Source organism: Cololabis saira, chromosome 21 (genome assembly GCF_033807715.1).
Source record: "Cololabis saira isolate AMF1-May2022 chromosome 21, fColSai1.1, whole genome shotgun sequence".
NCBI lineage: Eukaryota > Metazoa > Chordata > Actinopteri > Beloniformes > Belonidae > Cololabis > Cololabis saira.
This window is the reverse complement of record NC_084607.1, coordinates 35,000,220-35,132,327: the sequence shown is the minus strand read 5'-3', so window position 1 is coordinate 35,132,327 and position 132,108 is coordinate 35,000,220. Positions and strand designations below refer to the sequence as shown.

At 43.1% G+C, this 132,108-nt stretch overlaps 6 protein-coding genes across 16 annotated transcripts in view; 1 reads left to right on the top strand and 5 right to left on the bottom strand.

Moving 5' to 3' along the window:
* The window catches only part of prr12b (proline rich 12b), a 51,776-nt gene extending 27,650 nt beyond the window's left edge, over positions 1–24,126 (bottom strand). For 3 of the 5 annotated variants that reach the window (XR_009770761.1, XR_009770762.1, XM_061712862.1), the window contains exons 1-6: positions 23,935–24,126; positions 16,404–16,561; positions 14,204–14,365; positions 8,347–12,764; positions 4,692–4,898; positions 1,993–2,076 (exon numbers count right to left, since the gene is read on the bottom strand). Coding sequence is in view for 3 of the 5 variants with exons in the window: in XM_061712862.1 (XP_061568846.1) it covers positions 1,993–2,076; positions 4,692–4,898; positions 8,347–12,764; positions 14,204–14,365; positions 16,404–16,561; positions 23,935–24,011 (5,106 nt within the window). In the remaining 2 variants the exon portion in view is untranslated. The remainder of the gene's footprint in view (positions 1–1,992; positions 2,077–4,691; positions 4,899–8,346; positions 12,765–14,203; positions 14,366–16,403; positions 16,562–23,934) is intronic. The other 2 variants (XM_061712864.1, XM_061712863.1) reach the window with 2 other exon arrangements.
* Positions 24,127–29,626: 5,500 nt separating this feature from the next.
* On the bottom strand, positions 29,627–43,301 carry prrg2 (proline rich Gla (G-carboxyglutamic acid) 2). Its single transcript, XM_061712908.1, has 7 exons — positions 43,084–43,301; positions 42,896–42,991; positions 40,468–40,640; positions 37,696–37,729; positions 37,216–37,345; positions 31,440–31,583; positions 29,627–30,299 (listed from the first exon to the last, which is right to left on the bottom strand). The coding sequence occupies exons 1-7, from the start codon at positions 43,247–43,249 to the stop codon at positions 30,242–30,244; spliced, it is 801 nt and encodes a 266-aa protein (XP_061568892.1). The 5' UTR covers positions 43,250–43,301; the 3' UTR covers positions 29,627–30,241.
* A 7,273-nt stretch (positions 43,302–50,574) lies between these two features.
* On the bottom strand, positions 50,575–66,659 carry rras (RAS related). The gene is made up of 6 exons (XM_061712914.1): positions 66,174–66,659; positions 63,210–63,297; positions 60,310–60,412; positions 54,957–55,065; positions 52,825–52,943; positions 50,575–51,127 (listed from the first exon to the last, which is right to left on the bottom strand). Exons 1-6 carry the CDS (start codon positions 66,258–66,260, stop codon positions 51,040–51,042), a joined length of 594 nt encoding a protein of 197 aa, XP_061568898.1. The 5' UTR covers positions 66,261–66,659; the 3' UTR covers positions 50,575–51,039.
* On the top strand, positions 66,259–68,856 carry LOC133421596 (protein PBMUCL2-like). Its single transcript, XM_061711247.1, has 3 exons — positions 66,259–66,367; positions 66,445–66,642; positions 67,997–68,856. The coding sequence occupies exons 1-3, from the start codon at positions 66,259–66,261 to the stop codon at positions 68,854–68,856; spliced, it is 1,167 nt and encodes a 388-aa protein (XP_061567231.1).
* Positions 68,857–72,987: 4,131 nt separating this feature from the next.
* Positions 72,988–81,361, bottom strand: si:ch211-195b15.8 (dual specificity protein phosphatase 8). Its single transcript, XM_061711246.1, has 5 exons — positions 81,197–81,361; positions 80,840–80,932; positions 77,322–77,481; positions 77,121–77,244; positions 72,988–75,028 (listed from the first exon to the last, which is right to left on the bottom strand). Exons 1-5 carry the CDS (start codon positions 81,359–81,361, stop codon positions 74,299–74,301), a joined length of 1,272 nt encoding a protein of 423 aa, XP_061567230.1. The 3' UTR covers positions 72,988–74,298.
* A 5,788-nt stretch (positions 81,362–87,149) lies between these two features.
* On the bottom strand, positions 87,150–131,682 carry ap2a1 (adaptor related protein complex 2 subunit alpha 1). 7 transcript variants are annotated; one of them, XM_061712869.1, is made up of 21 exons: positions 130,995–131,682; positions 126,148–126,359; positions 115,983–116,176; positions 115,750–115,879; positions 114,694–114,795; positions 114,264–114,523; positions 112,370–112,538; positions 112,063–112,200; positions 110,839–111,021; positions 110,175–110,272; positions 109,134–109,365; positions 108,230–108,418; positions 108,007–108,161; positions 103,412–103,474; positions 97,185–97,247; positions 95,090–95,172; positions 93,917–94,005; positions 92,823–93,064; positions 90,151–90,220; positions 89,900–90,034; positions 87,150–88,923 (listed from the first exon to the last, which is right to left on the bottom strand). In XM_061712869.1, the coding sequence occupies exons 1-21, from the start codon at positions 131,059–131,061 to the stop codon at positions 88,819–88,821; spliced, it is 2,979 nt and encodes a 992-aa protein (XP_061568853.1). In that variant the 5' UTR covers positions 131,062–131,682; the 3' UTR covers positions 87,150–88,818. The 7 variants fall into 7 exon arrangements, with proteins under 7 accessions (XP_061568853.1, XP_061568854.1, XP_061568855.1 ...); XM_061712870.1 differs by having other exon boundaries at positions 87,150–88,899; XM_061712871.1 differs by having other exon boundaries at positions 87,150–88,896.
* Between the last annotated feature and the right edge of the window lie 426 nt (positions 131,683–132,108).

Here is a 132,108-nt window from a genome sequence, read left to right as displayed (position 1 = left end):
AGTGTTGTTAGAGGAACTGAGTTCATTGATTGGCAAATCAATCATTATTGATCATCATTATTTACAAATGTAGCCACAGATGAAGACAAGATCAATCTTGTATGGAAAAAAGCATTAAAAATCACAATAATCGAAGAATCGTGGCACCAATAATCGAATCGACAATCGTTATAATCGAAGAATCGAAGCTCCAATAATCGAAATCGAATCAAATCGTGAGGTACCCTTGTTTGCACACCCCTACTGTAAACTATCATGTATTGTCCTAGTGGCTTTTCAACTTTACTCAGAAGATGTAAATCTCCAACAATGTCGTCCATTATCAGTGTTTCTACCTGTTGCAGGTAAATTGTTTGTTTGATTGTTTTGTTTGATCATCAAGGACTTGCAGATATTTTCTCACACTGGACGGATGCTTTAACTCCACATGACGTTTCAAATGTGAAGTTAACGAGGCAGACGTACTGACTTGTTTTCTCAGCGCAGGTGGACATAATTTGCATAGAAAGGTTAGATTTTTACTGTCGGACTCTTTGGGAGACGATGTGTAAAATTCCCTCAGATAATGATAAGGATCATCATGTGACGTCTCTCTCTTCACTGGTCATGTAAAGATGCACCGGGCTCGGGTAGTGGGAAGTCATCGTCTCGTCGAGTATTTGAAATGTGCCGCCCGCTGGTGAAATGAGAAGGAGGATTCCGTAATTGGACCTAAACAGTGAAGCTAAAACTCACATAATCTGAACGGTTCAAATTCCAGTTAGTGATCTGCAGAATGAACAAGTTCAAGTTCTTTATTTGCAAATATGTTGCGTTCAGTTCAACGTTCTCACAGAAATGAACGTGTTCAATGAACTTGTTCATTTGAACTCGTTCATGCACAACACTGTCTATCACAGCATTTTTTAACGATTAATACAATTTAACGTGCAGACTGAACAATAATCTAACTTGTGTTTGGGAAGAAAATACAGTATATACAGGACTGTCTCAGAAAATTAGAATATTGTGATAAAGTTCTTTATTATCTGTAATGCAATTAAAAAAAACAAAAATGTCATACATTCTGGATTCATTACAAATCAACTGAAATATTGCAAGCCTTTTATTATTTTAATATTGCTGATTATGGTTTACAGTTTAAGATTAAGATTCCCAGAATATTCTAATATTTTGAGATAGGATATTTGAGTTTTCTTAAGCTGTAAGCCATGATCAGCAATATTAAAATAATAAAAGGCTTGCAATATTTCAGTTGATTTGTAATGAATCCAGAATGTATGACATTTTTGCATTACAGAAAATAAAGGACTTTATCACTATTCTAATTTTCTGAGACAGTCCTGTATATATCATTAGAAATCAAAGATGAGGACAAATGATTAAATTAAATTAGTTGGAGCGTCTATTTATGTTTCACTTACAGTCACAGTCGTTTTTTCAACTTGGCCCTTAAAAAATACTCAGATTTTATGAGTTGAACAGCATTTCTTATCTTCAGAAAATACATATTTTGGACTTTCATGTATCTCCTCAGCCTGCACAGTCATCTTTAGGCGCTGAGAGGCAGCGGACAGCAGGGGGCAGCACTGGTCCTGCGCTGAGAGATGCAGTAACCGGGGCAACAGCTGCCCTGGTAACAGGCATTTCTCTCCTCTCCCTTTTGTCAGTCAGAGAGAGCTGGCTGTCACTCAACTATAACCTCCTTCTCTCCAGCGCTCAGCTCGGGAAATCAGAAAAATGTTTCACCTGCGTATAAAGGGAAATACTTTCCTTTTTTTTTCTCCACTGGATATATTCCACATATATGTTTTACATTTGTGTTTTACAGACAGCATTTGTGCGAGCGGCGCTGGCCTGTAGGCACCTGAGCTGTGACTCAGTCGGAGAATGTCCTCCCTCTGCCACAGGCGTTCGTTTGAATAGATGAGGTATGAATTATATATGAAGGTCCCAGCTTTGATCATTTTCAGAGGGAGTGAAGAAACTTACTGAACTGGAGAGTTTCTGCATAGCAGCCCAGGTTTCAGGGTTCAGCGGATCGTCGCTGTCCTTCTTCCACCCGTCCACCAGCATCTGTGTTCCAAGCACAAAAACATGGCCTTCAAATATCTCTCTTTTTTTAAAAGGGACAAAACTAATGATGTTTAATTATTTTTTTAAATGTAATAATATAATTAAATGTCCCATTTTCTGTCTTCTTTGTTAACCTTTAGTTTTCGACTGTTTCCGTTATAAACAGTACTCGAGTTGTAAAAATAAATCAGGGAGGATGGTGGATTTGATCATATGGGGACAGATAATTTGTGCTGATTACAAATAATATAATATATTACAAATAATAGCAGTGACCAAAAAACCTGCAGAAATACTGCAGGAATGACATAGCAGCAGTTAAATGCAGCCTTCTGTAAGCTTTAAATATCCACTGGGCTTACATCAAATACATCAAAACACAACAATAAAAAACACTTTCTGAACTTATCAATATGACTCTGTCCTTCACAGGATAAGTAAAATGGATCACTGCAAAAACTCAAAATCTTAACAAGAATATTTGTCTTATTTCTAGTTAAAATGTCTCATTTTAGTAAAAAAATCTCATTACACTTAAAACAAGACTCATCACTCATTTTTTTGCTTGTAATGAGAAGATAAATCTTCTTTCAGATAGATTTTCCTACTTATTTCAAGTGAACATGTTCTTGAAACAGGTGAAAATTTTCTGGTGATGACTCTAAATGTTGAAATAGCAGTAAAACCACATTCATTGATGAAATGACATAAGGGATGGAAAGCAGGGATGGCAGTTTTACAGGGGGGATGATTTGGACCGTTTTTATTTCAGGGGGGGATGATTTGGATTGTTTTTATTTCAGGGGGGGATGATTTGGACCGTTTTTATTTCAGGGGGGGATGATTTGGACCGTTTTTATTTCAGGGGGGGATGATTTGAATTGTTTTTATTTCAGGGGGGGATGATTTGGATTGTTTTTATTTCAGGGGGGGGATGATTTGGATTGTTTTTATTTCAGGGGGGGATGATTTGGACCGTTTTTATTTCAGGGGGGGATGATTTGGATTGTTTTTATTTCAGGGGGGGATGATTTGGATTGTTTTTATTTCAGGGGGGGGATGATTTGGATTGTTTTTATTTCAGGGGGGGATGATTTGGACTTTTTTTATTTCAGGGGGGATGCTTATAAAGTGTGAGTCCTGAGTTCCCCTCCACTGATCCTATCGGTCCAAGTCTCATCCAGGCGCTGCTTGATCCGTGTTTGTGCTCTGATGGTCAGCAGGTTTCTACTCCACATCTCTACTAAAGTCTCTGGTTCTGCTCAGAGAAACTCTTTATTTTGTGTTTGTCATTCTGCTTCTCCTATGTAAAAACATTACAAACATTTCAATCTGGAATCTCCATTTCATTCCAATCTGCAAGATGAAATCTAAACGAAATTCATGTCTCCGTATCATTCTCCTGCTTTTCATAACCAGCAGCGACTAAACGGCAAAGAGGCTTCAGGTTCAGAACCAGGACCTGCAGAGTCCAGAACCAGGACCTGAAGAGTCCAGAACCAGGACCTGCAGAGTCCAGAACCAGGACCTGCAGAGTCCAGAACCAGGACTTGCAGAGTCCAGAACCAGGACCCCACCAGGAATCCACCAGGAATCCACTAGAAACCCACCAGGAACCAACCAGGAATCCACTAGGAATCCACTAGGAATCCACTAGGAACCCACCAGGAACCAATCAGGAACCCACCAGGAATCCACCAGGAACCCACCAGGAACCCACTAGAAACCAACCAGGAATCCACTAGGAATCCACTAGGAATCCACTAGGAATCCACCAGGAACCCACCAGGAACCCACCAGGAACCCACTAGAAACCAACCAGGAACCCACTAAGAACCAACCAGGAACCCACCAGGAATCCACCAGAAACTGTTGAGGCATTGTGACACCGTGGCTGACGTGAAACTCCAGCTTCCTACCCCCTGCAGGGCCCACACCTTTGAACTGGCCTCAACACAGACTTGAACCACGGGAATGCCATATGACGAAGTTCCTGACTGACTGATATGTTAATACCAACTCATTTGGCCACAGACTTGAATCTCGAGAACACCCTATGGGGTAATTTACAACTGAATGATATTCATGCCAAATGCCCGATAACGGCATTTAGCCACAGATCACATCTGACTGTAAATTGCTTTTTGTCTCTCACTTGGCTTGTTTATTCCTGCCTTTAGTGCTTTGAACTTACTGTATAAAAAGTCATGATTCCAACCACTCTGGGTCAGCACACCAACCCAGACACGCTCTGCGTAGGTCTGCTCACCGCCGGCTTACTGAATAAAACTCACTACACCACAGCGGACTTCTGAACTGGATTTTATATTATTCTTCGACAAAACCCACCAGGAACCAATCAGGAACCCACCAGGAACCCACCACATGTGTTTGAGCTGGAGCAGTTCTGGACAGAGGGACGGGCCAGAACTTTAATCCAGAGATGCTGGAAGATCAGCCAGAAGTCCTGAAGGAGCTTCAGGGAAACTACGAGGAGAAACTGGCAGGAACTACGAGGAATGACAACAGTATGTGGACTGGGATGAGATCAGGTCCCGTTTCATGGTGATGTTACGCTACAGTTTGGAGAGAAGGTTCTCCCGCGTGTTCTTTACCTCCTCAGCGCTGTGCTGCTGCTTGATCATGCTGTCCTGGTCCAGGTCGGTCCTGCTGATGTCCATGTTGCTGCTGGGTCCAGGACTCAGGCCCAGGGACGGGGCCGAGCCCACGGATCCATCAGACAGAACCGGCTCGCTGCTGGACAGAGAGTCCGTCCTCAGCAGGGACTCTGGCGGAGGCAGGGCGGACACGGGCAGTTTGATCTGGGAGACAGATGGAGTCAACGTTCAGCAGGACCAAACCTTCAACAGCTTTATCCAAATAATCAGACTAAGGCCACGTTTACACATAGCCGGGTATTTACAAAAACTGATATTTTCCCCTCTACGTTTTGAAAAATACACAAACATTTACACAAACCCGCATAAATACGCTGTTAACCCTTGTACTGTCTTTGGGTCAAAATGACCCAATTCTTCTATCCTTCTTTCCTCCTGCTCTCTCCTTCCTTCTTCCTTTCCTCTTTTCCTCCTTTTTACCCTCCTTTACTCCTTTTTGTTCCTACCTCCCTTTCGTCATTCGTTCCTTTATTACCTTCTTTGCTTTTCCTTCCTTCTTTCCTTATTTTCTCCATTCCTTCCTTCTTCCCACCCTTCTTTCTTTCCTTTTCTCCATTCCTACCCCCCTTCTTTCCTTTTCTCCTTTCTTTCCTTCCTTTCTCCCTTCCTTCCATCTTTTCTCCCTTCTTTCCTCCCTTCCATCTTTTCTCCCTTCCTTTCTCCCTTTCCTACTTCCTTCCTTCTTTCCTTCTTTTCTCCTTTCTCCCTTCCTTCCATCTTTTCTCCCATCTTTCCTCCCTTCCATCTTTTCTCCCTTCCTTACTCCCTTTCCTACTTCCTTCCTTCTTTCCTTCTTTTCTCCTTTCTTCCTTACTTCCTTCTTTCCTTCCTTTCATCTTTCCTCCCTTCCTTCATTCCTTCTTTTCTCCCTTCACCCTCCCTTGACCCAAAGACAGCACAAGGGTTAAGGTGCTATGAGCAGCCAAACCTACAGGGGGCAGTGTAACGAGAAGATAAAGTCATGCTAGCCAATCAGAATCCTGGAAAAAAACATCAACAAATGACACAAGTAACTTCCAGTTACTTCCAAGATGAACGAGAGTCTTTCGTTTGGAGTGACAGAGAAGTGGAGTTACTTTTAAATGTGACTTTAGAATATAAAACAGGTAAAATACAAGAAAATATTGACGGTGGCCAAACAAATTGTAAACACAGGTCGCACTCATGACGCTGGTGACGTTTCTGTCTCATAATGTGACGTTCTGAAGCCTAAATGTCAGTTTCCCTCTGTTTACAAGCAAACGTGAAGACGGAGTTTTTGCAAATCTCCACTTTGGCCGGAGTTTTCAGAAATTATGGTTTTTGGAGACTTTGAGCTTCGTTTTCGTGTAAACGAACGGCCAAAGCGCATGAAAACACCACCATTTCTGCTACGTGGAAACAGGGCCTGAGATGATCAACAATCAATTCCTGTTCCCCAACATGCCGGTAAAACAGGAACTGTGCCCCCAGTGAGCACAGATACTACTGCCCCCGCAATATCTGAACGGAGGCAAAGAGAAATCGTTTTTATTCTTTTGAAGGAAAAACATTATTTTTTGAAATCCTGCAGACAAGACTGTGAAAGATGAAGTTAAGAGTTTGGTTTCTAACAGGATGTCTTTGTGTGGGAAGAGTCTGCGCTGGATTCAACAAGCAAGCGGTCTCCCGGATTCACAGCAGAGATGATGCAACACAGAGTCAATGTGTGTGTCCCTCTGACGGGGACACGCTGCTTTACTCTCACAATAACCCTCTTTTCTTCAAAAGACAAAAACATTTCCCAGGTTGTAGGTATGAAACGTTGTCATCTTTGGACCATTCTTAAGTAAATTTGTGATTAAAAGGTTTGGATGCTTTTACTTTTCATTTCACAGCAGCCGACCTTTTGGAGGAATGTACAGGACTGTCTCCGAAAATTAGAATATTGTGATAAAGTTCTTTATTTTCTGTAATGCAATTCAAAAAACTAAAATGTCATACATTCTGGATTCATTACAAATCAACTGAAATATTGCAAGCCTTTTATTATTTTAATATTGCTGATTATGGTTTACAGTTTAAGAGTAAGATTCGCAGAATATTCTAATTTTTTGAGATAGGATATTTGAGTTTTCCATCTTGAAACATGAGGACATCGCTCGGAGGCTTTACAAGACATGATCCCAAAAAGAGCAATAACAGAATCAAGGTTTTGGAATGACCTGGTCAACATCAGGACCTGAACCTGATCCTGGTGGGACTTCAGAGGCACAGAGGACAATTTGTATGTTAGGACATGAGTTTCAATTTCATTTGATTTTCATTTGCCTGCTTTTAGGAAGCACCATCTAGCTGATGTGGTCTCCCGTCCCTTTTACTGGTAAAAACCATCAATGTAACGTAGGATTCCCACCACAGTCGCCTCCTGGGAGGACTTCCTATCACGTTATGAGCCCATATCACACATCAACAGCTATGAAGCTGACAAACTGCAGTGGTGATGACGGAGGAGACTAAGAGACTAAGACAAAATGAGATACGGACTAAGGAAGAGATTGAAGAAGAGCAAATTTTGGAAAACCCTTTTAACCCTTGTGCTGTCTTTGGGTCAAGGAAGGAGGAAGGGAAGAAGGGAGGAAAGAAGGGTGAAAAAGGGGAGGAAGGAAGGAAGGAAGGAAGGAAGGAAGGAAGGAAGGAAGGAAGGAAGGAAGGAAGGAAGGAAGGAAGGAAGGAAGGAAGGAAGGAAGGAAGGAAGGAAGGAAGGAAGGAAGGAAGGAAGGAAGGAAAGAAAGAAGGGAGGGAGAAAAGAGGAAGGGAAGAAGGAAGGAGAGAGCAGGAGGAAAGAAGGAAGGAAGGGAGAAAAGAGGAAGGGAATAAGGAAGGAGAGAGCAGGAGGAAGGGAGGAAGGAAGGAAGGAAGGAAGGAAGGAAGGAAGGAAGGAAGGAAGGAAGGAAGGAAGGAAGGAGCAGGAGGAAAGAAGGAAGGAGAGAGCAGTGGGAAAGAAGGAAGGAAGGGAGAAAAGAGGAAGGGAAGAAGGAAGGAGAGAGCAGGAGGAAGGAAGGAAGGAAGGAAGGAAGGAAGGAAGGAAGGAAGGAAGGAAGGAAGGAAGGAAGGAAGGAAGGAAGGAAGGAAAGAGGAAAGGAAGAAGGAGGGAGAGAGCAGAAGGAAGGAAGGAAGGAAGGAAGGAAGGAAGGAAGGAAGGAAGGAAGGAAGGAAGGAAGGAAGGAAGGAAGGAAGGAAGGAAGGAAGGAAGGAAGGAAGGAAGGAAGGAAGGAAGGAAGGAAGGAAGGAAGGAAGGAAGGAAGGAAGGAAGGGAAGAAGGAGGGAGAATTAGGTCATTTTGACCCGAAGACAGTACAAGGGTTAACTCTGGTTCCCTGGTGAAGCTTTGAAAGGGTTTTGCATTAGTTAATACCCCAACACCTCCATAACCCGGAGCGACGTTGTAAAGACTCATCAGCCAATACTGCCACAGTTCAAATCAATATACGTTATTGATCTGAGCTCTTACACTGAGGTCTAACACTAAGGCCCTCTATGATCAGATGTTTTTGTCACATTTTTACTAAAAAAAAATAAAAAAGAAAAGACTTTTGTAACTGATTGTACCTTTTTTCTGGTGTCTTATTACCTTGATAGGTCTGAGTGGATCCTGCTGCGGTTGCTGGGGCGGTTGCTGCTGCTGTTGATAATGCGGCTGATGGAGCAGTTGCTGGTGTGAACAGGAAACCTGCTGCTGCGGATGCAGCTGATGCTGCCCGGGTTTCTGGTGTGGGGCCTGGTGAAGGTCTGCTTGTTGGCCGTAATGTTGGGGAAGCTGCTGCAGATTCTGCTGCTGGCCGTACTGCTGCTGCTGCTGCAGATGATGGTACGGCAGGCTTTGTGCTTTATTCATGTCTCGGTGAGTCTCCACCAGCCCTTCCTCTCGTCTCCCACGCCCTCGACCCCGACCTCGCCCTCTCTTAGTTTCCCCGCCCACCGATCCCATCAAGCCCCGGCAGTACGGAGGCTCTGGGAGAGGACGTATGCGTGGTCTTCCTCGTGGGCGTGGGGGGCCTTCACGTTTTGGTTTGGTTGGTTTCCTGCCTCTCTTCTTCGGGCCTTCTTGAGGGAGGAGCTGTGGAGGGTTTCCGAGGGAAGAGTAGCCAGAAGGGTGGCAATAGTCCATGTCCCCTATTATTGGACTCAGCCCACTTACAACTGACCCCCCCACTGCCCTCCTACAACTGGACACCAAGTCAGGCAACAAGTCAGGAAGGCGTCGACTGTTGAGGCGAATATCCGCTGGAACATCAGCTTTATCTTCATCATCCTCAAATTCATACTCTTGGGCGTAGTTCTTCTTGGTCTGGGGCTGTGGCTCGCGCCGCTGCTTGAGCAGGTGAAAGGAGCTGGTTTTCAACAGTTTCTTTGGCCGTGAGGAACAGAAGATGGGCGAAGTCAGACCGATACTGTTGGCGCCTCCACCGACAGCTCCCATCATCTTGTTGACTGAGCCATCCAGTTGGGCTGCTGAACCCAGTCCCATGGGAGGGGGTTGGGACTGGATTAGGCCAAGCTGGTCAGTGTTCACAGTGGAGGGAAGTTCGTGGGTCTTCAGAGAATCAAGGTCCAAGTGCAGATTTCCATTTCCTGCTCCTGGAAGGCTGTGGCAGTACTGCCCGTAGCCTTGATCCCCGTGATGAGCAACCATGTCATACCCCTCTCCTGCTGCTGCTTTCAAGTCCTCTATACTCTCCTGTGCCTGCCCATGAGCCTGACTGAGGTTTTCTGGACCCTGTCCTGGTCCAGAATCCCCAGCACAGCTGGATTTGTATTCAGATGAACAAAATATGTCTTCCATTTCAGGAAAGAAAGAACGCTCTTCATCTTGTAGGAGAGAGTCCGGAAAGCAGATGGACGTCAGAGGTGCAAACCTCTGCTGCTGGGGCTGCGCCTGATGCTGTCCTACTTTATCAGCCGGGCTCATTGAGACAAACTGGTGCTGTTTGAGCTGGTCTAACTGGGAGTGCAGTTGGCTCTCATGCTCTCTTGTCTGGGTTTGCTGTGTCGGTTGGGGAGTCCCCATGTTCGGGGCCATCCGGAGAGGATGTGGATGGGCTAACTGTGCATGTGACAGCTGGAGGACATGGGAGTGGTCATGGGGTGGAGGCTGGCTGAGGTGATGAAGATGTGAAGGTGTAGATACGCCCAAATCTGGTTCGGAGAGGAAGTCGTGAAGGTCCGAGGGTTTCTGTTGGTGACGGTGGTGGGGTGTAAGTCTCTGCTGCTGTATAGGCCTGTCTCCACCACCTCCCTCACCAACCCCAGCTCTTTCCAGGGGTCCTCCACTGTCTATGCTGCTGGCCTGGGACAGAGACTGGTCCAGCATGTCTAGTGGAGACATTGCATTCTGACTGGCTTGAGTTTGATCTCTTGACTGGGATGCAAGGCTGTAGTGGGTGTCTACGCCCTGGTTCTGGAGCTGCAGCTGCAACTGCGAGGACTGGTTTTGGGGGTGGGATTTCATCCCAACAGGCCCTGCTCCTGCAGCTGAACTAGTCATAGCCTGCTGACTCAATGAGTGCTGCTGTTGCTGCTGCGTTAGAGCTTGCTGAGGTTCCATCTTGGTGTGGGTGCTGTGAGAAAGCACGGACGACAGCATGTGAGCTGGCTGAGATGGGTCTGGTGAGGAGTCCATCAGAGAGAGGGGAACCTGACTTTGCTGAGTCTGTTGCACGTCAGGTGTGTTACACAGGTATGCGTTGTCACTCGTATTTTGAGCTTTCTTAAGCTCCATGTGAGAGCTGCTACGATGAGAGTGTTGAGAATGCGGTATATGTTGAGTGTGCCGGGGGTGCTGGGGGATTTGTTGAGGATGTGGGGACGCGTGTGCGGTGTGATGGGGAAGTTGGGAGTGTTGGTGCTGGATATAAGGTCCTCCTCTTCCATAATGGACCACAGAGTCCAACTCGTGCTGCTGTTGATGGGAGTGGGTCGTATGGGAGTGGGATAGAGAGTCAGTAACCCCTCTCACCCCTCCAGGAGTGGACTTCGATATGGTCAGATCTGACTCGGCCTGCTGTTTGCTCTGAGATATGTCTAACTGTCTGGTTAAACCAATTGATGTGTCATTAATTGCCGTTCCAGGACCTGAACTGGAGTTGTTATTATTGGTCCGAATGACACTCTGAGGTTGGTAGCGCTCTTCCGAGATCTTGCTGACATCGTAGGCCATCCTCTTGCCCTCCCCGTCCCTAGCCTGTGAGAGCAGCTGGGGGGGTTGTTGGCGGTGTGGATGATGCTGGGAAGAGTGAGGCGTTGAGCTTTGTGTTTGTAGTAAGTGGTGAATCAGGAAATCACTGTCTTCTTCCTCCTCTTGGGAGCGCTCCACCGCCAACATGTTGGTCTCTATTTTTGGTTTGGTTGGTGTTGAGTGATAAGACTGGCTCTGATTTTGTCGTGTATCGGGGAAACCTTGTGGAGAAGGCATGAAAGCCGGAGACAGGATAGAAGACAAGTATTTCGAGGTCCCCGAGCTTGCAGGGGACTGTGCGGGACGAGCAGCAGCAGGAGAGTGCAATGCAGGGTAGCTGAGAGTTGAACCGACATTGGGTGACGTACTAGACTCAGCCAGGTGGTAAGAGCTGGTGGTTTCATTACCAACACCGGCGGCCCCACTTCCCGATCCCGAAGATCCGACTCCACTGCTCTGGGCAGGCACCCCTGACGTGGGTCCACTTCTCGCTGATTCACTCCTGTATCCTAGGGAAGGACTGCTTGCCCTTCTGAGAGAAGCTGAGCCAAAGCTTGAATCCTCGAAGACCATGTCTCCAGAGAAAGAACGCCCCCCTGAGTCTATACCAGTGAACACTTTGGCCCCCGCACCTCCCGCTCCAGAGTTTGACTCCTGGGAAAGAGGTGAGTTGTATTCTCCGTAGGACTGGGTCATGTGTGCCGATGGAGGCTGATTGGGGGAGAAGGACTGGGCGTGGGGATGGGGAGGGGTGTGGTCCAACAGACCTGTGCCAGATTTGGCCACAGACTGAGAGCCGTAGTTGGACAGGTATTGTTTGGAAGTTGGCTGTTGAGCAAGACTGGACGAGGCGACGGGCGGAGGCGGTGGTGCCGGGGCTGACTGGGGGGGCGGCTGCTGACGGGAAGGAGCAGACAAGGAACTAGTGCTTGTGTTGGAACTAGAGGAGGAGGAAGTTGATGTGGAAGAGGCTGAGGGGGGAGTCTGCGGGGCGCGGGAGGAGGAGGAACCTAAAGAGGAGAAGCAACTGGTGGAGCCAGAATTATTAGTTCCTTTGGTGGCAGCTGAAGAAGAAGCTGAGGCGCTGGAGGACAGGGGCTTGTACGGCGTTTGGATGGCAGGGGGGTACGTTTGGGATTCCATCTGGGATGAGGCTTTGGGGTCATGGGATGGACTCAGCTCCGCCGGGGGACTGCAGGACATCCCAACATGTCGGTGGTGGCTTACAACCTGCTGGTATCCAGATGAACCGCCGAAGCGGCCGTACTGCTGAATGGCTGTGGGTTGTGTCGGAGCGGAACGTTGGTAGTGCTTGATCACACTGTCATGTCGGGAAACTCCCATTTCTGGAGGAGGCTGGGGGGGAGGTGGAGGCGGCAGAGCTGGAGCAGAAGAGAACATGGAGGCGTTATACAGCTGAGAGGACCGGTTGTGGAGCTGGGGGGACAGGAGATTGAACTGAGGAGGAGGCAGGTGGCACCCGGGGGATGTGGAGGGGGTCTGGCTATGAGGGGGGCCTGGGGGCTCCTGAGAACCCCTGTACGCGGCACTCTGAGAGGACAGCAAGCGATCAAAGCCCAGGCTGGATTGGGAAGGGGTTTTGATGTGCAGCAGAGGATCATGGGGGGAGAGCAAACCGTTGGAAGAGGGGCTAAATGTAGGTGCATCCTGCAGGGATAGTGAGGGGGTAAAAGATCGTCCAGAAAAGGAGGCAGAAGGCTGGTATGCAGAAAGGGTTGACGGGGAAGGAAAGGAGCCAGAGCCGGGGAGTGTTCCTGAAATAAAGAGCTCCGCTGGGGCCGGCGTATGCATCGCTACAGAACACAACAGTACACAATGCACGTCAGTGTTTAAACTTACAAGCAGATAAATGATATAATCATGTGCAATAGTTAGAATCCCTCTTTTAATGCTATGTTTTCAGTTTGAGCACACAAAGATCATCAGATTGTAGTACAGACCAAATACAACCTCAGAGAAACAACAACAGCCCGAGAGCATCCTCCCTCCGCCACCGGGATTGACAGGCAGGTCTGAGGTGGTTCTGGGCCGTTCAGACCTGACAACTCCTCTCTGGTCTCATCTTCCAGAAGTCTGCTGGTTTGTTCAGATGCAGTTTTGTGACTCAGTTGTGCTTCCACAGACTCCAAAACAGCAAACTGTTTTTATAGCGGCCTGCACCTGCTGATAAACGGTTAGCAACAGCTGGCTGCAACTTAAGGCTGAATTCTGGTTCTGCGTTAAACCTACGCCGTAGGGTACGCGGCTACGCGGGAGTCTCTCCGTAGCCTACGCCGTAGCCTGACGTGCACCTCCCAAAAATTGTAACTATGCGTCGAGGCGACGCAGACCCAACACAGACCCAACACAGACTGAAGCCTGAATTATGGTTCTGCGTCAAACCAACGCAGAGCACACGCCGTCACCGTGACGCCGTCGTGAACCTTCGGACTTCTCCGTCACTCCATTTCACCGCGGTGCAGTACCCGCCGTGACCGCTAATTCGCGATCTTTTCCTGAATGGTTTATCCGACTTTTTCCGGTCACAGTGAATCAAAGAGATAAGGACAACTATTGTGCAAAAAAACAAAACTAAAAAAATCACACACACACGAAGAAAAGAGCGCTGAAAGTTCACGACTGCTTCAAACCGGAAATGCGTTGCTACCAAGCGAACCAATCACAGCCCCCTCATCTGCGTGTGGTCTGCGTCGCCTCGACGTGTAGTTACAATTTAGTAGCAACGACTTTCCATTTTTTTTGGATTGTTTTGGTTTTTTGCACAATAGTTGTCCTTATCTCTTTGATTCACTGTGACCGGAAAAGCCGGAAACTAAACAAAGTATCAACTAGCGCTCTGGGGGGTACTGCACCGCGGAGAAATGGAATGATGGAGAAGTCCGAAGGGTTCATGACGGCGTCATGGCAACGGCATAGGTTCTGCGTTGGTTTAACGCAGGACCTTAAATCAGGTCTTACTCTCTGAAATCCTATGGAACCTGCAAGGGGATACTTTGTAGTGCCCGCATGATTCTTTCTTTTCAACTTCATTTCTTTGGAAATAAATGATATAGCATGGTGAACATATTAGAAGTTGTTGTTCATGTGAGGTTGTTTTAGTCTAGATGAACCATAAAGGATTGAAAGAGGGTGCACTAACTTTTGTCCATGAATGTAAGATGGAAAAGAAACAAATTTGATTTTGGAATTTTGCAAGATTATTGTCACATTCCCATAAAACACAGATACTCACCAGTCTGCCAGGAGGGGTTCCTAAACTGGGATAGGAGGGATGAAGCAGAGTGGGTGGGCTGAGGGCCCCGGGACTCCAGGGCTGAGATCAGATTCATGACTGAGGGATCTGGTCCTGAGGGGCTGGCGTGGTGCAGGCTCGCATCAAACAACCCAGACAGACCTGGCAACAGACAGACGGCCTCAAATCACCACAGGCACAGCAGCGGCTTAAGATCTCTTTGAAATGTGACTTTTTATCTTAATTTACAACTCTTCTTCCAGCATATTACAGTCTAAGAGCGGTTCGGTTTCCAGGGAGATCATTGTGCTGCAAAGTAAAACACAACACATTGATAAATTGTCCTTCTACTTTAATTATGACGTTCATTTGTGAATTTATATGCTGCCACTCTGCACAAACTAGACTGCCCTGATCTGAAACGACAAATATCTCTCTCATACGGTGAAACATTTTCATTAAAAAACCCAAATACAGGACTGTCTCAGAAAATTTGAATATTGTGATTTTCTGTAATGCAATTAAAAAAACAAAAATGTCATACATTCTGGATTCATTGCAAATCAACTGAAATATTGCAAGCCTTTTATTATTTTAATATTGCTGATCATGGCTTACAGCTTAAGAAAACTCAAATATCCTATCTCAAAAAATTTGAATATTCTGGGAATCTTAATCTTAAACTGTAAACCATAATCAGCAATATTAAAATAATAAAAGGCTTGCAATATTTCAGTTGATTTGTAATGAATCCAGAATGTATGACATTTTTGTTTTTTTAATTGCATTACAGAAAATAAAGAACTTTATCACAATATTCTAATTTTCTGAGACAGTCCTGTATACTGTAGCCCTTTTGTGAATGAGCAAGTTTCACTGAACTTAAGGTAAAAGGGACGTAAAGTTGACATGGTTTCCTGAAGTCTTAATGAAATATCTGTGACATAAATTGCCCAAAATACCATAAAGATACAGGACAACAGCTCCCTTTTCCACCATGTCATTACAGCTCTGCTCACAGCAGCTGGTTTTAGGGGGCAGAGTCAGAGACTCCATTGCAGACCTTTGTCTTTGTCGAGAAGAACTTGGTCTGCTTGCTGGGTACCAGATTTCCTTTAAATTGGCTCGTAAACTCTCCGTTTCACCACAGACAAACTGTCTTCAAAAGGACTGATTTATGCTCCAGAGTCAAAGGCCCAGTCCCAATCCCCCCCTAGTCCTACTTTTCAGTCCTACCCCTAAATTTTGTGCGTTCCCGTGAGGGTAGTGGTGTCCCAGTTCCTCTTTGCATGTAGGGCTAGTGGACATAACGAGGGCTAGTGTGTATGAATCTAGCCCTTCACAGCGAGGGATTTCAGACGCACACTACCTGATTTAGGGCCAGAAAAAATTCCCAGAATGCTTTACGTCATTATTTGCAGACTGAATCAAAAAAAAAAAACATGGCGGACATTTCTTATTTTTTAGTGAATAAAATCAATATTTTGAGTTAGTTTCTGCATAAAAATGCGTTTTGATTACATTTCTAGCGAGAAATATATATTTTACTTTCATAATATTCAGTCAGTGAATGTACATAATCACTCGCTTGCTCGTTGCTGCAAAGTCTTTTTCAGATCTCGCCAGAATAAAGGCTGATTTATGGTTCCACGTTACACCAACGCAGAGCCTACGGCGTACGGCGTACGGCATACGGCGACGCGCACCGTACGCCGTAGGCTCTGCGTTGGTGTAACGCGGAACCATAAATCAGCTCTCGAGTTCTCATCCCGAAAACATCAGAGCAAATTTCTTAACAGGCGTTATTTGGATAAACTGAGCCCAGGTTGGGGATCTTAACGGTTACTTTTACGCCTGAAAAAATATTAAAACTTAATAAAGTGGCATATTAACAGCGCTACAGCTGAAATTAAAACAGCTTTTAGCTCTGGGCTTCCTGATATGGTGTGACGTATGTGCAAACGTAACTACGCAGTCGCTTACGTACCCGAACGTAAACCACGCAGTGACGTAGCAAGTGGTGTCCCAATCCCTAGGGAACATTACAAGGGCCCTACGCCTGTGGCTTAGGGCTATTGATAGAAAGTAGGGGGGGGATTGGGATTGGCCCAAACTCAAGCGCAGGGTTGGCCTGGAAAGCCCTCTGGACCAGGCTGCTGCCTCCTGAGGGCCCTAACCGCTCACCCCATCCCGTCCTTACCGAGCGTGCGGCCAGGAGCCCCCCAAGCTCCGCCCTGCCTGGAGCTCACCGGGTGGTGGTTGGTTGCATAGCCTTGGAGGGGGTGGGGGGTGCCGTAGGTCTGCCGGTGGAGAAGCTCGGAGTCTGGGTGCGATGACCTGGAACTCCCGTACATGAGGCTGAGGAGCACATGGTAATGAAGTTAGACATTGACTATGTTTACATGCAGTCAAAATTGGGGTTATTGCTAATATTCCGGTTACTGAAACATTCAGAATATTCCGTTTACATGGTGATTAATCATTCGGGATATCTGGATCAAACCAGCGACGCACGGAGAACGTCATGACGCAATTCCCGTCATTTCTGCTTCTTCTTTCTGTATCCAAATTCAAAACAAATGCTGCTTCGCTCAACTTTTCTCTCACCTTCTTGTAAATCTGGCTATCCCGGTACTTTCTACCGTCTACAAATGCAGAAATGTTCATATCCTTCATTACATTTATGAAGTGATTAGTCTCCTCCTGGTCTTGGTTTCTCCGTGTTTGTAAGAACTTCCTGGACTCAAAAGACCAGGATTCCTTGTGAACAGAGCATGTGCAGAAAACAAATTCCTGTTCCGTTTGATGGGGATATTCCGTTTGGTGTTTACATGACCCAATATTCAGGTTTTAAAAGGAGTAACCCAGGGCTCATATTGGGGTTTTTAAAAACCCGAATATGAGCAAATTCCGGTTATTCAAAGGGGTTATTGGTGTTTACATGGCCGTGCAAATTCGTGTTATTGCTAATATTCAGGTTTTAAAAGGGTTATTGACTGCATGGAAACGCAGTCATTTATGTTCCCTTATATTAACATGCAGAGTCGATTTTCATACTCGTAAAGTTTAGAAACTTTCATGATGGACAATATCAACTACAGGAGTCTTACCTACTGCAACATGTGGTTTCCAGAGTTTTCTGTTTCTGACCAGTAAAATATGCAACATGTTAAAACCATCCATCCATCCATCCATCCATTATCTATATCCGCTTTATCCTTTGCAGGGTCACGGGGGTCTGCTGGAGTTTATCCCAGCTCATTTCAGGTGAGAGGCAGGGGGGTTACACCCTGGACAGGTCACCAGTCCATCACAGGGACACATAATGGCCCTGTGATGGACTGGTGACCTAAACCAGTCCATTTATTAAAACCATCAATGTAAATGTAACTTGCTGTTCTCTGAAAATCAGCCTGAGCATCACAGCATCAACATTTTTACTCAGCCAAAGTGGAAATCACATAAACCCCTGGTATTGGCTGCGGTGTATCACCGTGTTTTAATCCAAATTCCTTATTTTGTTAAGAAAGCTGAAGTTGTACATCATCCCAGTACAGCGCCGCTCTCATTTGTGGTTCTTCAACTCGTTGACTTTTATTTCCAAAGAGGATGTTTCTGGATCAGGTTCACGCATGTCCTCATCTCTGATGACATCTGTCGTTCTTGGAGAGTTCTGCAAGTGTTCCTGAGTCCAGGCACGGATTTCATTACATGTTTTTAATTTGGTGCTTCCTGGGGAATCCCAGCCGTCAGATCTGGTGCCCCCGAACACGGAGGTTTCTCCAGCTTCTCTGAATCTTCTGACTTTATTATCTAATGCAGATAAACAATAATGCAGATATGGACTACTTCTATTGTGAAAACATTACAGTGAAATTGTTTCCCACAGTATTTATCAGATTGGTGAACGTGTGTCCATGTGTGCTTCTTAGGGACTCTGGCTCTCTAAAATCATCAATTATGTCACTGATCTGTTGATAAATAATCTGATTAGTTCTAGATGTTCCTCCACTTACTTTTCCAGCCTTTTGTTTCCCAGTCACCTTTTCTTTCATTCCTAGTGAGGATATATTATTATTATTATTATTATTATTATTATTATTATTATTATTATTATTATTATTATTATTATTATTATTATTATTATTATTATTATTATATATTGAGATGATTTTATGAAAAGTGCTTTACAAATAAAATGTATTATTATTATTATTATTATTATTATTATTATTATTATTATTATTATTATTATATATTGAGATTATTTTATGAAAAGTGCTTTACAAATAAAATGTATTATTATTATTATTATTATTATTATTATTATTATTATTATTATTATTATTATTAATATTATATATTAAGACTATTTTATGAAAAGTGCTTTACAAATCAAATGTATTATTATTATTATGATTATGATTATGATTATGATTATGATGATGATTATTATTATTATTATTATTATTATTATATTGAGATTATTTTATGAAAAGTGCTTTACAAATAAAATGTATTATTATTATTATTATTATTATTATTATTATTATTATTATTATTATTATTATTATTATTATTATTATTATTATTATTATTATTATTATTATATTGAGATTATTTTATGAAAAGAGCTTTACAAATAAAATGTATATTATTTTCTTTCTTTTTTTTTTTTTTTGGTGCAACTATCTTGGAGCTGGGGTGTACCGTTCACCCAACTAAAGCTTTTACATGCGTTTTCCTCTTTTTTAAATGTAATTTTAAATGATTCATGCATTTTAATTGTATGTTAGTGTCTTTAATAGTTCCGTTTTTGAGGTTTGCACCTCTGTGAAGCTGGTTCTGTGAAGCTGGTTCTGTGAAGCTGGTTCTGTGAAGCTGGTTCTGTGAAGCTGGTCCGGGACTCGCGTGTTTCTTTCTGAAGGCGCTACCACGGATGGAGACGGATGCGGTTGTCATGGCGACCACTAACGTGGAGCCCAGCTCACGGCAGCTCGGCAGATTCCAGCGCGAGTCGTGTTTTCCGACACTCGACAAAGCAGGACCCGTAAGAGAGAGGTTAAGTGGATTTGTTGGCGGCAGCAGCCCACGGAGCGTCTTTCCGCTCCGCCGTGGCTGCGGACGAGTCGCTTCATTAAGGCTGATTTATGGTTCCGCGTTACAACAACGCAGAGCTGTGCGCGTCGCCGCGTACCTTACGCCGTAGGGCCTGCGTCGATTTAACGCAGAAGCATAATTCAGGCTTAAGCGGCTGAGCGCCCAGACTGCAGAGCACTGAAGTTAGTTCTAGGTTGGATTGGACTGACACCTTCATGTATGTGTAAATGGTTTCCAGATGACAACTCCAGGCCTCAGCCTCAGCCCAGTTGTAGTTTTGTAGTTTCATGGCTTCTTACAGTTTATATCATTATTTCTTTATTTGGGACACATGTGAGTCTATTTCAACAACAGCTTCTAAGTCATGTGACTATTGGCACTTTTCCACTAGTACCTACTTAGCCCGACTCGACTCGCCTCGCCCTGGTTTTGCGCTTCTCCACTAGGGGTCTAATGTGCAGAGTAGATACTTTTCTGTTTCTATTCTGCCGAGGTTCTAAGCGGCTGAGTCGGCTGTATCTGACATCATCACACTACAGGCCACCGATTGGTCGGGGGGTTGGAGTCAGACGTCTGAGTCAGGAGGAGGAAATCAGAGAAAGAGACTCTGACGGATTCTTGTTCATTTTATTCCACCAGCAATGGCAGCAAAAGTCTGTTTCATGATCCAACTCTGACGTTCAGATAAAACCTAGTGCTGAGGAGAGAATTAAAAAGGGATCTAGACGGAGATAAGGAACGACCAGATCTACCAGGAGATCTGTCACTTCATAGCTGCTCACGGCTCCAGCTGACTTTTCAGCAGCGCAGAGACAAACTAATAAACAATTAAAAAGCGTCGCCGCTCGAAGTTTTTCTCACTGTCATTTTTTAACTTGATATCAAACACAAACCACAGACCCAGCAGCACATCTATCATCTCCTCCAGGTTCTACATCTTTAGTGTTGTTGTCTTCTTCCTTTAGATACACAATCAAATACGTCACAGCAGCTTCCTCCAACCTCCTACTTCTCATCTGGGTATTGAAAAAAAACTAGAGCAGGTCGAGTGGAGGCGAGACAAGTCGGGATGAGTAGGTACTAGTATAAAAGCGCCATAATAAGACTCGGATGTTTAAACTTTATGGAATCCCTTGACAACCAAGAGGCCCTCAAATGTGGTGTGTCTGCCCTCTTGCAGTACTGCTTCGCTTTGTCTTCAAAAGTCGGGATTTCCGAGTTCCCAGTTTGAACCTGAATTTCAGCTCAGTTCGTCAGAGAAACGTGCCCCTTCCCGACTTCAGAATCCCCGCCGGCTACTGCTCCCGTCAACTAATAGGGTTTAGAAAAGTCAAATCAAACATGCCCATGTATACAGGTACATACAGGTGAGGCTGCTGTTGGTAAGTGTTGAATGTTGAGCTCATCGTTGTTATGATCGACCACTAACTGAGGCCAGCGGCGAGATCGCTACTTGGAAAGGTTCATTTTCTGATTTTGTTAACTGGAAAGTTCGGTGTGACGTCGTTTTCCAGTCTCAACTTTCAACGTAACTTTCAAGGCTTCACATTTCAGCGGTTTGGTTTGGAGGCTAATGGAGAAAAAAAGCATGAGAATGAATAAAAGTAATCCATGAAGTATAAATATCTTTAAATTTGAAAAGTGGCGTTCTTTCATTTTATTTCGAAGAGCAGAAAATATTGAAAATAAAAATAGATTCGAATTTATGAGGGGGGGTTTTTTATCTATAATTTCCTATGAAAATTTTTAATAGAAAGAAAATGTACTGTTTAATTGTGTCTTGCTGCTTTTAATGTTGATGTAAAGAACTTTGAATGACCTGAATTGTGCTATACAAATAAACTTGCCTTGCCACGGTTACATGTTTTTTAATTCGGAATTAATTATTCCGAATTAAATAATTCCAAATTAAACTATTTTCCTTCGAGTTTACATGGAAAAAGTAATTCCGAATTAAGATTTACATGGAAAACACGTTTGATGGTCTTTCTCCAATTCCTCTCCAGGTCTGGGGGTTGGGAAGGTTCTGATTGGATAGGGGGGGGACCGGAAGTTAAACTACCGGAAGAAAAACTAACTACAACTTTGAAAAACTCACAATTTTTATGTTTCCTGCCATCTGTTCTTTTAATTATTTTAATTATATTAGCTTATGCAGTGAAATATATATATATATATATATATATATATATATATATATATATATATATATATATATATATATATATATATATATATATATATATATATATATATATATATATATATATATATATATATATATATAGTGCAGATTAATAAAATAGCTGTTGTTATAAGGTGCTAGTCAGACATGAATGAATGATAATATATATTATGAACAGATGAGATGTGATGATTTAGGCTACACAGATTTGAGTTACAGTATATACATGGGTGATTGCAATATTTACTAGTTAATATTTATTAGGTGTTTACATGGTAATTTTTACTCATTTTACATCAGATTTCATTTATAATTCTGAATTAAAGAGGAATTAAACTTCCCATGTAAACGCAGCCATGACGCAACGGGGCTTTTCAGCTGGAACTTCCTCCTCGGAACTCGGACACTTCCGAGAACAACTGGAACGCTCCGACCTGCCACACATCCAACCTGGAACCAGCTTCAGCAGCGGTGCTGCAGCTAGATGTGCTGGCCGTCACACACCGTGATGGAGCTGCAGGGAGACGCAGCTGCCCGGGACTCAGACACCTGTTAGTGGGCTCATTATTACCCCGGGTCCCCGGGCCCCCGTCCCGCTGCAACTCTAACCCGCAGCCCCCGCAGACACGCCGACGGTCACGGGACGCACCTGAACCGAGTGTTTACTTGTGATAGTCCACGGGCCAGAGCCCAAAATTTCACTTGTCATTACCACTCAAGGTGACTAAACTATGATTTTTGAAAAGATCCATGTCTATAGATGATATTCTGGTATGATAACCTTCCCGAGTGGCAGCTGGATCAGAGTTATCAGCTCATGAAGTTAAAACCCCCTTCAGAAAATTACACAGATGCTGCTGCATATCCTGGTTTAGACTAATGTTATCTGTCAATGTTTCACAATATTGTCTTTGGTATCATTTTAAAGGGGACCTTTTAAGAATTCATTTAAGCTAAGATGTGAATCCTTCTGACCAACACAGAGTTCACTGCAGCTCTTTAAACTATATCTATAAATCTATAAATAACACACATTTTTACACAATTTTCGCCTAAATGATACACTATCTTTTAGCCCTGTGTCATCTAGGAACAACAGAGACACAAAATACAAAAACTGGAATACTCACAGGGCCATAAGGATTCAGGAAATGTATAATATACCCTTACTATATTGTTGTTACAGGTCATTGCGAGCCTTAATCTAGAAGAGCATCATTAGGCTCCTATGAAACTATAACAGCCACTAATGTCACACTCTGGTCTTTATCTGCAAATACAGGATGATCCAGCTGCCACTCAGGAAGGTTATACCAAAATATCATCTATAGACATAGATATTTAAAAAAAATTATAAGCAAGTTTTGTCACTTTGAGTGGTGCTGATATCTGGTCTGGAACATGGACTATGAGGGAGGATGTCACCGTGGGGCACAGGTGGAAAATCTCCAGGTGCCATAAAGTAAAAATCCTGTCCGGCAGTTGTTCCAACCAAATACAAAATAAACCAGCTCCTCTCCTCTGCAGGTAAATGGTAGGTCCTTAGTGAAAACACCTGTTCTAAATGTACTGGCTGATGCAGAAACATGGCAGCTTTTTTACTTTATGGCACCTCTGCAAAAAAACGACCAATTCCCATGTTGCAAACAGCAGAAATCGCTGTAGCATTGTTACTCTTCAGAGGGTTGGAAGTTGGAACAACTGCTGGACAGGATTTTTACTTTATGGCACCTGGATCATCCGTGGGGGTGTCGGGATGTCACAGTTCACAAAGTTCCTGCAGCCCATCAGCCGCGCGTCACGCCCGCCGGGCTGCAGTGGCCCGGGCCCCTCCAGTGGCCCCTCCAGTGGCCCGGGCCCCTCCAGTGGCCCCTCCAGTGGCCCGGGCCCCTCCAGGGCTGATTCTGCCCGGAGGGCTGAGGAAGCCGCCGCTCGGGTCATGAGACGGCGTCATCCGTTCAGCTGTTTGCAGGAATGCGGGGCTGTTGCCGCGCACAGCTGACAGGGGCCAGTGCGCACGGCAGCGCGGATGCCGGTCGGACCCGGTTACCCCGGTCCCCCCGGCCGCCCAGCCTGCAGCCCGGAGCCTGCAGCCTGCAGCCCGGGGCTGTCGTGCTGGTGTCGGGTCCAAACGGAGACAAAGGTGCCGCGGAGACAATGCTGACATGGAGCCGCACATGCAGCTTCTCTCTGGAATGACGATCCTCCAGCAGCAACCCATCCCCCCCGCCCCCCACCCCCAACCTGCCTCCCGCATCCCCGTACCACCGTCAATCCCCGTTACCATCCATGCATTTTAGTTAGAGACCCCCCCCCGCCCCCCTCCACCTCCCCTCCTCCCCGCCCCGGCTCTACCTGCGGCTGCTGGCCGCGCAGAGCCGCGCAGAGCCGGGCTGGATGCAGCATTGTTACACCCCCCCCCGCCCCCCCTAACACCCAGCCTTACCCTGCTTTCCTGTCGTAGGTCCATCCTGCCCCAGCCCCGAGGTCCCCAAAGCCTGCAGCGGGGTAATTCCTGTCCATGGGAGAAAGGAGCGGGGGGAAGATGGACAGATATGAGGGGGGAGGGGAGGGAGGACCGTCCTCTCTTCTCTCGGAGCTCGATTCTGTTTATTTCTCTGCTTGACGAGCCTGTAGACTCGCAGGAATGGGGAGGAGAAGGAGTGAGAGGAGGGAGGGAGGGGAGTAGGGGGGACCACAGCAGCCAGGAGCACCTCCTCCCTCCTCTCCTCTGATATCTCCCTGTCTATTGTCTCCCGTGTTGGAGTGATGGGCTGCAGAGCAGATGCTGCGCGTCCCTGGCCGCAGGTCTGACGGTCCAGGTCCAGCTGCTGCTGCTGTTCTGCTGCTCTGCTGCTGTTCTGCTGCTCTGCTGCTGCTCCACACTGTAAAGCTATTTCCCCTCATTTTGTCCACAAGACGCCATTTTTAAGAGGAATGACTGGGCTGGCGTTCATCCTCTGCTTCCCTCCCTCCTCTTCCCCTCTCTCACACAAAAACACGATGTGTCATAAATGCAATGAAGCATTGTGGAGGACTGGCGAGCCAGGGGGAGCCAGGGGAGGCAGATCTCCATTTCTTTAATAAAATGTCACGACAAACAATGCACGAGTTGCTGCATGTAAAGGCTGATGTTCTGCCATCCTCCTGAGTCCAGGTGAAAGCACAGACTGTACAGTCAGATGTACAACTAAGTACCACCTCTTTTGATTGTATTCCTATGTAAAAGAAAACACATGAAATCGACAGAGAAACATGAACATGTAACGTATTATTCCAAACTATTGTTCTTTTTTTTAAAGAAACCTGGAGTCATGAAGAAAAATCAAAATCCTGAGCAATCCTACGTACCCCCTGAAAGCTGTCATGGGATTTGAGAGGGGAGGTTACAGTCAGGGGATGTTACAGTCAGGGGAGGTTACAGTCAGGGGATGTTACACTCAGGGGATGTTACACTCAGGGGAGGTTACACTCAGGGTATGTTACAGTCAGGGGATGTTACACTCAGGGGATGTTACACTCAGGGGAGGTTACACTAAGAGGAGGTTACAGTCAGGGGAGGTTACACTCAGGGGAGGTTACACTAAGAGGAGGTTACAGTCAGGGGAGGTTACACTAAGAGGAGGTTACAGTCAGGGGAAGGTTACACTCAGGGGAGGTTACACTCAGGGGAGGTAACACTCAGGGGAGGTTACAGTCAGGGGAGGTTACAGTCAGGGGAGGTTACACTAAGAGGAGGTTACAGTAAGGGGAGGTTACACTCAGGGGAGGTTACACTCAGGGGAGGTAACACTCAGGGGAGGTTACAGTCAGGGGAGGTTACAGTCAGGGGAGGTTACACTAAGAGGAGGTTACAGTCAGGGGAGGTTACACTCAGGGGAGGTTACACTCAGGGGAGGTTACAGTCAGGGGAGGTTACAGTCAGGGGAGGTTACACTCAGGGGAGGTTACAGTCAGGGGAGGTTACAGTCATAGGAGGTTACAGTCAGGGGAGGTTACACTCATAGGAAGTTACAGTCAGAGGAGGTTGGACTCAGGGGAGGTTACAGTCAGGGGAGGTTACACTCAGGGGAGGTTACACTCAGGGGAGGTTACAGTCAGGGGAGGTTACAGTCAGGGGAGGTTACACTCAGGGGAGGTTACAGTCAGGGGAGGTTACAGTCAGAGGAAATTACAGTTAGAGGAGGTTACAGTCAGGGGATGTTACAGTCAGAGGAGGTTACAGTCAGGGGAGGTTACAGTTAGAGGAGGTTACAGTCAGGGGAGGTTACAGTCAGGGGAGGTTACACTCAGGGGAGGTTACAGTCAGGGGAGGTTACAGTAAGGGGAGGTTACACTCATAGGAGGTTACAGTCAGGGGAGGTTACACTAAGAGGAGGTTACAGTCAGGGGAGGTTACACTCATAGGAAGTTACAGTCAGAGGAGGTTGGACTCAGGGGAGGTTACAGTCAGGGGAGGTTACAGTCAGGGGAGGTTACACTCAGGGGAGGTTACAGTCAGGGGAGGTTACAGTCAGGGGAGGTTACAGTTAGAGGAGGTTACAGTCAGAGGAGGTTACAGTCAGGGGAGGTTACACTCAGAGGAGGTTACAGTCAGGGGACGTTACAGTCAGGGGAGGTTACAGTAAGGGGAGGTTACACTCAGGGGAGGTTACACTCAGGGGAGGTTACACTCAGAGGAGGTTACAGTAAGGGGAGGTTACAGTCAGGGGAGGTTACAGTCAGGGGATGTTACAGTCAGGGGAGGTTACAGTCAGAGGAGGTTACACTCATGGGAGGTTACACTCAGGGGAGGTTACAGTAAGGGGAGGTTACACTCAGGGGATGTTACAGTCAGGGGATGTTACAGTCAGAGGAGGTTACAGTCAGGGGAGGTTAAACTCAGGGGAGGTTAAACTCAGGGGAGGTTACACTCAGGGGATGTTACAGTCAGAGGAGGTTACACTCAGGGGAGGTTACACTCAGAGGAGGTTACAGTCAGAGGAGGTTACACTCACGGGAGGTTACACTCAGGGGAGGTTACAGTCAGGGGACGTTACAGTCAGAGGAGGTTACAGTCAGAGGAGGTTACACTCACGGGAGGTTACACTCAGGGGAGGTTACAGTCAGGGGACGTTACAGTCAGAGGAGGTTACACTCAGGGGAGGTTACACTCACGGGAGGTTACACTCACGGGAGGTTACAGTAAAGGGAGGTTACAGTCAGGGGAAGTTACACTCAGGGGGTGTTACAGTCAGAGGAGGTTACACTCAGGGGAGGTTACACTCACGGGAGGTTACAGTCAGGGGAGGTTACAGTCAGGGGACGTTACAGTCAGGGGAGGTTACACTCAGGGGAGGTTACAGTCAGGGGAGGTTACACTCAGGTGAGGTTACACTCAGGGGAGGTTACACTCAGAGGAGGTTACACTCAGGGGAGGTTACACTCAGTGGAGGTTACAGTCAGAGGAGGTTACAGTCAGGGGAGGTTACACTCAGAGGAGGTTACACTCAGGGGAGGTTACACTCAGTGGAGGTTACAGTCAGAGGAGGTTACAGTCAGGGGAGGTTACACTCAGGGGAGGTTACAGTCATAGGTGTTACAGTCAGAGGAGGTTACACTCAGCGGAGGTTACACTCAGGGGACGTTACAGTCAGAGGAGGTTACACTCACGGGAGGTTACACTCAGGGGAGGTTACACTCAGGGGACGTTATAGTAAGGGGAGGTTACAGTCCGGGGAGGTTACAGTCAGGGGAGGTTAAACTCAGGGGAGGTTACAGTCAGGGGAGGTTACACTCAGGGGAGGTTACACTCAGGGGAGGTTACACTCAGGGGAGGTTACACTCAGGGGACGTTATAGTAAGGGGAGGTTACAGTCCGGGGAGGTTACAGTCAGGGGAGGTTAAACTCAGGGGAGGTTACAGTCAGGGGAGGTTACACTCAGGGGAGGTTACAGTCAGAGGAGGTTACACTCAGGGGAGGTTACAGTCAGAGGAGGTTACACTCAGGGGAGGTTACAGTCAGGGGAGGTTACAGTCAGAGGAGGTTACACTCAGGGGAGGTTACAGTCATAGGTGTTACAGTCAGAGGAGGTTACAGTCCGGGGAGGTTACACTCAGGGGAGGTTACAGTCAGGGGAGGTTACAGTCATAGGTGTTACAGTCAGGGGAGGTTACACTCAGGGGAGGTTACACTCAGGGGAGGTTACAGTCAGGGGAGGTTACAGTCAGGGGAGGTTAAACTCAGGGGAGGTTACACTCACGGGAGGTTACAGTCAGGGGAGGTTACAGTCAGGGGAGGTTACAGTCAGGGGAGGTTAAACTCAGGGGAGGTTACACTCAGGGGAGGTTACAGTCAGGGGAGGTTACAGTCAGGGGAGGTTACAGTCAGGGGAGGTTACACTCAGGGGAGGTTACACTCAGGGGCTGCTAGTCATCGTCGCTGGTGAACTGATCACCAGCAGATGTGCAGACCTCTGTTAAAGCAGATGTGTTGACATGTTACTGGTCTGGAACAGTCAGCTGTGTGTGTGTAACACTCAAAGAAACGAAATAAAAAAAACAACCCCAAGAGCTCCAGCCCAGAGCCTACAGACTTGGAAGAACATATCAGACGTTGAAGTCCATGACAGTGAAATTAGAAGGAGACAGAACCAGAATGGCTGGTTGGGAAGAGTTTCCTGGAGGAAACCTCTGAGGTCCACAAACCTGCACCTGAACAAACCAGCAGAACTCTGGACCAACGTCCTCTGGAAACATGAGACCAAGGTGGAGATGTTTAGTCTGAATGTCCAGAACCAGGTTTGGAGGAAACCAGCAGAACCAGTGCAGACCCACTGAAGCACGGTGGAGGAGGGAGGATGGTCTGGGCCTGGACACCTGTCAGTCATCCAAATGACACAATGAAAAAGGCGACATGTTGTGTAGAGAAAATCCTTTTCGGGACCTCCACATGATCTAAGTTTTTTTCCTATCCCACATAGTCTAAGTTTTTCCTTCATCCATGGACTTGAAGAAAAACACTGGAGTCAGGTTTCGGCTGGTGTTCCGTCCAAATACAGTGCAGGCCTTTATTGCAAGAATTACAATCAGTATCACACAGGAGAGCCGGCTTCCCAGTGACCGACTCTGAAAACTTTCATCGAGTCCTCCTCCTTATATACTATCAAAGGGCCTGGGGGCCACACCCCTCAGTTTTATGATTACAACCTATATCCTTCCATTGTTTCCCTCACGTATATTTTACCGGAGGAACAAAAAACAACCGTTCATTATTTTAAACCTTTAACCACCCTCTCCTGCACCTTTTATCAACAACAGGTGTCTCCCAGAATCTCGTGTCTTCCCTTAGAATCTTGAGACCATTGAGCACTCAAGGGGAGGATTCCCCGAGTGACACTTGTTTATTACAAATTTTGGTGTAAATTGCTCAAACAAGGGCTATCTCTAGACACCTGTTGTGATATATGACGCCCTTTATACCCAAAAAAGGGGAGATAACTTTGCACACCGAGAGCGTGTGCTCCCTTCCAATCTGAGCCCGAGACAGGCAGGTTTTTACAGCAGACAACATTCCTTTGCATTGAGCAGAGTTGCAGTGATTCTTTACGGTCACCAAAGCTTTAAAAAACAACAATGACTATATAAAACTGTTAATCTTTTTCTACTACAAGGGAGTTGCAGATGGAGAGAGAGACACTCACAGAGAGACAGAGAGAGAGAGAGACACACACACAGATAGAAAGAGACACACACAAACTGATGAAAACACCAATTCCTCTACAGTAAGTTAGTTAGTTAGTTAGTTAATATTTATTTCGGTCAATCACAAACAGAAATCAACAAACAAGATAACACAGGTTTTTCCCTGGTCAACATTGTGATAATTTGACCGAAAAGGTCTGGGCTTGAAGCATAAAGCTTATCTTGTCCACCTTTTAACAGAATATAGTATACAAAAAAACAAATGAAGTATCATAAGTCTACACAAAATAATAATAATAGTAGTAATAATAATAATAATAATAATAATAATAAAAATAATAATAATAATAATAATAATAATAATAATAATAATAATAATAATAATAACAATAATGATGATAATGATAATAATAATAGTAATGATAATAATAATAGCAATAATATGATAATAATAATAATAATGATAGCTCTGAAAACAGAAAGTGAAAAGATGCTAAGGAAACCGGCAAAACCAATTTAGGTTGTCATTTTATCTCATGCATGTGTGCATTCTTCTTTGTTTGCTTATTGTGTTTCTATATATGTGTCCATTACCTTTGCTTTGAATAATATCTTGTATGCTTTTATTGAATTTGCTAGTTTAAGGTCATTATCTAATGAGTTCCACAGTTTTACATCTGCCCTTTGTATTTGTTCTAACTGTTGTTGTGTCAAACATTGCTGTTCCCCTGAGGTCGTGTTTGCCCTCTCTTGGCTTGAACAGTTCCTGCATGCAGCCCGGAAGTAAGTTGTTGTAAGCCTTGTATATTATCACAGTTGTTCATCTGAGGTCATATTTGTTTAATGTTTAATGTTTAATTTAAAGAAGTCCTTTTGCACAGCTTTATAACGTACAGGTTTGGCAATTTAGATGAAAAAAATGTCCGGAGTCATTTTAGTTTCTGGTTATCCTGGTGTTTGATCTGTTTTAGATCAACTTAAGATGCCAGACATCAGGTGTGTTTGAACCTCATCAGTTAATGAGAGCTTTGGTTGAACCAGCGGTGCCGTCAGGAGTGGGGAAGGTCCGGTCAGGGGTCTCGTGGGTCTCCAGGGTCTCCGGGGTCGGCAGGCTCTGACGGCGCGCCCCTGCGGTCACACACACCAAGCATCACTTCAACACTTTACAGTACACTGTAAAACCTGATAAGTTAGTTGAACTCAAACGGTTTGAGGAAACCGATTGCCTAAAACCATTTAAGTTTATTAACTCAAACAATTCAAGTGTAAAAAAAATATTCCATTGAGGTTCAAGTAACTCAAATTTTTATTGTTAGGGTAACTTGGTTAAATAAATTTGATAGTACCATTTCATTCAGTAAACTGAACTTAAAACTAATACGTATTATACACTCATATGTAGTATTTCATTCAGACTTATTTAAAAAGTGTTGATTGTATTAATTTGCATCAATCCAGACTAACTTAATTGAATCTTCTTTACATAAATATTAGCAATTAAGTTCAAGTTACTCAGTTTTATTCCTCTAAATTAAATTATCACATTCTAGTGGTCACAACTTCTAGCTCCTCAATTAATTTTAGGAAACCGATTACCTTAAATCATTTTAGTTGTCATAACTTTAATAACTCAACTTTAAGTTGCTTTAACACAATACAAACACAGAATTCTTATACCAGCTTCAAACATGTATTTAATGCATTTTTGAGTTATCTTAACTGATGGCAATGAGTGACCACAACTTCTTCCAAAGTTTAAGTTACAGGACTGTCTCAGAAAATTAGAATATTGTGATAAAGTTCTTTATTTTCTGTAATGCAAAAATGTCATACATTCTGGATTCATTACAAATCAACTGAAATATTACAATCCTTTTATTATTTTAATATTGCTGATTATGGCTTACAGTTTAAGATTAAGATTCCCAGAATATTCTAATTTTTTGAGATAGGATATTTGAGTTTTCATAAGCTGTAAACCATGATCAGCAATTTTAAAATAATAAAAGGCTTGCAATATTTCAGTTGGTTTGTAATGAATCCAGAAATTTTTTACAGAAATTACAGATTACAGAAAATCACAATATTCTAATTTTCTGAGACAGTCCTGTATTTCAACTTACTTCTGTTATTAAGATGTACTGTTAGGTTTTACAGTGTATGAAGGGGGGCAGTGAGCGGCCCTGGGCTGGATCCTTCTCCATGGTTGGTGTTCAGGTTATATCCTAACTCTGTGAGCAACATGTGCACAGCGAGCCAAGCACTTACCCTGAATACGGCGGCGGGGGGGCGTCGTGCATCCCACTGCGGTTTAGTGCATCGTTGTAGCTGGGGAGCGGTGGAGCAGTGATATTAGTTAGGGGCACCACCTCCGGGCCTGGACGTCCATCTCCCGCCATCCTCACTGGAGCGCTGGACCAGCACAGAGGAAGATGGAGAATCTCAGAAATGAGGAAAGTTCTCAGTGTGACCAGAGACGGTAGTGCAAAGAAAAATGTGGCTTTCTGTCTCCACCAGGGTTGAATACAGTATAAGGTCTCCCTCCTCACTCACCAGAGTGTCCATGGAACTACTCAAAGAACTCCTCCTCCCACAACCCACTACACTTCCCTAACCGCCTCCATGTTCCCAGGACCAGACTCTGCACCCTTGGTTGACGGGGCCTTTACTGTCGCTGCCCCACATCTTTGGAATGCCGTCCCTGACAACCTCAAACTGGACAATTTTAAAAGAGGACTAAAAACCTTTCTTTTTAGCAAAGCATTTTATCACTAAACAATGCTGCTGTTTTTTTCCTAGTCGCTGTTTTTAATTGTTTTATTCTCTTTTTACCTATGTCTTGACTTTTTATCCTTTTATCTCTTATCTTGATTTTATTTCTGCTTCCTTTTTAATTATCAAACTGTAGCACTTTGAGATTCACAGTAATGTGAAGTGCATTATAAATAAAATGTATTATTATTATTATTATTATTATTATTATTATTATTATTATTATTATTATCATTATTATTATTATTATTATTATTATTATTATTATTATTATTATTATTATTATTATTATTATTATTATTATTATTATCTATTATCTATTCTGCAAATTATGTTTAAAGCTCATAAAAACACTTTACCAATCAACGAAAGATTTAAAAAAAGAGAAAGCAAGTATAACTTAAAAGGAACAGAGATTAAAAAAAAAACCAAGATTCAGGACTAAATTGATGGAACGTTGTGTTTCTGTGAAAGGAATCAGTTTATGGAACAATCTGAATAAAGAAAACAAAGAATCCAAATCAAACATTACATTCAAAACAACAATTAAAGCCTGTATGTTAAGTAAATATAATGAAATATGTTAGTTAAGTTTGATTGACATACCCATAGACGGCGGTAATTGTATTTTATTTTAGTTTTTTATTTACTTAGTTGTTGTTTTTTTTGTTTTTTTTTATTTGTGAATGTATTTCTTGGAAAAAGGGGCAGACTAGATACGATTCTTCTTCTTTCTGCTCCCTTTTCATTCACAATTTATGAACATTTGTGTTTGTATTTGTATTGAATTGTTTGTTTTATTTTTTTGAATGAAATAAAGAATAAAATGAAAAAATGAAAATGAATTAATGTCGGGATGCCAGATGAGCAGTGGCAGCAGCAGCCTGATGCCAGACTCATCTCTACAGAGTCCCATTGGTTCTCATGGCGTCAAACAACTGTTTCTTGTTCTGCACGGAGCGTGTAGCTGCAGCGCCGCCTGCAGCCACCAGAGGGCGCCAAAGCGGCGTATTTGGGAGGAAAACACTTCCTGTCTTCATTGGACGCCGGATAACCCAGAACATTCCTACACTTTAGTGGAGGAAGATACGTTACGACTCACAAAAAAACCTCTTTTTTTACTTTTCATTGTGAATTCAATCAGTATCTGGACTCTATTAAGTTTTCTACAAATTCAAAAGCAATCAAAACCATAAATGGATGTAAATGTTTTGGCTTTCTGTTATAATTTCATCCCCCCTGGCTGGTTATAATGCGTTGTGCTTTTTGTTTTGTTTTGTATTTGATTTATACTCTTTATATGTTATAATTCAACTTGAAATTGCATAATGTGAAGATTTGTAATCATTGTACTTTTTGCAAATGTTAAATAAAAAAAAAATTTAAAAAAGTATGTTACGACTCGGATATGCACCATCCATGATCCAAAAATGAGTTTCTGTACATTTGCAAGTTGACAAAGTCATTATTACTGAGTTAGTTTGCTCTTGGAACTTCCTAAAAATAAGACTCTGAGATCTTATGACGCCATAAAGTCCAAATTTCAGATTTTTTTCGTCATACATTTGGAAGTTTACAGAATTTGAATTTCTGTGTTTTAAACCATCCTCCCTCCATCTATGTTTTGTTTTGTTTTTCCTGAATTGTCTCTAGTACACGGTGGCCTCGGCTAATTTTATATCTGCTCCCTAGATTTGTTTTCTCAACTCAACTTGAACTTGAACTGTTCTCGTTTGCTCCTCTAGCGTGAAGGTCCTGCTCTACTCCGGACCTGTTTATGTGCAGCAAAGACACGTTTGCTGCATCCTAACACGTTTGCTGCATCCTAACACGTTTGCTGCATCCTAACACGTTTGCTGCATCCTAACACGTTTGCTGCATCCTAACACGTTTGCTGCATCCTAACACGTTTGCTGCATCCTAACATGTTTGCTGCATCCTAACATGTTTGCTGCATCCTAACATGTTTGCTGCATCCTAACATGTTTGCTGCATCCTAACGTCTTTGCTGCATCCTAACATGTTTCCTGCATCCTAACATGTTTGCTGCATCCTAACATGTTTCCTGCATCCTAACATGTTTGCTGCATCCTAACACGTTTGCTGCATCCTAACACGTTTGCTGCATCCTAACATGTTTGCTGCATCCTAACATGTTTGCTGCATCCTAACACGTTTGCTGCATCCTAACATGTTTGCTGCATCCTAACATGTTTGCTACATTCTAACATGTTTGCTGCATCCTAACATGTTTGCTGCATCCTAACATCTTTACTGCATCCTAACATGTTTGCTGCATCCTAACATGTTTGCTACATCCTAACATGTTTGCTGCATCCTAACACGTTTGCTGCATCCTAACACGTTTGCTGCATCCTAACACGTTTGCTGCATCCTAACATGTTTGCTGCATCCTAACATATTTACTGCATCCTAACATGTTTCCTGCATCCTAACATGTTTGCTGCATCCTAACACGTTTGCTGCATCCTAACACGTTTGCTGCATCCTAACATGTTTGCTGCACCCTAACATGTTTGCTGCATCCTAACACGTTTGCTGCATCCTAACATGTTTGCTGCATCCTAACTACTTTGCTGCATCCTAACATGTTTCCTGCATCCTAACATATTTACTGCACCCTAACATGTTTGCTGCATCCTAACATGTTTGCTGCATCATAACGTGTTTACTGCATCCTAACATGTTTGCTGCATCCTAACATGTTTGCTGCATCCTAACATGTTTGCTGCATCCTAACACGTTTGCTGCACCCTAACATGTTTGCTGCATCCTAACACGTTTGCTGCACCCTAACACGTTTGCTGCATCCTAACATGTTTGCTACATTCTAACATGTTTGCTGCATCCTAACATGTTTGCTGCATCCTAACATGTTTCCTGCATCCTAACATGTTTGCTGCATCCTAACATGTTTCCTGCATCCTAACATGTTTGCTGCATCCTAACATGTTTGCTACATTCTAACATGTTTGCTGCATCCTAACATGTTTGCTGCATCCTAACATGTTTGCTCCATCCTAACATGTTTGCTGCATCCTAACATGTTTGCTCCATCCTAACATGTTTGCTGCATCCTAACATGTTTGCTACATTCTAACATGTTTGCTGCATCCTAACATGTTTGCTGCATCCTAACATGTTTGCTCCATCCTAACACGTTTGCTGCATCCTAACATGTTTGCTCCATCCTAACATGTTTGCTGCATCCTAACATGTTTGCTGCACCCTAACATGTTTGCTGCATCCTAACATGTTTGCTGCATCCTAACATGTTTGCTGCATCCTAACATGTTTGCTACATTCTAACATGTTTGCTGCATCCTAACATGTTTGCTGCATCCTAACATGTTTGCTATATCCTAACATGTTTGCTGCATCCTAACACGTTTGCTGCATCCTAACACGTTTGCTGCATCCTAACATGTTTGCTACATCCTAACATGTTTGCTGCATCCTAACACGTTTGCTGCATCCTAACACGTTTGCTGCATCCTAACACGTTTGCTGCATCCTAACATGTTTGCTGCATCCTAACACGTTTGCTGCATCCTAACATGTTTGCTGCATCCTAACATATTTACTGCATCCTAACATGTTTCCTGCATCCTAACATGTTTGCTGCATCCTAACACGTTTGCTGCATCCTAACACGTTTGCTGCATCCTAACATGTTTGCTGCATCCTAACACGTTTGCTGCATCCTAACACGTTTGCTGCATCCTAACATGTTTGCTGCATCCTAACACGTTTGCTGCATCCTAACATGTTTCCTGCATCCTAACATCTTTGCTGCATCATAACGTGTTTACTGCATCCTAACATGTTTGCTGCACCCTAACATGTTTGCTGCATCCTAACATGTTTGCTGCATCATAACGTGTTTACTGCATCCTAACATGTTTGCTGCATCCTAACATGTTTGCTGCATCCTAACATGTTTGCTGCATCCTAACATGTTTGCTGCATCCTAACATGTTTGCTCCATCCTAACATGTTTGCTGCATCCTAACATGTTTGCTGCATCCTAACATGTTTGCTGCATCCTAACATGTTTGCTGCATCCTAACATGTTTGCTGCATCCTAACATGTTTGCTCCATCCTAACATGTTTGCTGCATCCTAACATGTTTGCTGCATCCTAACATGTTTCCTGCATCCTAACATCTTTACTGCATCCTAACATGTTTGCTGCATCCTAACATGTTTGCTACATTCTAACATGTTTGCTGCATCCTAACATGTTTGCTACATCCTAACATGTTTGCTGCATCCTAACATGTTTGCTGCATCCTAACGTCTTTGCTGCATCCTAACATGTTTCCTGCATCCTAACATGTTTGCTGCATCCTAACATCTTTACTGCATCCTAACATGTTTGCTGCATCCTAACATGTTTGCTGCATCCTAACATGTTTGCTACATCCTAACATGTTTGCTGCATCCTAACATGTTTCCTGCATCCTTACATCTTTACTGCATCCTAACATGTTTGCTGCATCCTAACATGTTTGCTACATTCTAACATGTTTGCTGCATCCTAACATGTTTGCTACATCCTAACATGTTTGCTGCATCCTAACATGTTTGCTGCATCCTAACGTCTTTGCTGCATCCTAACATGTTTGCTGCATCCTAACATGTTTCCTGCATCCTAACATGTTTGCTGCATCCTAACATGTTTGCTGCATCCTAACATGTTTGCTGCATCCTAACATGTTTGCTGCATCCTAACATGTTTCCTGCATCCTAACATGTTTGCTGCATCCTAACATGTTTGCTGCATCCTAACATGTTTCCTGCATCCTAACATGTTTGCTGCATCCTAACATGTTTGCTGCATCCTAACACGTTTGCTGCATCCTAACATGTTTGCTGCATCCTAACATGTTTCCTGCATCCTAACATGTTTGCTGCATCCTAACATGTTTGCTGCATCCTAACACGTTTGCTGCATCCTAACATGTTTGCTTCTCCCTGACATGGCAAGGACAAAAACTTTAACGTGATTTCAAAAGAGGAGTTGGACGTAAGTTGTGTCTGACCCCTCCCTCTAAAAACCAGCTGTGTCCTGCGGTGTAAAGACTTGGTTGAAGAGGGTTGGGGTTACTGCTACTTTGATAAAAATCATGTCAGACGTGTCGTTATGACATCATGAAATCGTGACACTGAAACATGTTGGTTTTAATTATTTGAATGAATTTAATGAATCAGTAGGTGTAAGATAATAAGATGAATGTGGCTGACTTACTGAACTGGTCTCCTCCTGTTTTTCTTCTTGCTGCAGAAGTAGATTCCCAGCACGGTGGCGATGACGGCCGACACCACGATAGCCATGATCCCGGCCACCAGCCCCGACACGTCCACTCTGGGGGTGTTTTCTCCAGAAACAAATATTACTCAAAAACCTGCTTCTCATCCACTTTTCACACACATCAGTCTCCAAATCTGATATATCGACTCATAGCTGTGATTCTGTCACTCTGATTTACTCTCATCATCAGTTATCTATCAGTGAAAAACTCAGTGAAAACCAGATTGTGTCTGCTGGAGACAGAGCGAGGGTCTGATGTCGTCCAACAGCCAACATGTTTAAGAAAACTGTTGAGGTTTTGGAGGATATGATTAACAAAATATTAATACTAATAATCACCAAGGCAGTAATTATGAATTGTGTATTTTCAGTGTGACATTCAGAGTCAAAGCAGAGAAACATTCAGGATTTTATTACCTTGACTGTTGACATAATCTTTCCAAAATGCTTGCTGAAAATGGAAGCAAAACAAGATTTAATGAAGTGATTTCTGTCAAAGTCATTCTCTTGACCCTGAAAACCTAAGGCAAAATCTTTCTTATGCTAATAGTCAGAAATATATCACATGTCAAGAAATAATTCTAGATATTACTGTTTTGATTAGGGATGCCCTGATACCGATACTGGTATCGGTATCAGGGCCGATACTGCTCTCGTACACTCGTACTAGCAAAAATTCCCCCGATACCACACACCGATACTTCATTGTTGTTGTAGTTACTGATTAGTGACTCTAGGGGGAGATGTTGAGCTGCAGTCAGTGGTGATGAGAAGAGAGTGATACATGAGTGAGAAGAGACTGATACATGAGTGAGAAGAGAGTGATACATGAGTGAGACTGGCAGCGCCGTTTCAGGCAAGATAGCTACAATTAATGCAGCGGGACGTCAGCAGTTTGGACATATTTCAAAATAAGAGACGACGACAGAAGCAAGACAGACTGAAGCTACTGCTGCTAAGGTGTCAAGAGGAGGGAAGGAGAATACGTCGTTTAGTACAGATTTTACTAATGCTACTGCAAGACCACAACAGCAACATTAGCTCAAGTTCTGCAAAAGCGACAGACAATGGAAAGAGACAAACCACGGCCGTGTTGGGACTCAGCAGGCTGTCGGCGCTATTTTTATTGAATTTATCTTTTGCAAATAAAACCTGTCTTCGAATTAATCATTTTTCATTGCATTTTTAGCGTAGTTATTTTTGTGGTAGAAGTATCGTATCGGTACTCGGTATCGGCAAGTACACAAAATAAAATACTTGGTGTGAAAAAATTGGTATCGGGGCATCCCTAGTTGCAATGGTCATTTCTCTCCACTCGTCTCCGGTGTTTGGGCCCACCTCGCCATGACCCATCAGCCCCATTGAAGTGGTATCCAACTGTGATGGAAACGACTGAGACCGAGGGGAGTAGAGTCGAGGGGAAAACTGCATCATGGGAAAGGGGGTTACAATGGCAAAGCTGCCTGGTTTGACTCCTAGCTGTGTGAGGTTGGCGTGGTAAATCTGCATCTCCAACCCTCAGTCAGGCCAGAATGGGACCACATTCCTCGTCAACCAGCCCCCCCACCTCAGGGTGAACAACACCATCATCCGTCTCAACAGCCACAAACAGGAGCAGGTTGTAACTCGTCCCGTGTGTCGTCTCTGGGCGTCTACAGACGTCTACAGTCCACCTACGTACCATCTCTGCTGATGTTGATGGTGTAGTTGTTGTTGGGGATTTTAACATCCATGATGACAACCCTCAGGACACGTGGACAAACTAACTGTGTTGTGTTCTTGATCATTTTGGGCTGACTCAGCAGGTGATGGAAAAAACACACAACAAGGGACATTGTCTTGACCAAATAATGTCCACCGGTCTGGACATCTGTACGGCTACGGGTCACGCCTCCTTTCTGAACCCTGTTAGAACCAAACCACTGGGGAACCAACTCCCAGAATGCATCAGGGCTGATGAAACTCTCGGCTGCAAAAACCTTTTCATTTAATGCTGTATTTCAGTAATCTCCCACAATGCACTTTAACTTCTACTTCTTGCATTTTATCAGTTCAATTCTTTTTTAACTCATGTTTGCTTCTTTTTAATGTTTTATTATACTTTTACAGTCTTACTTTTTAATGCTTTTATGTAAAGCCCTTTGAATGGTCGTGTAGATTAAATGTGCCCCACAAAACTCAGTCCGCTGGACTTCCAGATGTTTATGCACCTTTTTGAGACGTGTTGCTACCATCAAAGTCAAAACGGTGCCTTCTGACCTGGCTTTGTAACAGTATTTTTTACCTAATAAAGTTTTTTTTGTCTTTTTTAATCATCGCATCGGTTTAAGAACTGACTGAAGAGCTATCCAGCTTTTCAGTCAGATGCAAAGTTCAGATTTGAAATTATATTTTGGGGTTTTGGAAGTTGTGCAGACAGAAGAACGGCCGTCAGCTGCAGTACTCCAGTTGTAAAAAACAATCAGGGGGGATGGTGGATTTGATCATATGGGGACAGATAATTTGTGCTGATTACAAATAATATAATATATTACAAATAATAGCAGTGACCAAAACACCTGCAGAAATACTGCAGGAATGACATAGCAGCAGTTAAATGCAGCCTTCTGTAAGCTTTAAATATCCACTGGGCTTACATCAAATACATCAAAACACAACAATAAAAAACACTTTTCTGAACTTATCAATATGACTCTGTCCTTCACAGGATAAGTAAAATGGATCACTGCAAAAACTCACAATCTTAACAAGAATATTTGTCTTATTTCTAGTTAAAATATCTCATTTTAGTAAAAAAAAATCTCATTACACTTAAAACAAGACTCATCACTGGAAAAAACAACAATTTTCACCTGTTTCAAGTAGATTTTCACTTAAAATAAGTAGAAAAATCTGCCAGTGGAACAAGACTTTTTTGCTTCTAATAAGAAGATAAATCTTGTCCCACTGGCAGATTTTCCTACTTATTTATAGTGAAAATTTACTTGAAACAGGTGAAAATTGTCAAATAAGTTATTTTTCTGGTGTTATTTTTCTGGTGATGACTCTAAATGTTGAAATAGCAGTAAAACCACATTCATTGATGAAATGACATAAGGGATGGAAAGGGGGGATGGCAGTTTTACGGTTTTATTTTAAATAAAAACGGTCCAAATCACCCCCCCTGAACTCCAGTACTGGTAATGGTACCGTCTTCAGGTCGTCCTCGTAGATCTCCCGGGCCTCCTCGTAGCTGCACAGCTCCTCCAGACACTCCCTCTCCAGGTTTCCAGACACCACCAGCTCAAAGTCCCAGTTGTTGTAGAGCAGCGAGCGCGACAGGAAGGATGCTGCCCGGGGCTCGTCCACAAACACCGGCTCACCTGCAGGGGCCACACAATAGTTTTGAAATTGACATTTTTATTTTCAAACAGGAAACAGAAGTGAATACAAAACAAAACAATAATAATAAATAATTAAAGCTGCAAGCAGCGATGAACGTCCCTCCACCCTTGTGCACGTTCAGGCTGCAGTGGAAGCTTGTATGACATGATGTAGATTCTTCAAGCCTGGACATTTAGTGGATGAAACCACCCACGACTGTCAAACCATTAAAAAGTTATGGAAGAATATCAGATATCGACCAATCAGAAGAAGGGGCGGGGCTAATTCATGCCAATTAATGTCAAGGACTCAAAACCGAGTCCGATGACACCACCCACGAGTCTTTATGTCAAACCATTCAAAAGTTATGGTAGAAAATAGGAACCATCACATATCGACCAATCAGATGAAGGTGGGGCTCGCTTTTTGGCATCTAGCGTCGCCTAGGTAACAGTTTTGACTGAGAAAAGTAATGCGTGTTGTCGCAGGATCGAGACACACATTTTGATGTATAACACACCTGGGTGCACGTTACGGTTCGGGCCGTATTAACTGCCGAAGGAATGGCATAAATTACGCCAAAATTACACGATTGAGTCAAAATTGCCGACTTCCTGTTTGGTTTCGGCCATGGCGCCAGGAGACTTTTCTTTAAGTTGCGACATGATACAGGTGTGTACTGATTTTCGTGCATGTACGTCAAACCGTATTGTGGGGCTTGAGGCACAAAGTTTTCTAGGGGGCGCTGTTGAGCCGTTAGGCCACGTCCATTAATGCAAACCATTAAATATCACATTTTTCGCCAGGCCTGGCTTGGTGCAAAATTTGGTGACTTTTGGGGCACGTTTAGGGGGGCAAGAAGGCCCTCCTTTCGTCAGCAGAGCCCCCCCCCCCCCCGCCCCCACCCAAAAAAGCCCTCCTCCCTGTATCTTGTAAAAATCATTAGTCTAAATTTGTTTCTAAACTGGTTGATGTTTGGACATTGCTTCAGATCCACACTATAGAATAGAAATGAAGCTCAACAGTTTGGTTCCATAAGCCTGGTTTTTGTTTCACTTTTGGATGCAATAAAAAGCAAACTTTGGGTTGTATTAAGTACCCATATGATTTAACAGCTTTTAGACCCACTTTTAACAGCAACAGCTTTTAGTAGAGGCTTGGTGGATGACTTAGTCAGAGTCTGGAGGTCTGGACTTCCACCGGGTCATCCCAAAGTCTGGATTCTGTTGTTTTCATGGTCCTGATGTAGATCTGCTGCTACGTCTGGGATCATTTCCTGTCACATGACCAAGTTTCAGACGGATGTCCTCATGTGTCTCTAGAAGACTCTGGTCTACAGAGGACTTCATGTCCAGGTCCAGACCATCATCCCTCCACCACCGTGCTTGACAGTGAGTCTCAATTTCTCCGTCATTGACTTTTACATTTAAACTTGTTCTGGATTGTTTTTTTTGTATTTCTCTCAACATTACATAGTTTGACGTCAGTATAAAAGTCCTTGGACGTCCACTAATGGAAGTTTACCATCTATGAATAATCTTTTTCACCGTTGAATGTTAAACTTTTAGTTCTCTGGATATAGTTTTTGCAACCCTTTCTAGATGGATGTACGCCAACATCAACATCTCTACGACTATTGCTCATGTCTTTCCCTCTTGGCATTGTGTTAAATTACCCAGACCAAAGCCTCTGCTGTTATAGAGGTCTGTACATCGGGATAGTAACTTAATCTCTTTAATCTGAAGCAGTGAGTCATAGGATAGAGTTTAAAATCTTTCTGCTGGTCTACAAAGACCTGAATGGTCCTGGACCAGAATCCATGCTGGATCTGTTAGTTCCTATGAAGCTCCCAGACCCCTGAGGTTCATCTCATTACACTTAAAACAAGAGTCATTAGCAGAAAAATAACTTATTTGAAAATTTTCACCTGTTTCAAGTCAATTTTCACTTGAAATAAGTAGATAAATCTGCCAGTGGAACAAGATTTATCTTCTTATTACAAGCAAAAAAATTTTGTTCCACTGGCAGATTTTTCTACCTATTTTAAGTGAAAATCTACTTGAAACAGGTGAAAATTGTTGTTTTTTCCAGTGATGAGTCTTGTTTTAACTGTAATTTTTTGACTAAAAATGAGACATTTTAACTAGAAATAAGACAGATTTTGAGTTTTTGCAGTGCAGCAGTAGAGGTTCATCCTCCCGTCTCCCTGGTCAGTGGTGTGGTTGGGGGTTGGGGGTTGGGGGGTGTGGTTTACCTGCGGAGCGCCCGTGGGTGACAGCACAACGGGCCGTCGGCAGCAGGGACAGCACGGCGACCCACACAGCTGACACGGCTGCCATCGCAGAGGAAACTACAGGAAACACAACAAGGAAGAGCTTTAGAGGAGAGTCACCCACACAGAGCAGCCGGGCCTGGAACACTCACCTGTCCTGGAACACTCACCTGTCCACAACCGATGCTTGACCAACCCGTTAAAACTCCTCCGGACCCCACAAACATGGGAGCAATAACTCACTTCATGTGACACTCCAGTGTCCCGAGTTTTTACACTCCCGGATGGAAAGAGCTGCGGTGAGAAACGCCACCTCTCAAACCTGTTGGACCACATACCGGCGTCAGGCAGGAAGCTCTAAACCCGTCTCCCGTCCCACAAACCCGTCTCCGTCCTCCCTGCACGTCTGACTCATGCCTTTGCTTGACGGACTGATAGTGTCAGTTCCTCGGGGCGGAAACCCCTGCTGAAACCAAGGAAGCGTTCAAGCGTTTTTGCCTAGATTTCCCAGAAGTGAATAAGTGCTCGCTCATCGCTTTCAAGACTCCAGGTTTTGTAAATGAAAAGTGTCGAGTAATTATGGGATGACGGGGATATTCATGAGAAAAACTGAAGAGTCTTATTCAAGCCTGAATCATAACAGCCTCAATAATACTGAAAACGCCGAAGCAGCAGTTCTTACATGTACTTTTATTTCTTTACACTCTCTGAACCCAAAGGTTCCTCTATCTGTCTGTTCAGTTTAATGATCTCGCTGGTCGGGCTCACAAAGGGTTTATTCCTCACAAATAAATAATACAATAAGGATCTGAACATCAAATTTCCTGTTCAAGCGTCCTGGAGCGGAGGTCGTCAGGTTCAGGAGGAGCGGTGTGGTTTTCCTCCTGGACCAGCGGTCCCCCCTCAGTGGGGTCCTGGGGGGTCATGGGAGTCTACATGTGCTTTATGGACCTGGAGAAGGCCTTGGACCGTGTCCCTCAGGGACCGTGTCCCTCAGGGACCAAAAAAAAAATTCAGACTTCTATGACTTCTGCAACAGTGTTTCCTCCAAAACGTCCTGGCTGGTTAGAAGGTTGTAGAAACGTATAGGACAGAGAGTCTCCTGACTAATGGAACAGGGCCTATTTTGTGTCTTTTTTTGCATAGTTCACTAACGCTTTTAGCTAGAAGTCTGAAATTGTTATATGTTGTTTGGGGGCATCCCCTGAACAGACAGACGTTAGTTTGGTGCAGATCAGACCTGTACTTTTCGATGGGCGGGGCTTTGAAACGTCACCTTTTCCAACATTCGAACGGACGCCGTTGCCACAACATGTGACCAAACCAAGTAAAACTTGACCTGTGGCCTCCATATGGGGCCTAGATTGGGCTTGCCAAGTCTCAACTCTGTGAACCCTCTGCAACGCCAACTAGCTCTGTGGAAGTCATACAGCCACGGGACCAAAAGATCCTAGCAAAGGGCCTTCTGCATTGCAACATAGTCAAAAATCAGCCTCCCAGCTCAAAGCCTTACGGAATTATTCAAAAAAACACACAAAAAAGGCCCAAAAAAGGCACCACACACGGTGACCTTTGGCACTTCCGAAGGTCACACGGGTCTGGACCTCGGCACAGTGGATGAGAGTCACCTCCTGATACAGAGTCTAGAATTTCAGCCTCCTAGCTCAAAGCGTTAGTGAACTATGCAAAAAAAGACACAAAATGGGCTTTGCAGGGCTGAAACGCAACACACACGGTGACCTTTGACACTTCCGAGGGTCACACAGATCTGAAACTCGGCACAGTGGATGACCATAACACAATGAGGAAAATACTGTGGCGAACAAGTCGTGCCCAGAGCGTGTCTCGAACCACAGTCTCCCAGACCACAGTCAACTGCACTAACCAGTCGGCCAAATGCTGATGTGTTGCCCAGGCGGGCAAGGCCTTATCTTATCTGTGGTCGTTACACTATGTTCCAAAAAGTATTGTTTTTAATGGACAAGATCCAGCATTTTACGTTGAATTCTATTGTTCAGGTTTTAAAATTCTAGCTAAATACATAAAAAAGGGAGGTGAGGTGTGAGCTTCAACAAAACTTAACAAAACTTATTCACTCAGATCTGCTGGTACAGTACGTGTTCATGGTGGAGGTTCGGTCGCGTCCCAGATTCAGATTACGTTTATTTGCCATTTGTGTAACACACATAGGAAATTGTCACGTTGGTAACAGTGTGCCTACTCAGTATTCTTTTCACATGTAAATAAATAAAACACAGACACAAACACCGTAGTGAGGAATAAGCAAAAATAAGAATAAGAATAATGTCTATGTTATGTGCCTACTGAGCATTAATAACATGGGGTTAGCCATAGAAAGGGGCGATAACAGCCTGCGCCTACTAGTAGGTAGACTAGGGCCCTAGTGGCCCATATCTATGGGATAATTGTTATCGTTTTGTCCTTCATTCAATGGTATGACAGCAGTCAAATCGGGTGACGGATCCCATTGACTTTGCATAGTACTATATCCACGGTGCTCCCGTTAAAACCTCAACCTCTTTAGGTAGTGTAAACTTTAGTGTGTCAGAGTCGCTCCTGTAGTTTCTTGTGCTGGCCCCCCCTTCTCCTCCCTTTTCTCTCTTTTGTCCATGTTGCAGCATCCTTTGCCGGACACCGGAACCTGCAGGTGGTCGTGGGTGGCTTGTAGCTTGCATTACGGAGCACAAGTCTTTCCCCGACCCTGCACCCCAACCTGGGACTTGCTGATTGGGCCGGAGCTTCGGGAGCTGCGTGCTGGCCTGCGGTCCCCACCTCTGGTCATCCCGTTGCTGCTTCCACCTGCCTGCTGTGCTGTTGCCGTCCCTGACCCACCAGTCTGGCCCTCGGCAGGAGGGTCCCCCCTGATGAGCCTGGTCCTGCTCAAGGTTTCTTCCCTCCTAAAGGGGAGTTTTTCCTTGCCACTGTTTGGCTTAAGGTTTTTCTCCCACTAAGGGAGTTTTTACCTGCCATTGTTTATGTAATAACTGCTCGGGGGTCATGTTCTGGGTATGGGTCTCTGTAAAGCGTCTAGAGACAACTCTGTTGTATTAGACGCTATATAAATAAAATTGAATTGAATTGAATTGAATAAAACACTGCTAAAACAGCGTTAAAAACATGCTTTTACAAACTGACAGTAACAAACAGTACCTTGCGCGACCAAAACTCATAATTTAGCCACTATAACAAAGAATAATATGTTAATAATAATAATGTCATAATCCGTGTATATATCACGACCACGGATCCCATTGACTTCGCATAGTACTATATCCGTGGTGCTCCCATTAAAACCTCAATAAAACACTGCTAAAACAGCATTAAAAACATGCTTTTACAAACTGACAGTAACAAACAGTACCTTGCGTGACAAAAACTCATAATTTAGCCAAAATAACAAAGAATAATATATAAATAATAATAATGTAATAATCCGTGTATATATCACGACAACGGATCCCATTGACTTTGCATGGTACAAAATCCGTGGTGCTCACACGGAATTATACAATTTTCCGTGTATATACCACAGAAAATAGTGGCGAGAGGTCGTGGGCATTTCACGGATTTTTGTGAGATCAGGTTGATTAAAGATGATGATGGTCCTTTTAGCTTCATTCGATCCAAGATCTGCAACTCTGGCTGGAGCTGGGATGAGAATCCACACCTCCATGTCCCGGCCGTGGTCCTCAGCTGCAAAGGGGGGAGTGCCCTCTCCAGGTGGGGGTCAGAAGTATCACAAGTGAGGATGGAGCACGAGACTGAAAGGCAATCTCTCACAGAGCAGAAGGAGCTGAGCTCTCAGTTTACCAGTCGGCCTTTCAACCGGCTTTCAACGCGAGCGACAGGAAGAGAGTAGAAGCAGGGCATCCGACAAATGTTCAGCTCAAAACGGCGCGCTGCATCGCTGCGGCCAGTTAGGACAGTCCAATAGAAAATAAAGCAATGGAATTGATTTTGTCGCTGACGCTCGCTCGCATCGCATGCAGTTAGGACATGGTGTAAATAACTCCGCCGGCCGGAGCTTCCTCCATTTTTTCGTAGCGGTGTATCGCGTCAGTCAGGCAGCCAATCAGCACAGAGCCTCATTATCATAGCCCCGCCCACTCAGAATCCCTCAAATATAATGAGGTTAGAGAATGGGAAGATAAAGACATTGCTCAGAGGCTGAATTTCTAATTTATTTAGCAAAAACAATCAAACGTTTGTTTTTAAGACATTCAAGGCCTGTTTAAAATAGGTATTAGATGCCATAATAGGTCCCCTTTAAGTTCGGCACACTTTTGAGTAAATATCAGTAGTATGCATTAATTTGGACGTACTACTCAGAGCCACACGGTTGTTACCATGGTAACAACTCCTGTCACAGCAGCAGTAGCAGCACCGCTCCGCTCTTTCCCCTTTATCCTGGCCCAAACAAGATGACATTATATAATATTATTATAGACGAATATTACCATACTGATACATTTCTCCGGAATGAGTATGGATAGTACATACTATTGTGTACGTACTAATGTTTCAGACGCACTAAACAATCTCACATACTGTTTTTGCTACTCATTAGGGTGGAAGGATGGGATGAGGCCAGAGAGGAGGATTAGTCCATGTTCCAGACCAGATATCAGCACCACTCAAGGTGACAAAACTTGCTTATAATTTTTGAAAATATCTATGTCTGTAGATGATATTTTGGTATGATAACCTTCTTGAGTGTCAGCTGGATCAGAGTTATCAGCTCATGAAGTTCAGAAAATTACATTTTAGATGCTGCTGCATATCCTGGTTTAGACTCATGTACAAGAAATCTGTCAATTCTTCACAATATTGTCTTTGGTATCATTTTAAGCATTCATTCAAGCTAAGATGTAAATCTTTCTGACCAACATAGAGGTCACTGCAGCTCTTTAAACTATAAACAACACACATTTTTACACAATTTTCGCCTAAATGACATACTATCTTTTATCCCTGTGTATTTTAGGAACAACAGAGACACAAAATACAAAAACTGGAATACTCATAGGAGCATACGGATTCAGGAAATGTATCACATCTTAGCTTGAATGAATGCTTAAAAGGTCCCCTTTAAAATGATACCAAAGACAATATAGTGAAACATTGACAGATTTCCTGTACATGAGTCTAAACCAGGATATGCAGCAGCATCTAAAATCAAATTTTCTGAAGGGGCTGGGTAACTTCATGAGCTGATAACTATGATACAGCTGCCACTCAGGAAGGTTATCATACCAAAATATCATCTATAGACATGGATCTTTTCAAAAATCATAAGTAAGTTTGGTCACCTTGAGTGGCTCTGGCCCCTGGACTAGAAGTCTGGCCCCCCGCTACCCTGTCACACTTGTCCCAGCCCAGAGATGCTGGCGCCACCTCTGGATGACGTTAACATGACGTCTTGTCATTTTGAATAATATATCTCTGTAGTGTAGGGTTGACGGAGGTTCCCACGGTAACCCTTGTTGATTGACAGCTCCTCAGTGAGGGCTCAGAGCTCACTGGTGTTCAAGCTGAGACTTTCTTGTGAATTGCTCCAAACAATTATACCAAGGAGCCAGAAAACCACCAGATTTCAGACAAGAGCTTTTATTCCTCCATATTTTACGTTAAAGTGGATCAAAACTTTCCAGCGTCAGGTCTGTCATCATTTGCAAGATATTTTTTGTTAAAATTCAGAATAATGGGATTTTTTTTGATAATTTCTTCAAAGTCAGAGGTTTATTTATATCAAAACAATTTTAGCTTTTAACATCTAACTTTCGAATTTTAGAATCTTCTGATAGACTGACATCATTTGAGTTAAATGGAGACCAAACCATAACACCTGAGTTTATTTCAACAGTTTAAAGGTAATCCCATCAAATACTAACCAAAGATATGTGAACCTTTGACTGAAGAAAAAGAAAACTCCATGCAAATGAAATTCCTGACGAGATCGGAGTTTAATCACAACCTTGCACACTATCTGTTCAAACTTTTAAACTTTATTTTCAGTTTGGTAAAAAACAAGCTTCCGGCGTGCAGACATGACCGTCTTACCTCAGCAGAGGAAAGTAAACACATCACAAGAAAAAGTGGCTAAAAGAACTCTTTATTGATACATTTGTCTTATTTTATATAAAACTGATTATGTAGAGCTGTCAGATTTAAATATGAAACATCTTTTAAAAGGATAAACAAAAAACAGGAAGATACGTTCGACTACTGAAATATTTGAACCCCTTTTTTTTTCCCCCACGTGAATCGGATGATGTGATTTTTACATCTTTTTTTAATGTGAAAAGTGCCTGAATATGTATATTTGGTTCCTGCTGGTGATCATTGATCTGTTATCTTCCAGCAGCGGAGAGACCAGACGTGTCTCTGCAGCAGCTGGAAGAGTCTGCGTTCCTGGGTAAATCCTCCTGACACTTGTACCTCGCGACTGAAAAACAGTAAGTACCAAAAACTCATCCACACTCATCTCATCTGGGGAAACACTGAAATGTGCGAACACTGAAATGCTGAAATGTGACGACAACTGCCCCGCCAGATCAGGGCCAGATCAGGGCCAGATCAGGGGCCAGATCAGGGCCAGATCAGCGGCCAGATCAGGGCCAGATCAGCACCAGATCAGGGCCAGATCAGGGCCAGATCGGGGCCAGATCGGGGCCAGATCAAGGCCAGATCAAGGCCAGATCAGGGCCAGATCAAGGCCAGATCAGCACCAGATCAGGGCCAGATCAGGGCCAGATCGGGGCCAGATCGGGGCCAGATCAAGGCCAGATCAAGGCCAGATCAGGGCCAGATCAAGGCCAGATCAGGGCCAGATCAGGGCCAGATCAAGGCCAGATCAGGGCCAGATCAGGGCCAGATCAAGGCCAGATGAAGGCCAGATCAGGGCCAGATCAGGGCCAGATCAAGGCCAGATCAGGGCCAGATCAGGGCCAGATCAGGGCCAGGCGGGGCCAGATCGGGGCCAGATCAGGGCCAGATCAGGGCCAGATCAAGGCCAGATCAAGGCCAGATCAGGGCCAGATCAGGGCCAGATCAAGGCCAGATCAGGGCCAGATCAGGGCCAGATCAGGGCCAGATCAGGGCCAGGCGGGGCCAGATCGGGGCCAGATCAGGGCCAGATCAGGGCCAGATCAAGGCCAGATCAAGGCCAGATCAAGGCCAGATCAGGGCCAGATCAGGGCCAGATCAAGGCCAGATAAAGGCCAGATCAAGGCCAGATCAAGGCCAGATCAGGGCCAGATCAAGGCCAGATAAAGGCCAGATCAGGGCCAGATCAGGGCCAGATCAGGGCCAGGCGGGGCCAGATCGGGGCCAGATCAAAGCCAGATCAGGGCCAGATCAGGGCCAGATCAGGGCCAGATCAAGGCCAGATCAGGGCCAGATTGGGGCAAGATCAGGACCAGATCAGGGCCAGATCAGGACCAGATCGGGGCCAGATCAGGGCCAGATCGGGGCCGGGCAGCAGGCGCCAGGAGCAGCAGCTGGAAAGCGAGGAAATGGAGCAGGAACAGGCCGTTTCCTCCTCTCCCGGCTCCTGGGGCTCTGCCGCCCCCTGCAGGGCGTCCACGCACACAGCAGCTCCTCCAGCCTGGAGTTCTGGGCGTGCCCCCTCTCATGTGAAATGTTTCGTGCACATTCCTGATGTGCTCATAGCTGCACACAGACATGGAAATACATTGGGGCTTTGTTTTGTTTTGTTCCCTCCCCAAACACACTGATGTGATGACATCACAGCTGACATTTGCTCCTGCAAAAACAGATGTCATCAAATCTTTAAGGCACTAACAGATCAGAGTGTGGTAATGTTTAACTTTGTGGACACACACACACCATGAAGTGCAACAATCATCATTCATCGGTCACTCGCTCAGCGACGCCACACCCAAGCAGCTGAATCACCCTCCCTTTACACCCCGATTACAATATCTGACTTAAAAGTTCCTTTTGACAAATTGCAAAGGAAACCATCTGGAAGACTGATGGTGCACCATATCCATCTCTCTCTCACTCACTCACACACACAGACACACACATCTTTTTGTACAGGCTGTGGAAGCAGGAGGCTCTGGTGTCCATGGCAACGGCGCTCAGAGGATGACACAGGGACAGCCAGCACTTTTCTGCTTCCTCGTGCTGTGAGCTGGAGGAGGAGGACACTCCATCTCCTGGAAACGTCTGTGGATCCGGGAGAGAGAGAATCAGTCTGGGCCTCTGCTGCAGCAGCGCTCCAACACACATGCAACAACAATGAGCTTTTAAGAGAGGAATAAAACAACTTCTGGTTGTGACCTTCAGGCATTTCCTACAGAAGAGTGTTAGGGCCAGGCAGGAGAACAAATATTTGAGAGGGAGGGATTTTTTTTATTGTGCACTTCGAGAAAAAAGTCGAAATGTCGAGAAAAATGTTGGCGGGATTGTGGTGAAAACCATGCTGATTATAGTCACATCTTCTGGTCCTGTCCTATTCTGAAAATGTATTGGTCAAGTATTGGTAAAGAAATCTGTTGTATTTTGAAATTGGACTTAAATATCGATTATGAGTTTGCTTTGTTAGGAAAAATGCCAAAAGAGATAGTTAAAACTGAGGATAAGTACCTTATAAGAATTTTAAGAATAACAGCTCTTAAACTCATAACAAAAAACTGGCTTCAGAAATCAAGTCCAGTTTTAGAGAAGTGGCGAGACTTAATGGAACAAGTAAAAGAAATGGAGCAGTTAACATGTAAAATCAGAGGAAATCTTGGGATGAGACACATGCTGTGGGCTAAATGGGAGAGCTATATAAAAAATGGGGGTGAAATGCTAAGATAGCATAAGACATGAAGAGATCTAAATGCACCTAAAAGCTTACTACTCTTAATACTGAGGCGGTCAATGGATTATTTGTCGGATATGGAGGAGTATAATAATAATAATAATAATAATAATAATAATAATAATAATAATAATAATAATAATAATAATAATAATTAATAATATGGAGGAGTCAACAACTGAACGGGGAGCACTTAATGTTTTTTTTTTTTTTTTAATGTATTTAATTTTATTTATTTTTTTTTATTATTATTATTATTTTTATTTTTATTTTATTTTATTATCTTTTTATCTTTGGAGGTACTGTCATGTACTTGTTTGTTTACTTGCTCTCATGGTGTGTCTCTCTCCCTCTATTGTGTTTATGAAATAAGAATGGAAATAAGGATTTGTGAAAATAGGAATTTTGGCTAATACATAAAAGAGTGAAGTGTAAGGGATGTATAGGGGAGGGAGGTAACAGGGGGGCTGGGAGGTATTTAAAGGCATGTTAGGCCTCTCTTTGCTTTGTTTGTGTTTGTTGTTTAGATATGTCCTTTTATTTATTTATGTATTTATTTATTTATTTTTTTTCTTCGTGTATATGTTGAGGTTGGTGTCTGTCTTATGTCTATATATGTATATTAGTTGTTTTTTTTTTGTTGTTATACTGAACGTCACTATGGTGTGGCACATAGAAAAATAAAGTAAAAAAAAAAAAAAAGAAATGTCGAGAAAAAAGTCGAAATGTTGAGATTAATGTTGAAGTACAATTTCGAGAAAAAAGTCGAAATGTATTTCAACTTTATTCTCGAAATTCTGACTTTATTCATGAAATTTCGACTTTATTCTTGAAATTATATTTCAACATTAATCTCGACATTTTGACTTTTTTCTCGAAATTTTGACTTTTTTCCTCGACATTTTCGACTTTCTTCTCGAAGTGCATAATGAAAAAAAAAATCTTCCTCCTCTAAAATATTTTTTTTATTTTTCTCCTGCCCGGCCCTAACACTCTTCCGTACATTTGCACACAGACCAGACACGCGTAGGGGAAGTGAAGACGGCTGAAGCAGCACCTGATGATGTGGACCAGCTCCAAGAAGGACTCGTCCACGTTGTAGCGGTTCTTGGCCGAGGCTTCCATGTAGTGGATCCGGTTCTCTCTGGTGAAGGCCTGGGCGTCCTCCCGGGAGATCTGCACACAGGGAACGTCCAGCTTCAGCTGACACTCAGGAACAATCCCCTCCTCCAGGATAATACACAATAACTACCGTATTTTCTGGACTATAAGCCGCTACTTTTTTCATAGGTTTTCAACCATGCAGCTTATACAAAAGGTGCAGCTATTCTGTGGATTTTTTTTCCACCGCTCGGGGCGCTCTAACCGGAAGTAGAATCAAAACTAAGACAAAATAAATGCAAAGAAGAATACACTACTTCTTCTTTAGCAGATAGAAGTAGGTAGAAGCAGATTTCAAACACATAAATAGATAAATAAATAAATAAATACTGGTTATTTTCTCTTGGTTCTGTCCCGTTTTAATCAGCAAAGTTGCTGCCGTGTTAAAGACACTGTTAGGAAAGGATCTATTTACATTTGCCTTGATCTGGCCCTTACATTTACATTTCATGTACATCATTTACAGTTCAAAATCCTTCTGTACATGTAGTAAATATCTAATCTAACAACATAAATATCTGCGGCTAAAGATCTTTTTTTTTTTTTAATAGAGCGGATGCGGCTTGTATGCAGGTGCGGCTTATAGTCCAGAAAATACAGTAATAGGCCTGTGTTGAAAAACACGATTCTAAATTGATTCTCATATTAATTGCTAAAAATCCATTTGTATGTCTAAAGATCGATTTTTTTCATCATTACAACTTTTTTTTGTTTATGCCCAATAAAGGAATGTTTTGTTGGACACACGAATAACTGGTGCCATGTTTTTGCCTTTAAATATGTTTAAAGGTATGAAAACATTCAAGTTTTCAGTTATAATTGCATAAATTGTCTATATTTCATTACTTTATATACTGTCTTGAGGTTACATTTGCATAAAATGCTAAAAACCAAATTCTCAGAAATTTAAAACCGAAATAGACAAAAATGGAAAAAATTAAAACGGAATGTGGGAAAAAATAAAACTGATTTCATCCGTCTCTGTTTCCTCCCTGGATCTGTTTGGTAATTCTGACCCACGATGTTTCTGAAAGCAGTTCTATCAGCATTCTGGGAGCTGATTGGTCCTTACAGCATCATTAGCTGCAATACTTGCTGTTGAATCTCAGTATAATACTAGTATTCATATGTTGCAGAACTACAGTCATATAATTCATGCAACAGCTCAAAAAACAGTTTTAATAACACAAACCTAAATCAATATCGGAATCGAATCAAATGGTGATAATGGATTCTGAATCTTAAGAATGGGAATCAAATCGATTCTTGACATTTGAATCAATCCCCAGCCCTAATAACCAACACCCGGAGGGTTCTGGCGGTGGAGCGGTTCTCCAACCACTCCCTGCTGCCTGGGACCTGCTCAGTCTGTAGAATCACAGGCCAGGAAGAAGACCTGCTATATTTAACTGCTTTTTTGCATTAATTCTCTATCAAGATAACAGACGTACAACACACAGCTCCTTTTAGAGAGGCATGCTTCTATGAATAGTTTGAGGATATACTTTGTAATTAATTACACAAAGAGCCTGTTAACTGTTAGTTAGCATGTTAGTTAGCGTGGTAGTTAATTATTATTAATTTTCTCCAATAGTATTTTTTTTCGCACATTAATCTCATCCACCATAACCTTGAAAAGTTCCTGCATCTCTTTTTCTCCTTCTCCATGTTTAGTGAGTGACTGACGGTTAAGACCAAACTACCTGTATAAATGTTGTTTGTTGGCGCGTGCAATGCAATGATATATTTTAAGAAGTTCTTAAGGAGGAAAAATAACAAATTCGTAAGAAATGACAGTTCTTAAGACGGTTCTTAAGAAAATATTGAGTAATTGCACTTAAGAACTTTCTTATGAACTTCTTAATTTTAGATCTTAAGACATTTCTTAAGATCGTTCTTTAGAACATATTGTTGAATCTGGCCCCAGATTGCATCCTTTTTCTTGCCACTGCTCGTCTGGAACAGCTGAGGGCCGACAGAAGCGGAAGTGAGGAAGAGAGGAAGTGAGGAAGTGAGGAAGTGACGCACCACCCGCTGCTGCTCCAGGTCCGCCTTGTTTCCCACCAGCACCATGGGGAAGTCGTCCCTGTCCTTCACTCTCAGGATCTGGGTGTGAAACTTCTGGACCTCATGGAAACTGTTGGAAGACACAGACAGACAAAATAAAAACAAATCCAGGCGATTCCTCGTCCCTTTTGAAGGTCGCAGAAACAGTTTGGTGCTCATGAACTCTGGCCAAGCTGCAGATAAAGTTGTGTGTTATATGTGTATATCCGTCCACACAAGTCAAAACCATAAACATGAACATTTGAAAAGATGTCTGAAAACTTGGTGAAACAAACTGGAAAGATGTACAGGACACGTTCTGTGATCAGAGCCGGCATGTCCCCTCTTTGATGACGGCCAAATACAATACACAGATGTTTTCACACACAATTAAACACATACACGTCCCTGAGTTTATAAGTGGAAGGAAGTCAAAGCAAAATGTTTAAAAACAACTTCTGGATTTTTTAAGACTACCGTTTCAAAATCTTTTTTTTTGTAAAATCAGAGGTGGGTAGTAACGAGTTACATTTACTCCGTTACATTTACTTGAGTACGTTTTGGGAAATGTTGTACTTTTAGGAGTAGTTTTGAATCACTATACTTTTTACTTTCACTTGAGTAGATTTGTGAAGAAGAAACTGTTCCTCTTACTCCGCTACATTAGGCTACGTTGAGCTGTTACTTTTCTTTTATCCCTTTTATCCACGTACGCGTCAATCTCATGACATCACTGGGTGATTCTTTGGGAAAAATGTTTGTTTTTGCATGTTTTGTCACATTTACACAGACTCAAACACACACAGAGTTTCTATGAGTTCATGTTTGTTCTAGTTCTGCCTGGTTAAAAAAGAAAAGTACAAAGGCTGGAAATTTTGTGCTACTTGTGCTTAATTTATTTTTTTATTCTGTTATTATTTTATTTATTTTATTATGTATTAAAGTACTTGAATTTACTTTGAGATTATTCTAATTTAAGCTATTTTTAATTTTTTATTCATTTTAATTAATTTTATTATTTTATTGATTTAATTTTCCTGAAGATGATTATTTTGTACTTTTGTCTGTTTGAATGGTTGTGTTAAAAAAATAAATCAGACGTTACTCAACAGTTATTCAGTACTTGAGTAGTTTTTCCACCAAGTACTTTTTTACTTTTACTCAAGTAATTATTTGGATGAATACTTTTTACTTCTACTTGAGTCATATTATTCTGAAGTAACAGTACTTTTACTTGAGTACAATTTTTGGCTCCTCTACCCACCTCTGGTTAAAATACATTTGTCCTGTAACTGTTTCCCAAGGCACATTTGGTAGTAATGCAATGTCGGCACAAGGGGGCAGTAATGCACCGAGTTGTGCTTTCAAAAAAGATGAACCGTCTAAAGAAGAATGTCTCTGGGGAAATGTCTTCCCCACTTATGATACTGACAAGAAGAGATCTCAGAACGGCTGGAGAGGAAGTGTTCTGCTCATTTAGAGGGAATTCCAGTAGTTTGGAAACATAGCTGGAAGTTGAGGATTGACAACGTCCCAGGTTTGATTTCAGCGCTGTAGCCAGCCTGACTCACAGCCACCGCTCCGTTGAGTCACGTATTCCTTCAAGAAATGACTTCATGAACGTCTTTACAGCTAAAACTGTTTCCAGAACACAGAAACTCCGGGGCCTGCGCCTCACTGTTTCCTCCCATGAGTTACTGAATGGAGAACATCTGGAAACCACTGCAGAGACTGGATTTGTACTTGCATTGTTTCCGTCCTGTTTTCTGTGACCTAAAAAATGAACAATAAAAAAAATCCTACAAACCTCAACTTCACCACTACTACAACAGCTTCATCTAAACCATCAACTAGTCTTTTAGACCCATCCAAGCAGACTGCTCCAGGAGGGGTTCCCTAAAATAACATTTACATCATAAATGTTATCAATCTGTTTTCAATAGGCGATGTGCCTCTAGTTTCTGTATTAGCCATTATTTAACATTTACTAGTATTATTCCAGGAGTGATCAGCAGCAAACCACCTACATTCAATCTTAAAAAACAAAAAAAAAACAGTAAATTCAAGTAAATGATGCTGGAAATTAACCAACTGACCAGACTAACAGCCTGTCCTAACTGCATGCGAGCGTCTGACTATCGCGTCGCACTGCGTGGCATTATTTTGATTGACAGCTGAAACTCGCTTTTTAAGCCTGATTTATGGTTCCGCGTTACACCAACGCAGACCCTACGCTACTCCTAAAAGAGTAAAGAGAGAAGTAAAAGATGGGTGATTACTTGTAATCTTCATACGTTTGTAGTTTCTAAACAGAAAACAAGCTTGATATCGTGATATTTAAATGTTCTTCTATTTTCTTCCTGTCGCTCGCGTTGAAAGCCGGTTGAAAGCGCTGTAGGAAACAGTCATGATGAGGAACGGCTGATCCAGTTAGTTGAAATGAGAAGTTATCTCTATGATTCCTCCTCATTTCACTACAAAAACCTCAATAAAGTGGCAGAAAGAAATATTATCATATTATTATTATAAGGATATATGATCTTATTATTATATCTCATTATCTTATCAGAACCTTCCAGCTCCCTGGTGATCTCCCTCCAGCAGCTGACACTTTATTGAGGTTCTTGTATTGAAATGACTGTTTCCTACAGCGCTTTCAACCGGCTTTCAACGCGAGCGACAGGAAGAAAATAGAAACAGGGCGTCCGACAAATGTTCAACTCAAAACAGCGGCCAGTTAGGACAGTCCAATAGAAAATAAAGCAAAGGAATTGATTTAGTCGCTGACGCTCGCTCGCATCGCATGCAGTCAGGACACGGTGTAAATACGGTAATCAGACTGGTGTCCACACTGGTCCTGTTAGACCTCAGTGCTGCATTTAAAGGAGCGATCCCCCCACTGCTACACAGACTTGGACGTGTTGTAGGAATTGAAAGGAACAACATCAGCCCGGTCAGCCGTCCTAATTGTCGTCCTCATAGTCAGAGACCACAGCAGAATGGTATCAACAAAAGACCCCAGAAGGAGTCCAGATCCCAGATCTAAGAAGGTACAGTCTGAAAACCACCCATAGGGCCTCCCCATCCAAGAGGTGGCACCAACGGTCGCTCATCACACTGCCCGTTACACGCAGTTGGTTCGCGGCACGCTACGACCAATCAAAGCATCTAACCAGGTGATGTATGTGGAGCAACTGAAGCAAGACAATGAGAGAGGAGAGTTGTGTACAAGAGTCTGATAGCGTGAGAGAGACAGCAATTTCATAAAAATGGAACAGGGCTCTTTGAATCTGTCTCTGGTTGTGGACGTCAGATTCCAGGACTGAAAGTTCAAAATCAATCCCTGCTTTCCCCTGGTCCTCCATCAGAGTGATCAGAGAGACAACAACCACCAGTGGGGTTTCAATAAGACCCATTTAGCTCTCACTGGAGCTAACCGGTAGGGATGGGCGGTATGGACTAAAAAATGTATCACGATAACTTCTGGTATTTATCCCGATAACGATAAAAATGACGATAAAAAAATACCAATTCAACTCCACCTTTGTAACTATAAATCTATCACCACATTCAGTCTTTGGAGCCCCCAAATCACTGCTCTAAAAGAATAGTAAATGCTACTAAACTACACCAATTAAATTTAATTAATAAAAACCTATTAAATTAGTTACACCTGTACTGCAAAACTGGAATGACTCAAATTAAACAAGTTTGAAATGTAAGAACAGATTCAACATTTATTCAAACTGCATGGCTTAGACAGTGGGATAACAGTACAAACAGCAAAAGTATCATTGTCCTTCAAGTATTCCTAGCTTATAAAATCACAAAGTAGAAAAAAATACAACCTGATAAATAAAGAAACAGTATTGCCATCCTTTGCACTCACTGTTTTTTGCAGACTTTGCACATAATAGATGATGTTTGCTCCTCGTCACTCTTTTTAAATCCAAACCAGTTCCAGATAACGGAGCTGGAGCCTCGTTTAACAACGAGCTCCTCGCTCTCAGAGCCACCTTCGCCATGTTTGTTACACAAAAACCTCATCAACGGGAATTTATCCTTTTTACCGTGAGATACAAATTCTTACCGTGGGGAATTTTTTTGACGGTATATCGTGAACGGTAATATATCACCCATTCCTACTAACCGGTAAACTGAACAGTCAGCAGCAACAGCAAACACATCTACGTTGTAAAGGTATGGTTTGACTGCCGTTTTCCGGTTTGGTTTCCAAGAAAAAGTCTTGATCTTTAACTCTTTATCCCAACGCTGATTTAAATGCCGGCTATTCCTCAGCTGCAGCCATCCGTGCTGTTACATCCACATGACGCTGCCGCCCTGTCATCATCATGTCTCAGAATGCATCAAGTGGATGACATAAGTGGATGGCATAACTTTGTCATCTTGTACAACGTGGAGGAACCACAGAGTTATTTTTGACTGGGATTTACCCTTAAATTCACTTCCTTGGACCGCCTCCTCCCACCTTCATCACTTCACCGGAGTTATAACCGTCTGGGAGTCCAGCCGTCTGTCTTCACAAGAGTCACATACTGTCATGTAACTCCTCTAAACCCAGCAATTACATACATCTGATCTAAACCTGGTTCCTACGGTTCCATTAATCCCAGTAACACAATGGTTGGGATCAGTCGTATATGCCCAGCAGGACCAGTGTTTGGGATCATGGGATGGCTGCTAAAGCCTGAATTCTGGTTCTGCGTTAAACCTACGCCGTAGGGTACGCGGCTACGCGGGAGTCTCTCCGTAGCTACGCCGTAGCCTGACCTGCACCTCCCAAAAAATGGAACTACGACCCAACGAAGACCGAGAGGGCTGTGATTGGTTTGCTTGTTAGCAACACATTTCCAGTTCCAGACTGCACCATCCCCGCCATTTTTAAACATCTTGTTGTTGAACACGGACAGAACATTATCAACATGGACCAAGTCGTGGAGCGACTCATTGAAAACAACAACAGCTAAACAAAGAATCAACTAGAGAGGACGATAAACCATTCAGGAAAAGAACGTAACCCCCTAGTGCTCTGGGGGGGTACTGCACCATGGTGAAATGGGGTGACGGAGAAGTCTGAAGGGTTCACGACGGCGTCACAACGGCGTCACGACGGCGTCACAGCAATGACGTAGCCTCTGATTTGGTTTAACGCAGAACCTTAAATAGGGCTTAACTCGTCACTTTGCTCTGTAAACAGCCGTCAGATGTGTGAACTAAGCAAACAGAACCTGACGGAGTTCAACCAGCTGGACGGCGATCGCTCACGTAACCAACGGCAACACACACACAAACACACACACACACACACACTTACCTGCCCCGGTCATTCAGTGCAAACACCAGTAGGAAGCCTTCTCCTGATCGCATGTACTGCTCCCTCATGGCACCGAACTCCTCCTGACCTGCGGTATCCAAGACTGACACACACACACAATATATATATTATTATTATTATTATTAGGAATCTTTATTTCGGCTTGTACACACTTTTTTACAAAACAAGATGAAATGGTAAAATAAACATTTCTTTAGCCGAAAAGGTGTAGCTGAAGCCGTAGCTTATAGTGCCGACCCTTTTTTTCTTATGATCAGTTTAAATATGAGACATTAATCATTACTCCGTGGAAACAAACAATACATAAAGAAGACAAAAATAAGTAAGACAAAACACAAAATTGACGTTTCACATTCTAGAATGTTTTTGATAGTATACTTTATAATTATAGTGTTTTATATTTATTTACAGTATTTTCTTTAAACATTTCCTTAAACTTGAAGATAGAACGACACATTTTTAGGTCGTTGTCACAACTATTCCATATTTCTCTAGCCTTAATTGATGTCCATCTCTTTTTAATATTAGTTCTTGCTGTCGTCATCTCAAACATGAGTTTCCCCTCAGGTTATAGCAGGTTTCTTTTATTTTGAACAGGTGGAGATTATTTGTTGGTTTATAATAGTCAGATCTATTAATTATCCTTAACTCTCTTTTCTGTAACAGGAAAACAGGGTTTGTATTTGTTTTATAGGTGTTACCCCATACCGCCACACAATAAGTCATGTATGGAACTATGAGTGAGTTATACATCAAAAACTGTGCTTTTTGACAGAAAAAATTAAAAATTTGACAAAAAAAAAATAAGGGTCAATGACGAATAAGGATTTTCAACAGGTCAATTTTAAAATAATAAAAAAAAGAATATCTATAATTGCAGTAGTTCGAACATTAAGAATGTAGTGTAAACATAAATTCATATTAAAATTTTAAATTAAATGATTTCAGAGTTTTTTGTCAAGATGAATTGGCACTAGCCTTAAAAAAGGTCATGTGGTGCAACCATGATTCATATTAAAATAAATTAATTTCCTTAACATCTTTTTTTTTTACAAGTTTTCAGTATTATACAAAAATTGTTGTTTTTTTTAATGGTCGCCCCACATGATATTTCATAAAATGTACATCATCAGTCAAACTTTGTTTGTATATTATGATGGAAATATAAATACAAATGTGTTGCAATCTTACAGAGGACTACAAGACATTTGGGAAATCATGCCAGATAGGGCAGAAGATTGATTTAAATACATTTAGAATGATTTCAAAAAATGTTTTCAAAACAAGAGTCATGGTCAAAAATCCCAAATAACTAGTATTTTTTGTAAAATTCAAGTGAGTCCATATGTGGGACAGGTAGTTCATATATCTGTTATTTTCTTTATCCATTTAAACCTTTTTTGAATTGAAAAAAAATCTGTTTTTCAGAAAATATAAGCGTCACGTCATTGACCCATAAATACATGTGATGTATACAGGACTGTCTCAGAAAATTAGAATATTGTGATAAAGTCCTTTATTTTCTGTAATGCAAAAATGTCATCCATTCTGGATTCATTACAAATCAACTGAAATATCGCAAGCCTTTTATTATTTTAATATTGCTGATCATGGCTTACAGCTTAAGAAAACTCAAATATCCTATCTCAAAAAATTAGAATATTCTGGGAATCTTAATCTTAAACTGTAAGCCATAATCAGCAATATTAAAATAATAAAAGGCTTGCAATATTTCAGTTGATTTGTAATGAATCCAGAATGTATGACATTTTTGTTTTTTTTTAAATTGCATTACAGAAAATAAAGAACTTTATCACAATATTCTAATTTTCTGAGACAGTCCTGTATAAAGATACCTGGTGTAACAAACCAATACTGATTAGTTTATGTCTGCATACGAGCTCAGAGGTCATGTTTAGAGTTAAGTCAATGGCTGGAAGTTTTAAATGCATTTAAAAATAAATGATGTATTGTGAAGTAATTTGAGGTTTTTGTTGAAGGAACTGCCAGTGTTTTGACCTGAGAGCTCCAAGCACCTGGTGTTCCCTGATAAACCTTTATCTTCAGATGAACGTGTCAGAGGGGGACACCTGCTCCTCTGAAAGATGTTTTAACAGCGTGAACAATGTTTGTCCACTTCACAGTCGTGCTATTTCCAGATCTGAAGGGAACTGAGATAAAGCTTGAACATGTACAAAGACGGAAGGCATTTCTGACGTAGAGAGAAAACTGATTTAAAGGAAACTATTTCTCTAGTCTAGACCGTCTCAAAGGACAAATGTAAGACTAATATGGTCAAAAGCTAGAACACAGACACTTTGAAATCTGGTCTGGAGTGTTTTCGGTGTGTTTTAACACAAAGCCAAGAGGGGACGACATCAGGAAGGAGCTTAGAGAAGGGCGTGTTGCACACCGATCTGGAAAGAGTTGTGAAACCATTTATCCTCAATGTTCTCAAAACTGAAACATAGATTAATCCTCCCAACAAATATAACAGAAAAAACCAACAGCTACCTTTTATGATCGAATGATTTTATCATATTTAAACAGTTTTGTTTTGTTTTTTTTTAAGAAAAGATTAAATGAGGCGGTACTAACTTTTACACAACTGTATAACTTTATTCTTAAGGACTGAAATCAAACCGGATAAAACTGCCTGGATATTTACTGTCTGATGTGCATGATTCACGAAAGTGTGAAGAAACAGCAGCGTGACCCGCTCCGCTCTGACAACACGGGCCAGTACAAGTCCCAACAAGGCAATGAGCCTCGGGGCGGGTAAACACAGCGCCTGTGTAAGCGCTTCGCTTTCAAACAACGCCTTTTACACGCCCTGCGGCCTTTCTGAGTAACAGTGATTCACGTGTGCATGGCCTTACTGTCCAGCCGCGTCTCCTTCCCGTCCACGGTGCAGATCTTGGTGTAGGAGTCCTCGATGGTGGGGTCGTAGTCCGACACGAAGTAGGACTGGGGGAACATTCAGAGTCACAAACTGCACAGAGACAGCAGACTGCGTGTCTACAAGCAATAATCTGTTAAATCCTAGGACCAGTACCCCCCACTACCTCCCAGTACCCCCCAGTTAGACAGAACGGGTCTCATGTTATAGTGAAAGTTGAAATAAGGACAGAAAAATAAAGAACACGTGGAAAAAAATTATTAAAACAAAATGCTCACCACAAAATCTGATTCTAGAGTTAGTTTAAGGTGAGTCACTCGCTTACTTCAGCCCATCTTTACCCCAATTACCAGTTTGATCGCTGCGAATAACCAGGAAACGGGCCTCTACTGGGTCCAGATCCAAACCTGCAGGTCCTCTACAGACCACGAAGATCTGGATCCAGACCTGTAGTTCCTCTACTGACCACTAGGGTCCAGATCCAGACCTGTAGTTCCTCTACTGACCACTAGGGTCCAGATCCAGACCTGTAGTTCCTCTACTGACCACTAGGGTTCAGATCCAGACCTGTAGTTCCTCTACTGACCACTAGGGTTCAGATCCAGACCTGCAGTTCCTCTACTGACCACTAGGGTCTGGATAAGTTAGTCTTCGTTGACCTCTGGGTTAAATTGACCAACTTTACAGCAGAAATAAGCATTTATACATGTATTTAGTCCAGAGTGTTTCTGAACACGGGTAAAACAGCAACTGGTGGTAAAAGTGGTTCCAGGTGGCCTGCGGGCTCATTTCCCCATTTTGGGAGAGTGCTTTTCTATCTTCTGTTTCAATCTTTTGTTTTCTGTGGTCTGGCGTGCTCATATTATTCTGTCCAAACATCCAAACATCCTCATCTCAATACTACTGAAATGAGCTCACACCCCCGTGGATCCACTGGGGATCACGGCGTCTTTAGCTGAGCCTCAGAGACGCTGCAGAGCTGCACTTTCCGCTGGATCCCCGGTTTCTAAGTCAAAATACTTCCAGCGAACACGTGCAACATTTCAGATGTTGTTTTGGTGCTGAAATCAGAAATGACAGCTGTGTTTAGCCGACACGTGGCTAGCACAACCTGCCTGCTCCTTGCTAAGCGTGGGCATCAGACCGGCCCACCACCGGCCCACCACCGTCCCACCGTCAGTCCCTGTGGGTTTAAGTGACAGCTAGACGTTGGCTGCATCCGACCTCCGACCCTGAACAGGTACGTAAAAGTATGGAGAACAAAGCTGCTCTTTTTTTTCGTACCAGACTGTAAATATGTTTATTTCTGCTGTAAAGTTGAATGACCCACGGTGCGTCCGAAATGCCGTACTAAACAGTATATACTCAAAAAGTATACTTTAGTTCGGCACACTTTGAGTAAATATAAGTAGTCTGCATTAATTGGGACGTACTACTCAGAGACACACGGCACTTCCTGCCGTTGGGAGGGGGAGTTGTTACCATGGTAACAGCAGCAGTAGCAGCACCGCTCCGCTCTTTCCCATTTATCCTGGCCCAAACAAGATGACATTATATAATATTATATATGAATATTATAATATTAATATTATATAATAATATTATTCTACTTAATATTATACTTATGGAATATTTGTATCTGCGCAGCACTTAGCAACCAAACACCACTGCATTGCATTGTGGGAAGTTTCTGCTTAGCTAGTGTCCATCAATCCACACTAATACATTTCACCGGAATGAGTATGGATAGAACATACTATTGTGTACCTACTAATGTTTTGGACGCACAAAAAAATCTCACATACTGTTTTTGCTACTCATTAGGGTGGAAGTGTGGGATTTGGGAGGCAGACCAAGGACCAGTCCCAATCCCCCCCTAGTCCTACTTTTCAGCCCTACCCCTAAATTTTACACGTTCCCGTGAGGGTAGTGGTGTCCCAATTCCTCTTTGCATTTAGGGCTAGTGGACATAACGAGGGCTAGGGGGTATGAATCTAGCTCTTCAGAGCGAGGGATTTCAGATGCTGACTAGCTGAGAAAATTTCCCAGAATGCTTTACGTCATCATTTGCAGACTGAATCAAACAAAAAAACATGGCGGACATTTCAAATTTTTAGTGAATAAAATCAATATTTTGAGTTAGTTTCTGCATAAAAATGCGTTTTGATTACATTTCTAGCGAGAAGTATATATTTTACTTTCATAATATTCACTCAGTGAATGTACATAATCACTCACTTGGTCGTTGTTGCGAAGATCACGCCAGAATAAAGACTGATTTATGGTTTTGCGTTACTCCAACACAAAGCCTACGGCGTAGGTTACGCGGCGACGCGCACCGTACACCGTACCCTACGCCGTAGGCTCTGCATCGATTTAACGCAGAACCATAAATCCGCTCCCGAGCCGGCGGCTCTTCTCATCCCGAAAACATCAGAGCAAATTTCTTAACAGGCGTTATTAGGATAAACTGAGCCCAGGTTGGGGATCTTAAAGGTTACTTTTACGCTTGAAATAATATTAAAACTTAATAAAGTGGCATATTAACAGCCCTACAGCTGAAATTAAAACAGCTTTTATCTCTGGGCTTCCTGATATGGTGTGACGTATGTGCAAACGTAACTACGCAGTCTCTTACGTACCCCAACGTAAACCACGCAGTGACGTAGCAAGTGGTGTCCCAATCCCTAGAGAACATTACAAGGCCCTAGTGCTAGTGAGTGAGAGCTAGTGGTAGAAAGTAGGGGGTGTACTGGGATCTCCCCCTAGTGGCCAGTAGAAGAACTGCAGTCTTTAATTCCCGGTTGGTTCAACCTGGAATGTTGGGTCTGTGACGTCACAGGCCCCCACACACTGGACCCGGGTGAATGGTGGAGGTTCTGGTTCGGTAGTAAGTTATTCCCCCAACCCCCCAGACAGTGCTGTTCCCCCGGACCGGGCCTACCTGTATGAACTGGATGGTGAGCGCGCTCTTGCCCACCCCCCCTCCGCCCACCACCACCAGCTTCAGCCGGTCCTCTTCCCCGCTCATGGTCCTGGTCCTGGTGCAGGTCCTGGATCTGGATCTGGATCTGTATCCGGGGGTCCGGTCCCTTCAGTCCGCCCGGAGTCAAAGCAGCCAAACCGAGGAAAGTCCAGGTCCGAGTTCTCAAAGTTATAGCTCAAGGTGTTCAGAACTTTCCCTGAACTTTTCCCCTTGTTCTTCCCACCTGGAGGTCCTGGTCCTGCTCGGTTCGGAGCAGAAAACCACACCTTGTGGCAGAACTCCGCGGTATCCGAGGTATCCGAGAGTTCCGCTGCTCGGGGCCTCCGGCTTCAGGGCGGGACCTGCTCCTTCCTGGACCTGGTCCTGGTGCTGGTCCTGGTCCTAGTCCTGGTTAGCGGGTATGAGCCTGGCACGTCCAAAGCCGCGGGTTCGAGTCCTACTGCTGCTGCTCAACTTCTCTCAACTCAACTCCTTCCGCTCATTAAAGCCTGATTTATGGTTCTGCGTTTAATCGACGCAGACCTTACGGTGTGAGGTACGCGGCTACGCCGTAGCCTCTGCGTTGGTGTGACGTGGAACCATAAATCAGCCTAACGCCGAGCAGCGACGGCGCGCACCCCGGCGCGCACCTCGGTCCTTATTTGGTCATCGGGCCGTGCGTGACGTCATCTGTGCTGGCGGGGAGAGCAGCAGCAGCCTGGGATCCGGGGATCCGGACCCGGCGACCCGGAGACCCGGGTCCCCAGAACGGGTCTCAGGGGACCCGGGTCCCCTGAGTCCCGCTCTGGGGCGATAATACAGTTTCAGTTGGACTTTAAGGAATATTTAATTATTTTTAGAAAGTGTTGTGTAGCACTCACCCTTCCCTCCCTCCCTATCTTCCATCCTTCCATCCATGCATCCATCCATCATCCACCCATCTACTATCCATCCATCCATCCATCCTTCCATCCACCCCTCCATCCATCCATCCATCCATCCATCCAGCCATCCATCCATCCTTCCATCCATCCCTCCATCCATCCATCATCCATCCACCCATCCATCCATCCCTCCATCCATCCATCATCCATCCACCCATCCAGCCATCCATCCATCCAATCATCCACCCATCCATCCATCCATCCATCCTTCCATCCACCCCTCCATCCATCCAGCCATCCATCCATCCATCCTTCCATCCATCCATCCACCCATCCATCCATCCATCCATCCATCCATCCATCCATCCATCCATCCATCCATCCATCCCTCCATCCATCCATCCATCCATCCATCCATCCATCCTTCCATCCACCCCTCCATCCATCCATCCATCCGTCCATCCATCCATCCAGCCATCCATCCATCCATCCATCCCTCCATCCATCCATCATCCATCCACCCATCCATCCATCCATCATCCACCCATCCATCCATCCATCCATCCATCCATCCATCATCCATCCACCCATCCATCCATCATCCACCCATCCATCCATCCATCCATCCATCCATCCATCCATCCCTCCATCCATCCATCCATCCATCCATCCTTCCATCCACCCCTCCATCCATCCATCCATCCATCCATCCATCCATCCATCCATCCATCCATCCAGCCATCCATCCATCCATCCATCCTTCCATCCATCCATCCATCCACCCATCCATCCATTCCCCCGACGGCCCCACAATCTTCTGCTGGCCCCCGTTCCTTTGATTTCCAACGTTTTCTTTGAAATGTGTAATATTGTAGAAATCATGGTTACATTTTAATGACGACACACGAACACCACCAGGACACTACCAGGACACCACCAGGACACCACCAGGACACCATCACGACACTACCAGGACACCACCAGGACACCGTCAGGACACCACCAGGACACCATCACGACACCACCAGGACACCATCACGACACCACCAGGACACCACCAGGACACCACCAGGACACCACCAGGACACCACCAGGACACCATCACGACACCACCAGGACACCACCAGGACACCACCAGGACACCACCAGGACACCACCAGGACACCATCACGACACCGCCAGGACACCACCAGGACACCACCAGGACACTGTCAGGATACCACCAGGACACCACCAGGACACCATCAGGACACCACCAGGACACCACCAGGACACCATCACGACACCACCAGGACACCATCACGACACCGCCAGGACACCATCAGGACACCACCAGGACACCACCAGGACACCACCAGGACACTGTCAGGACACCACCAGGACACCACCAGGACACCACCAGGACACCACCAGGACACCACCAGGACACCGTCAGGACACCACCAGGACACCACCAGGACACCACCAGGACACCATCACGACACCACCAGGACACCGTCAGGACACCGTCAGGACACCATCATGACACCATCACGACACCATCACGACACCACCAGGACACCACCAGGACACCACCAGGACACCACCAGGACACCATCAGGACACCACCAGGACACCACCAGGACACCACCAGGACACCACCAGGACACCATCAGGACACCACCAGGACACCATCAGGACACCACCAGGACACCACCAGGACACCACCAGGACACCACCAGGACACCGCCAGGACACCGCCAGGACACCACCAGGACACCACCAGGACACCACCATGACACCACCAGGACACCACCAGGACACCGCCAGGACACCGCCAGGACACCGTCAGGACACCACCAGGACACCACCAGGACACCATCACGACACCGCCAGGACACCACCAGGACACTGTCAGGACATCACCAGGACACCACCAGGACACCAACAGGACACCACCAGGACACCATCACGACACCACCAGGACACCACCCCAGGGACGGCAGCTGCCACACCTCAGCTTCTGGGGGAAAATGTAATGTTTGTTTTTTAAATAAATGTATGGAATTACTCTGACTCTATTTGTATTGATTATTCTATTAGTTAATACTATATTAAAGTATTAAGTAATAGAATAATCAATACAAATAGAGTCAGAGTAATTCCATACATTTATTTAAAAAACAAACATTACATTTTTAATACATATACCCCTCCTTGAACCGCCACCTTACTGTGGTGGAGGGGTTTGTGTTGCCCGAGTGATCCTAGGAGCTATGTTGTCGGGGGCATTACGCCCCTGGTAGGGTCTCCCATGGCAACCAGGTCCTAGGTGACGGGCCAGACTAAGAGCGGTTCACAGGCTAATCATGGTAAACAAAACACCAAGGACCGTTACGTCGCCCGGATCGGCGTCACCGGGGCCCTTCCAGAGCCAGGCCTGGGGTTGGGGCTCGTAGGCGAGCGCCTGGTGGCCGGGTCTTTGCCCGTGGGACCCGGCCGGGCTCAGCCCGAAATGGCGACGTGGGCCCGCCTTCCCGTAGGCCCACCACCCGCAGGAAGGACCGTGATAAGCTGGTGCCATGTGGACTGGTTAGCAGTCGTACCGGCAGGCCAAGCGAGCCGCGGCTCGGGCGGTCCTGGAGGCAAAAACCCGGGTCTGGGAGGAGTTCGGGGAGGCCATGGAGGAAGACTTTCGGTCGGCCTCGAGGAAATTCTGGCGGACCGTTCGGTGCCTCAGAAGGGGGAAGCAGTACTCTGCCGGCACTGTTTATGGTGTGGGTGGGGAGCTGTTGACCTCGACTGGGGACATCATCGGACGGTGGAAGGAATACTTCGAGGATCTCCTCAACCCGACTGACATGCCTTCCACTGAGGAAGCAGAGGGTGAGGACTCTGGGGCGTGCTCATCCATCACCCAAGCCGAGGTCACTGAGGTAGTTCGTAAGCTCCTCAGTGGCAGGGCACCGGGGGTGGATGAGATTCGCCCTGAGTACCTCAAGTCTCTGGATGTCGTAGGGCTGTCTTGGTTGACACGCCTCTGCGACATCGCATGGAGGAAGGGGACAGTACCGCTGGAGTGGCAAACCGGGGTGGTGGTCCCTCTGTTTAAAAAGAGGGACCGGAGAGTGTGTTCCAACTATAGGGGGATCACACTTCTCAGCCTCCCCGGGAAAGTCTACGCCAGGGTACTGGAGAGGAGATTACGGCCGATAGTGGAACCTCGGATTCAGGAGGAACAATGCGGTTTTCGTCCCGGTCGTGGAACACTGGACCAGCTCTACACCCTCCGCAGGGTGCTCAAGGGTTCATGGGAATTTGCCCAACCAGTCTACATGTGCTTTGTGGATCTGGAGAAGGCATTTGACCGTGTCCCTCGTGCCATTCTGTGGGGGGTCAGTGAGTATGGAGTCCAGGGCCCTCTATTAAGGGCTGTCCGGTCTCTGTATGATCGGAGCAGGAGTTTGGTTCGCATTGCCGGCAGTAAGTCAGACTTGTTCCCGGTGCATGTTGGACTCCGGCAGGGCTGCGCTTTGTCACCGGTCCTGTTCATAATTTTTATGGACAGGATTTCTAGGCGCAGCCAGGGGCCGGAGGGGATCCGGTTTGGGAACCACAGGATTTCGTCTCTGCTTTTTACGGATGACGTTGTCCTGTTGGCTTCATCGGACCGGGACCTTCAGCATGTGCTGGGGCGGTTTGCGGCCGAGTGCGACGCGGCAGGGATGAGAATCAGCACCTCCAAGACCGAGGCCATGGTTCTCCACTGGGAAAGGGTGGCGTGCCTTCTCCGGGTGGGTGGAGAGGTCCTGCCTCAGGTGGAGGAGTTCAAGTATCTCAGGGTGTTGTTCACGAGTGAGCTAAAGATGGAGCGGGAGATTGACAGACGGATCGGTGATCTCTGGAAAGCGTCTAGAGATAACATCTGTTGTATTAGACGCTATATAAATAAAATTGAATTGAAATTGAATTGAATCGGTGCAGCGTCCGAAGTTATGCGGTCGATGTACCGGACCGTCGTGGTGAAGAGGGAGCTGAGTCGAAAGGCGAAGCTCTCAATTTACCGGTCAATCTACGCACCTCCCCTCACCTATGGTCATGAACTTTGGGTAGTGACCGAAAGGACAAGATCACGGATACAAGCGGCCGAGATGAGTTTCCTCCGCAGGGTGGCTGGACGCTCCCTTAGAGATGAGTTTCCTCCGCAGGGTGGCTGGACGCTCCCTTAGAGATAGGGTGAGGAGTTCGGTCACCCAGGAGGAGGTCGGACTCGAGCCGCTGCTACTTTACACTGAGAGGAGTCAGCTGAGGTGGCTTGGGCATCTGTATCGGATGCCTCCTGGACACCTCCCTAGGGAGGTGTTCCAGGCATGTCCCTCCTCCCTAGGGAGGTGTTCCAGGCATGTCCCACCGGGAGGAGACCCCGGGGAAGACCCAGGACACGCTGGAGAAACTATGTCTCTCGGCTGGCCTGGGAACACCTCGGACTCCCCTCGGAGGAGCTGGAGGAAGTGTCTGGAGGAAGAGATGGAGGAAGAGCTGGAGGAAGTGTCTGGGGTGAGGGCAGTCTGGGCATCTCTGCTGAGGCTGCTGCCCCCGCGACCCAGGAACGGATAAGGAGCGGACGATGGATGGATGGATGGATGGATGGATGGATGGATGGATGGATGGATGGATGGATGGATGATTAGATAGCAGCAATATAAGTGTATGTTATTTCCAAAAAAGGCCTTGAAAAAGTTAACATTTTTGAGACACAGGCAACCACTGCACACTCAAGAGCCCTGAGAGAGTTTGGCTGGAAGAATATTGTGAGATACTTCATCACCCCCAGAATAACAGCACTACAAACACACACTCAGAGCCGGGGATTTTGTTGGAGGCAATGCGGAACCTCTATGGCAAACCATTACCATATTTTATGGGCTTGCCCAAAGATACAGCCATATTGGCAGGAGGTGGCAACTGCGATATCTGAAATGTTGGGAGTGGAGTTAGATTGCTCGTTCATCACACTATATTTAGGAAAGATGCCAAAAACTGTTCCTCTTAAAGATAAATATTTGCTGAAGATACTTCTGGCAAGCAGCAGGAAAGCGATAACTCGTAGTTGGTTGCAGGCTGATCCTCCAACAAAAGATCAGTGGCTGAAGATTGTATAAGGTGTTTATTGTATGGAGAGACTCACTTTTGTACTGAAACTTGAACTGCAGAACTGTGACAAGTACTGGGAAAAATGGATCATGTATGCACACTAATAAAGATATGACACGGTAGCACGGTGTATGGAAGAAACTATATTGGCTTGACTTTGTAACACCCATGATGCTCTCAGATTCTTTGTTGCCTAAATAAAAAAAAAAGAGTATAAAAAAAATGTCTGCGGTCCCAGAAAAAACTTAACTTGTAAATAAAATATAATTCTCCTTAAAAAAAAAATAAAAAAAAGTATGAGTATTTGCTGGGCATGTTCATTGATACTGTAGTTAAGTTCTGTGACTCGTAACCTTGCCATACCCTAGCTTTGACTGAATTGACGCCTATGAGGACGCCATCAGGACACCACCTGGGCTCTGCAGGAATCCAATTTAAAATTTTATTACTTGCATATAAAGCCCAAAACGGCTTAGCTCCGCATTATTTGCAAGACCTGATAGTGCCTTATGTTCCTGGCAGAACTCTCCGTTCTCGGAGTGCAGGTTTACTCGTAGTTCCTAGAGTATCCAAATGTAGATTTGGAGGGCGGGCGTTCTGCTATCAGGCACCATTACTATGGAACCAACTTCCAATCTGGGTTAAGGAGGCTGACACCACCTCCACCTTTAAAACTAAACTTAAAAACCTTTCTGTTTAGTAAAGCCTATAGCAGTGTAAACGTTTAAAAAACACACAAGGATCCAGAAATCTCATAAACCCACATTTTATTCACGGTGCAGAAAGCAAACAGGTTCATGTTCAAAATGAGGGGGAAAGAACAGGTGGTTTTGAACTGCAGCAACACGTGACGTTCACTACAATCAGCAGCGCTGGATCTGGAGCTGAGGAAGGCTGACGGAGCTGAGGAAGGCTGACGGAGCTGAGGAAGGCTGACGGAGCTGAGGACAGCAGATGGAGCTGGCTGTCATGTCACTGACCTGCTGATAATTGGCCTCCTTGTTTGCAGATGTTCCTCCAGATGTTAGCGGTTAGTGCCACCTGCCTGATCCTGACCATCTCCAAAGTTTTTAGTTTTTTAGATGTGTTGCTTCCATCAAATTCAAAATGAGCTTTTATTGTTCATGAGCAGGTAAAACGCTTCACTTTTAGCGTTCGTGATCTTTAATGAGTGAAATACGAGTTCATGACATTTGCAAGAGTGGATTCTGATTTGAGTCCTGTTTTTCACTTCTCAGAGTTCCTCTGGTGGTTTCCTGCTGCTGATGATGATGAAGATCCGTTTGATGGAACTCAGCATCTGGACGCCGAGACTCTGAACCACCGCTCTCAAAAAGAACCCTTGTAGCACCCTTTAATGTAATAATTTCCTGAAAATGTAATAACGCCTGCAAATGCAATAAAACTTGCTCTTTACTCAATCGAAAATGTAATAAAACCCAATAATGTAATAACTTCCCCAATAATGTAATAAAATATCCTGACGGATATTGTAATAACATTTTTACCAATAATGTAATACCTTATTAGGTTATTGGGAGTTTATTACATGGTACTCAAAGTCTGCAATTTAACCAAATAGTCATTCTGGTGTTTCAAATCCAGCGTATACAACATTCTTAGATTCTTAAAACACAAAATGTAGAACTTTGGACTGAAAGTGAACATATATATTACATTATTTGTCAAGTATTACATTATCAGTTTTGGAAAAAAAAAAAAAGACCCACCTCTAATTGTAATAAATTCCCAATAATGTAATAAGGTATTACATTATCGGTAAAAATGTTATTACAATATTAGTCCGGATATTTTATTACATTATTGGTGAAGTTATTACATTATTGGATTTTATTACATTTTCGATTGAGTTAAATGCAAATTTTATTACATTTTCACATTATAGGGTGCTACAACCCTCCACACGCAGAAAAATACCTGTTAGAATAAGTGAATCTTCCAGGAGTAAAGTTCCCAGCTCAGTGTGAAGCGTTGGTGTTTTCTCCTGTTCATCTCTTCAATAAATACATAAATAGAGGAGGAGGGTTGTGTGAGCGTGTCTGTGTGTCCCAGGGGTGGGGGCCCCCTCAGCACCTGTACGGCAGCGCGGGGGTCCCCATCCTGACGGGCTGGGCGAACAGCCCCCCCAGCAGCAGCCTCTCCCCCCAGCCCAGCAGTTTGTTCAGCGTGACGTTGAGCGGCGACAGCAGGCCCGGCTCCCTCAGCTGGGTCCTGCAGCCCCCGTGGCCCCCGTGGCCCCCGGCCCCGCCGCCGCTCCGGGGCCCCTCCTCCTGCCCCCTGCCAGGGACACAGACCGCGTCTGAGGTGGGAGGGGCGGGGCCCGTTCCCAGAGGCGTCAGAGAAAGAGTGAGGCTCCTCCGCTTCTCCAGCAGAGACGCCGGGGCTGATGGGAGTTGTAGTTGTGTGGGTTTTTTGAGGGGCTCGGGGGGGCCGGAACCGGGCCCCTGGCATGTGTTGTGGCTGCGCCGCTGGTTTGGACAGAGGCTCAGATCAGGAGGACAGAGTCTGTGCTGCTGGTCTCCACCTGGAGGTGGAGGTGTGTGTGGCGTGGAGTCCTTGTGAGCGCGTGCAGACCCCCGGTCCGCCCCTCGCTCCGCCCCTCGCTCCGCCCCTCGGTCCGCCCCTCGGTCCGGCCCCCGGCTGCACCCGGGGCTCCCCGCTCTGCCGTCAGCAGGCGGGGGGGGCATGGAGAAGTCCCCCCCGGGGGCCCGCTGGCTCAGGGCCCCCTGGAAGTGCTGCAGCTGACCCAGGAAGTTGAAGTTGGGGGAGATGGAGGGCCGGCGCTCCTTCACAAACCTGAGGAGGGAAACAGACAGGAAGTGGGTTAGAGAAAAACAGAGCAGGTCCCGCTTGGAATTCTTATTTTTTCACTTTTTTTTAATGTGTCAAGTTTTAAGCCTGACTTATAATAACTTTTGAATGTGTTTTATTCTGCTTCTATCACCTTATTAACCAGTTCCTGACTGGGTTATTAGCTACATGTGTTTATGGTTGATGAAACTTTGTCCTCGTCAGACGTGGAAGGAGTAACGTTAGGCCGAGCTGGAACGTTACAATCTCCAGCTTTAGACTTCGTTATTGTCACTAATTTATCCATCAGGTCTAACTAGCGTTAAATATGAAATAGCCAAGTCAATTTCGCAACAAATTTTCTTTTCTTAAACAGCTAGCTAGCTCATTTTTCCGCTCTAAAGTGTTGTAGACTAAATAGTTATTGTCAAAAGTAGATTATTATCACCTGTTAATGGAGTTTTCTCAATCATATATATATATATATATATATATATATATATATATATATATATATATATATATAAAAGTCTGTTTCATGACAGCAGAAGTCTGTTTCATGATCCAACTCTGAGGGTCAGATGTTCATAAACCTGGTGCTGAGGAGAGAATTAAAAAGATCTAGACGGAGATAAGGAACGACCAGATCTACCAGGAGATCTGTCTCTTCATAGCTGCTCACGGCTCCAGCTGACTGTTCAGCAGCGCCGAGACAAACTGAAAGCTTGAAGCTTCTTTTACTCTCATTTTTTAACTTGATATCAAACACAAGCCACAGACCCAGCAGCACATCTATCATCTCCTCCAGGTTCTGTTGTTGTCTCCTTCATTTAGATACACAATCAAATACGTCACAGCAGCTTCTCCAACCTCCTACTTCTGCTCCAGGTGCTGATTGTAGTGGAAAAGAAACCAGTCGAGCTGAGCTGAGCTGAGCTGAGCCGAGTACGTACTAGTGGAAAAGCTCCATATGTTTTGAGCTGCAGATGATGAGAAATTCCAATCCCTTTTTCCCAGTTGTTCTCAGATGGTACTTGTGGGAGCCTCCGCCTCTCTGAGCTCATCTCTCTACACCCCATCATGTCACAGACCTGTTCACCATTAACCTAATTACTTCTGCATGTTCTTTCTCTCAGTACGAGGGGTTTTCCAGCCTTCTGCTGCTCACACCCCAACTCCTCTAAGACATGCTGTCATCAATCCAGAATAAGCTTCTCCATCAAATACAATAATAATAACATCTCACTCTGAACATTTGATGTTTTCTGTGTTCTATTGGGGATAAAATGATGAAGAATGAGATATTTAAATATTATTTATTATTTATTAAATATTTATTTAAATATATATATATATATTTAAATCTCTGAGTTCTTTAGTTCTTTATTTACAGTTTACACAACCTGAAGAGTTTCTGGGGGTGGAGACTTTTTTTAAAAAAGGACCTAATTTGATTTTGATTTGAAGATTTTATTTCGAACGTGCATGTTAAAAAAGAATACAAAAAAGTAAAAAAACAGTAAAAAAAACACTATACTATACTATACTATAGTATAGTATACTATAGTATACTATACTATACTACACTATACTATAGTATACTATACTATAATATACCAGACAGCTCCTCTTCCACAAAAGACCTGCGTGCTCTTCCTGTTAGTTCTCATAAATTACGACTTTATTCTCGCAACATTATGACTTTATTCTCGTAACTTTACAACTTTATCTCATATTATTATGACTTATTATCACTATTACTCCGTCGTATTTACCCGTCTAGTTAGAGTTTCATAAACTTCAGATTAAAAATACTGACTTCTTGTCTTCTAGGACATTAGGATGTTAGTTTAAAACGTGTGTCCCGTGCTCCCTGTACCTGTAGGCCTGGTCCAGGTCCATTCTTGTCTTTTAGGACATTAGGATGTTAGTTAAATACCTGTAGGCCTGGTCCAGGTCCCCTTTTAGGACATTAGGGTGTTAGTTTAATACCTGTAGACCAGGTCCAGGTCCCCTTTTAGGACATTAGGATGTTAGTGTAATACCTGTAGGCCTGGTCCAGGTCCCCTTTTAGGACATTAGGATGTTAGTTTAATACCTGTAGGCCTGGTCCAGGTCCAGGTCCCGGCTGTACATGACGTAGGCCACGGCCAGGGCCGGGGAGCGGGAGATTCCTGCAGCACAGTGCACCAGCACGGAGGCTCCGGAGGACATGGCTGCATCTGGGGACACACATGGAGCCGTTACCACGGCAGCACGGGGAGAGGACAGGGTTAACGAGAGCGTGTGTGGTCCTGACCGAGGAAGTGCAGCGCCTGTGGGATCCAGGGCAGCAGGTCGTCCCACAGGGAGTCGTCAATGGGGATGCGGAGATATCTGGAGCAGGGCAGGAACGAGGGCTGGGGGCTGCAGCGGCTCACGCTCACCACGTAGGAAATGCCCAGAGACGCCAGCCGCTCCTAGACACACACACACACACACACATGCAGAGTTTATATTTATGCAAGCACATAATCTCCCACCCCGACAGCACTCAGACTGCAGGGAGGTTTTGTGAGCGAGGCCTGGATAAATGCACCAGATCAGATCAGCTGATCTGAGCTGGTGCACGGACCGCCTCGGCGGAGGAATGCTGTTCACTGATACGTGACCTGTGACGTCATATCCTCGTCAAATTAAAACCACTACAACTAGAACATCTCAAATCCGGGCTACAGGACTGTCTCAGAAAATTTGAATATTGTGATAAAGTCCATAAAGGAGATGAGTTTTTAGTCTATGTTTAAAAATATCCACATTTCCAGCTCCTCTCAGATCCTCCGGCTGTTCCACAGTTTTTAAAATTAGAATATTGTGATAAAGTTCTTTATATTCTGTAATGCAATTACAAAAACAAAAATGTATGACATTTTTGCATTACAGAAAATACATTTCTGTAATGCAAAAATGTCATACATTCTGGATTCATTACAAATGAACTGAAATATTACAAGCCTTTTATTATTTTAATATTGCTAATCATGGCTTACAGCTTAAGAAAACTCAAATATCCTATCTCAAAAAAATGGAATATTCTGAGAATCTTAATCTTAAACTGTAAACCATAATCAGCAATATTAAAATAATAAAAGGCTTGCAATATTTCAGTTGATTTGTAATGAATCCAGAATGTATGACATTTTTGTTTTTTTAATTGAATTACAGAAAATAAAGTATTGTTTTTTTTATTATATGGCTCAGAAAATACTTAAAGAAATGCCTACTGATATGCATTTTGCCCAAATGATTTGGGATGAAACACATAACTGACGATAGAATCTATGTGACCGGCAAGTGTTTTTTTTTTTTTTTATTGCGGTCAGTGGGGTGGCCACCCCTGGCCACCCCCTGGTGGCGCCACTGCCCTGCAGATCAGCACGCAAACTCAGATCTGCATAAATCACGGGTCCATTTGCACAAACTGTAAACCATAATCAGCAATATTAAAATAATAAAAGGCTTGCAATATTTCAGTTGATTTGTAATGAATCCAGAATGGATGACATTTTTGTTTTTTTAATTGAATTACAGAAAATAAAGAACTTTATCACAATATTCTAATTTTCTGAGACAGTCCTGTATATGAAACAACAATTGTGTGCATAATTCACTTCCGATGGTTGAGCGTCTCAGCCGATGGCTGGCTGTCATCACTTCCTCGTAATTCATGGTCAAGAAGTGAAGCCTCTAGCTCCGACACTAATGCACTAATGCCTTCATAACCAGCAGGATAGACGACTGTAATGCTCTTCTTACTGGTCCACCCAAGAATACCATCAATCAGCTGCAACTGGTTCAAAACGCTGCAGCGCCAGTTCTGACTCAGACCAGGAGGAGAAAACACATTAGGCCCATTTTAAAATCCTTACACTGCCTACCTGGTAGTTTTCGTGTTGATTTTAAAGTTCTTTTATTAGTTTATAAAGTGCTACATATACGAGTATATTTCAGAGATGTTTTTTATTTCTATGAACCAGGAAGGAACTCAGATCCTCTGGCTCTTCCTTTCTAGCTGTTTCCCCAGAATAGAACTAAAACATTTGCTGCTTTTAGCCACTTTTATCCTCCAAAAATGTGGAACAGCCGGAGGATCTGAGAGGAGCTGGAAATGTGGATATTTTTAGACTCTTTGGTCTGGCTTTTATGTAGCATCAAATGTTTTAGTTTTATTCTGTTTAACATTTTTTAGAGGGATTTGTTTTATTTATGTATCTATTTCTTGTAATGTTTTTATTATTGTTATATTTTATTGTTGTGTACTGATTATTTTTTAGCCTTAATTCTTGAACTTTTATCATTATTTCTATTTCTATATTTATTTCATTTTAATTAACTATATTGTATGTCAGTGTGCATTGGTTTCCTAGTTTTTATTTTATTCTTATTTTTCCTTCAAAATGTTAAGCACCTTGTATTTCATGTACTTGGATGAAAGCTGCTATATAAATAAAATTTGATTGATTGAGCAGTGTGTTGTGAAGAGGATGGTGTCTGTCTGTCCACGATCGTCTTCATTTAGGAACTATCCTCCTTTGGTTAATCATCTCCAGGCTAGTCTGCCATACAGGATTTATATTTCTCCACCTCTCCCACAACAGAAAAACTGCTTGTCTTAATCCTGGCTCTCCTAAAATCCACAATCAACTCCTGTGTCTTGTTCAAGTTTAAGTTGAGAAGCCTGATGGTTGCAGAGGTGGGCGTGTCCCAGCCGTCTTCCGGACACGGCACCATAAAATGATGCATCGTAAACCTCCGGGTGACATCCGTCCAGTCTCTCTAGTAATTATACCGTCTATGCCGGAGCCTGACGCCGCTCCAGTTCCACTTTCCGAGCTACTTGGAATGCAGCAAAAGTTTCCTCTGCAGGGGAATGGAAGTTTAACTGAACCAGTGCTGCGTTTTCCTTTAGTTTTCCTTTAGTTGGTACAAATGGACTCGTGATTTATGCAGATCTGAGTTTGCAGCGTTTACGGTGATTGCATGCGTGCTGATCTGCTGGGCAGTGGCGCCACCAGGGGGTGGCCAGGGGTGGCCACCCCACTGGCCTCAATAAAAAAAAATAAAAAAAAAACACTTGCCGGTTACATAGATTCTATGGTCAGTTATGTGTTTCATCCCAAATCATTTGGGCAAAATGCATATCAGTAGGCATTTCTTTAAGTATTTCTGAGCCATATAATAAAAAACAATATACAGAACTGTCTCAGAAAATCAGAATATTGTGATAAAGTTCTTTATTTTCTGTAATGCAATTAAAAAAACCATGTCATACATTCTGGATTCATTACAAATCAACTGAAATATTGCAAGCCTTTTATTATTTTAATATTGCTGATTATGGTTTACAGTTTAAGATTAAGATTCCCAGAATATTCTAATTTTTTGAGATAGGATATTTGAGTTTTCTTAAGCTGTAAGCCATGATCAGCAATATTAAAATAATAAAAGGCTTGCAATATTTTAGTTGATTTGTAATGAATACAGAATGTATGACATATTAGCATTACAGAAAATAAAGGACTTTATCACAATATTCTAATTTTCTGAGACAGTCCTGTATATATGCCTTAGGTTTTTACTAACATGATATTAACGATTAATATATATGCAGACAAGTTAGAAAGAAGAAAAAAAAAGTATTTCTGAGCCTGTATACTAAAGTATAATAAAATCCTGTAATGATGGTTTTTAGTTTTGGTTCCACCCCAAGGATTGAAGTGGCCCCGTCTGCCCCCCTAGCAAACATGTTTGGAGCGCCCCTGCTGCAGCTGGTCTCACCTGCGTGACGTCACTCTCCGCCCCCAGGTAGAGCCTGGGCAGGATCATGCTGAGGGGGGGTCGCTCCGCCCCCGGGTCCCGAGACCAAACCATCTGCACACAAACACACAAATCACGCAGGTCAGACGCGGCCAGAGCTCCAGTCACGTGATCACAGCTGTGCACAAATATACAAGCTTTTTCATTCCCAATCTGCCCAGATCACTTCCCAGGCAAATACTTTTTTGTGCAATCATGCAACGGAATACAAACAAACGTCAACTCATTTTGAAAAAAAAAAAAATAGTTTTTTTTTTTTACAATAAAGTGATATTTTGTCATGCACGTCGTGAATGTTCTGATGAAACTTGGACTTACAGTGCTCTCCTGTGCAGAGTGGTGTCCTGCTCGCAGCTCGGGGTGTTTGTGTCGCAGCTCTCTGCAGCCCTGCAGCAACACGGGTCCTTGTTTTCTGTCTGAGTGAACTCTGTGCAGAGCTCTGCTGCTCTCCGTCCTGCTCTCCTCTCTGGACGATGAGCTCATCCTCTCCCCAACAATAGATCACTACTGGGTGATGTCATCTGCAGCCAATCAGCGTCGAGCTGGGCTCTCCACGGCAGAGAGAGAGAGAGAGAGAGAGAGAGAGAGAGAGAGAGAGAGAGAGAGAGAGAGAGAGAGAGAGAGAGAGAGAGAGAGAGAGAGAGAGAGAGAGAGAGAGAGAGAGAGAGTTGATGGTGTGTCGTCATTGCTTCATCAACCTCCCAGATATTTCCGTGTAGGCTAACTCTGAGCCGGTGTTCTGAAATTTTTGCTGCTTTGCCAAAAAATGCTCCCTGATGGTTTTCTACCTTTGCAGAGCTTCAATTTTACTGTGTTTTACTCATGGATGTATTGGTTTTACTCCCTAAACCACTTCCTTGTCTCTTGCCAGGCCGTCATTGTAAATAAGAATGTTCTTAATGACCTGCCTGGTTAAATAAAGGTGAATGACTGAATTAATATCAAATAAAGCAATAGAATTGTTGTTTTTTTCTCTTTATCGTATAATGTTCACAAAGTGTAATGCATTCATGGATTCATGGGTAAGTGTATTTTGAAGGATCAAATACTCAACATCCCATATTATCCATTTTACATCATGCAAGAAATGATGCAAACTTTGAAAATCGACTGTGCGCATGCGCAGAACCACAAAGTAGCATTTCTCAGCAGGTAGCAGAAATTGGCAGAACACCGGTGTTCTGTCGAGTTCTGCTGCTTCGTCGACAAATGCTACCGCCGCATAAACCGATGGCGTCTGTCTATCGATTTTTGCTACCCAATCAAAAAATGGTTTTCTACCTTTGTAGAGCTACAATTTTACTGTGTTTTACTCCCTAAATCACTCCCTTTTCCCTGAATGACTGAATTAATATCAAATAAAGCGATAGAATTGGGGTTTTTTTTCTCTTTATTGTATAATGTTCACGTCATAGGTAGTGTATTTTGAAGGATTGAAGGGATGCAAGGAATGATGGACGTGGCAATCAGACTTTGAAAATCGACTGTGCGCGTGCGCAGAACCTCAAAGTAGCAGTTCTGGAAGGGTAGCATGGATCGACGGAACAGCTGTTCGCCCGGATGAGAGCGGTGCATCTGTCTGTCTATCCGTCTGTCTGCAGCCCAGACTGATGTCTGGATCCTGCCCGAAGTCACGCACAACAGCCAACAAACATGCACGTCTCGTCTGAGTGACACACTATCTGTTTCCTCCCGGTAATTATCGGTTTGTACTGCCATGGATTCTTCCCATGTCCACAGTTGAACTCAGTGTCCAAACACCAGCTAGGGCTGGCTTGATCTATGGAGGTCGATTTGTGTCTTAATTATTCAATCAAAAAAGAAAGATAGCTTCAATCAGACTCAGAAAAATGCATTCGAACACTGTTTTGTTTGAAGCAACTTTTTTGATTGAAGTAGTGTTTTTTTGTGTTTGGGCCATATTATGGGTAGGACATTTGTGTCTTTATCATTTCATCAATAAAGGATTTGAAGTGTTTTGTTTTTTTGATTGAAGTGAAAAAAGTTTTGAAGTCTTTTTTTTGATTGAATCCTTTTGACACAAACATCCCGCAGTGGGCGGAGCTTCCCCATTGGTCAGACATGTTTGAGTGACAGGTGTCTACACCAACGATCAAGATCTTTTACATGTAAGTATCGTTTTTACCTCAGAAATGTGTGTTTCATTCATTACAACTGTGTGAAAGAACTTTCCATCCACCCATCCATCCACCCATTCATTCACCCACCCATCCATCCATCCATCCATCATCTATCCCAGTGATTCCCAACCTGTGGGCCGCGGCCCCCTGGTGGGCCGCGAAGGTATTGCAAGTGGGCCGCCAAATCATTTCCAAAAAAGTATGATTTTTGTGGGGGGGAATATAATTAAATAAAAATATACAGAATAGTGTTTTAAATGTCAGTTATGTTGTAAATTATATTAAAAATTATTAAATATTATTTTCATTGTTTTGTTTTCCTTCAAGTATTAGATATGTGACAAGCAGATGAGCGATAGGAACTTTAGTTGTTATCGGTCGGACCACTTTGCAGCGGGACTGCATTGCACTTGACTTATCTACGTTTGATGCTGATACCTTTCAATAAAAAAGTGCTCTGTGAACGCATTATATGGCCTTTGTATGTATGAGGTCGGAGGTGCTGCAAACATTTTTGAGACTTAAAAGTGGGCCCTGAGTTGGAAAAGGTTGGGAACCACTGATCTTTCCTATACTATCAAATACTAAAATTAAAAACCAGAAATTTGGTCAGAACCAACTGAATGTTCATGTTTTTATTAGGGCTGAGGCAGGAAACCGGAACCCCCGGAGTCAACCTGGAACACCTGATCTTTCCAAGACCAATCCAAAGCCTTTTGGTTTTGGACCTTTTGGACATGCCTCCTGGCAGCATGTCAACGCCGGAAAGGTCTGGTTATTCTGGAGAAGAACTTGGTCAAGGGCGTCTTCTTGACGACCTTGAGCTTCCACCTGAGGAAACTCATGACGGCCTTATCGAAGGCCGGGTTCTCCGGGGCCATGGCCGCCAGCAGCAGGCTCTCCGAGGACCCGAAGGTCTTCAGGAGGCCCCGGACCATGCTCTTGGTGATGTCGTCGATGTTGGCTTCAATCCTCAGGAGGTCACAGTCGCACGCGTCCAGCTCCGCCGCCACCAGGCCCGACAGCCGGGTCAAGATGACGATCCTGTCGGCCCCTCGCACGTGCTTTCGGTTTCTCCTGGACAGCTTGGTCAGGAGCCGCAGGACCAGAGAGGTGGAGATCTGGTTGGTCAGGCTCACAAACTCGGAGGATGTACTATCCATTGAACCTGGTCCTTTCCTTTTTGTCTTCTCAACAACTTCAGGGACGCCGACACAACGCGATGCATCTCTGGTTGTGGCCGTGGGATTCTTTAAAAGGTTGACCGTGTGGTTCAGCGTCTTGCACGCCTGCAGGAGGTCGTGTTTCTCCTCCGAGTCCAGCTGGAGCAGCGAGCGCTGCAGCTCTGCCACCGTGCGACCCAGCGCCTCCAGACACACGCCCGGGGCTTCCTCCCCAGCGTCGTCCTGCAGGCAATCACACGTCACACACTCTTCTGTTTGCCCATCAGTCACATTTGTTCCTCCAAACTGGGGGGGTGGTGCTTGGAGGCGGAGGGAGTGGAGGGAGTCTGGGACGGCCAGGAAGCAGCGATACGGCTCAACCTGGGCTGATTTGTGGACCGTCCACTGGACGGCTTGTGTCACATGTGACCCGTGTCTGCAACCGGGCTCAGGTTTGGCTGCTGAGCCTTCACCTGAACTCTGGTTAAAGTGGACGGCTCTTCTCTCACAAGGCACTTCAGTTGGCATAGGGCCGACCTTGGAAGATTTGGCTCCCATTGTAGAACTTTGAGATATTTGTATTCCTAAATAAAGATTTTTAATCAGAACGCTGTGAAAGCTGCTCTTCGTTCTGACGACCAGAAGAAAATGGAACGTTGACGTGATTAGGTGTGTTTATAATGTCTTGTTGCGACGTCATAACCTTTATGACGTCAGCAACAAATCGACCAATCACATGCCTCATGCTGCGTGCCGACTCCGCCCCCTTGCACTGGCGTTGCCCAGCAACGAGCATTCTTTACTGCAACAGTCACGTAAAGTTATTTTAACCTAGTTAGTTTTAAGGAGACTGTGTTTAAGGAAAACCAAATGGATCAAAATATATTTACTCTAGACGGTTTTAACTTACAGCACTGGATGTACAAATACTCCAAAGTTATTATTATATCCTCCAAAACTCAAAACGATTCAGTTGCCGCCGGCACGGAAAACGGAAGTGACGTCACCGCCAAACGAGCTATCCCTCAAGGCTGATTTATGGTTCCGCGTTACACCGACGCAGAGCCTACGCCGTAGGGTACGCGGCGACGCGCCCTGTACGGTGCGTGTCGCCGCGTAACCTACGCTGTAGGTACTGCGTCGATTTAACGCAGAACCATAATTCAGACTTTTACATTTAAAAACATTGAAAAAAATATCGAAAAAACACAACTAAACAAAAAAAAAAATTAAAAAACATTGAGTACAAGCAACTTTTAAAATAAAACCAACTGCCTATCCTAAATATGCAGACTTTTTTAGACAAAATTTATGAATTACAAGACGTGTACAAAACTAAAATTAGACCAATGCCTAATCCAGTCCCATTCAAATCAGTTTTATTTATAACAGCAAGGCCCTTGACTCTAATTGCTCCCAGGGCGCCCACTGCTCCCGGTCTGACTAGTGACGGGTTTAGAGCAGAGGACTCATGAGGATTATACTGACAAGTAAAGATTTACAAAGTAAATTTACAAGAGTGGAGAAACCTTGACCCGGGGCTCATAAGAGCAGAGCCTGCAGCTGCAGGACTGCAGGAGAGCAGGGATCTCTTATTCCTGATCTCTTATTTTTTTGCATGTTTGTCACACTTAAACGTTTCAGATCAAACACATTTAAATATTAGACAAAGATAACACACAAAAACACAAAATGCAGTTTTTAAATGAAAGTTTTTATTATTAAGGGGAAAGAAAAATCCAAACCTACATGGCCCTGTGTGAAAAAGTGATTGCCCTCCTGTTAAAACATAAATTAACTGTGGTTTATCACATCTTTGGAAAGCTGAGTTCAATTTCTCCAGCCACATCCAGGCCTGATTACTGACACACCTGTTCTCAATCAGGAAATCACTTAACCGTGGAGATGGTAGTGGACTGTATATTTGCTCTGTTTGTTTAATTATATATATATATATATATATATATATATATATATATATATATATATATATATAATTTTTTTTTTTTTTACTTTTTTGTACTCTCTATCATGCATGTTCGAAATAAAATCTTCAATCTTCTATCCCCAATTCCAACCGGTGCATGTTGAAATGTTGAAGGGTGATGGAAACACAGCCAGCTTAAGTGCATTTTATGGTCAGCATTTTTGTAAATTGCTTTCTCTCCAAGTAATGGCTCACGTCACTCCACAAATACAGTTTCACTGGTATTTTTGTCTCTTTGCACATATATATATTATTTGTTTTTCGGGTTCATTACTTTTGTACATTGCTCTCTTTTTATATTTCTCTTTTTAATTACTTAGCTATTTATAGGTTATTTTTTTAGGGTATACTTTATACCTTTTCGTAATTTCGTATACATTTTGGAAAAATTGTCACGCGTGTACGTTTGCTGCTGCACAAGTGAATTTCCCCTCTGGGGGATCAATAAAGTTTATTCCATTTGCTTTATTTTCTTTTTTTTTTACCATTTCCCACCCCTTTCCTTTATCAAATATTCATTTACTAGGTCGCCTGCCGGCAGAGACTTGGTTGTGTTCTCTATGTGCTCAAGAGTAATGTGGACTAAGGAGGATATGGACTGAATTCAAACCACACTTGGGACCCGAGTGAAGCGTCCTGTCACCTTTACTATTGTAGGAAAAGTAACCCAGAAAACAAGAAATTAACTCAGAAAACTGTATTGTGGCAACCCTGTTCCTGTCTGTTTATATGTTCATCAGCATGTACATCCGTTATATTCGTGTTACTATAAAAACTTTCCCTAGTTGATGGGGAGCAGACTGTGGAAGACATCATGCAGCAGTACCAGCTCTGACCACACGGGGGAAGATCTGTGTGATCTGAGGGTCCGGCTCTGGTCCTGGGACCTGCTGCCTCCATGTGGTCAGAAGCAGCGTTGCTGCAGAGGCCCCCCCTGCCCCCGGCCCTGAACATCTGTGACAGAAGACAGGAGACTCTCGTTCAGATATATGGCATAACTTTACTTTCACATTTCTTTTCATTACAGGGTAAATCTTAATTCTAACACAGGTATTGGACAGTTTCTTAACACCGATACATGAGGCTGTATTAGCTAGTGGATACTGCATAGACACACAAACTCACATACACACGCTCACAAAATGACAAAATGACTACGTTTCCACTACAAAGTTCAAATGTCCGGCGACCGCCGAGCAGTCGCAGGATGTAATGTGACCGTGTATTAGAAATGTCTGTAGGCTTTTCTTTTCTTTTTTTCTTCTCACCCGTTTCCAGCCACGCTCTCATTCACACACATATGTACAGAGTCCCCTGTAGCTGTCATGGACTTGTGGGTGTCACATCCTGTCCCCCCCCACAACATCAGTGCTTGTAAGTGACAGGAAGTCCAGCGGAGTTTAGGAAGCTGCAGATGAAGGGGATCGCCTGTAGTGACTGAGAACACACCTGATTTATTGGAATTAACCTCCTGATACTGGTAATGTTTTGCTTTAGAAGCAGGACTGGTGTTTAGGATAAAGCTGGGATGGTGGGGGGGGTCTGGGCTCAGCGGCGCAGAGCTTCACTAGAAACCCTGCAGAGTTAGCACTCTCCCAACACACGCCTCCAAACACAAGCTCAGGTGAAACGCTCACGACCCCATCACTAACCCAAGCAGAACACTCGTGTTCAGCTCAAACACTTGCTCTGGTTTAGGAGATGAGGAAGCGGCCCTGCCGGCTCAGTGAGACTCCGTCTCCGGAGGAGAAGCAGCTCACAGACGCCCCGAGGGTTTTCAGCGGCGCTGCCTCTGAGCCTGTGTTGGGAGTCGTGGAAATCTGACCCGCAGACGGGTCTCATCCTGTACAAAAGTCTACATAGTGTCCGTTCTGAAGCTCCCTCTACCTGAGCAGCTCTGATTATCACCAGCATTTAAACGCGGGGATGGGAATGTGTCTGAAAACAAGAGAAAGTGACTCACTGGCACATATTTACATACACATCAAAAATAATTGCACTAGTTAATCCAGACGAGGGGCGACTGACTGCGGGGCGACGGGAGGAATGAGGGGATCTCCACGTCTGAAGTGCTTTTAATTTGGAAAACGCTTCAGATCTCCCACCACAAGGAGCCACGCAGGCCTTACACGTGTGTGTGTGAGGGGGGGAATGTGTGTGTGTATGTGTGTGTGTGTGTGTGTGTAATTAACACTTGTCTTCCCACTTAACTTCCAGGAATGTTTAGCAGATTAAATCTCACAAATGCAGACAAGACATGGAGAGATGCATCACTACTTCAGTCAGGATGGAGCAGAATGAGACCCCAGCACAACCATGGGACACCCACACACACTCACACACACTCTCACACACACTCCTGGCCATAAACACACCAGCTACACAGGTAAACCAAGGAAAAGGAGATTGTAGCATCATGTTAATAAACGAGTAGAAGATGAGCTGGAATTAGAATGTGGGACAAGAATAAAGACAATAATATTGCTGCTGCTGCTGCTGGCAGCGGCGGCTTCTTCCCTTATGGAGGTTGAACCTTCTTTTACCCCTGGACTCTCTGCTGGAGGGAGGAGGGAGGAGGGGGAGGTCGCTGGTGGGGGTGGTGGGAGGACTGGTCACGCTGGGAGGACTGGTCTCGCTGGGGGGCCGGGCCTAGAACTGCTGGGCCAGCAGCTCGCACAGACGCTGGGACACCGAGTCCTTGCTGCAGCGCAGAGTCAGCCGGTACATCTGCTGAGAGACACACGGGTCAGACGTCTGCAGAGAGTAGGAATGGGCCATATTTTAGCGTTCACCATAAACCGTCAAAGAAATTACCCACAGTAAGAATTTGTCATCACGCGGTAAAAACAATAAATTCCCGTTGATGAGGTTTTTGTGTAACAAACATGGCGGATCTGAGAGCTCGTTGTTAAACGAGGCTCCAGCTCCGTTATCTGGCACTGGTTTGGATTTAAAAAGAAATAGGAGCAAACATCATCTATTATGTGCAGAGTCTGCAAAAACACAGTGAGTGCAAAGGATGGCTATATATTTTTGTTCTTCATCATGTTGTCTTTTGCACTATTTCGTTACCCAAACAGAAGGAAATGGTTGTTACATTTTGATATAACCTTTGACTATTACGAAAAAAAAAATTGCAATAGTATCTAATTTGTGGCTTGTCCCAACCACAGGTTAATTTGCACATTTTATTTATATTAGAAGAGGTCATCACTGATAGGATTTTATTTTCAGTGAACTTTTATTTATTTGTCCTGTTTCTTTATTTATCAGGTTGTATTTTTTTCTACTTTGTGATTTTATAAGCTAGGAAAACTTGAAGGACGATGGTACTTTTGCTGTTTCACTGTTATCCCACTGTTTAAGCCATGCAGTTTGAATAAATGTTGAATCTGTTCTTACATTTCAAACTTGTTTCATTTGAGTCATTACAGTTTTGCAGTACAGGTGTACTAATTTAATTGTTTTTTTATTAATTCAATTTAATTGGTGTAGTTTAGTAGTATTTAGTATTCTTTTAGAGCAGTGATTTGGGGGCTCCAAAGACTGAAAGTGGTGATAGATTTATAGTTACAAAGGTGGAGTTGAATTGGTATTTTTTATTTTTTTATTTATTTATTTATTTTTTAAATCGTCATTTTTATCGTTATCGGGATAAATGCCAAAAATGATCGTGATAAATTTTTTAGTCTATAGCGGGTCAGACATCTGCAGAGAGACAGAGCCGTACCTGGGCCTGTGCGTTTGGTTCCAGTCTGAGCAGGCAGCCGACCTGCTGGCTCTTGGTCTGGATGACTCCAGCACACACGTAGTTCTCCGGGTTGGGGTCCACGTTGTCCAGCAGGGCCATCCCTAACCCCAGCAGCTGCAGCCGGGATCATGGAAGACAGAGAGAGACTTAACGGGATTCAGGGCAGGGAAACAGCAGGACTGTGAAACCTTCCAGGGAGGTTTGTGTTTTGCTGCAGGAGGCTGGTTCACCTTTGCCTTCAGGACTTCCGTGTCCATGCTGTTGTTGGCCTTGAAGATCTTCTGTGCTTCTTGCGCAGGCCTGGAGAGAGACAAAGAGCTTCAATGAGTCCTTCACAGAAAAGGAGAAGAATATCTAACTTTGATCTGAGTTGGACTTGGCCACCTGAGTGCTGGAAACAACCCTGTCGTGTGAGGCTGATGTGGAGGAAATCACAGCTCCAGAGCATGGTTGTTTTCATGACAAAATTATTTCCTTGACGCACCTTTTTTTCATGACGATAACGAGACGGCGACGAGCTTAACGTGGCTCTTGATGACTAAAATATGACGAGACGTGTTAGAGTTTACGTTGACGAGACGAAAATCAGTGGGTCAGACGTTTAAAATGCATGACATTTCTACCTGCCTTTGACATGTCTGTAAAAAAATTAAAAAATATCAGCAATAGCGTTGCAACCTCTCCTGGTTTGGCCACGCCCACCTGTCATCACCTGGCAGCACCTGAGCAACACAGCTGTGTTACAGTCACACAGGCCGGTAGGATGACGGACCGTTGCGGCAGCGGCAAGGAGCTTGGTGGTCAGAAACAACCAGATGAAATATGGACATATTTTCAATATAATCAAGCAAAGAAAGAAAAACAGAATTCATCATAGAGGGAGACGGCGATAAATGTGGCCACAAACTAGGTGCAATCTGAAGCGGCTCCTGAAGACTCACCACGCTGATATTTGTTCGAAGGTAAGTTACACCAAGTCCTGTTAACATATCATACAATATTACTTGACAATCGGCTTGTGATCAATTTCATATGATCAATTGCTGACTTCAGTCTAAATGAGCTTGGTTGCGCTGCTAACCCAGGCTGAAGTTAGTTTAGTTGTGCTGACATCAATTCAGTAGCTTATGTGTGTGTTACTGGTAGTTTATGTGTGTGTTACTGGTAGTTTATGTGTGTGTTACTGGTAGTTTATGTGTGTGTTACTGGTAGTTTATGTGTGTGTTACTGGTAGTTTATGTGTGTGTTACTGGTAGTTTATGCGTGTGTTACTGGTAGTTTATGCGTGTGTTACTGGTAGTTTATGCGTGTGTTACTGGTAGTTTATGCGTGTGTTACTGGTAGTTTATGCGTGTGTTACTGGTAGTTTATGCGTGTGTTACTGGTAGTTTATGCGTGTGTTACTGGTAGTTTATGCGTGTGTTACTGGTAGCCTGTGTGTAGCACATGAAGGGGTTTTGGTTGGACTGCAAGTGTACCGTATTTTTGCTACCATTAGGAGCATCTAAACGTCTTTTTTTTTTTTTTTTTTTTTTTTTTAAATGTGCCGCGCGCCCAATGACACAATGCACCCATTGTATTATGGTAAAGGCTGATTTATGGTTCCACGTTACACCGACGCAGAGCCTACGGCGTAGGGCTGCGTCGACTTAACGTGGATCCATAAGGCGGACGTAATTGAGGCCACCATGAGATGTTAAATGGGGAAGGGGCGGCTCCGTGGCGGGACACCTGGAGTGGACGGGGAGACTCGGCCTCGCTACCGAGAAGAAGAAGCTGCTCCCGGGGGAGCTGTGTCACAGAGGCGGGCCGGAAGGCCGGAGGAACCGCCCGACGGCATCGGGCTCCGTCGTTTACTGTTGAAGGACTGTAGATGCGTGGGCTGACGTGTCTGCTGGGTTGGACTGTTGTTTGGGCTTTTGCAAAAGCAGTTCTCCCGGTCTCAGCGCGATCAGGCTCGGATGAATGCAGAAACGGAGGATGGAGATTTCGATGGGTTTGATTAATGTAATAACTTAAATAAAGTACAATCAAACTAAGTTTTGCTCCTGCTTTATTTTTAATTATTTTTTTTTTGCTCTATTTGTGTGTGTTGTGTTGTGCGTGCGCGTGTGTGTTGTTGTAAGGCGGCACTCCATGTGTGCTGACGGCGCCTTTTCAGTCGGTGCGCCGTGTGTGTTTTAAATCCAAAAATGACAAAAAACTGAGGGTGCGCCTTTTCACAGGGCACGCCGAATGGTCGCGAAAATACGGTACTAAGTATCATATTGACCCATGTTTGAGTGACTGTCTGAAACGTAGACAAAAGTATAGCATTTGAGACGTGTTGCTGTTCCCCATGTGTCTAAATGAACAGCACACTTGGCTTTTGTTGTATTGTATGTTGTTTGTTGTAGCAGCTTGTTTACATCCAGTGATGGTGTGTCCTCTCTGTGTGTTTATGTTCCGTCAGCACGTTGATATGTTAAACTGGTCAGGTTATATGTGCAGCTTTATCATACATACATGTCTGCTAGATTTAGGCTAAAAAACAATATACCTTTATTATTGTAAATATTGGTGAAAATACATTTTCTTTTATCTTTTTTTTATCTTTTTTTTTTTTTTTTTTTTAACTAAAATTGGACTAAAACCTTTTTGAGTTTTCTTCAACTAAAACTAGCCTAAACTATCACATATAGAAATGACTAAAATGTGACTAAAACTAATAGGCTAGTAAGCATTTTGGTCCAAAAGACTAAGACTAAATCTAAAATGGCTGCCAAAAACAACACTGCTCCAGAGTGAGAGTGTTCCATCACTGGGACTCGGGGACAGGACCAACAGTCGGCCACATGTGTGCGCTGGTTTCCCTGGTTACCAGCAGTGCAGCGTGGTGAGGTGGAGCCTGACAGAAACTCACTGGCTCAGCTGTTTCCAGCGCTGGAAGAAGTCTTGTGAGGCCATCTCCGTCTGCTGGAAGAACTTGTTGATGGTGACGGGCAGCTTGAGGGTCAGGTTCTGCAGAGCCCCTCCGTAGCGGAACTTGATGTTGAGCAGCGGCGCGTCTGAGAAGTCGGTAATGCACTCGATGTTGAGGACCTGCTGGATCTGGGCTCCACCCTCCACCAAGGGCTCCACCTGTTTGGTCTGAACGTTGAGCTGTGGGTCCGGTTGTCAAGGCAACGAACCAGAGATGCAGCTGCACGTCCCGTCGTCTCCTCTAGGGCTGCAACTAACGACTATTTTAATAGTAGACTAGTCACAGACTATTGAAAGATTAGTCGACTAATCGGATAATTGGTATTTTTTTCTTAAATTTAGTATGAGGTTGCTTTAATTATGTGGCAAATGATAATAAACACAAGAAAGATGGCTACTTCAATAAAAAATAGATGTTTTATTCAACTTCTTCAGACTGCATGCATTTAATTTAAAATACTTTTGTCAGGCACAGTCAGGCATAACGTTAAAGCTCTCTTTTAAAGCCAAAATAAGCTTAATATCTTACCAAGGTGAGTCCATTTCGTTCAACACTCCGACGTGCTTTCTCTTCAAATGCTTGTGTATTACCGACGTGCTCCTGTGATAAGCAAGGTCAGCTTTGCAAACTTTGAAAGTAATCTTTTTATTAGATAAGATAAGATAAGATAAACCTTTAATAGTCCCACAGAGGGGAAATTTGCCGTATCCAGGCTAAAATGCTCCCAAACTTTTAAAGTTTTATTACCCGCAGCTGCTGTATAGGACGCAGTCATTTTTGTTTTGCCCGCTACCGCTCGCAGAGACGCTATCGTGCATGCACGACTCTCGGCAGAGATTGTATTGAAGTGAGACGTCTCACTCCATTGGAAAAACACGTCTGGCGACAATCGAATTCTTCATCGACAATTTTGGTTATCAATTTTTGTCAACAACGTTGACAAATCGTTGCAGCCCTAGTCTCCTCACAATAGAAACAATAAAGAGAGATCTAGCGGGGAGCCTGCCAGGCTGCAAACGTAGTGAAAGGATATGAGACTGGAGCTCTCCAGGACAGCTGACGGTGGTGGTGAAGCTGGCGAACTGCACCGACGTCTTGTTACCGTAGAACAGGTACATCCTCCCTGGAAACACGTTTCACACATATGACAAGTTCAACTCAACCATAAACTACTAAAACTTCAGCTCCTTGAAAGGCCGCTTCAAGCTGGGTCCAAAATCAAGTGGAAGCACCAACTTCCTACATTATAGGTTCCTTTGTCTCCTATGAGATAAAATTACTAGGGCTGTCAGTTTAGCGCGTTAATTAGATTAATTAATTACACTGCTAATTAACGCGTTATGAAAATTAACGCAATTAATGAGTGGCATAATGCGTGAGTATTTTAAATGTGTCCCATTGAGGGAGCCGTAGTTCACTTGGCAGTAACAGGTCACTTCCTGCTGCTGCTGGTCAAACTAACAAAGACCTGACAGACCTGGACGACTCAGGGGAGACTCAGCTAATCTTTGCTAGGACCTTTGAACGGAAAGTTTATGTATAAAAAGAAAGAAGACGGGACTATCAACAAGAACGTGGTGATTTGTACATTTTGTAAAAAATAATGTTCCTATCACCAGAGCTGCTCCAGCCTGAATTATCATTTAAACACTAAACATGTCCGGACCAGTTCCACTGTAAACGTTACAGCTACTAGTACTTGAATCGCTGTATTGAGTCAGCTTTAGTTTTAATATTGAATTGAGAGTCTGCTTAAGTGTCTATTTGAGACTCAGCCTTATTTTATTTCTGAATTGTATTTATTTAACTGTATTGTATTGCATTTTTGAATAATGTACCTGGCCTAATTGGTTTGCTGATGTGCTTGAGCTTTTTCTTTTGAATTTCATTCATGAAACACTTCACCAATAAAAATGTGGATTTCAAATCTTCTCTTCTTAGTGTATTCAATTGATTAGTCATGCACTGCAATTTTGTAATGTCCTAGAATTCTAATTCTTTATTTGGGGACCTTTAGCAGATATGAGATTAAAATGTGGTTAATTAGATTAATTAATTCTAAATCCTGTAATTAATTAGGTTTTTTTTGATCGCCTGACAGCACTAGTCCAAACCAATCTGTTGATTGTAACCATGGTTACACCCGTTTTCTGGGATAAACCCACTGGAACATGCATGTTTGAGTATCAAACAACACAAAGACTGACCCAGGTTCTGCCGATACTCTGACTTGATGCCGATCTGCAGCAGCTGGTTCTCGAACAGAACCCCGTTGTTCTTGCAGACGAACCTGCAGGAGGAGAACATTCAAACGCTGTGAGACATCCCAAGGAGCCGGGTATAGAAATGTGCCGCTCTGGATCTCTCTCTGTCAACCACCAGTGGAGGTGAGATTCCCCACTCAGACAGTCATTCAGGACACAAACTCTTTCACAAACGTGAATTCTGAAGAGCTGGTTGATCATTTGTATTTTGGAGTTAGATACTTGTCGTTTAAGTGCCCATATTCTGTTTTATTTTTAGGTTTTTCTGACCTCCCTAGTTCAACTATTTAAAGCCATAATACACAGAAAACCTCAATTTCTTTTTTTTATTGAAATTTAAAAAAAAAGAAAAAGAAAAATCCCCATTTTGTCTAACAGTTTGTAAATCATTTTGCATCATTGTGAATATTTCGGGTAATTGCTTATTTTTTCCATATTTAGTTTTTTAAACATGTATTTTTTAATTTCTAAGATGTCCTTGTATCAAAAGAAATACATCAGGCATTTAAGGGTTAAAACGTCTTTTCTAGAGGTACCAACTCATTCGTCCAGGTCAGTTTTTTTCAGTTTTTAATGAGCGTTGAGTCAAAACTGAAGTCTGATTTTCACAAGTCAGGGTTCAGTTTATCGTTATTTATTTTATCATGTGGCTTTTCTCTTTATTTTATCGACAGTTATGACAAATCTTCCTAATTGTGACTTTGAGGAGGAAAAAACACACGAGCTAAAGTCGTAGCATTTCTCTAATCAGTATTAAGTGCCGGAGGGTTTTTCCAACATCTCTACGACATCCGAGTGCAGCGTTTCCCAGCAGACGATATGATCCGATGTTACACAGCGGCGGACTGAACACCCAGCTGGGATCTGGCCTGTGATGGGACGCGCTGTCGTCCACTTTCATCTGAATCCAATTCTGGCTCCAACATGTTAGTATGGATCTGAGGTGCAGGTTGAAAAGGTGGCACTGACGACATGTTAAGATGCTGAAAACATGTGACTGACAACAGGAGCTGTGGCCATAAAGAGTCACTAGTTTCTCCCATCTGCAAGCCTCCAGAAATTCAACCAATCAGAAGACACTGGTGCTCTCAGCATAACCCAGTTACTCTAGGAGCCAGTCATCACAATGAGCTGAACATGGACACTGTCATTAGGATTTGGGCAGTACTTGGTGTTATTTTTACTATAAATCAAAAGCATAGTGGTTCTTGACCTTTGCAAAGTCCAACCTACGGTGGCCAAGACCCGCCATTGCTGAAAATAAAAGTAACGCTGCAAACAGAAACAAACGCCGCTGCAAATATAAAGAAACCCCACTGCAAATAAAAGAAACGCCGCTGCAAATCTTAAAAAAACGACGCAAATAAAAAAGCCACAACGGAAGTGAATTACCGGGGACTATTTTTGCTGATGCACCGGTGTTTTTTACGTGAGAAGAGAAGAAGACGAAGACGTAAGTGAAAAGGAAGAAATAAGAAGAGCGAGGAATAAGAAGAACCACGAACGAGAAAATAAGTGAAAAGGTTAGTGTTCAACGTCGCTACGTGTAAAAACCCCAGTGCGTCGGCAAAAATAGTCCCCGGTAATTCCCTTCTGTTGTGGCTTTTTTATTTGCGTCGTTTTTGTTATTTTATTTGCAGCGGGGTTTCTCTTATATTATCAGCTTTTCTTTTATTTGCTAAGCGTTTATTTAATTTGCAGCAGCGTTTGTTTCTGTTTTTAGCGTCACTTTTATTTCCAGCAATGGCGGGTCTCGGCCGCCGTACCAACCAGATCATATATGATGAGTCTAAGAATGTCAGAAACTGCTATTTAACTAATAGCATGTGGATCACACACAGAAACAGTTTAATTATTGTTCTTTCTGACCTAAGACAGCTTTAAAGTGGCTAACACAGCAATAGTGACAGGCCCCACTGATTAGCATTTAGCTTTCAAAGCAACAGATGTACTAGTTTATCCAGTGGGGACAGTAGAAAAACAATCAGACTTCCTGTGAGGCCGAGAACAACCACAAACATGCAGAGAAACATCTTACTTGTCGAGAAGCTCGTCTGCTTCAGACAGAGGAGGAGCAGGATCCTCAGAGGGAGGAGCAGAGCTGAGAGGCCGCAGGACAACACGCAGATGGAGGGATGAGCAGGGAGGAGGAGGAGAGAGCAGCAGGGAGGAGAGAGCAGCAGGGAGGAGGAGGAGAGAGCAGGAGGGAGGAGGAAAGAGCAGGAGAGAGCAGCAGGGAGGAGGAGAGAGCAGCAGGGAGGAGGAGAAAGCAGCAGGGAGGAGGAGGAGAGAGCAGCAGGGAGGAGGAGGAGAGAGCAGCAGGGAGGAGGAGGAGAGCAGCAGGGAGGAGGAGGAGAGAGCAGCAGGGAGGAGGAGGAGAGAGCAGCAGGGAGGAGGAGGAGAGAGCAGCAGGGAGGAGGAGGAGAGAGCAGCAGGGAGGAGGAGGAGAGAGCAGCAGGGAGGAGGAGGAGAGCAGCAGGGAGGAGAGCAGCAGGGGTGAGGATGGAAAGATAGACGGGTAAGAACCAAAAAGAAGGGATGAGAGAAGAGAAAAATGTTTGAACACAGAACAGAGCGAAGGCAGGATGAGATGTAGTTAAGAAAGAAGAGAAGGGAAAAGAAGAAAATGCAAAAGGTAGTTAGTAAAAGCAGTTTCAAATAACTGATTACAGAATAGACATTTATTAGTGAGATAAACTGCAGCATTACTGCGTGTCTGTATGTGTGGCCACTAGAACCAATGAAGGAGATGTATTAATGGAGTTCAGGTGCAAACCTTCAGCTTTTAAACGCTAGCTGTGCTTCCATGACAGATCCGGCTCAAAGACGGGCTTAGATTTCAAAATGGTGAAAAAAAAGAAAATCCAACAACTGAAATGATACAAAGTTGTGTATTTCTGCCAATTTTCTAACTTCTGGCAGGTTCATTTTTATTTCATCAACTACTCTGGCCGTCCTTATATTTACCCAAGACAGACAGGCAGCTTAAACTGCCGCACGGCTTCTCATGCAGAACATTTTCTACTCTACAAGTTTCCATTTGCTGCATCTTCTAAATATGTAGATATGTACATTTATTAATATATGTAGATACATAGACGTATATTATGGTTATATGTAGGTATGTATATAGATATATTGAGTTGTATTATACGTACGTACAGTATTTGTGTATCTATATCTATTAATTTATACTGATTTATAGTTACCGGTATATGTAGATATGTCGATATATAGATATAGTAATTTTTATGTATATAATTGGAGGTAAATATATGAACCAGTGTATATATAGCATATCCACTCTTATATAGTTAATCAAGTATATTTTTATACCATTGCTGTCTATTGTTCTCTATTATATTGTAGTATTATAGTAAAGTAATGATAATGTAATACTATACATTATAATTACTTCTATTAGTACATACATAGTAGCACAACTAAATGCTGGGCGTTTGTTTTGTTTTCTTTTATTTGCCTTGATTTGTTTGATTTTGACTATATTTATATATACATATAATTGAGTATTATATCACTGTATAGAACAGTTATTAAAGTAGGTATGGGTTTTCAGTATAGGTAGGACTGGATAAGTGTTTACTTCAATCCTACTCCGTTACGAACATGTTGGTGGATCCGTGAGGGCTGCCCAAGTGCTGTACATACACATTTTTTTAATTATATATATATATATATATATATATATATATATATATATATATATATATATATATATATATATATATATATATATATATATATATATATATGTATATATAGTAAAAAAAAAAACAGAATATATATATATATATATATATATTTTTTTTTTACTTTTTTGTACTCTTTTTATCATGCATGTTCAAAATCAAATCTTCAAATCTATCCAACTCCAACCGGTGCATGTTGAAATGTTGAAGGGTGATGGAAACACAGCTGGTGTCATCGTGTAAATCAGGGTTCAAGGAACACTTGAACCACGTGTGATGAGTACAGAGCCAAAGCAGCAGATGTCACGCACACATGCACTCCACCTCTGACAGAGCTCACGTGTTTAAAAGCACAAACAGAGCTTACACATAAAGCTTGATGCCATGCTTTGCAGACTTAATATGAAAAACAGCTGCTGGGCGTTTCATAACCTCATATTCTGTTATTCACACAGAAAGAACACCGTCCCATTAAAGCCACCGGAACAACCCCCCACCCAGCTGGTTTACATGTCATCAAAAACAGATCAGCTGTGATGCTGAGCAGAAGAAAAGGTTTACTGATCAAGTCTTAGAAATTGATGAGCAACGGAGACTGTGTATGAATGGAGGGTCTGCATTGACGTCACTTCCCCACTGGACCAGCCCCCTTACTGGCACCGAGTGGCAAAACATCAGCAAAAACAGCTGCAACTAGTGGAGAAGACGGGATAACAGCCGATTATCGGCTTAAATTAAAGGCAGTTGGACTTGACAGTGACCCGTACAGTTACCAAGAACCAGTGGTCCATGGACATTAATATTTGGTACAGTTACCAAGAACCAGTGGTCCATGGACATTAATATTTGGTACAGTTACCAAGAACCAGTGGTCCATGGACATTAATATTTGGTACAATTACCCCAAGAACCAGTGGTCCATGGACATTAATATTTGGCCATGAATCCAGTTTCCTGACATTTATATGTACTTAATTTCTACGCCGGGGAAATACACGAAGCAAAGCTTGAAGGCTTACAAAAGTCTTGACGCTTGGTCCGACTTCAAGGCAGGATTTGTTGTAGAAATTAAAGTGATGAGGACACCGAACTTTATGATTTGACCGTTTAACGTTAGCTACCCAAAAATCCAACATTACCTGATACAAAATGGGAACCACAAATCCACGTTTCGGTGCCTGGAATCCAGTTGTTTCTGCCAATTGCAGCGATCCATTTGTCTCTCTTAAGCTTATTTTTCGGCAGTCTGTAAATCGATAACTCCGATTTCTTGCTAAATCTATGAGTACTGTCGATCGCACAACAGCTCTTTCCCATTTTAGATGTTTTCCTGTTGCTCAAACTGAAAGTCTACGCTGCCACTCAGCGCTGTGAAGTCGCATCTGTGACGTCATGCGCATTCCCTCTATAAATTATCAGCCAGGACTTGGACATGGACAGTTGAGCTCCACTGACAAGCTGCAGAGACGGCCACTGTGTGCAGGAACCCCTCGTTTACACCCTCCACAGTAAAGATGTTTGTTATCACTGCACACAGCTGCCTGGGGTGGGGGTGAAATGGAAGCAACCAAACACACACCCACCAACAAGTGCACACAACATCACAGCATGACGAGTGGACATCAGGGCCAGGGTTTACCTTCAAGTTACTGCACAAATTAGGTCGGTGGCTCAGTGAGTGGCTCTCTGACCAGCCACTCTTAGTTTAAACACTGCGACGGTAAGCTGGGAACTGTTGCTGACTTCATTCTGGCCGGTGTTTACTCAGAGACAATACAAGATTACACTCTAATCTCCTAGGGAGGTGGAAATGATAAGACGCTTCCCCACTATCACAGCAGAGCCGAGCATGTGGAGACTGAGTCAGGACGGCTGCCAGAGCCGAGCAGAACCGGTCCAGACCGGCCCGGCCTGGCGATGGACCGCTGGCTGAGCCAAGCTGCAGGCCACGTGAAGACAAGGCGGTTTCACAACTCAGCGTCTCCAGTTTAGTTCAGGGCTCTTTGTATTTACTAAACAAGTCATTAGCACTTGTCCCAGGCAGCAGATTGAGTTGTGGATTAACTCGTGTCTGCGTTATCTCGTACCGTCATCTCTCTGTGCTGCTCCTTCCTTGTGATGGACACAGGTGTTTTCAGTCCACTGATTCACCACAATCAGTTGATTTAAAAGATTTGTTCACCGACTTGTTCAGAATTTGATCGGAGCTCCGACTCGTTCCTGACAAATACATCAGAAACTCCTAAAAATGTTGACATGAAACTTTGTGCTGAATGCTGGCAATGAAGCCAGGTTCCTAATCATTTTAAGGATGCTTTCACAACTGTCCCGTTTGGAGCAGTTGTTCTGAAACAGTGAGCGTTTCCCCCTAAAGATCGGATCGTTTGGTATATGTGAACAAAGCAATCGTATTCGGATGCGGGACAAAACAAGCAAGCCGAGATCCTAGGAGAGGTGGTCTCGGCCCGATTTCAATCCAGACCTGGAGCGGTTCGTTTGCAGTGAGAACATAATTCAAACAGCAGACAGAAACACACAGAAACAAACTAGCCACACTCGCTTACGATGCTCCATAGTTATTGTTTTTCCCGGGGTACGGAAGAGGAAACTCCTTCCGCATTCATTTCTGACCAATGAGAGAACAGTTGGTTCATGGCGTTTGTTAACAGCTTTGAACCGCTACAGACGGTTGCCTTGTGAACACAAACGCCACAAACGAAAAACGAAACAACTATCGATTTAGCCCCTGAATCGGAACAAAACCAACGGGCCACAGGTCTGAAAGCACCCTAAGTCTTTTAGCTGTTCCACGGTTGGGTTCAGCGACCGGAGCAGCGATCCTGGTGCTACTGCAGCGCGCTGGCTTCCTCCATGGGGAGGCCAGCCAAACTATTTCATGTGGCTTTTTTTGAGAAGCTCTGTTAAAAGTAACAGACGTGGGTGGTAGAGCGGGTGGTCCATTGATCCAAGGATTGGCTGAACCCTGCTCCCCCAGTCATCTGTCGTCATGTCCTTGGGTAAGACTTCACCCTCCAGTGAGGCATCGCTGGTGTGTGAATGACTGCGTTTACATCCAGTCAATAACCCTTTTAAAACACGAATATTGGCAATAACCCGAATTTGCACGGCCATGTAAACACCAATAATCCCTTTGAATAACCCGAATTTGCTCATATTGGGGTTTTTAAAAACCCCAATATGACCCCTGGGTTACTCCTTTTAAAACCCGAATATTGGGTCATGTAAACACCAAACGGAATATCCCCATCAAACTGAACAGGAATCTGTTTTCTGCTCATGCTCTTTCCTTCCTGGTCTTTTGAGTCCAGGAAGTTCTTATAAACACGGAGAAACCAAGACCAGGAGGAGACTAATCACTTCATAAATGTAATGAAGGATATGAACATTTCTGCATTTGTAGACGGTAGAAAGTACCGGGATAGCCAGATTTACAAGAAGGTGAGCGAAAAGTTACGCGAAGCAGCATTTGTTTTGAATTTGGATACAGGAAGAAGAAGCAGAAATGACGGGAATTGCGTCATGATGTTCTCCGTGCGTCGCTGGTTTGATCCAGATATCCCAAATGATTAATTACCATGTAAACGGAATATTCTGAATGTTTCAGTAACCGGAATATTAGCAATAACCCCAATTTTGACTGCATGTAAACGTAGTCATTGTTGTATAAATGTTCCGGTGAGGGTGGGAGAGGCTGTTATTATTATTAATAAAAGAGTGCACTTCTGTGGGTGACTGTAGAGTAATCACTTAGTGTGAAGTCCCACCCTCAAGCTACATCAGCCGTCAGCTCAGGGGACGCAGGGCTGGGTTGGGTAGGACTCCCTCGTCCCTTGAGGACGTTACCTCTGCTAAATTAGGGATATTAATTCATCCAACTCATCTTTTGCTGAGAAACAGAAACGTGGCTTCAGTCTCTGCTTGCTGCCTCGTTCAAAAGGCGATGTGTGCCTTCAAGCCTGAGCCTGGATCGATACTGGGGAAATGGCTACAGTGTGCAATAAACGCAAAAAACAACAGTTTGATACTGTGCATACGGCCAAGTAAGAGATATCTGTGACCTGACATAAAAGTAATCTCCTATTCGAGCCACCGCCAAATTTGGATGCACCTTGTCAGTGATAAAGTGGCCGTCATGAACCGGTACACGGTATCGAGTTCACCAGAAACTATTGTTTCAGTTCTAATTCACATATCAGGATGATGTTGAGCAGAAAAGCAACAGCAGAGCTACTGGATCTGTTCTCTTGTTGATCCTCTGCTAATGACGGAGAGCAGAAGAGCTGCGTGTTCAAGTATTTGTTCTGAAGGCATCAACGTTTATGTAGAGCATGTCCGGCGCTTTTATTCACGCCTCCATTCCTCCAGTGCAGCAAGCCACCCTGCCAGTAATACACAGTATATTTCTAAACACGTTTAACTGAAGATTTAAAAAAGAAAGAGAGAAAAGAACAGGAAAATCCTGGAAAACAGTGTGGAGGTGCCGTGTTTCTAGTCTAGCTACTTCTACTTCTGTAGTTTGTTACTGGGCCCTTACTCCGAGTCACCGGAACCCTCCACCAAAAGGGCATCGGAGGTCTCGGTGGGCGGTTCCAGATCTCTGTCAATGTCCAGTCACAGTGGGGACAGGAGACACACACACATCCAAGCCAGAGACACACACACACACACACACACACACACACACACACACACACACACAGATACACAGGGAGCAGAAGAAAAGGGAAGGAGAGAAAAAGACGAAAGACAGTCACATATAGAGCAAGATAAAGAAGTGACAAGTGTAGCAGAGTTCTGCCCCCCCTGAACCTTGTCCTCCTGCGTCAGCGGCCCGGCCTTCAGACTGCTGAGGACAGCCTGTCCTCGCACGTCTCCCTGCTCAGCTGAACCAGCCGGCCCGACGGCCTAACGGGACTCAAAACCACTCTGAATCACCCACTTACCTCCCCACAATAATACTTGGTCTACTCTTGAGAAAAGCTTAGCCCTGGGGGAGGTTAATGACCCCATCCAGATCACATGCAGCACACATGAAACCTCTTATGTTAGTCACTCTTCTGGGTTTTTTTTAATTGTAAAACTGTAGAAACCATCAGTTGTAGGACGGCAAAACACAACCTCAGTACAAAAACATGCAACGATATTCACCATGCCATTATTTCACAAAAATTAAGAGTTTGTGTTAGCCCCTTACTGCCCCCACAACACTCTCTGAACTGCTCACCAGCAGGTGTGCACATCTCTGTAATCCAGATGTTTGGGCAGGTTTGTTGCTCTGGAGAATTCAGGTGTGTTAACACAAAAAGGGGAAGGACATTAGCAGTTGTTGGTGCACATCGATTTAGCAATGGTTATAAAACCATTTATGATTCTGCAGTTCAAACTTTCTACAGTGGGAAATACACTAGGGCTGTTCGATTAATCGATTTTAAATCGTAATCGCGATTATGTAATTAGAACGATGTTAAAACGTGAAAATGGTAAAATCGATTTTTCACTTTTTTTTTTACCTTGTCTGCACACATATTAATGATTGATGGAAATACCTCTTGATACCTACGACAAGTGCCCCATGGGAGAGGCTCTTTAGTGTAGGAGGGGGCGTTGGAACATGCCACCGGGTAGACCGGCTTGTGTTCCTTGATTTTTTTTTTCAGAGATAAAACTTTATATTTTATTATATTTTTTAAAACTTTTTTTCAACTTATTTTACAGAGTTTTGCACTTTATTAATTCCTTTTTGGTTTAATAAGAGCAAAGTTTGCACTTAAAGCCCAATGGGGCAAATGTTCAATAAAAAAACAGCATATTTGAAATCATTTCTTTGCCTTTTGTCAATTCACAAAATAATCTTAATCGAAAATCGGATTTTGAGAGAAAAAAAAAATCGAGATTGTATTTTTGGGCAAAATCGAACAGCCCTATTATACACAAGTGAAAAAATTGACTATCTGGGAAGCCACTTTTCCATGGAGTGATATCCTGTGTTTACTACTACTAGCATAGGGCCTGTCCATTATATCAACTGACATGAGGCCGGGGGTTGAACAGGCCCTTTCAATAGATACAGGACTGTCTCAGAAAATTAGAATATTGTGATAAAGTCCTTTATTTTCTGTAATGCAATTAAAAAAACAAAAATGTCATACATTCTGGATTCATTACAAATCAACTGAAATATTGCAAGCCTTTTATTATTTTAATATTGCTGATTATGGCTTACAGTTTAAGATTAAGATTCACAGAATATTCTACTTTTTTGAGATAGGATATTTGAGTTTTCTTAAGCTGTAAGCCATGATCAGCAATATTAAAATAATAAAAGGCTTGCAATATTTCAGTTGATTTGTAATGAATCCAGAATGTATGACATTTTTGCATTACAGAAAATAAAGGACTTTATCACAATATTTTAATTTTCTGAGACAGTCCTGTATATCATATACGATTTTAAGTTAAATCAATGGAAGAAGGAGAAAAATACAAGTTATTTCTTTGCTTTGGAAAATATAAACATCAATTGAACTCTTTCCAAAGATCCAAATCTGGGGACACACAAATTTCCCTTTCCTTTCAAATTTATATATTTTTCTTTATTTTTCACGACCAGTTTAACATTTTCCTCGAATTATTATTATTATTATTATTATTATTATTATTATTATTATTATTATTATTATTATTATCATTATTATTGTTACTATTATTGTTATTATACCCTCCAAGGGTACTCTTCAACTAGAAGTAACCAGAATGGGGCAGGGACAGCAGGAGCTGGGTGTTGCTGTTCAGGGTAGCGCGGCTCTGACACCGGCTCCATCGTCTGCATCCAGGACTGTAGCATCCAGCTCTGCTGACGTTTGGCCGTCATGTTACACAGACCACTGGATATGGTTTCCTGACTCGTCTCCCCTCAGCTCTGCTGCAGCAGCAGTAACGCTCCCTGCATTAACACAGCTCTTTGTCCAGGGAGAGGAAGTGGCTCTGATCTAAAAGTGCCTTGAGGGCTTTCAGCCCTCACTGAACATGTTGAAGCTCATGACAACTAGGGGTGTAACGATACACTAATCTCACGATACACGATATTGAGGTCACGATAACGATACAATATTATAGCAGTATCTTTTTTAACAACCTTGAACGAGGAACATATGACTGGAAAAAAATTTGAAAGACACAAAATACAAAACAATGCTGTGCGTTTGCCCTATTGTTAGTTTGTAATGCTGACCTGAACCGGACTGAGCTGCTGTGGTGGGACCTGCCGAGCGTGAACAAACGACTGATGGAGATTTTATTCAAGTTTTCCTCAAACTGAAGCTATGTCTTTAAAAATCCCTGCATGAGCGTGCAGGACAATGAAGGTCATACAGGAAACCTCCTCCTCCTCAGTCATTGCTGATAGGGGTGACCTACAAGCTGTTGAATAACTGGGGTACTTAGTATTGCCCGACCACTCTCTTTTTGGCTTCATTTTTGTTCAAGTAATGGCATCGTGAAAAGAATCAAAACATTGCTGTTCATCTGAAGTTGCATTAACCTGTAAAATCAGAGGATTTTCATTTTATTTTACACCAAAATAAGAAAGAGAGACTGAGTGTGGCTGTAAAAATGAAGTAATAAGTAAAACTGTCTTAATGCCTCTTCCCTGCTGTCACATGTCTGACCTGAGCTAACCAACCACTGACGCCCTGATCTGCCAAACCAAACTCTAAGCTACATCATTATTAGAACTTACTCAAGCTCTTTCTGACCATTTTTTCTTTTAATTCAGAAACATTAACTTACACTATTCTACAATTACAGTCTCCGGGCTGACAGGTTTTTATCAGGCCAGAACAGAACAAAGAAAGACGGAGCAAACAGACACTTAACAACTTAATGCAAAATAGTCTTAACAACACAAAACACACCACAACCCTCAACTATTGAACACTTCAAGACATATTTTGTGTTTACGTGTGTTTGGTCAAAGCTGATATTCTACCCAGTCCAGTATGAGAGCTGCACTTCCATCAGTTAGTGTTTAATGTCTTAAAACGACATACAAATGAGAGGAAGGCATTATTTACAGAATAGAGGGTTTGCATTGACGTCACATTCCCACTGGACCACGCCCCCTGAGTGGCAAAAACAGCTGCAACTAGTGGAAAAGACGGGATAACAGCCGATTATCAGCTTAAATTAGCGTCAGTTGGACTTGACAGTGACCCGTACAGTTACCCCAAGAACCAGTGGTCCATGGACATTAATATTTGGCCACGAATCCAGTTTCCTGATATTTACTTTACTTTACTTAATTTCTACGATGGGGAAATACACGAAGCAAAGCTTGAAGGCTTACAAAAGTCTTGACGCTTAGTCCGACTTCAAGGCAGGATTTGTTGTAGAAATTAAAGTGATGAGGACACCGAACTTTATGATCTGACCGTTTAACATTAGCTACCCAAAAATCCAACATTACCTGATAAAAAATGGGAACCACAAATCCACGTTTCGGTGTCTGGAATCCAGTTGTTTCTGTGAATTGCAGCGACCCATTTACCTCTCTTAAGCTTATTTTTCGGCAGTCTGTAAAATGATACTGTAACTCCGATTTCTTGCTAAATCTATGAGTACAGTCGATCGCACAACAGCTTTTTCCCATTTTAGATGTTTTCCAGTTGCTCAAACTGAAAGTCTACGCCGACACTCAGTCTTGCCGACACTCAGTCTTGCCGACACTCAGTCTTGCCGACACTCAGTCTTGCCGACACTCAGTCTTGCCGACACTCAGTCTTGCCGACACTCAGTCTTGCCGACACTCAGTCTTGCCGACACTCAGTCTTGCCGACACTCAGTCTTGCCGACACTCAGTCTTGCCGACACTCAGTCTTGCCGACACTCAGGGGGCGAAACCTGCTGTGAAGTCGCATCTGTGACGTCATGCGCATTCCCTCTATAAATGTGTTACCTGTCCAACTTTCTTGGAACGACGATTTAAGGAGTGATGTTCTCCAAGGAAAGTGGAGGATTATTAACTGATGAGATATTGAATGTGTCATTAATCACTAACAAAAGTAGCAGCCACCCATACTGGACCTTGGCGGTGCCTGATCTCCATCTGCTGAACAAGAGGTGGCCTGTTACCTGAGGAAGCCGTCATCGTTCACAGCAGCTGAAGGTGCAGCGGGCCCCGTCTCCGAGAAGACATCCACCAGCAGGCTGCCGGTGCTGGCTGGAGCGGTACTAACCGGAGCAGCGGAGCGGATCCCGAGCAGGTCGGCCGACGGGGATGGAGTGGACTGGAAAACACCGGGAACTTACAGCAGAGTCCAGAACAAAGTGGTACATTTGTGGTGAGTTTACTCACAGCGTTAGAGGCGGCCATGGCTGCTGTGTCTGGTCCCCGATCGGCCCCTCCGTTCAGCTCCCCGGGCTCCCTTTTACCATCCTCCAGCTCCGTCACGGACACGGCCCCGGGCCCCTTCTTCTTCTTCAGCTTTGCCAAAATTGAAGACTCCCTCTCTGGGAAAGGAGGCATCTCCTCCAAGACTGTGGCCTGAGAAACATTCAAAGCAACAACTGTCACTTTGGACCTGCCCAATTTCAAAATTTAGTTAAGCTAATTTCTCTTTTCCATAAAATGGTAAAAAAAAAAAAACTAAAAATCCCAAGGATATTTCATCAAAGTGTCCCAGATGTAAAAAGATGGAGGGGACATTCATGCATATGTTCTGGGAATGCGACAGATTACAAAATTGTTGGACTTCAATTCATTCCCTTACACAATTAATCCTGGACAAAAAAAATTTGATTTAAGCAGTAGTTTATATTTATTAAATTACACATATAATTTACAACTAGATAACAGAAAATGCAGGATATTAATTTTGATCACTTACTTTGCAAAGAAATGTATACTTTTATTTTGGATGAACGATTCCCCTCCATCTTATAAGACTTTTGTAGATCAACTCACAGCATTTCTACCATTAGAAAAACTAACCTTGGAAAAATCGTGGCCATCTTTTTCAAGAATTTTGGTTCCCATCACTCTCTGGTTTAGAGAACTTAATTGTACGCTGATTGCTGTTTTATTGCTGTCATTTACTTTATGTATCTGTAGGTATTTGAGTTTTGATGCCCCTATTGTTACTTACTGATGTCATTTTCCATATTTTTATTCACTTACCCGATTTATAAAAAAAAAAAAAAAAAGCTGTAAATGCAGAACATTTGCACCAAACTGCTGGAACTGGGTGGGCAGAACTAACCAGGACATCAGTGCTAGCGATGGAAGACAGCTTGAGGTACTCGACGGCCCGCTGCTGCAGCTCCACGTCAGAGTTGCGGATCTGGCTGTCGCAGCGCAGCACCTCCTGGATGGTGGCCTTGGTCTCCGGGAACAGGTTGATGAACTTGATGTAGGCCGACAGCAGCAGGGCCCGGGTCGGCACGGAGCACAGGTGGAACTTGGAGTGGAGCAGGTTGAACTGGACCAACGGGCTGGGCAGGAAGAACACAACATTATTTTCCCTCTCAGATGTAACACGGCAACTTTGTGCTAGTGCTGTCAGGCCATTAAAAAAAAAAATGTATCTAATTAATTACAGGATTTATAATAAATTAATCGCATTTTAAAAAATTGCAGTGCATGACTAATCAATTGAATACACTAAGAAGAGAAGATTTGAAATCCACATTTTTATTGAAGTGTTTCATAAATGATTTTCAAAAGAAAAAATATCTTCCTGTTCAGTTGGTCGTGCATCTGTGCACGTTGGAGTGGTTTTAATACGGTTTGGTTATGACACCATTCCTCCTTGATCGTCTTCCATGATTGAAATCGGCTGCAATCAGCAGCAACCCACTTTACCATTGAGTTTGTCAGTTTTTCTGTCGTGGCTTTGCTCATTCGTTTCCCAGATTCTGCAAGGGTGGGTTGGTGAAGTGAGCTAGCACTAGCACTAGTAGCTGTAACGTTTACAGTGGAACCTGCTCAAGGTTTCTTCCCTCCTAAAGGGGAGTTTTTCTTGCCACTGTTTGGCTTAAAGCTTTTCTCCCACTATGGGAGTTTTTACCTGCCATTGTTTATGTAATAATTGCTCGGGGGTTTATGTTCATGTTCTGGGTCTCTGGAAAGCGCCTAGAGACAACTTTTGTTGTATTAGACGCTATACAAGTAAAATTTAATTGAATTTTGCCACTCATAACGCGTTAATTAGCAGTGTAATAAATTAATCTAATTAACTCACTAAACTGACAGCCCTACTTTGTGCCTAAGGACATGTTAAGGACATAAGGCGCACGCATACCTGGACCTGGGGTCCCCAGCAATCAGGTTACCAAACTCTCCCAAAATGTAGCCTCCGACCTTCACCATGTTCTCGTGGCAGGCAGGGGCCTGCAAGGCCTGGGAGACAAACAACGGTTATTCCACCAAGTCTTTTCAATCTAGTGCTGTAAAACAGAAGGAAAAAAACTGATATTTTTGAAAGTGGCGTTAGGGGGGATAAACTGGGATAAACTGCAGCAAAGCCTCATGGGATAAGAACAATGCTGCAGCGAGCTCTTTCAGCTTTTGCTCATCCTTCAAATGGTTCAACCAGTCAAAATGCAGCCTAAAATAATTGTTGAAGAGCTCTGGATTCAGGAAAACCCCTTCACTTCCGTCTTCAGGAGATTAAAGGCAGGTTTAGGGATTTCTACAATAGATGACATTTCAACAACTTGCACTGTTAAACCTTTAAATTTCTTCAAGAGAAGAATAAATAGTCTGAATTCAGTTTGAGCTCGTCATCAGCTTGTGGAAGGTGAAATCTGAGGAAACAAATTAGTGAACCATCATAAGCCCTTTGCATTTCCCTGGTAGTTAATACACGTATTTGGGAAAAGAAACATGCTTGTTCTGAAACATTTCATACATGGAGAGGTAAACTTGTCCCTGAAAGCATAAACGTTGGATTCCGTGAGCCGTACCTCAAAAACGGTCTTGGCAGCGTATCCCTGGACATCGTCGCGGTTGATGACGATCTGGATGACTCGGTACCACACCTCCTCGCTGACGTAGTCTCCAGCGATGCGGATGAGGTTCAGAATGGTGTCTACATACCAGGAGTAGTCCACAGCATACTTCTCTGCAAGGATGGCAACTTTCAGCACCTGAATGACAGACACAAAACAAATTGCAGCTCAATCAAAGACAGTGTTAAATTCAAAGGTTGGGTCTATTTGTTTTAATCATTTCCCATCAGTTCTCCTCAGCGGTTACAAATATGTGAAGCCATTAACTGGTTTTCTGCATTTCTGTGCACATAAATGTGAAGTGATCTTCATCCAAAGGCTCCAACAGATTGCAGGATCTTGGGCCGTTCCAGACGCCATTGGGGGCTGGGCAATTCTTCCAAAATTAATCCTAATTAAAGCTGCAAACAGCGATGAACGGGCTTTCGCACCCTTGTGCACGTTCAGGCTGCAGTGGAAGCTTGTATGACTTGATGTAGATTCTTCAGGCCTGGACATTTAGGGGATGACACCACCCACGACTCTCTATATCAAACCATTCAAAAGTTATGGCAGAAAGTAGGAACTATCAGATATCGACCAATCAGAAGAAGGGGGGCGCGCTTTTTGGCATCTAGTGTCGCCACGGTAACACTTTTGAATGAGAAAAGTAATGTGCATCGTCGCAGGATGGAGACGCATATTTTAATGTATAACACACCTGGGTGAACGTTACGGTTCGGGCCGCAGTAACGGCTGAAGAAATGGCATAAGTTGTGCCAAAATTACACGATTATTTCAGAATGTTCAAAATGGCCGACTTCCTGTTGGGTTTCGGCCATGGCGCCAGGAGACTTTTCTTTAAGTTGCGACATGATACAGGTGTGTACCGATTTTCGTTCATGTATGTCAAACCGTATTGTGGGGCTTGAGGCACAAAGTTTTCTAGGGGGCGCTGTTGAGCCATTAGGCCACGCCCATTAATGCAAACCATTAAATATCAAATTTTTCACCAGGCCTGGCTTGGTGCAAAATTTGGTGACTTTTGGGGCACGTTTAGGGGGAAAAAAGGCCCTCATTTCATTGGAAAAATAAAGAAAAAAAAAATTCCTACAGATACAATAGGGCCTTTGAACTGTAAGTGTTCGGGCCCTAATTAACATTTATCAAAACACTTGTGATTATGGGCCTCACACTCACCATCTCCTCTCTGATGGAGTAATCTGCCGTCTCCAGGTAGCTGAGCATCTCCGCCACGATCTGTTTAGCGTTGCTGCGATCGCACATGGCATACAGCAGGTCAGCTGCTCGCTGTCGAACACTCACATCTCTCTCAGTCTGAACAATTAAACAGTGACACAAAACAAGAAAGAAGATGTGACAAATGTAGAAATACAGAAGCAAGTGAATAATATGTGAATAATATATTTTGTGCATCTGACGGCTGCAGCAGTTGTGCTGCTTCCTGTATAAAGATCAGGCGTGTGGTGATGACGGTTAACGGCACCTTGAGGGCGTTGATGACCGTCTCGATGTGTGTCTTTACAGCTTCGTGGGAAAACTCGGAGCTGGCCAAGGTGCACATGCTCTCCAGAGCCAGGTAGCGCAGGTTGGTCTCTCTGTGCTGCAGGAACTGGCCCAGCTGGTTACAGGCTCGCACCAGCAGGTTCGGCTCGCTGCACACACAAAACACACCAAGAAAAACTCATTTAAAAAAAACTTCATTTGTAGCCAAGTGAGAACATAGAAACATATTTAAAAAACAAAACAAATAGAATTTGCAGACAAAAGTAAAATATTAAGCGTTAAAACTAAATAACAAACGCGTAGAACCTAAATGGTCAGTCAAGTATAAGCTTATTGAAATCTGCAGGTTATTAGTTTAATCTTAAATAAGCTTTGTACCAAAACTGGCAGCTGGTTGGAGGAGAGGGGCCTGAAAACTGATGGCTCCGCCTTTTCACCAGCTAAGTGGCAACTACTAGCAAGTCTGAGAACAAAGATCTCCAGCTGGGTGTTTAGGAAGAAAAAGATCTTTCAAACAAGTTCCAGAGAATTAAATGGACACCCAGCTGACATGGAAACACAGAAGCTTTGATATGATGACCAATTATTGGACCAATTGTTCAAGATTCTGAGTCTGGTATTACTACCCAGGTGACAGACGTCTGTTGTACGAGCTTGACGAGCTGAATACTGGTCACAAATTACTCCAATGGCACTTTTATACTATAGTTCCTACTTAGAGACTCGACACGCCCCGGTTTTGCGCTTATCCACTAGGGGTGGAGGCAGGTGGAGGCGGGTCGAGAAGATACTTTTCTGTAACTGTCGAGGTTCTAAGCTGCTGAGTCGGCTGTATCTGACATCATCACACTACAGGCCACCGATTGGTCGGGGGGTTAGAGTCAGACGTCTGAGTCAGGAGGTGGAAATCAGAGAAAGAGCGACTTGCGGCTTCTTCATTTTATTCGACAGGCAACAGCAGCAAAAGTCTGTTTCATGATCCAACTCTGAGGTGCAGATGTTCATAAACCTGGTGCTGAGGAGAGCATTAAAAAGGGATCTAGACGGAGATAAGGAACGACCAGATCCACCAGGAGATCTGTCTCTTCATAGCTGCTCACGGCTCCAGCTGACTTTTCAGCAGCGACGAGACAAAAAAAAAAAAAAAAAGCGTTGCCACATGAAGCTTCTTTCTCTCTCATTTTTTAACTTGATATCAAACACAAACCACAGACCCAGCAGCACATCTATCATCTCCTCCAGGTTCTACATCTTTAGTGTTGTTGTCTTCTTCCTTTAGATACACAATCAACTACGTCGCAGCAGCTTCACTCCAACCTCCTACTTCTGATCTGGGCGTGGCGAGTCGCGCTGAGTAGGTACTAGTGAAAAAAGCGCCATTAGAGACGACTCAGACTCGGCTTACAAAGAGTAAGTGTAGCTTACTAGCTTAAGCTTTCCTGTGGCGGTTTGTTGTTGTAAACGTCATCTGATCGGCCCACTTTGAACTATTATTTTCCGATCTCCGATCAAAACCAGCATTATCGGGCCGATACCGATCGGTTGCCGATCGATCGCTGCATCTCCAGGTATTACTACCTAGCCCAGCGGTTGGCAACCCAAAATGTTTAAAGAGCCATATTGGACCAAAAACACAAAAAACAAATATGTCTGGAGCCGCAAAAAATGAAAAGTCTTGTATCAGCCTTAGAATGAAGACAACACATGCTGCATGAATCTATATTAGTTATAACTGGGGGGAGATTTTTTTTTTATTATGCACTTCGAGAAAAAAGTCGAAATGTCGAGAAAAAAGTCAAATAATAATAATAATAATAATAGTAATAATAATAATAATAATAATAAGACAAATCTAATCTAGTCAGAATACCCACCTGTCATAATGGATGATAAGCGATATAGCCTCAAACAAGATGGCATTCTTGGCGTTGGAGTGCTGCACCTTCTTGGACTTGGGGGGCTCCTGAGCCTTGTTGAGAATGGTCTCCAGACACTCCACCAGACGGCCCTTGACAGCACCGTCCTCTGGTGGGGGGTAACACTGCAGCAAACGCAGCAGCTTGCAGGACAGCCACGGTGCAGGAACAAAGTAGTATGTGTAGTCCTGCAGATCGGTGGAGGCCGAGGACACAATCTGAAAAACAGAGATTTGATTTAAAAAAGGACTTAGGACTCGATGAAGCCACAAAATCAACAATACGAACAATGCAGGGTTCACATTGTTATCAGACAACTCTGAAAGAAAAGAATATTAGCTGTATTAACATCAAAGCAAAGCACTGAGATTTGACAGGAAGAACTCACCCTGCTGAGTCGGGAAACAGCCAGGGAAACGCAGGTCTTGAACTCATCTGGGTTCTTCTGGCTCAGACAGGTGATGAGAGAGATGGCCGCCGTTACCACGCCCTAAACCCAGCCAGACAACCGCCACAGGGAGAAATATATCAGCCTCCTGGTTCATCACAGCCCAGAGGAGAAAAGCAGTGAACCACATTTCATCTACAATCATCTGAAAAAAATCTGAGTTTATACATCAGGCCATAAAGGAGTTTTCATTCTACACAACAGGTTTGGGGAGATTTGGACAAATTGTAGGATAGTCAACCGCTCGCACAATCTCCAGTATGAAAGTCAGCAACTACCTCACATACTGTATCCCGTAATTAGGGCTGGGGATCCATTCAGATGTTAAGAATCAATTCGATTCCGATTCAGAATAGATTATCAAGATTTGATTCGATTCAAATATTGATTTGGGTTAGTGTTATAAAACAGTTTTTTCAGCTGTTGCATGAATTATATGACTGTAGTTCTGCAACATATTAATACGAGTATTATATTGAGATTCAACAGCAAGTATTGCAGCTAATGATGCTGTAAGGACCAATCAGCTCCCAGAATGCTGATAGAACTGAAACAGAAACATCGTGTAGAATTGCCAAACAGATCCAGGGAGGAAACGGAGACGGATGAAATCGCTTTTATTTTTTCCCAAATTCCGTTTTTATTTGTTCCATTTTCGGTCTATTTTGGTTTTTAATTTTTGAGCATTTGGTTTTTAGCATTTTTTGCAAATGTAACCCCAAGACAGTATATAAAGTAATGAAATATAGACAATGTATGCAATTATAACCTAACATTTTAATGTTTTCATACCTTTAAACATATTTAAAGGCAAAAACATGGCACCAGTTATTCTCGTGTCTAAAAAAAAATTTATCTTTAGACATATGAATCGATTTTTAGGAATTAATATGAGAATCGATTTAGAATTGGGAAATCGATTTTTTCAACACAGGCCTACTCTTGGGTTTACAGGAGCCACATTCCCGCCCCCCTGACGCAGGTGTGTGTTCTTACCATGTGCTGGTCGTTGAGCAGGTGCACCACACGTGATGTCCATTCCCCCATCAACACCAGGTCAGGAGAAGTCTTGTAGAGACGCAGCAGACACAGAGCAGCCGACTGCTTCACACTGTCCATCGTGTCACTGCGGCGCATCACACTCACGTTACAGACAGTCGGGTCAGCGGGGACAACCAGTGATTTCAACGTTTCAACTCCCTCCCACTTCAAGCAGCAGTCACACTCACCCAGCCACCAGGATGCGAGGGATCTCACTGGCAAAGGCCTCCGCCATCTCACGGCTTCCCACGTTGGCGATGCAGTGAAGCGCCAGGCACATGAAGGTGGGGTTACGGCTGGACAGGTCATTCTTGATGGCGTTGTTGATGAGACGGATCAGTTCACTGTTGCTGTTTACCAGCACTGAAATGAACAGGTAGCCCTGCACAAACACAGAGGAGCAGAACAGACTGAGTTCATTTTGTCATGATGATAAACACATAATAAATCTTCTGTGTGGTGTATTGGGACCACAAAGCTAAACACTAAGCAGCCGAAAAAACAGTGATGTCATCAATATTATCTTTATGATGAGTGTCGATAGAGAACTATAGAGGAAATGCGCATGACGTCACAGATGCGACTTCACAGTGGGTTACGCCCACTGAGTGTCAGAAAGACTGAGTGTCAGAAAGACTGAGTGTCAGAAAGACTGAGTGGCAGAAAGATGTTGATGAAAGATGAAAGATATGTTGGATTTTTGGGTAACTAACATTAAACGGTCAAGTCATAAAGTTCATTGTCCTCATCACTTTAATTTCACCAACAAATCCTGCCTTGAAGTCGGACCAAGTGTCAAGACTTGTAAGCCTTCAAGCTTTGCTTCGTGTATTTCCCCGGCGTATAAATATCAGGAAACTGGATTCGTGTCCAAATATTAATGTCCATGGACCACTGGTTCTTGGTAACTGTACCAAATATTAATGTCCATGGACCACTGGTTCTTGGTAACTGTACCAAATATTAATGTCCATGGACCACTGGTTCTTGGTAACTGTACCAAATATTAATGTCCATGGACCACTGGTTCTTGGTAACTGTACCAAATATTAATGTCCATGAACCACTGGTTCTTGGTAACTGTACCAAATATTAATGTCCATGGACCACTGGTTCTTGGTAACTGTACCAAATATTAATGTCCATGGACCACTGGTTCTTGGTAACTGTACCAAATATTAATGTCCATGGACCACTGGTTCTTGGTAACTGTACCAAATATTAATGTCCATGGACCACTGGTTCTTGGTAACTGTACCAAATATTAATGTCCATGGACCACTGGTTCTTGGGGTAACTGTACGGGTCACTGTCAAGTCCAACTGCCTTTAATTTAAGCTGATAATCAGCTGTTATCTCGTCTTCTCCACTAGTTACAGCTGTTTTTGCTAATGGTTTGTCACTCAGTGCGAGAAAGGGGGCTGGTCCAGTGGGGAAGTGACGTCAATACAGACCCTCCATTTTAGCAATTAATGATGTTGTCCTGACTTTACTGAGTAGTGCAGACTCGCAGAACTGAACTCCTTTAAAATTAGGAGGATTTTGAAAATAATTTCCTTCCAAAACAGCAACTTTGTTGACACACTGAACATGAATACGAGACTTATGTCCTCATACGTGTTAGCAGTGGTGAATTTTCCAATTTAACGTTGCAGACCCTGGTTTTACCACATTGGACCAAACATCATGAGGCCAACGCTGAATGCATCTAAAATGTACAGTTAATTCACCATTAACCAGCAGGTGGAGCCAGCATATCATATCTAGTCCACTCAGCAGACTTGTGTTGAGCATTGCCTTCTCTCTGAGAATAATTTTACTTCATTACGTTGTTAAGTCAGAGATTTTATACAATCTAATTCAATCCACTTGTTGCATTTCTCTAATTAAAAAGTCTAGCATTGGGAGTTCGAGTGAAAATATTAGAAACACATGAAAATGTTCGAGAGTATCATCAAAACAGCAGCAGAAACTACGATCTGTAAAGTCTTTCCTGCATATAAACCACCAACCCTTGCGACTAAGGTAATAAAGGCGAGCTAGACTACACTGATTATTATTTTTACAGTGAGCTATCTTAAAGCAGATACATGACAGGAAATGATAGGGACAGAAATGTAAAAGTCCTTGACTGGACTCCAACCAGACAAGAAGACGTTCCTTCTCAACTAAAAACACATTTATGCTCTTTTAGACATTCATGTTAATGGGGAAGAAAAGGCAAATAAAACCTTTACTTCTACAGGAGGCTTTTTTAATGTACATTTCTTTTGAAATGCCCTTCATCTCTTTACAGAGAATTTGACTTCAATGCCTTTCAGCAAGAATGGCAGGATGATATATTTGTGCAATTTCTAAAACATTAAATACACAACTATATAATAAATTTAAAGTATATTTCTAAATCAATGTCACCATGTACAGATAAGGTTTTACTGACATGACTACTACTGACATTTCCTTATTTCCTGAAAACAACCAGATGCTGACGTGCTCAGACAGATAAAGGCCCCACACAGCCAACTCTGATTCAAGTTGGCTTTTCTCTGGATGTTGGTACCACTTTTTAGCACCCAATCATATATAATTTTATTGACTATTTTTACTATTAAGGAAGAAGATTGCCAAAATCAAGACCAAACTAATCTTTATTTCTCATTCTTGGCATATAATAATGGAGCTAATGCTAAAAGCTTTTGTGAATGGAGGATCCTATCACCACAGACATGTCCCCAATATGTTTATTTTCATTCTTTCTGTCTCAATGTTTCTTGTCTTGTTGATTCTTGACTGTGCCATCCTATCCCACTTGGTTAGGCAGATGACTTTACTTTCATGGAGACACAGTTCATACTGAACGACAGCGATAGAAGTGGGCGACCTCTGATCACTTCTTTATCAGTGTCCTCTGCAGGCGTCATTCAGACTCGCTGTCACAACACCTTACCCTAGAGACAAGGAAGCTAAAGACTGCACTGAAAACATAACCACCACAGGGTTTTTAACTGTGGTCAGTCAGCCAGAGAACGGCTGAACTGGTCGTGTTACAAACCTGTATCCGAAATCGCATACTAACGTATTACATGCTACATACTGCATCAGTATGTATGTACTGTATACTGTCTACTAAATGAACGACTCAGTAGCCGCTCCAGCAGACCGTTATATACTTGGCTGCTGCTATACTTGGCTGCTACTGCACACAGCAGTAGCAGCCAAGTATCCCAGAATGCATTTCGCACCAAAACGACAGCGGAAGCCGAGAGCTAAAAGCTGTTTTAATTTCCGCTGGAGCGCTGTTAATATGCCACTTTATTAAGTTTTAATATTTTTTCAGGCGTAAAAGTAACCGTTAAGATCCACAACCAGGGCTCAGTTTATCCAAATAACGCCTGTTAAGAAATTTGCTCCGATGTTTCGGGGATGAGAAGAGCCGCCGGCTCGGAGCAGCAGCAGCAGCAGCAGCAGCTCACGGCCGGAGTACAGACGTGATCGCCGGGTCGACCTATGCCGTCGTCCCGGGGAGAAAGTGATCCAATGAACTGACCTGCAGCTCTGTGGCTGAAATAAATCATTCAGGAATATAAATGTTGGTTTAATAGATGAAATCTAACAGTTGTAGCTGCAACATTAGTTTGTCTGAATATAAAGTGAAGCTTCATGTTTTTACTGGTGCCCCAGAAGCAGCGCTGCTGCTCTGTCTGTACATCAGAGCCGTCACAATTTTAATAAATGTATTAAAATGAACATATCAGTCTATTGAATTTCATTTTATTAAGCTACATATCTTTGGGTTTTTATTTAGTGCACCTCTACGTACTTGGTATAATAACCGGTCGCCACTGTTTTGTATTGCACTTGTGTTTTCTAAATAAAGCTTGTAAAAAAAATAAATAAATTGTGCTGTCCGGTCAAGGGTGCATTGCATTCTGGGATATAGTAGGGGAGGTAGACTGGTCTGATGCATGCTGCGGATTTTTTCCAAATCAGTAAGACATCTGGGTATTTTTGGCATACTGCAGATTTTGCTTTTGTTCGCATACTGCATACTACATTTTGGCAAGATCAGTACGTACTAGTAGTACAGTATGAGATTTCGGATACGGCCCATGTCACTCTCCTCCACTCAGTTTGGTTCTTCTCCACCAGGGGTCTAACGTGCCGAGTAGATACTTTTCTGTAACTATTCTGCCGAGGTTCTAAGGAGCTGAGTCGGCTGTATCTGACATCATCACACTACAGACCACCGATTGGTCGGGGGGTTGGAGTCAGACGTCTGAGTCCGGAGGTGGTAATCAGAGAAAGAGACTCTGATGGCGGCTTCTTGTTCTTTCTACTCGACCACCAACGGCAGCACAGAAGTCAGCTGTGTGATCCAACTCTGAGGTGCAGATGTTCATAAACCTGGTGGCTGAGGAGAGAATTAAAAAGGGATCTAGACGGTGATAAGGATCGAAAAGATCCACCAGGAGCTCTGTCAGTCCTTCGCTGATCACGGCTACCAACAGATCCTTGCCTCTGGAAGCTTCTCTTAATCTAATTTTTTATGGAACACAAGCCACAGACGCAGCAGCACATCCATCATCTCCTCCATGATCTACATGTTGTTACAGTGTTGTCTTCTTCCTTTAGATCACACCAGGGCTGCAACGATTCCTCGAGTACCTCGATTACAACTGATGATCGAGGAATTTCCTCTGCCTCGAAGCCTCGATTAAATAAAAAAAAAATCTATGAGGAAACGCAGCAAAGCGAAAGTAATAAGAGGAAGAGACAGACGATGTCGAAGGTGTGGGGTTATTTTAAATTAAAAATGAATTAAAAAATAATAATAAAAAAGGCCCCGGTCCACATGGCGTAAGACTCTTGTTCCGAGTCCCGGTCCACAGCCAAGCATTGCTGTTTAAACGTGTTGGTTCTGAATGTGAAGTTGCACAATTTAAAAGCAGTGTTTAAGAATATTTTTTATTTTTGAAACTTGGAAAAAATTAGTTTTTTTTAATGTTTCAGGAAATGTTAAGTGTATTTGTATTGGAAAATCTAACAAACAGTTTACTAGTTTGCATAATATTTAAATAAATGTAAATTATTCTCATAAAAGAAACAAATTGGTGGTTTTTAATCAGGTAACCTGTCTTGTTTTCTATTGTATAATTATAATTGGGCTTTAATAAAGCAAAAGTAAGTTTTATCCGATTAATCGATGGAATATTTCATAGAATAATTGATCACCAAAATCAAATACGTCACAGCAGCTTCGCTCCAACCTCCTATTTCTGCTCCAGATGCTGAATTGTTGTGAAAAAGAAACCAGGCCGAGTTGAGTCGAGCCGAGTAGGTGCTGGTGGAAAAGTGCTGTTAGTAAATCCGCAGTAGGGCTGGGCGATATATCGAGATTTTAATATATATCGATATATTTTCAAACGCGATATGGTATGACAATATTGTTTATATCGATTTAAAAAAAAATAAAATAAAAAAAAATATATATATATATTTGCATTTGATATAGCTTATTTTGTGAAAATTGATGGACAGTGTGAAATTTTGTGAAAATTTGACTTGAATGTTTTATTTGAGATCTGCACAAATGTTTTGTTATTTGCACAACTGTCAACCTCAGTGGAAAAGTCTGCCTGTTACTGTCTACATTGTATTAATTGCACAGTGTATTTTAATTTAATTGTTATGCAGGAAAGGGATATTTGTTTTATTTTATTCAAGAAGCATTTTTATTCTATATATATATATGCAGGCAGTTTATTTTTATTTCATTTGTTTTATACATTTTGATATTGTGCAGACGTCTGTTAATAAAGGAACCTGTGTGACATTTGGCACGAGGCTTTGTATTAAAACTGACTGTTTTTTAAGGGTTTGCCTCAGAAAAAAATGAAGCTAACAGAGATGCTATGCTATAATGCTTTGGGGGAAACCCCAATTATGGCACAGAAAAAATATCGATATATATCGAGTATCGCCATTCAGCTAGAAAATATCGAGATATGACTTTTGGTCCATATCCCCCGGCCCTAATCCGCAGCTTTGCTTAACAACCTGGAGGAGCCTCTACCTGCTGTGGCTGCGCCGGCACCGCCGTCCTGCAGCCACAAAAGCACCACAAACACCGATAGCAACCATCAATGCTGCGTATGCCCTGCTGGAGGGCCGAGCTAGAAACGTACATTTATGCTGGCGTTTGAGCTCAACAAAGCCGTCAGTACTTTACATTGTGAAATCCAGTAATGCTTTGAGAAAGCACACTGGGAGAAAATATTTCCCCTCCAGAGGATTACTGTGAATGTACAACTACAAACTAGAAATGGCTCCTATACTGAGGCTACAGTCCTCCTGCAGTGGTCGCAGGTTCGAATCCCCGGCCTGTGCACCTTTGCTGCATGTCATCCCCATTCTCTCACTCTACACCCTTCCTGTCTGCAACTTGAATAAAGGGCCACTAGAGCCACAAAAAAAACAAAACAAAAAAAAAGTAGCTATGGAGTACAACTACCATGAAATGTAGTCCAATTACATGTATGTCAAGACGTACTGCCCTGAACAGCATGTTTTAAGAGGTTTAAGCCACTTCAGAGTCAAACCTCTTTATTTAACAACTATAAAAAGCTTTCACCCTTCACTACAGTCAGCACATTTAGTCCAGGGTTCCTGTTACATGTTCAGTATCCACATTGTAAGTCAAAGAATCAAACTGAAGGTATGCGGGCAGTAATCCGGCCGTCTCCGTCAGCAGAAGTCAAGCCTCTCAAACCACATGGATCCTGATTCATCCTTTTTCTGCTTACTAAACATTTCCTCTTCCTGAGAAAACACCCAACCACATAATTAGGAAGTGACATGGCCACAGCGGCAGATGCTTCTGTGCTGTTCTTCAATTAACACATTCATAACTTTACACATTTCCAGGATCCATTCAAAGATGGACATTGATCTCTACATTAATACATTCAACTTCAAACTGTTTCTAATTAGAAAACACATTCCTAAAGTCTTGTGGTTTCTGCTCACGGTTTTCTCCGGTGGAGAGGATGTGCATAACTTGCATAGCAGCTCTTTTGTGTTTGTACAGTGTGAGAAAAGTTAAAGTTGCTGAGCCATTAATTTGTGGGTGCCACTGATGTTTTTACCTGTTAAAACAAGCTTTTGCATTGAACATCTATACAATTTTTAAATGGCCAAACATATGAAGAGTCATATAGAGAGCTTTTGGTCAATTAAATTCAATTTTATTCATATAGCGTCTATTACAACAGAAGTTGTCTCTAGGATCTTTCCAGAGACCAGAACATAAACCCCCGAGCAATTATTACATAAACAATTACAGGTAAAAACTCCCCTAGAGGGAGAAAAACCTTAAGCCAAACAGTGGCAAGAAAAACTCCCCTTTAGGAGGGAAGAAACCTGGACCAGGATCATAACCCGGCCAGTAGACTTTGCTGGGGTTTAGGTGTCACTGTAGACCGTACTTCACCTTTTGTTACTACATCCAACAGTTTGTGGGCAAAGGCTAAGAATCCCTTACTTTTTATTACCCTAATTCATTCCACACTTCAAATGTTTGTTTGCTTTCAGAGCAACTGAGTCAACACTCATGGCAAGTTATGTGAACATAACACCACAGAATTACCTGAAAACCGCTTCACTGGAACAATATTCATTCTTTATATTAAAGAACTAGCAGGTCCTTCTGTCAATATCTAGTGTGACACTGTTTAGGTTCAGGTCAGGCCAGTTCTTAGGTAATGACCTCTAGACTAATGCCCCAAACTTTGGTCTACAAACAGTCAGAAAGCCTCAACCTGATGTGGATCAACAGGGCAGAGGCCACATTTGCTGCAACAAAGACCCTTATCCTTCCTGCCCACAGCAATAACCCTGCACACAATGACCCTTTGAAGAGACTTAAAGAAAATGACTACCGCCACTACTGCATTCATTTCTCTTTGGGGAAAAATAAAGTATTTTCTAATTGAATCTGAATTGGATAAGATAGTTTGACAATGACATCTGAACCAAATCCTGTCAGCCACTCAAACTTGACTGTGAGCACACGGTACGTATCTGCTGAAACATTTACAAACTGTTTCAGTAAAGCTGCTAAAGACACATTTGTCAACCAGTCATTCAAATTCATGTTTCTATTCCAGTTTTCTTTGGTTTAGGAACAGAAAACTGGAGAAAGAAAAAAACATAACTAAAAATCCCCAATTTTGTTGTGAAAACAGAAAACCTAAAAGGACAAACACACAGATCAAAACAGCAGCAACCGCCTCAACATGCCCTGATTAGCAAATTCAGCAAGGTTTACACTCAGTTACACTCGCCAGTGAGGTACATTGCTACACTCACTGGCGCGGTGCATGCCACTGACGCTAATGCTTGTGTTCATTTCAGCTGGTAAAGGGACAACAGCGTGCCAACACCTCTGCTATCTGGCAAAGTTGGGTGGCAAACTTTTAACCCATGCAGCACGTCAGCTTGTTTCAACTACACGTAATGTGTTAATATGCCCATGATTAATATCATCAACATCTTTAATATATTGATCCACTTTGTTGGCACCAGGTGTATTTTACAGTTTGTTACAGAATAGTAACGGATCAAGTTAAGAGTTTTTGAAAAGACAGTTCAGTTCATTTACCTCACAAACTCATTCTAATTTGTCAACAACAGTTTCCTTACACATTAAATAAAAATCAAATCATAACTTTAACACTTTTCCTTTAAAAACAGCATCACTAATTGTGAATATGAGGACATAAACCCCAAACATCCAACTCATGGATGCCAACTGTATATTATACAAGAAACACTGCAAATACAAGTAAGACGGTAACATTCAATACTTCAGGCTACTTGAAGATGTTTACTGCCAAATTGTGAGCCAATCAGCCATTCCCAGGAAGAAACTGGAGAAATTAAGTGGGGTTGTTTCATGACTGAAGGCAATTTTGCTTTCTACTTGTTAATAAAAACTAAACAAGTCAGTCAGGGATCTTTATCGCTAGTGAACCTTGCAGGATTTTACAATTTCAACCATGCCTGAAACATCTAGACCTTCTAGTTGTTCACCGACTCCAGGACTGACATGTCCACCAAAGACCAAAACAGGTACGGTTACTGCTCATTTTATCAGTTTCACCTAACACGAGTGGGAGAGTGAGTGAGGGATGTATCACCCACAAACAAACTGATCTGAAGTATTCTGAAGTATAAATTTAATGTGCAATCTGAACCGATCTAGTCCAGAACATTTTCACTAAGACCTGATGAGGTAACTGGTCTATGAAGAGGCTGAGGAACCCAACATGTACACCTAGGGTGGGAGTGAACTCTTCATTCATGTTCCAAATGAGCCGACTCGTGGACAACAAATCAATACTGAAATGTCCTGCAAGTTCATATTCTTGGAATATAGTCTGAAACTGGGAAAAAAAAAACCCGCACCTGCATATAAGCGGCATCCGCTCTATTTAAAAAAAATATATAAAAAAAAGATATACAAGCTGCATCCGCTCTATTAAAAAAAACAAAAAAAAGATATGCAAGCCGCAGATATTTATGTTGTTAGATTAGATATTTACTACATGTACAGAAGGATTTTGAACTGTAAATGATGTACATGCATGTACCTAAATAGATCCTTTCCTAACAGTGTCTTTTAACACTTACTGTTTACTGAAGCGTACTCCTAAATTAAATACTTACCTGCTGGACTCTACTGCCCTTATTTTTAACAGTTTGTGCTTTTTATTATTTTACTTCTTTTCTTATCATCTTATTCATAATTTTATTCAATCTTATTTGTTATTTACTGTCTAATTATGTCTTGCCGCTTTTAATGTCAATGTAAAGCACTTTGAATTACCTTGTGTTGAATTGTGCTATATAAATAAACTTACCTTGCCTTTTAACACGGCAGCAACTTTGCTGATTAAAACGGACAGAACCAAGAGAAAATAACCAGTATTTATTTATCTATTTATCTGTTTGAAATCTGCTTCTACCTACTTCTATCTAAAGAAGAAGTAGCGTATTCTTCTTTGCATTTACATTGTCTTAATTTTGATTCTAATTCCGGTTAGCGCCCCGAGCGCACGGTTCAAAACCTATGAAAAAAGTAGCAGCTTATAGTCCAGAAAATACGGTATATATTATATATATATATATATATATATATATATATATATATATATATATATATATATATATATATATATATATATGGCAGCTGTAAAGACAAGGATAAGCACAATTAAAAGCTCAAAGCTCTGTCTAGCAAAACATCTGATGAAGCAATCTTGTCAAAACACATAAAATGAACAGAAGACTTACGATCTGTTTCTCTGTGTACTTGTTGGAGCTCAGCAGGTTCACCGCCTCCATGTGTCCAAAATCGATGTCATGGCCGAGCAGGAAGATGAAGAGGAGCTTGCAGACGTACTTCTTCTTGCTGTATCCATCCAGGGCCTTGTCCCCTTTAAACTTGGAGCGGATGTTGGCCAGCTCTTTGTTTATTCGCTTGATCTCAGCCTCCTTGCTCTTACCTGACAAAGTAAAGGAAGTAATACAGATCCAATACTTAAATATATATATATATATATTTTTTTTTTTTTTAAATCTAGGAATGCATGCTTTTCTTGGCTGGTGACTGGAACAGGCCAATTATGGACAAAGAATTACAAATAAGGTTATATAAAATAAAGCATGAAGGAAAGACAACCAAAACATTTGGGAAAACAAACCCAATCGACCAATTAAAAAAAAAAACACCCCCCCCCCCATTGGGAAATGCCCGAGTTAAAGACGCTAATAAAGACTAAGACAGGGCCTCAGATAGCTTAGTGGGTTGAGCGGGTCCACCATATGCAGAGGCTATCGCCCTCGAGCAGGCAGACAGGTTCAAATCCCAGCCTGTCGCTCATTACTGCATGTCTTCCCCTCTAGCCACTTTCAGAATAGAGCCACAAAATCTTTAAAAAAAGAAAAGAAAAAAAAAAGACCAGGATGATCAAATTTAGACAGATATTGGGCAATTATTTTTCCTCTGGAACCAAATATCATCAAGAGCATCAATATGCTCTTACAAATAACAAGGAAACATGTCATTAAGAATGTCAGCAATCAAATTACAGCTTAAGAAAACTCAAACATCCCATCTCAAAAAATTAGAATATTCTGGGAATCTTAATCTTAAACTGTAAGCCGTAATCAGCAATATTAAAATAAAAGGCTTGCAATATTTCAGTTGATTTGTAATGAATCCAGAATGTATGACATTTGTTTTTTTTTTTTTTTAAATTGCATTACAGAAAATAAAAGAACTTTATCACAATATTCTAATTTTCTGAGACAGCCCTGTAGCTGGCAGTGTGAACGTAGCCCTGGACATCTGAGCTTGATGCATGCTAAGTTTGTGTTAACTGCAGAACCTGTTTTCAATTAGAAAGTATCAGTACATGGATCAAAAAACATGTGTACTGTTTTCTAATTGTTCTCATATGTATTTTTATTTTCTGAGACAGTGAGCGTGCACTTGATCCCAAAAAACCTTCGGCAAGTTTGAAAATGATGTAAAACTAATCTACGGTTAATGCTTTCCTTCTCTCTTGCCAGCTAATGTTGAGTAGAAACAAAATTGTATTAAAAATGTCAGATGTTCCAAAATTTTAAAAAGATACATTTGGCTTAGAATCTTTGGATTGATCCATGCGTGTAATTCTACAATCACACTTTCATATTTAGGAAAAAAGCCAACTAAAGACAAAAAGGGGAAAGAAAAAAAATCTTGAGTAAAATGTGACGTTTCATTGGGCGGTGCTAAGTGGTTACAACCCACCGCGTGCCTGGGACTTGGTTAGGGTTAGTCTGGTTATTCAGAAAATGACATGATTTGAATAACCTGTGCTTGCTTAACTTTTATCAGGTTTGTTGATAGGAACCAGTCCGCACCCTTGTAGCTGTCCTTGCTCTTTTCAAACTCGTATCATAATGTTTGTTAATTTGTATCTGTTGGTTTTACAGCAGTTCATATTCAAGGTTTGGGATACAGTGGTTAATTGTATAGTAAAACCTACAGTCTGTGTAGCAGATTTAAGTTCTAAATTTGGAAAATAACTCGATACCTCTGGAGGCACCGCACTAGCTGTAAAAATGACTGTTTGTGGATGGGTATCGATTAATCAGTCAGTGGTGTCAAAACACTGCGATGTTCAACTTAAAAGGTCAGTTAAAAGATACTGATATTTACTCTGCATTTTCTAGTTTAGCCGTAGATCTCACAGCTTATATGAATCTGAAAAAAAGTCTTTTGGAGAAAAACTCCATCCAAGTCAAGTGGAAGGAAAGAGAACAGATCGAAAGGTAAGCTTTAACAGTTTTACAATGTCCTCATTTAGTTGCTTGATGCTGGAAATCTGTTTATTTTCAGAAATAAATGGTCTTTGGTCATTTGATGTGCTAACCTGTATGATTAAAAATGTCTTAAATGATCTTTGTGTCATCTGTCAATCACGGCCACTGGTTAGCAAAGGTGAAGTATCAAATGGGTGCATAGACGGATTAATTTGTTACTGCAGTAGAAAGTGTAGGATTGCCTGGATCCAAATTTCAAATGTACTTGAGGCAGAAATGTACAAAGAAACTTGTATCAACAAAAATTCAACCATGGTCTGGACATCAGTCAATGGCGTCCGTATTAATAGTGCCATCGGTGTAAACCGGAGTCAAGTTCTCTCGTCTGATTTATGTCTGACCTGGCAATAAAGCTTTTTCTGATTCTGATTCTGATTTCCTATCCAGTGGCAAATTAATACATGTTGTCATAGCCATTCAATCCAAAAGAAAATTTAAAAAAATTACTGTACTTCAAGAAAACCTAAAGAGAAAAGGAAAACATGTATATATTCCCCAAATGGAGCATAACTGGATGTGACTGCATGGGGCAGCGTGTCCTCAGGAGAAAACTGCACCTCTGGAGGGACAACGTGGCAGGACGTGTGGGACCACATTAGCACAGTATTTTGGTAACACACCTCATCTATATGCCACCGTGTGGTCAGAAGTATTATCGCTATATAGACGGAGTTTAACTCAGCCCAAGCTTCACTTTATGAAGCAAACAAGGCCATTTAAGTCAACTGTTCTCCATGACTGTTGCATTGTAAATACTAATCACTATTCTTTTTAATACTTTCTGTAGCTGCCCAGAAAGGTTGTGTCTTTGCAAAGATTTGGCTGGCATTTGACACACCCAAACGCATGTTTGCTTTTCTTTTTTGGGGGGGGTGGGGGGTGCATGCCTTCAGTGGATTCTTCAAGGGCCTCAGTCAGGGTTCAAGTTGAGGTCCAGTCTTCAAAGAAAAACATTGAAGCACCGTTAACTTACTAGGTTACGATGGTGTAACCACCTCACTTACCCAAACATGCCGTTTAATCTTTTAAATTATTCACCCAACTCCATTCAATTTGTCAAGCAGTGCTGTCAACTGTCAGAGTTGCTGAGGGCCCTCCGGGTTGCTAGGACCTTACAGATGTTGAAGATCAATCTGTCTGAACGCTGAATGTCTGAGGTCTGCTTTTCTGCACCCAGAAACCCTCCAACCCCCCCCAGAACCCCTCTGCACCACATCAACGGCGGTGTCTCTGTCTGTGCTGAGTCGGGGACCATCTTCGTCGAGGGCCACCGCGTCATTTCCCAGCTTCACCAGAGAGATGCAGTGGCGCCACCATGGGGTAGCCAGGGGTGGCCACGGCCCCCCCTACAAATTTGCTGGCCACCCCACTGGCCTCAATAAAAAAATACACTTGCTGGTCACATAGATTCTATAGTCAGTTATGTGTTTCATCCCAAATCATTTGGGTCAAATGCATATCAGTAGATGTTTCTTTAAGTATTTCTAAGCCAACAGTATAATAAAATCCTACAATGATGGTTTTTAGTTTTGGTGTCTACACAGTACTGGAGTCAAGGGATGAGGGGGGTTGGCATCCCACCTGAAATAAAAATAGTCAAAATCATCCCCCCTGTAAAACTGCCATGCCCCCTCATCCCTTATGTCATTTCATCAATGAATGTGGTTTTACTGCTATTTCAACATTTAGAGTCATCACCAGAAAAATAACACCAGAAAAATAACTTATTTGACAATTTTCACCTGTTTCAAGTAAATTTTCACTTGAAATAAGTAGGAAAATCTGCCAGTGGCACAAGATTTATCTTCTTATTACAAGCAAAAAAATCTTGTTCCACTGGCAGATTTTTCTACTTATTTCAAGTGAAAATCTACTTGAAACAGGTGAAAATTGTTGTTTTTTCCAGTGATGAGTCTTGTTTTAAGTGTAATGAGATTTCTTTACTAAAATGAGACATTTTAACTAGAAATAAGACAAATATTCTTGTTAAGATTTTGAGTTTTTGCAGTGATCCATTTTACTTATCCTGTGAAGGACAGAGTCATATTGATAATTTCAGAAAACGTGTTTTGTGTTTTGATGTATTTGATGCACAGGACTGTCTCAGAAAATTAGAATATTTTGATTTTCTGGTCAATTACGAAAACAAAAATGTCATACATTCTGGATTCATTACAAATCAACTGAAATATTGCAAGCCTTTTATCATTTTAATATTGCTGATCATGGCTTACAGTTTAAGAAAACTCAAATATCCTATTTCAAAAAATTAGAATATTCTGGGAATCTTAATCTTAAACTGTAAACCATAATCAGCAATATTAAAATAATAAAAGGCTTGCAATATTTCAGTTGATTTGTAATGAATCCAGAATGTATGACATTATTTTTTTTTTTTTTTTTTTTTTTTTTTTTTTTTTTTTTTAAATTGCATTACAGAAAATAAAGAACTTTATCACAATATTCTAATTTTCTGAGACAGTCCTGTAAGCCCAGTTGATATTTAAAGCTTACAGAAGGCTGCATTTAACTGCTGCTATGTCATCCCTGCAGTATTTCTGCAGGTGTTTTGATCAGTGCTATTATTTGTAATATATTATATTATTTGTAATCAGCACAAATTATCTGTCCCCATATGATAAAATCCACCGTCCCCCCTGATTTTTCTTCTTTTACAAATCGAGTACTGTCACCCCAAGAATGTAAGTGACATGAGGCCCTGGAGAGATGAGGTATTGGGGGTGAGTAGATTAGAATAAAACACTTACAGTTTCTGATGTCGGAGATGAACACGGCTAATCCGCGCATCCCGTCTCCTTTGGACACGGCCGGCATGATGGCGGGTCGGGCCGGCTATAGGGCTGGTTCTGGGGCTGGTTCTGCGGGGCTGGGCTGGGTCTGTCCGGCCTCCTGGCGGGCTGAGCGGGTCTGGTTCCGGGCTCTGCGGGCCCACGTGTCCTGGTCTGCTGGGCTGGTTCTGGCCGGGGTCGGGCAGCACCTGCCGGACCTGCAGGATCAGGATCTCTCCGTCCCGGTTCGTTTCCGCTACACGCAGGCGCAGGGCTTCATTCAATCCGACCTGCGGGGATTAACGGGTTTATCTCAGGCCCGGTCCTGGTTCCTGGGGGGGGGGCTCGGTCAGGTGGGGGGACCCGGGGCTGGAGCTCAGGCCCGGCCCGGTACCGGGGCTGCGGGGCTGCAGCACCGCGGGGAGTCACGGAGAGAGAGGGCTAGCGGGCTAGCGGCTAAGGCTAGCGGAGCTCCGGGGGTCGAGGGTTCGGGGGTCGGGCTGCTGACAGCCGGCGGGGGGGGTCCTGCTCGGGGGGTCGGGGCCCAGCTCTGCCCTGGGCGACGCGCTAACGGCGGGTAAAGGCTGAACGTCCTCCGGTCCCGTCCGTCCGTCCGTCCGTCCGTCTCCTGCTCCGGCGTCGACACCGAGCTCGTGACAGCACAGCAGCGGGAGCGCGCGACGCCCGCGGGAACGCGCACGCTGTTATCACGTGCGGCGCCGCCAGGCACCTGAGCAGCTTTTAGTGTGAAACACTGGAAAGCTCATAAAAGAAGAGTTTTATGTTCGGACACTTCACAGGCTTTAGGTCTTTCATTAGTTTGTCTGCTACGGAAGAGTATTAGAATGAAAATAATATTTTAGAGGAGGAAGTTTTTTTTTTTCATTATGCACTTCAAGGAAAAAGTCAAAAAGTCGAGATAAATGTTGAAGTATAATTTCGAAAAGTTGAAAGAAAGTCGAAATGTTGAAAAAAAAGTCGAAATTTCGAAAGTAATGTTGAATTACAATTTCAAGAAAAAAGTCGAAATGTCGAGAAAAAAGTCGAAATGTCGAGAAAAAAGTCGAAATGTCGAGAAAAAGGTTGAAATGTT

What these genes read in the sequence shown, in the direction of transcription:
- LOC133421596 (XM_061711247.1), top strand. Translation starts at nt 66,259, where the DNA reads ATGGTCCTGGTCCTGGTGCAGGTCCTGGATCTGGATCTGGATCTGTAT. An exon ending in CCAAACCGAGGAAAGTCCAG is followed by an intron (nt 66,368 to 66,444) that starts GTCCGAGTTCTC and finishes TCCCACCTGGAG; the next exon opens with GTCCTGGTCCTGCTCGGTTC. An exon ending in TGGCACGTCCAAAGCCGCGG is followed by an intron (nt 66,643 to 67,996) that starts GTTCGAGTCCTA and finishes GAACACCACCAG; the next exon opens with GACACTACCAGGACACCACC.
- si:ch211-195b15.8 (XM_061711246.1), bottom strand. Translation starts at nt 81,361, where the DNA reads ATGAGCTCATCGTCCAGAGAGGAGAGCAGGACGGAGAGCAGCAGAGCT. An exon ending in ACAGGCGCTGCACTTCCTCG is followed by an intron (nt 77,245 to 77,321) that starts GTCAGGACCACA and finishes GTGTGTCCCCAG; the next exon opens with ATGCAGCCATGTCCTCCGGA. An exon ending in GACCTGGACCAGGCCTACAG is followed by an intron (nt 75,029 to 77,120) that starts GTATTAAACTAA and finishes TTCCCTCCTCAG; the next exon opens with GTTTGTGAAGGAGCGCCGGC.
- rras (XM_061712914.1), bottom strand. Translation starts at nt 66,260, where the DNA reads ATGAGCGGGGAAGAGGACCGGCTGAAGCTGGTGGTGGTGGGCGGAGGG. An exon ending in TCACCATCCAGTTCATACAG is followed by an intron (nt 63,298 to 66,173) that starts GTAGGCCCGGTC and finishes ATGTTCCCCCAG; the next exon opens with TCCTACTTCGTGTCGGACTA. An exon ending in GAGCTGGTCCACATCATCAG is followed by an intron (nt 51,128 to 52,824) that starts GTGCTGCTTCAG and finishes CCGGATCCACAG; the next exon opens with ACGTTTCCAGGAGATGGAGT.
- ap2a1 (XM_061712869.1), bottom strand. Translation starts at nt 131,061, where the DNA reads ATGCCGGCCGTGTCCAAAGGAGACGGGATGCGCGGATTAGCCGTGTTC. An exon ending in AGTACACAGAGAAACAGATC is followed by an intron (nt 116,177 to 126,147) that starts GTAAGTCTTCTG and finishes GTGTTTGTGCAG; the next exon opens with GGCTACCTGTTCATTTCAGT. An exon ending in CGGTCATCAACGCCCTCAAG is followed by an intron (nt 112,201 to 112,369) that starts GTGCCGTTAACC and finishes TTAATTGTTCAG; the next exon opens with ACTGAGAGAGATGTGAGTGT.
- prrg2 (XM_061712908.1), bottom strand. Translation starts at nt 43,249, where the DNA reads ATGTGGTCCAACAGGTTTGAGAGGTGGCGTTTCTCACCGCAGCTCTTT. An exon ending in CAAGCATCGGTTGTGGACAG is followed by an intron (nt 42,992 to 43,083) that starts GTGAGTGTTCCA and finishes TGTTTCCTGTAG; the next exon opens with TTTCCTCTGCGATGGCAGCC. An exon ending in CCCCCGCCGCCGTATTCAGG is followed by an intron (nt 30,300 to 31,439) that starts GTAAGTGCTTGG and finishes GTGTGACCGCAG; the next exon opens with GGGCGCGCCGTCAGAGCCTG.